Source organism: Danio rerio, chromosome 5 (assembly GCF_049306965.1).
Source record: "Danio rerio strain Tuebingen ecotype United States chromosome 5, GRCz12tu, whole genome shotgun sequence".
Lineage (NCBI taxonomy): Eukaryota > Metazoa > Chordata > Actinopteri > Cypriniformes > Danionidae > Danio > Danio rerio.
In genome coordinates, this window is record NC_133180.1 from 19,541,298 (window position 1) to 19,685,476 (window position 144,179).

At 35.5% G+C, this 144,179-nt stretch overlaps 5 protein-coding genes across 16 annotated transcripts in view; 1 reads left to right on the forward strand and 4 right to left on the reverse strand.

Moving 5' to 3' along the window:
- Window positions 1-7,813: 7,813 nt before the first annotated feature.
- aacs (acetoacetyl-CoA synthetase) lies at window positions 7,814-84,649 on the reverse strand. Of its 3 annotated transcripts, NM_201009.1 has the most exon segments (19): window positions 12,333-13,195; window positions 13,302-13,504; window positions 15,766-15,824; window positions 15,950-16,019; window positions 16,514-16,639; window positions 18,931-19,044; window positions 28,941-29,063; window positions 35,938-36,002; window positions 44,940-44,988; window positions 45,031-45,064; window positions 47,553-47,633; window positions 52,110-52,260; window positions 53,866-53,947; window positions 54,049-54,163; window positions 61,939-62,036; window positions 70,370-70,483; window positions 76,094-76,214; window positions 79,944-80,047; window positions 82,400-82,602. In NM_201009.1, coding segments are annotated over 19 exon segments (1,980 nt in total). In that variant the 5' UTR covers window positions 82,533-82,602; the 3' UTR covers window positions 12,333-13,057.
- A 5,438-nt stretch (window positions 84,650-90,087) lies between these two features.
- bri3bp (bri3 binding protein) lies at window positions 90,088-96,296 on the reverse strand. Its single transcript, NM_001089335.1, has 3 exons — window positions 96,009-96,296; window positions 92,235-92,337; window positions 90,088-90,784 (listed from the first exon to the last, which is right to left on the reverse strand). Exons 1-3 carry the CDS (start codon window positions 96,186-96,188, stop codon window positions 90,363-90,365), a joined length of 705 nt encoding a protein of 234 aa, NP_001082804.1. The 5' UTR covers window positions 96,189-96,296; the 3' UTR covers window positions 90,088-90,362.
- A 1,835-nt stretch (window positions 96,297-98,131) lies between these two features.
- Window positions 98,132-110,000, reverse strand: poli (polymerase (DNA directed) iota). 4 transcript variants are annotated; one of them, XM_073950366.1, is made up of 11 exons: window positions 109,972-110,000; window positions 109,809-109,878; window positions 108,775-108,894; window positions 107,892-108,056; window positions 105,998-106,141; window positions 105,549-105,782; window positions 103,779-103,957; window positions 102,887-102,978; window positions 102,658-102,791; window positions 99,810-100,009; window positions 98,132-99,004 (listed from the first exon to the last, which is right to left on the reverse strand). In XM_073950366.1, the coding sequence occupies exons 2-11, from the start codon at window positions 109,876-109,878 to the stop codon at window positions 98,213-98,215; spliced, it is 2,130 nt and encodes a 709-aa protein (XP_073806467.1). In that variant the 5' UTR covers window positions 109,972-110,000; the 3' UTR covers window positions 98,132-98,212.
- A 499-nt stretch (window positions 110,001-110,499) lies between these two features.
- Window positions 110,500-121,429, forward strand: pgam5 (PGAM family member 5, serine/threonine protein phosphatase, mitochondrial). Of its 2 annotated transcripts, none has more exons than NM_001007323.2 (6): window positions 110,500-111,005; window positions 112,517-112,689; window positions 113,064-113,189; window positions 115,322-115,410; window positions 116,750-116,883; window positions 120,025-121,429. In NM_001007323.2, the coding sequence occupies exons 1-6, from the start codon at window positions 110,809-110,811 to the stop codon at window positions 120,173-120,175; spliced, it is 870 nt and encodes a 289-aa protein (NP_001007324.2). In that variant the 5' UTR covers window positions 110,500-110,808; the 3' UTR covers window positions 120,176-121,429. The 2 variants fall into 2 exon arrangements, with proteins under 2 accessions (NP_001007324.2, XP_005165134.1); XM_005165077.5 differs by having other exon boundaries at window positions 110,522-111,005; window positions 116,753-116,883; window positions 120,025-121,421.
- Window positions 121,430-124,749: 3,320 nt separating this feature from the next.
- Window positions 124,750-144,179, reverse strand: part of ankle2 (ankyrin repeat and LEM domain containing 2) — a 23,288-nt gene continuing 3,858 nt past the window's right edge. For 2 of the 6 annotated variants that reach the window (XM_073950504.1, XM_073950503.1), the window contains exons 2-13: window positions 141,275-141,721; window positions 138,401-138,595; window positions 138,007-138,200; window positions 135,694-135,882; window positions 133,916-134,038; window positions 133,753-133,825; window positions 133,494-133,663; window positions 133,293-133,399; window positions 132,969-133,159; window positions 131,827-132,613; window positions 130,074-130,205; window positions 124,750-129,005 (exon numbers count right to left, since the gene is read on the reverse strand). In XM_073950504.1, the coding sequence (XP_073806605.1) occupies window positions 128,756-129,005; window positions 130,074-130,205; window positions 131,827-132,613; window positions 132,969-133,159; window positions 133,293-133,399; window positions 133,494-133,663; window positions 133,753-133,825; window positions 133,916-134,038; window positions 135,694-135,882; window positions 138,007-138,200; window positions 138,401-138,595; window positions 141,275-141,701 (2,838 nt within the window). In that variant the 5' untranslated portion in view covers window positions 141,702-141,721 and the 3' untranslated portion in view covers window positions 124,750-128,755. Of the gene's footprint in view, window positions 129,006-130,073; window positions 130,206-131,826; window positions 132,662-132,968; window positions 133,160-133,292; window positions 133,400-133,493; window positions 133,664-133,752; window positions 133,826-133,915; window positions 134,039-135,693; window positions 135,883-138,006; window positions 138,201-138,400; window positions 138,596-141,274; window positions 141,722-144,179 lie in introns of all 6 variants that reach the window. The other 4 variants (XR_012405970.1, XR_012405971.1, XM_005165080.6 and 1 more) reach the window with 4 other exon arrangements.

Sequence of the window (144,179 nt, forward strand, 5' to 3'; positions counted from 1 at the left end):
GAAAAATGGCAAAAGTGCTAAAACCGAATGTGTACTAAAACTAAGTGATTTGAATATATTTAAAGTCAATATGAAATCAAAATTCACCTAATGTTCTTTAATAATTTTTTCATTAGTTTTGTTTTAGATCTGAAAATCACACAATTCAAGAATAAACATGACACTTCTTAGCAAGACTGGACAGAAGAATGACAATTGATCCATGAAGAATGAGACAACTCAAGTTTAATCCGCCTGATCTTACAATAAAACTTAAGTATTGCTGTTTTGTCAGTTTAGCGGCTTATTTGTACAAATTCAGTCATACAAAAATGTACCATTTTAAAAAGGAGGCATGGCACCCAACTCCGCTCTTAAACACAACCGCCATTGGGTGAGGATGAGCAAATTGTACTAAATTGTACAAATTAGATTTTATGAATTCATACTAATAAGTCACTAAATTAATCACTAAATCAAAAAGTTACAAATTGTTGTGAGATTGTATTTGTATAATAAAATGGATGATACAATAAGTTAATAACACAGTCCAGTTTCAATACAGTCCTGTCCAAAAGTGAGGAAAATCATACAAGCGAGAAAATGCTTTCAAACTCTGTAAGACTTCTGAGAATCAGCACCTCCAAGTCTAAGACCATGGTGCTCCATCAGAAAAAAGGTGGTTTGCCATCTCCAGGTTGGAGGAAAGTCCTTATCCCAGGTGGAGGAGTTCAAGTAACTGGGGTTTTGTTCACAAGTGAGGGAAGAATGGAAAGTGAGATTGACAGGCGGATTGGTGCAGCGGCAGCAGTAATGCAGTCAATGTACAGGTCCGTTGTGGTAAAGAAGGATCTGAGTTGAAAGGCAATGCTCTCGATTCACTGCTCAATCTACATTCCTATTCTCACTTATGGTCAGGAGATTTGAGTCATGACCGAAAGGACAAAATCTCAGATACAAGCGGCGGAATTAAGTTTCCATCTTAGGGTGGCAGGGCGCATCCTTATAGATAGGGTGAGGAGCTCTTTCACCAGGGAGGAGCTTGGAGAAGAGCCGCTGCTCCTCCACATTGCGAGAAGTCAGCTGAGGTGGCTCAGGCCCCTTTTTCGTATGCCTCCTAAACGCCTACCTAGGGAGGTGTTCCACGCATGTGGAGGAGGCCACGGGGAAGACCCAGGACATGCTAGATGGATTATGTCTCTCGGCTGGCTTAGAAACACCTCGGGATCCCCCCCGGAGGAGCTGGAGGAAATGTCTAGGGAGAGGGAAGTCTGGAGTTCTCTCCTAAGACTGCTGGCCCTGTGACTCGGCCTCGGAAAAGCTTTAAACATGAAGAGTCATTTCAACCAATTCTTATAAACATTTTCCACAGTTTTCCAAAAGAAAAGGTAATTTTGTCCATCTTTTACAATCACTATTCACTCTTCTTTGGTATTCTTCTTTCGGATCAGATGATAAACCGAGGTCCTGACACTCTGTGGTCATTACAAATCCCATGACACTTCTCGTAAAGAGTAGGGGTGTAACCCCGGTGTCCTGGACAAATACCCTCTTATTCCTTAACCATCATAGCCTCCCAATCATCCCCATCACCAAATTGGCTCTATCACTGTCTCTCCACTCCATCTATAGCTGGTGTGTGGTGAGCGCACTGGCGCCATTTTCCTGTGGCTGCCGCCTCATCATCCAAGTGGATGCTGCACACTGGTGGTGGTGTAGAGAGACCCCCCTCATAATTGTAAAGCACTTTGGGTGTATATGTTTGTGCCATACACAATAAATGCACTATATAAATATCATTACATTACGTGAATTTTCCTCAAGCTATTTCAAGTCATTTTACTTGCAACCTCTGAGAACCATGTACTGTATCTTGAGCATTAAAATCATCAGTTGGTATGTTTCCAAAGTAGATAGTTCCAAAGCTAAGGTGAGTCTCTAGCCATCATATTTTAAAAATAAATTCTCTCAATAGTGCAAAGCAAAACACAAGAACCTAGAAGTATGCAGCAACAGCTCAGGCACAGTCCGAATTCCATCTCTCCAGCCCATTTACAGCATTCTGCGACTGTGACCCCTCACTTTTTGTGCGAACTCTTTTCCTTTCCTGCATTTTGACTCATTCCATGAGTGCTCTTAAGTAAACTACTGCCCAAAGACCAGGTGAGAGGTAGAGAGAAATATGAAGCATTTTGGATGGCTTTTTGAAAAGACTACTTTGGCTAGCATTGCATTTTATGAGCATTTTAAATGGCACTTTTGAGCCCATCATGTAGCCTTTGATGTGTTATAGAAAATGACATTTATTTCGAATGAACCATTCGTTTTGACTCAATCTTTATATGCGTGTGTGCATATGTGATAAACACGTTGCATGCATGTAAATTGTGTGTCTGTGTATGCGTCTTTGGGGCTGTTCTCTCTGCAGCAGCTACAGGCTTTTGTACAGTGAATGTAATGGAGTGGAAAATGCACTCGGCTGCTCTTTATTCGACACAACTACATCACCAGCGGGATCTCTCCACTTTCATCTGTCTCTCTGATACACCACCTGCCCACACATGACCTGACAAACCAATGGATGTCATCAGCATACATGATAAAAACTCAAGACTCAAGGAATACGAATCAGAGCACTGACATTTGGCCTTACTATTCACCAGCACACTTAAGCAGATCAGCATGCAGACCATAACTTATTATAAAACATGACTGAGTGTTTTGATGTCTCTGAAAGTATCTTATGTTCATTTTAAATGAGTCTTAATAGAGCAGTTTTTTTATTACCATTTTTTAAAAAGCTGCAATGCTTTAGAGATGCATCAGGAGTAGTTTGATGACAAAACCCTGATTGAATTACAACATCTAAACAATGTTATTAGGAGTGGTAGCCATAGAATAAGCAAAATAACTTGGTGCAGGAAATATTTTCATGGTGCACTTTAAGCCCCTTATTGCCAATTGTCCATCAATCATACATACATGCATTCATTCATTTTCCAACACTTGTCCAGGGCCGGGTGACAGGGACAGCAGTCTCAGCAGGGAACCCCAGACTTCCCTCTACCCAGACACTTCCTTCAGCTTCTCCGGTGGGAATCCCAAGATATTCCCAGGCAAGACGAGAAACACATTCCCTCCAGTGTGTCCTGGGTCTTTCCCTCCCAGTGGAGGAGCCCAGAACACCTCCCTATGTAGGCATCCAGGTGCAATCCAAAACAGATGACAGAGACAGCTCAAGGGCTTCTCTCTACTTCAAGTTCCTGCCGGGTGACAGAGCTCCTAATTCCATCTCCGAGGATGCGCCCTGCCACCATGATGCAACCCTCATTTCTGATAGCATGTCTTTTTGATAACGATCCAAAGTTTATAATCATAGGTGAGACTAGGAATTTAGATTGACCTGTAAATTGAGAGCATTGCCTTTTGGTTTAGCTCCTTCTTCACCAAATCAGGCTTGTATATTGACCACTGCTGGTTCATCCTTCCCTCACTTGTGAGCAAAACCCCAATTTGAACTTACATGAACTTCTAGGACAAGGATGGGCAAACTCTGTCCTGGAGGACCAGTGTCCTTGAGAATTTTGCCACAACACTAATCAAAGACACCTGAACATGCTAATCAGTGTCTTCAAGGTCACTGGAAATCTATAAGTGTGATTAATTAGAGTTGAAGCTGTATTCTGCAAGACACCAGCCCTCCATGACAGAGTTTGCCCATACCTGTTCTAGGGCAAGGACACCTTTTTCCACTTAAGCACCACGGCTTGGGACTTACCAGTTAAACAACATTTAAACTCTACAGAGAGCCAGAGCAATGTTTCTGCCCATTCCTTCAAAGTCAACCCATTGCTGCTTCCAACATCTTAAATGGACCGTTCAACTGCAAATCTTAATATACTCACTATTTACTCACCCTCAAGCAGTGTTGTCTACTATTTTCATTGAAAAGCCACCAAGCTTTGCCCAAAAAAAGTGCTAAATGTCGGTAGATTACGTAATACGTCAATTTCCATATTACTGATGTCATCACGTCCAACCATTTCTGTTTGTTTAAAAGGATATGCTTATTAAAGTGGTATTTATATTTGCACTATGCTTTATGTATGCATGTCAATTTAACTAAATATATTGCTTTTTGAATATGGTACATCAATATAGATGCGAAGTTAATTTGCAGTAATCTCTTAGACTTAATAAACTTCAAAATTTCTGTGATTGTGAACAAGAAAACAATAAACTCAACAAATTAAACTGTTAAATTTAAAACAAAGAACAAGCAGATCGGTTGGACTGTACAAGGAATTACCTCACATTCGCAGTGCTAAATCATTTGCTGTGAGTATTCAAGGAATGATCAGCTCTCAGGCCGCACGTGGGAGAGACTGCTGTACTAGGACTAGGCCACTTGTCAGTGATCTAAGGCAGGGAGGGGCCGATGGCATCACCCGCAGCTCGTTGAGAAGAGTAGAAACGGTAGAGTATGGACACATGAGAGTCTATAAAATAAGTCGCCGGATTTGTGGCTAGTCGCTTTTTTAAAAAGAATTCTCTCTAGGGGGGCTTGATAAGTCGCTAAATATAATGACAAAGTCGCTAAGTTAGCAACACTGCCCTCAAGTGGTTCCAAATCTTTGCCAGTTTCTTTAACCTAGCAATACAATTTAAAGGAATATGAAAACCTGTAACTGTTTACATCTATAGTAGGAAAAAGATACTTTGGAAGTCAATAGCTACAGGTTTCATCTTGCTTCAATATATATTCCTTTATATTCAGAACAGAAGAAAAACAGCTAGCTTTGGAACAAGCGAAGGGTAGCCTAAGTAAATAAAGGATGACAGAATTTTCAGTTTTGGATGAACGATCCCTTTAACACCCCACATCACAAAGCTCAAATCATATCGAAATGGTTTCCTGAACATGACAAGTTGTACACAAATGTCCTCCACAGTCACCAAATGCTAATCCAAAAGGTTCCTTTGGGATGTGGTGGAACAGCAGATTCGCATCACGGATGTAAACAAAAATCTGAAGCAAAATGGACCCAAATCTCTGAGGAATGTTTCCAGCACCTTCTTGAACCCTTTTTGTCACAAAGGCTAAAGGCAGTTCCGAAAGCAAAAAGGGGTCCAACCTGGTACTACCAAGGTGTACTTACTCCCAGGGTGGTTTATATTGAAGCTGATATTTCGTCGCATCATGTTGGTGTTTCGTAACATCAAATTTTTAAGAGGTGGGTCATAAGCCCACCGCTTAACTCCCTGACCAGGACATACACTATGGAGAATTAAGCTTACCCAATTCACCAATAGCACATGTATTTGGACTTGTGGGGGAAACCGGAGAACCCGAAAGAAACCCACACAAACACAGGGAAAACACAGAAGTACCAACTGACCCAGCTGGGGCTCGAACCAGTGATCTTCTTGCTGTGAGGTGACAATGCTACCCACTGCGCCAACCTGCCGCCCACCTAAAGTGTATATATGCACATATTTTGTATAGCTCCTTTAATCAGAGGCTACATCACAAGGTTTTTCCCGAAATGCTGTGATTTGTTGTGATCAGAGATATGAAAAGATGACTTAACGGGAAGCAGAGACGTCCTTCATCACGCCGCTCTCCCTCTGTGTTCATGTTTCTGTCAAACCCCGTCTCCTTTTTCCATCCGCTTTCTGAAATGAATACCCCCTACCCTTCCATTTAAACACACACACTCGCACTTAGATGTAAAACGCTCTCTGCAAGTGGCCGGTCGGCAGATTACATGTTGAGCGGAGGCAATTTGCTGACAGACAAGCCTGAACATTTCAATCATCTGCTGGAAGACGGTGACAATACTTCACACCTGACCCTCCGGCCGCTCCTCTTCCTCCTTCAATGAGACGCAAATTGAAGGCGCGCAAATTTGTCTCGTCTTTTCTTACGACAAATGACGGCATTCATATGGGGACGGTGTTGCTTGATCTTCCAAACCTTTCATTTAGGTTCAGGCTGTCTCTTTCTTTCTCTGTCTCGCGGATAGGATTTCATTTTGATCATCACATTGAAAACATGGTGGTGGAGAGTGAGATGAATCTGGGTTGAAATGAGGAGGCCGCTGCGTCTTGCTGCATTTTTGATTTCTGAGAGGTGGTCTGGGATCCTGCGGTGACAGTCCAGAGGAAAAATGTACAAGGCTATTAATTTTAGTCTGTGCCTAAGAGGACAGAGATAAATCTTTATAGAAGAACAGGATTTTGCATTACTTTTAAACGCTTGTTTGATGTCATTTTGATTAAATTCATGTTTCATAATTCAATATGTTTAAAGCTGGACTGATATAGGTCTTTGATCCCAAAATGGATTCTTTGAGGTCTGATCTAATAAAAAAAAAATTTACACACTCACTGGCCACTTTATTAGGTACACCTTACTAGTATCTGAAAGATTTTGATCCATACTGTCATGATAGCATCATACAGTTGCAGCAGATTTGTCAGCTGCACATCCATGATGCGCATCTCCCGTTCCACCACATCCCAAAGGTGCTCTATTGGATTGAGCTCTGGTGACTGTGGAGGCCATTTGAGAACAGTGAACTCACAGTTATGTTCAAGAAAGCAGTCTGAGATGATTCGCATTTTATGACATGGCGCACTGTACTGCTGGAAGTAGCTATCAGATGATGGGCACACTGTGGTCATAAAGAGAAGGACATGGTCAGCAACAATACTCAGGTAAGCTGTGGCATTGTCACAATGTTTATTGGTACTAGAGGGCCCAAAGTGTGCCAAGAAAATATTCACACTAATACACCACCAGCCTGAACCATTGATATAAGGCACGATAGATCAATTACTTTCATGTTGTACATGCCAAATTCTGACCCTACCATCCGAATATTGCCCAATTTTGGTGAGCCTGTGCGAATTGTAGGCTCAGTTTCCGGTTTTTAGCAGACAAGAGTGGCATCCAGTGTGGTCTTCTGCTGGTGTAGCACATCCGCCTCAATGGTAGACTGTTGCCTTTCTATCAACTCGAACCAGTCTGGCCATTCTCTTCTGACCTCTGGCATTGACAAGGCATTTGCGCCCACAGAACTGCCACTTACTGGATATTTTCTCTTTTTCAGACCATTCTCTGTAAAGCCTAGAGATGATTGTGCATGAAAATCCCAGTAGATCAGCAGTTTCTGAAATAGTAAGAGCAGCCCGTCTGGCACCAGCAACCATTCTACGTTCAAAGTCACTTAAATCACCTTTCTTCCCCATTCTGATGCTCGGTTTGAACTGCAGCAGATCGTCTTAACCATGTCTACATTCCTAAATGCATTGAGTTGCTGTCATGTAATTAGCTGATTCGACATTTGCGCTAACGAGCAGTTTGACAGGTGTACCTATTAAAGTGGCCAGTTAGTGTATATATCTCAAATCAATATCAAATAAAAACATTTTTATATTAACAATACTAAAAATACTTGTATACACAATAAATAATAAACACTTGAATATTATTTAACATTAATAATGCTGCTTTTAGTAATTACGTTTTTAGTATGTGTATAGATTTTTAATTTAAACAATATGTCAGTTCCCGTGAAATAACTAGAGTGAAAAATAAATAAATAATAGAAAAACAACAACAACTTAATCAACTATGTTTGATTTTAGGACCTTTTTCTGCAATTATAGAATCAAATTCTATAAGTTCAAAATGTGCAATTATTGATTGATTACACTATTACCAATGACCAAGTAATTATTTGACATCAGATATTATGTCATATCATACAAGCATAAAAATAACCAAGTAAATTCATACAATATGAAGAAAATCACATCATGCCACACATTATGAATTCTCAGCTGTTTAATTGGGACTACAATAAGCATCTTTATACATGAAATACATGTATGCGATTATCGGACAACTTAAGATGTCCACTCATATACACTATACAGGCATAATATATTCCAGACAAATATATTCTTGACCATATTAGTAATCATTCTTCACATTCAGCGATGTACAATAATATTATTTCAAAGCAGGAATAGTACATTAGTCACCGAGAAGAGAGCACCTGTCATTGACTAGTAATACACCAAATACATTTAATGTAATACAATTTTAAGGTCCTAAACAAAAACGATTTCCATGTATCAAAAAGAAAACAACAACACTGTAACAAAATGGAATAGTCCTCCATGGAATGTTCATGAAATTGCCGAGAGCGCTGAAAAATTAAATAAACATTGGGGGACAAAAAAATGTTTGCGACAAATACAGTGAAATCCACAGTGAGCATCAATGAATATAGATTCGCCATAGCTTTCCCATGTCCGTCGAGTCCTGTCAGCAAAACTGAGCAGATATGGGGCATATGGTGGCACAAGGGTGGGCATGAGGTGAAACAGACCAGTCTCTGCTTGTCTGAAGCGGAAATAAGGACTGATTTAATTCAAGCGATCCAAACAACTGCTTGCCATCTGCACCACTACACCAAACCATCTCATTCTAAGAGGAGAACAAGTCGTTTTAAAGGGCCAGTACAGAATTTCAGTTTTGTGAATATGGCTAGGGTCACACTAGATTCTTATAATGTATAAAAATCTGTTAATAAACAGTTTCTATATTTAGTGAGGAGCTTTCTGTTCATTTATGCAGTTAAATTGTATTAGGACCTAACAATTTGTGTAAAAAATGCTGGCTTCCACAACATTTTTTCATGTAGTTCCAGCTCAAATTGATTAATTTAACTTAATAGTTTTTACAAATTTAAGCGGATTGAACATAAAAAATCTTAAGAATTGTATATATTTTTTTAAAACTTATTTAAAATAAACAGTTTCAACATATTTTTTTTTTGATTGCAGAAAAATAGTTTTATTCATGTAAAACAATGTATGAGGAATAATTTATTGAAATAATTATGCAAAATAACAGGCAAAAGTACTGATAGGTGAATAATCTCCCAGCAAACTATTTTGCATTTAACAGACGTCTAATAGACATCTAAACGTCGACAGCTTAGCTAAAACAAGGCTAAAATGTTCAGTGTAGAAGTGAACATCTAATTGACATCTAAGAATAGCCCAAAACTAGACTAGTCGTCAAACAGATTAGACAGACTTTATATGTGTAGTTATTCATTTCTGTTTATTTGAAAGTTTTGGCCTATTCTTAGACATCTACACGATTTTTCGCTGACAGCCCAAATTTAGCCTTGTTTTAGTCTTTTAAAAACAAAAAATGCTTGCTGGGCTGTTTTGTACATAAATTAACATGATCATCCCAGAAAATATACTATTTCAAACTATTAAAAATGTCATTTTGTTTTGTTTTTTCAACTTAAAATGTTGTTTAAACAGAAAAAACCTGAATCACACAATACAGAAAACTGCAAATGAACACTGTCAGTCTGTAGTACATAGTTTGTTTTAAAATAATCCTCACTGAGGTCAAATTGATTTACTCAAAGCTTTAAATATTTCCAAACATGCGACAAACCCAGATTACATTATACCAGAAGCAAACAGACCCATGTTCAAAAGGAGACGAAATCACCCCAAAAATAAAAGACAATGTGCAGCTCCCAAAAAATATGACCCATAAAAACATGAAATGTACTTCAATACTAGCCTGTAAAGCTTCTCAGTTGTAAACAACTGCTGAAATAACATTACTAGCACAGAATTATTTTAAAATGATTAAAACGCAGCACTTTTTCTGGCTTGGTTGTGAGCGGTTGCAGCATATCCTTTCTCAATGTCACCAAAAACAATATTTTCTGGATGGCGGCCTGCTGAAGTCGGTTACTGTGAAATGTGTTGATAAATGTTTCTGTGATATGCTGCAAAGCAAGTATAATGCATCATCAGTACACGTCAAACAGCTTGAATCTGATACAACATAAATCAGTTTTTGCTATTTTTCTTTGCAGTTTTAGATTATTTTATGGACTCATTCAGTCACAGGGTTAAAAAAAAAAAAAGAATCCTAAATCTAACTTTAATTTACAAAGGGAAAAAGGACAAAACTGTGAGAAATAAACTCACAATTTAGTTTTTTCCTCAGAATTGTGAGCTAACAAGCTTAAACATTTTAATTTATGGGCTTTTTTAATTGTGAGTCTATTCTGATGTCTTTTTTTGCTTTGAGTTTTTCTATCACAATGTTAATTTTAAGTGCTAATCTTGAAATTCAGAAAACACAAACAGCAATTTTGCGAAATAAAAGCACAACTGTTAGATTTGAACTTGCATTTAAAGAGTTTAGAACTCAAATTTGTGAGATATAAACTCAGTTCTGAGGACAAACAGAGATGCTGTGTCCCAATTTGCATACTATGCATCCTAAATAGTTTTCTAAAATAGAATTCGTATATCCCAAACCATAGTATGTTGAAAAGAGAATGCCAAAGGTACCGGGATTGTTTACTATTTCGGATAAAAATTCGAAGAGTAGAATGGTCTATACTCTAACCGCTAATATTGCCCAAAATACATTGTGCGTTGAACGTGAAATTTTAGAACTACAAATTAGGGTGAAAAGTGTAAACAAACTACAAACATGGTGTTCAACCATCAAGTAGAAAGGCTTCGGTGAAGTTGTTTGAATGACTATAAATCAATATCTAGCCAACTGAAACATATTTAAACCACATTTTCTGTGTGATATTTCATCTGTAACAACAATGTGAACTTATATCAAGATATGTTTGGATATTAACATCTGAATGCATAATTACCCAAAGATTTTTCTGCATGAAACCCTTGCAAATGGCAGATTAACCTGTTGTTGCTTCTCTAATGTAGGTAATTAAATATGAAAGAAATGTGGATGATGTGTTGAGATGATTGACAGGGCTCATAACCAAGCAACATAGCGATCTGTTAATGAGGAAGTAGTATATGCCAAAGCTTGCATACTCTTCTGTTACACACTCAAAAGTAGGTACTTTTCCTATACAAAACAAATTTAATACTTTTAGGGCTGTAGTGCAAGTATGTGAATTGGGACGCACCATCAGTTTCAGATGCAACTGAAACTGCAAGAATCCATGTGATAAAATAAAAACAACTTCCAGATTAGATCCTATACATCTGAACTTTGCACATTTCTTCCCTTTAATCCTAATGCGAAAATATAAATTATGTATATAATCTGGTGATCTAATGTAATAATACACGCTTATCTGAATATAATGTCATTGGAACCATCTTACGGATTCTGGTAGCAAAATATAAACACTACTTTTTCGTATGCGTGCAGCATCCTGATGAAAAATGCATTGGGGTAAAATGTAATAGAGGAATCCCATACAGGCAATGCCTACAGCGACAGTCTCTGAACGTGTAGATGAGACACATGTAGAATTAGATTGCAAGCCGACGTGTTTGGGGACGGCAGAGATAAAGCTATACACCAAAGAATGGCTCAAAGAATGAAGATGAGCTTCGGCTGTTGATCAAAACTTTTCACAAGCTTATATAAGGCGTACCGAAAGAACCAAGTAGTGTCATTGTAAAAGGAGGGAGGGTATAGTGTAGCACGCAACATGCAGCTGCACACAATATATACAGTATGTATGTAAAAATATACAAGAATCTACAAGAATTTTTGGCCTATATGAGATTCAATCCAGTGCTGGACAGTGTGATATACTCTAGAAATTCAGCAGATGTGACGAAACACTATTTACTGATTAGATAGCTTCCAAAAAATACACTTCTGGTCATGTTTCTAAACTGGAATTGGAAAAAAGTCGCATTGACTTTATTATGGCAACATTTCGTACCAACTGGGGAAATGCGGTTTTCGTAAAATGGCTGGTTTGTCCCAAGAAGTCAGTATTTCTACTGGAGAAATGGCTACCACAAGTGAAAAAACACCATATTTCAGTAACATATCAGACTGATGAACTCATAAATTTGGTCATTTTTAAGCATTGAACGAATCATGGACAAATTTGCCAACACCTTCATTAAGGTTAAGGTACCAATGCATCCAAACATGAGAGGTAAACTATGGGACTGACATTGGAGATAAGGGTTAGTTCACTCAACTATTCATTAATAATTATTCACCCTTATGTTGTTTCAATACCCTGAGACCATTCATCTTCAGAACACAAATATAGACCGAAACATTCCATGTGAATTCAGTGGTTTAACTGTGATCATACAAAGCTTCAAGAACACAGTTGTGCAGCAAAAAAACTGTAAAAACAGCCATGTTCACCAATCTCTTTTGTTCTACTTTAGGCAAGGGTATGCGTTTACCACATAAGAGTCAGTTGCACAACACACAAATGGCAGATTTCCTAGAGTAAACATGCAAATCATGACGTCAACAAGTCATTTTTTAGTTTTTTTTTGGGTGCACGAAAATGTTCTTGCAGCTTCGTGTCACAGTTGAATCATTGACGTTAGATGGAAGGTTTTGATAATGTTTTGGTCTGTATTTCTGTCTAAATAGCAGTGTTTCTCAACCACATTTCTGGGGGACCACCAGCACTGCATGTTTTGGATGTCTCCTTTGTCTGTCAAACCCATTTCAGGCTTTTCAGTCTCTGCTAATGAGCTGATGATCTGAATCAGGTGTGTTTGGTTAAGGAGACCTGGAAAATGTGCAGAGCTAGTGGTCCTCTAGGTACATGGTTGAGAAACACTGCTATAGAGTGTCTGAGAGCTCTTGGATTTCATCTATAATTTCTTCAGAAGGTGAACAAACATCTCAAGTGATTGAAACAACATGACATTGAGTAATTAATAACCAAACTTTCATTTTGGGGTGAACTAACCCTTTAGGAAATCAGATTTGGGAATTTCTTGTGATGTACATCTCTGGGGAATAACACAATAACAGAAAGCAGATAAAACGTCCCTTTGAAATCCCGACTGCAATCTCCTAAAATGCCATTCTCAACTTTCTACCCAAGAGGAACACTTCTGGGAAGGTGTTGCGTGTTCAAACTCCATTGGCTCCAGTGAAGTTTGCGTAAGTGCCACAATGTGCAGAAAAAGCTTCAATGTTTAATTCCCTCCAAATGGTCCAATAGACGTTCCTTTGAACGGAATCTGCATGAGTACCTCAGAAGTTCTGGAGTTCAGGTAGGTTCTTGTAAAGGTCCAAAGAGTCTGGGTTTGAGAAGGCCCCTCGCTGAGTGACTTCCTTACCTGCAATCACCTGCTTTACTGCAACTTCCACCTTCTTTCCGCTGATAGTGTACTGCGGGCAAAGCAAATTTAAAGTCAGTCAGGTGGAAAAGTGCAGAAAATGGAGGCAGAGAGAGGACAAGCAAAAAAAAAAAAAAAAGATGTGCAGCCGTGCTCACCGGGATGTCTTTGGTCTCCAGTATCAAGGCTGGTACGTGTCGTGCAGAGAGAGCTACTCTAATAGCACCACGGATCTTTCCTACTAGCTCCTGGCTAAAGCTCTTATTGGGTCCCATTTTCAAAAACAGAATCACCCTCTCTTCTCCGTCACTGTTGTACTGAGGGACACAAAGGCTGTCGGACACTTCGTCAAAGGCTTCAACTGGCGAGAGAGAGAGAGAGAGCATAACAGGGGTCTTAACAAAATGTCTTGCTACTGTATAATGTTAGCACATATACACTCAAAGAAATTACACTTGCACCTTGTTCAAACTACTTACTGAAAATGATGTCAAACAACACAATTTGCTGCTAGAAGGGATACAGCTCGACTTGAAGTTAATGAGGATTATTTGTATTATTAAATTACCCATGTTAATAGCATCTAACCCTACAGAAAAACTAAACGCAACCTTCATGTTAACGTAAAAATATTGATTATTGTTTTACGGTTTCAGAAAAAGTACACTATATTGATGTAAACATCCACTATATTGATGTAAACAGCAGATGATTCAGATCATTAGCTCATTAGCAGAGACTGAAGGACCTGCAAGGGGTGTGAGAGAGAAAGGAGACATCCAAATCATGCAGTGCTGCTGGTCCCCCAGGAATGTGGTTGAGAAACACTGAACTAAAGTTTACCATTTTAAGGGGACACTTTAATTGTTTTATGCTCAATACACTAAAATTTGTAAAAAAAAAAAAAAAAACTAAAGAGTTAACTTAATTTATTTATGTTGTCTTGACACAAATAGATTTCTGAAGTAATTCCATACGTTATAACTGATGTTCGATACATGGAATACATTTAAATTGTATGTATATTAACTTAAAACTAACAATATACAGCTTAAAACTGAATGGTTGAGAAATATTAGCAAACTAAACTGTATTTTGTGTAAAAACTGCATTTTATATTTTGAAATGATTTATTTTTGAGATTTGCCAAACATTACATTTAACAATATTACTGAATATAATTAAATATTCGTCTTAAGCACACGTTAAATCATTGTTGCTCAACCATCTTCCTGGAGAACCCCCAGCTCTGAACATTTTTCAAGGCTGCGCCCAAAATCGTCTATTACTCAGTAAGTACTGCATTTGAATTGAAATGCATTGCTTGACCATTAGAAAAGTACGTTCTATACAATATGAATATTAGTAATATGAACAGTATTCACATGTATTACATCCGCCATTTTGTCATGAGCACGTGACCTAGCTGCATCAGTTGCATCCCTTCACTCCCATTCATGAATTCCATAGCCGGGCATCATAGGATATCGTAGCATGCATCGGATGCGCACTTCAGAATCTCGCCAGAAGTAGTAGGTCATCCGGATACTTCTCACATATTGATTTTCGAATTCTATGAATTTGGACATAATACTCGGCTTGCATACTGTTTATAGCGTACTATATAGTATGGAAGTATGCGATTTCGAACGCAGCCCATGTATCCTTAACCAAACACACCTGATTGAGATCATCGGCTCATTAGCAGAGACTGAACGACCTGTAATGGGAAATTCTCTACTTATGCTAAAAAGTCAATAATGGTCCAACATTCCTGCCCATTATCACCAGTAAAGCCTGGGAAACTAGGGCATCAGTATATTGTAAACCAATAGGTTCAAATTTTCCTTTCCAGTTATCAAAGAAATAATCTGTTCCTTTATTAAAGTTTTATTAAACTATAATTTAATTGTAGTTTAATGTAAACTACAATTTAAACTATTAAATTGTTTTGAATTCAAAATATAAAATATACTTCAGTGTAAAACCGAAGACTGATGGAAAAACATATGTGTTATTGTGTACCTGTGTCTCCACTTTCGCCATGGCCTCTTTTAGCTTTAACAAAGTTAAAGTCAACCAAACTCAAGTATAAGTCAAGTATAAACCAGGCTTAAGCCAGTGGTTCCCAAAGTAAGGGTGGTGAGATAATGAACGGGGGTCACTTAGTGATTCCCAAAAATCTAATTCATTTTATGAAACTATTAGAATTATCATATTTATATTTACAATAACAGTTATAAAACAACACATTGATTGATTTCATGGCACCAGGGTAAATAATAAATAAAATTAAATACAGTAAATAAAACTAAATACAGGCCACGACTGAACATGGAGGATGATGTCTAGATGGCTTTCTCTAAAATTAAACAAAGAATAGATTGGGCCTGTTGGTGCGTTTGCGCTGTTTTGCATTTGTATATTTATAACCACCTCAGAAAATATTGGGGATCGCGAGTCACTGGCATTGTTATTTAGAGGGTCACAGGCTGAAAAGTTTGGGAACCCCTTGCCCAAGTAATTCTTTGTATATAATGTGGTATTTGAATGTTAACATTTTATAAAGTAAGCATCTTAAATCCAAACGTAGTCTAAAAATGGTGAAAAATCATTTCTTACCTATATTATAAATTTCAGAGCTCCCAAACCGAACACCATTAGGATTCAAGGTTCCATCACTGCAATCACAGACAAACAAAAACTCATCCCTTACTCTCATCATAGATTAACACAGCAACATTAGAAGCGTCTGAGGAAAAACTAGAGATTATCAAAATCTGCAACACAACAAAGCGAGTCTTACCTTCTCCCCAGCATGACGACTCCTCCTGTTTTTGGGTTGATTTTACAGTAATCACCGTGGGCCCAGACTCCTGGATGAGGAGGTAAACACACAAACAAATGCACTGAGAAGAATGAACAAACAACAACAGAAAGAAATAGAGAGTGTGTTTCCAAGCAGAGCCGTTTGACCGCTAGCAGGCCTGAGAACGCTAATGAGGCCCAACTGTCCCGATTGGCCTTTTCCTACTTCTCCAAACTGACAGCAAAAAGGCTTCAAGGAGATTTTTTTCTCATGCTAACAAAAGCTGACAGGTTCTTGTTTTTCCCCCTTTTGCCCTCAAAAATCATTTAATCAATACTGCAGGAAAGCTGTAGCCTCTTCTGAACAAACCGATGTGGCACGTTTGTTTTCCAAATCAAACGGACGGCTCGTTTGTTTTCTGAATCAGAGAGAAAACGCATTTCCACTTTGCAACTTAAAAGCTTTGATGGAAGGAAACAGAGTGCGTCTGTGAGCTTCTGTAGGCAATGAAACGCTTCTGGAATGATGCCGACAATACGGTCGTTTCAGGTGAAGGGTTACCTGGGAAGGTGGAAAAGTAGGCTTTGTGGTATTTGCTGCCGTTTTCGTCATTCCAGAAATGAGTGGGCTGGCACGGGATGGGCTTCAAACACACCAGCTCACCGCTTTCACCCCACACAGGCTTACCTGAAACACACACCAAACACAACAGGGTTATTGAAGCAGTATGAAGGCGAAAACCACAAATAAATCACATATGCCTCACCTTAAGGGGCTTACTGAGCTTATAAAAGTGAAATTTTTCTGTTAATTGTGTATTGTTTATTTATTATTTATTTAAATCCACATTAGCATAACCAAGGAAGTGGATATTCTACCTCGAATCGAACAAATAAAAAGAGAAATTTACATACCAAACCCAAACCAAAAGAAAAATTTATATTACATTAAAACAATAGAAACCAATGCTAAAACTAATGAAGAAAGACAAATTGACACTAAACCCTAACAATAGACCCCATAACAAAACCAAAATTGAAGTTAACTTTACATTAAACCACAATGCAATAAAACACATAACAGGAAATTCTTTTAAAACAAAGGCATCAATTTACTAAATACTGTGCCATTAAACATTTCTTTGACATTTTTTAAACCTTATTTTACTTATGTGGTGATGGAGGCTTAAAGAGGGCAAATCTTGATGTTTCTGTGGGTCTCGTCTATTAAACATGATTCTTATTTTGTATTTTCTATTGGATTCAGGTCAGGTGATTGGCTGGGCCATTCTACAGCTTGATGTTTTTTCTCTGAAAGCATTTAAGAGTTTCCTTGGCTGTGTTTTGGATCATTGTCTTGCTGAAATGTCCACTCTGGTTTCATCTTCATCATCATGATAATGTAGATGTTTGACTAAAGCAGCTAATATTCATTTACAATGACGAAGGGCAGAGGGTTGCAGAAGAACTACTAAGAGATTACAGTTGCAGACTGGGCTTTCACTGCCTTTCTCCACCTCCCTTTCTTCATGTGTTCAATACTTTTTTTCCCCGTGTCATTTCATTCTATTACACATAACTTGACTTTGTAAACTAATCAATATTGTTTTCTTTGAATATATTGATTTCTTTGGTTGATACAGACATCCGGGGAACATTTCAAGTCAACAGCAGCTTTAGAAGTAGGCTTTATGAGAAAAATGGTGACGTTTTGAATACTCCTTTCCCCCACTGTATAATGTCCAATGCCAATTCATTCCCTTTTTAATTACTCTGTACATCACAGTTTGTGTCTTTACAATACTTTTTAAAGAGTGTCCTTTTTATGCATGCCTATTGTTACAATTAATAATAGTACTGCTATACAAGAGTTGACTATACAGTACATGTGGAACCTTAACAAAAAATATTTCTTATAAAACAAACATTTTCCAATGTAATAATGTATTTCTTATGCATCTAGACATTTGTTCAAATGATTGGTGTAAGTCTCTTAAATATACAGGAGCTGCATTTATTATTAAAATATATAAAAATATAAATTTTAAACAGTTTTATTATATTTTATTTTATAATAACACAATTTATTCCCAGAGTGAAAAATATAAATTTCAGCAGTTATAACTCCAGTCTTTATTCAATAAAAAATTGATATTATATATATTCTACATTACTTTCTATTCATGTGAAACAATTGCTTATTTTTGTATACATAGTAACGACAATAAAAGTCTATTCTATACATCAGTAGCTATATTTCCATCAAAAAATGCGAATTAAAAACTGGAATATCCCATAAAAGACGTGCAAATAAAGCAGCGTTTCCATCCAATAAGTCAAAGAGAACAAAATCGTCACTTCCTGATTAACTGGTGCCAAATATCTAGAGTAAAAGCAGAATTTGCTGCGGTAGGAGAAGCTGCGTCAATCTTTTCTTTATTTAATAAATGACTTTCACCTCTGAAGACACACAATGAACATGTGGTGATGTTTGAAGACTATAGAAGAATAATATAATATATGAAGAATAATATAATAACACTAATACTGAAATGGTTAAGGGGTTTTAGAATGACCAAAACAACATTTCAGATGTTTTACAATGTGCTCAGCCTGCTGGTTTATCTATTCGCACACATTTTTATCATCACATGATCTCTTATAACAAAACCACATGTTTTAAATGCGCATACTGAAATTTGTTCAGTAAAAGTGTTTCCATCGTAGTTTACGTGCATCTTTTCTTATCGAATAAAAAGTTTATCCTACTCAGATATGCATGCGTTTTTTACGCATATATTTAAAAATATATGCGCATCTTGGCGTTTCCTTCAACCGATTTTTTTTATGACCATATGCAAAATGTGCATAAAATAGGTGGATGGAAACGAAGTAATGACTCTAATATGTAATTTACATTAAAAAGATCTCCATGTCTTGGCCTGTAAAAATCACAGATAAATAAAAGCAATATCTCACCTTCACAGCTCCAGGACTCGACGGCCATGCCCAGATTTCGGGCCTGAATTTCTCCTCTGTAAACAGGCACCGTCATGTTCTGACCCATGAAGCATGAAATGATGTCTGTGCCACCTGAGGAAACATCCAATTTGTAAATATGCAGTTTTTAAAGGTAGTCAGCTTGTTTAAGGGAAGAATATCTCAGCGGTTTTAGGAGTAAAATTCAAAGACAGAGACAGATCTTTCATGTTTTACAATATAAAAAAGACATTTCAGGCAGAAAAATATCTCAAGAGCATAAAAACTTCAGATATTTCGATAAATATCTGGAGAAAGGGGGGTGATGGGATGTTTTTATTATTGCAAACTGCATAATTTGCCAGTAGCTTTGTGGTTTATTCATCTTTCCTATTGTTCGCAGACCTTCCATATAGATTTGTTTTCAGACCCCATAAAAGCAAAAGGAACAAGCTGAACATCAAACTGAAGTCTTCCTTCAGGTATAAAATAGGCCCACATAATACCTATGCAGATATTTATATATAAAACCCCTTAAATAGTAGCCAGAAAACTAAAGCAAGAAGCATCAAGTGTGGGGGAGAAACTTAAAATAGTGCCAGTGCAAAAATAAAACAACATTTCTATTTATCCAATGGCAAGCTTCTTTTTTTAACATGTTGTTTTGGTATGGCTGAATGACTCGAGATGAAGTGTAGTGGTAGTGCTATGCATTGTTTTCTTATAAATCCATAGCCTATATTAATCGGTTCTTGTTTAATACTATAAAGCTGATCTGTAATGTTTAATTTATATGCTAAATCTAATTACATAGCCCGACACCAATTATTTTGCTTATGTTATGTTTCTCACAACCCCCAAGACATTGTTGATACAGATATTACATAGAGATCTCTGGTAATAACAAAAATGCAAGTTTCACTGCTTCAACAACTACCTTGGTAATGAGAAGTATTCCATAAACTTTCATTCACAAAACTATTTTATTGATAAAATCACAGAGCTGCTATGTGAGCAAGTTTGTACTCCCATTTATATGTAGCATGTGCGGCAACACTTCCCATTGACTTTGAATGAGTGACGTCAACTGAAATGTATAGGTTTAATGGGTTGCCGAACTGAATTGTAAATGGGTCGGCGCCACTTCAGCTGCCTTGCTCGCAGAAGTTGGGAATTTCTCAACTTTTCAAGTGCCAACGGAAGTATCAGCAAATCAGATTTTTTTTATGCAAATACCCCAGCTCAGACAGAAATCGTTTGAGGACTAATTTCATTGGCTGATGCTGCTATGATGATCATGTCAGCCCCAACTTCAGACTCCATTCCCTCCATAAAGCGTTGATGCCGAAGCCCTATGTAAGAGTACACATGACCAAAAGGTAATATTGAGATTAAACTTGAAAAATTATTTCTCATGTCTAGCGTTTTGTTTAATATATTTGTATGGTTATTTTGCAATTGCTTGCTATAAAAAAAAAAAAACATGTTCATTTTGTTTGATCTATATATGTTTTTCTCTCTCTAATTGCTAGTAGCTCTAAAAAAGTGAAATGAAACAAATCTGTAATGATGTCAAGACTTGTCTGGAATCACCTCAGCTGTTCGTGGAAAATTTTTGTCAACCAATCAGATTAAATTAAACATTTAACAGAATCATATATAAAGATGAATGTGATATGATTTAGAAGATTAAAGGTGCAAATTCCTACTATCAAACTCCTGTTATTCTAATATAAAGGAGCATTTAATTTTTGTCCCTAGAGGGTGGAATCATGAGAGTTGTTGTCTTCATTACATTATATGGGACTCCTGCAAAAATCTTGCTCATGGATGAAAAGTATGAGTGTTTTCCATTAATATATTTCATCATTGAAGATTTCCTAAACATTTTGTAAAAATCTCATCAGGTCTCATTATCGTAAATCAAATCTCGTGTCTTGTTTTGTCTCGGGGAGTATGCATCTCATCGCACGCCTAATGAGAAATATTTAAAATTTATTATCATGGCAGTATGAAGCAGAGTAAGGTGAAAGCTGTCAAAGCGAAGCAAGAACGCTGAAGTGATTGCTGATAAGAGATGGGGAGGGAGGTATTTACTATGCCACATTTGACCGCTTACGTTTTTTTTTCTGGTTGTGGTCATTTAGGGAAGAAGCAGCACTGATTTATCAAACTGAATACATTTTAGGGTTCCGTTATAATGCTGAACTGCGCAGTCTAATAAAACGCACAACATGTCAAAGCATCGTTGGTGTTTTGCTGCTTTATATAAAACTATAAATCAAGGGTGAATGATGTCATTACAGTGCTTCCCACAGGTTTGAAATATACTTGCGGTTGTAGCTGGATTGAAACACACCTTTCATCCGGGTGTCGAAATGAATTGTTTCTTTAGTGCACCGCGATGCAGACACAAACAATTTGGTAACGGTTCAATAATTATCATAACCAGTTATTACGTACTGACGTCATTTTACACATACAGTTTGTGTTATAGCGGTAGCTCACAATGGCAAAGGAGGAAGCCGTGAGTAGTTAAAACACTCTAACTACTTAAAAAGCAGATAACGGTGCACAGTTCACTGCTTGTAAGTTTGCTGGACGGTTTTTCACTGAGAGGGAAATACATCAGAACACAGCTAGAAAAAAATGAAAGTTGAAACTCTCTTTCTCTCACTTTCTGTGGCCCCTATGACCTGCTGAGAACGTGTTTTCTCCACCACGTTGCTGTCTATAATGGATCAGCTCAAAAAGCAAGCGATATAATGTTCATGTTTGTTCACTTGCTATAAATGCTCATGTTGTTCTGTGCATGTTTTTATGTTTTGGTTGATAGATACAAAAAGAGTGTTTTCTTTGAGCAGGTAAAATTAAAGGTACAGTACATACACATTACTGGTTGTATTCAAGGATAAAATTGTACATAATATTGTATAAATAAATAAATAATTAATTTTAATACAAGAATTATTGTGTTTCCACGTAAAATATCAAATTGTTCATGGAAAGTATCGCCAATGCTGCGTGATGCACCGAGATATAAAAATTAAAACGAATTGATGGCATGATAATCATAACTGAACCGTGAGACCATTGTAGGTTCAGACCTCTATCAATTACATGCAACAAACAAAAAATAATGTGATTAACTATATATTTTATTTATTATGAGACTGTTATACACCTTTTTCTTTTCAGTAGGTTAAAGTTTTAAAAAAAGGCTGTTGAATTAAAGAAATCCACCATTTCTCTTTTATGCTATTTAGAAGCCATGTGCACCCACTGACAGGGAAAGGCTGCTCGCTTTCTCTCTCTAAAGTTGCTTAATTGAAATGACAGTACAATATTGCCAAAGCATTTTAGACATGTATAAAGCATGTAATATATCAACATTAAATTAATAAAATATACAGCAAATGAGAAATATATAACAGAAAAGGGAATAAAAATAGACATTATAGCTAAAAATTATGATAATAACTAGAATAAAAAGTGTGGATTATTTAAATAAGACAAATTAGTTGAGTAGCCATTTCTAATGGTGTACAAATATTTTGCAGCCAGTATATTTTTATTCTCTCGGAGTACATGATGAAGTTTATCTGCGTTGTTTATTAAATGATTAATCATTTAATGCTTCTCTCGCGGCTGTGCACATGCAGTCAGCTGCAAAAAGGTAATGCAAAAATGCATACAAATAATGGCAACTTTAGAAAGCGAAAGTAAAATCTAAATAGCTGACATTTTAGAAGATTTAAAAACTACGGTCGGACACATTTAGGTGCAAAAGGAGCGTCTCTGTGGGTCTGCAGAACATGTGAGTGTGTCTGTGTGAGTGTTGGCGATTCTCGCACACACAAAACTACGCATAGGCTGGTATAAGATTCTGACGGTATGATAACCTTGGATAAAAACTTCACAGTATCACGGTGTTGTGATTACTTCTCCGATTTGTACTTTTTAAATGTCTGGGTAAAAAACAACATTTTTCCCCTTCTGAACACAATACATACACACAAGATTTTTTATTTTGAGAAACATTTAAAATATTTTGGACCAGTAGCTTTTGATGTAAAGGTTTATTTTCTCCTGGAGATACTGTTGCCCTAAAAAAAAAAACTAAATAAAATAATTGTGAAAAACTTGTTTAAAAAAAATTACCTTAGAAACAGTATAACAAAAAACGTTTGTGGTTTTAAAACCTTGACTTTTCCAAAACGCGGTAAACCTTTGAAACCGGTTATTGTCCCATGCCTAAAAAGAACCAGCAGGAGGAAATGTGCAGAGCGAGAGATTATTTTCCACTGGTCTATCGATCGCGAATGTTTGGCATTTTTGAACGAATAAGCAAAAAGTGTAAAAGGATGATAATAATAGTATTATTCACGAGTCACCACCAAATATACTTAGGTGGCCGTTAACATACCCGGACAGCCCGATCAAGTAAAGTGTATGTGTGGGAAGCACTGCATTAGCATATCGACAAAGGACACGGTCTGTGTCATTAGTTAAAATTGCTCATTTCTGAGGATTTGAACTAAAGATTTGGCATAATGCAAGTACATAAAGACAGCAAAGACTGTCCTAGTGTTTTTTTAATTATTATTTTAATGAAAATATTTGCGTATATTTTGACTTTAACTGCTGTCATTTTTTGTTGTGTTTAATTTGTTATTGTTAGGAAACATGTTGTTTAATTAAAATTAATTTTGTTGTGCATAAATAAATGTATCCATTAAACAAGGATTTTCCATTACATTTTACTCTCTTACTTGTGTAGAATAAGTTGAAGCCTAGATTTAACGAGTAACCCAATGTAAAGACATACATATGTGTGCAGCTCAGACGCTCAGTCACCATAATGCCAGCACAGAGAAACACAGAGAGACAGAAAATTTATACTGCAAGCCAAAAGAAAAAGCCAGACAATCAATATTTCAAAATAATGAGGTTTTGTGCAGGAAAAACAGGGAGGGGAGGTGCCGGATGGCAGCGGGTGTAAATAAAAATAGGCCTCGGTAATTGACAAATGTAATAACTGTAAAATCAGATTATAAAAGAGACGGAGAATAGGAGAGGAATAAATAAGACAGAGGGAAAGGTTGCTGGGATGATAGATATATGTGTTCTTATGTGTGCATGTGACAGATGGCAGGTGATATTAGGGGGTCTATTGGATTCAGGTGATTCTGGGTGGCTGAAAGTGTTAAAAGTTTCCTGCCAGATGCCCCTCTGCGCTCAGGAGCCCGACTGGCACAGTAACAGGAGCGGCGGGAAACAAGCCCTGGCACATATGCTCTGCTTGACATTGGGGTCAAGGTCAAATCTGCTTCGGGTTGGCAGAGGTCACAAACCGGAGGGGGAGGCGGACGCAGCATCGATACGAGATACAGCAGATTTCAGAAGGCCAGTAGGCTATCTGAGCTCAGAATTGTGTATCTGTGCTGCTGGGTTTTTTTTTTTCAGTGGACAATTTCAGGTTGTCTGACATTTCAAAAACCTCTGGAGTCAGGAAATGTCAGTCAAAACCTTTTTCTGTAAAGTTATGAGGCTCGTGTGCTCTGTAAACGTGTCAGAATTCAGTCAGATTGCTGTCTTGTTATCAAATGTGAGCCAAATGGCAAATCAAAAGGTCTCCCTGGCAGACATATGCAAAAACGTCTTCCGAATGCACCGCAATATCAGTCACTCATTTAGGACCATTACATTTAATACAGCTTTATGTTTTAATTCTGTTCATCTAAACAAAATTATTGGTTGATTGAACTTTTATAAACCATTATACCCACCATAATATCTTAGATACAGCGATTTCAACTACTGTAAAAACATTCTAGCAATTAACAAAGTATTAGATTTAGTCGTTTTACTTTTGTCCTAAGCGACTTACAATTGAGACTACGACTTTTAGCTCAATAAATGGCTAATTTGTTGTTTATTAATAGTTATTAAGGTAGTTTAGGTACTGGGAACACTCAAAAAGTATTTTGCTTGCTTAGCTTTGTAAAAATGACTGCATTAGCTTAATGAGTTAGTGTTGGGACAACATGAAGGAATTGTGTGAAACCCTGCATTTCATAGAGTATATAGAGCCAGGGCTTAACATTAACCTTATTGATCACCAGCCACTGTGGTTAGTAGATTTCCAACATAACTAGCCACAACTTTGTTGATGGGAAAATGTATTTTAGTTGCATACATTTGACTTTGACATGCTAATATTTCATAATATTTAAATTGTGTGTTGTCCACATGCCTCCTCATTCATTTCACATTTTTGTGTGTCATGTATGAGCTTTCTGTATGTGCATGAGCAAATGGGCCGTGGTTTAAAAGTATCGCATTGCTAATAGTTTTTATTTTACATGATGTTTCAGGGCTCACCAATATTTTTTTTGGATTTACCAAATTTACCTATAAGCACACCAAAAATATATAAATAATTATTTCTTAGTGTCAAAACAAGTAAAATATTGCTCTATACAAGCACTTTTTATTCAACAAAACCTCTTAAAAAAACAATTGACATTTAAAACGTAGGTCTCATATCATCTGTTAACTACACATAAATGAGGAGTTAATCTCCTATTAAAGCAATGTTACTGTAAAAACCCTAATTAAACCATATTAACAAAAATAACTGTAAGCAAAGCCAAGCAGGGGATAATGAAAGAATGATCAAACACTCGCGGTTAATGTTAGGCTCATAAGAATCTGTTCAAAGAATGTTAAAAGCGAAAGCAACTGCAGCCGCTCACAAAAGCATATATATACTTTTTTATTTGGAGCTCTTGAAAGCAGCAGGACTGTGGGTGCAATCATCGCTTTTTGTCCAGTCTATTTCAAAGGGAACTAATCGCACCGGTTGCGTTTCAAGGAACGGTTGCTTTGCGCCATCGTGCAAGGAAACAGGAGCGTGCACACTTTTTAAAGTTGCATCACATCACCTGTGCGCAAGTGATCATCCTCTCATTCGATATTTACCTGCCTTCTTTTGCCTCCGTGAACACACTAATTTTGTGCTGCTTCTCAATTCTAAGATCACATTTGCACGCATATTGGGCCATCTTTATTGTCGAGCTCTGCTTTTAAGAAAACTACAATTTAAAAATTATCTATCTTACCCGCCACAGCTGAAACCTACCCGCATTTGACAGGTTGGTGGTTGTTAATGTCAATCCCTCTATAGAGCTAATATTACAACAAAACTATCTGAATTTGAATCGTGTAATTTTAAGTGTTTTTTCATCCAACTGAAACTTATATGCAATTAAAAAAAGTTTAGAATTTTAAACATTGGAAATTTAAGACAACTGATTTTTAAAGGTAGATTATTTGAGATACGTCTTTTGAAACAACATTTTTTGGTTCAGAATTTCTAAACTGCAGATATTCATTTTATAAAAATACGGTTTTAATTTTTTAAGATGAAGAAATTCTGAACATCAATTTAATATCTGAAAATCTAAATGCAGAAATTCAGATTGCAAAAATCAGGTTGTGCAGAAAGTTGGTCAGAGGTCATCCACCAAAAAACTTTGATCAAATTTACTTTCATAATTCTAGCTCCAAACTGGGTAGCATTAGGAATTTTGAATAAGATTATGCAGATTATGAAATTATTATTTACTAATATTAAAAATAGGCAAGTTATAAGCCACTAGTTAATACGTTGAACTGGCCACTATACTAAAATGTTCCTGAATATTCAGTATAGTATAGCAATGGCTGTTTCTCAATATGCGTTCGAACAATGTGTTTTCGTGTAATGACATCATCAACCGCCGAAGTCCATAAGAACAAAGAACACATGAAAGTTCCCGTATGCGTTCTTGATATCAAGGATGCAGGTGACACAATGGCTCAGTGGTTAGCACTGTCGCCCCACAGTAAGAAAGTCACTGGTTCGAGCCCCAGCTTGGTTAGTTGTCATTTCTGTGTGGAGTTTACATGTTCTCCCCATGCTCGCGTGGGTTTCTTCCGAGTGCTTTCCCCCACAGTCCAAGGACAGGTGAGAAGCCTTTATTATTTATTATTATATTTATTATTAAAGTTCAGCAATATAACTTATTTGTGTTAGGATTTCTCCTGAATGAAGACAATAAATCAGTTTTATTTGTTAAGTGCAAAGTATATTTGTAAGGTTTTTGTGCAAGTTATATACACTGAAAAGGAGGTTGTATGAATGCTGTAATGTTTAGCATCTCATTTCTTACAGGACGTGTTCTGTGTTCTTGCGGTCTCCCGAGATCGTTCTTTAGAGGTGACCTAGCAAGACCGGTCTCCACAAAAACACAGGCCCATTATCTGTGTTCTTAGGAACACAGATACAATGTCAGGAATTGAGGAACAGCCAATGTCACTGCTGCAACTTTCTTTTCTATATTACCTTATACAGAAACAGGCACTGCACAGAAGAAGTTAAATAACAAAACAGGTCTGAGAGGTTCAATCTGACTAACATGACTGTAGCAGGCTGCCGCTGACCTGCCATGAGAGCAAAGCTCATCTGGTGAAACCGCAGGGAGAAACTGGGCACAGGTGGTGTGTGAGAGAGACATGCTGCGAGACCCCAGTCACAAACACACACACATGCACACAAAATCAGCAGTCCACCACAGCTGTTAACGCTGATGCTAATTTGTTTCCGCAGGGCCCTGCAGGCACGGGATCACACTTTCACATACACACACACACAAACCGTACTATCAAGAGGAGCTGAAGCACTGATGATTGTTGGAAAAGTAAAAAGTGTGTTGACCAGGATATAAGGACTAGGTATGATGACTAGGATAGGATATGATAGGGAACCAAAATGATAGACAGACAGGACAGATAAGACAGATAGATTGAATGGATGGATGGATGGATGGATGGATGGATGGATGGATGGATGGATGGATGGATGGATGGATGGATGGATGGATAAAAGAAAAAGGAATAAAAGAGTGAAATATTGAAAAGAAAGAAGATGAATAGATGGACAATGAAAGAAAGAAAGAAAGAAAGAAAGAAAGAAAGAAATTTATGTAGATAGACAGACAGACAGACAGATAGATAAAAGACAATAAAAGGAATGAAAGAAAGAAAACAAAGTTAGAATTATGTAGATAGACGGACAGATGGTCAAAAACAGAAGGCACAAGAAAAGGAAGGAAAGAAAGAAAGAAAGAAAGAAAGAAAGAAAGAAAGAAAGAAAGAAAGATGAAATGTAGTTAAACATGGAAGGAAGGAAGGAAGGAAGGAAGGAAGGAAGGAAGGAAGGAAGGAAGGAAGGAAGGAAGGAAGGAAGGAAGGAAGGAAAAAGGAACTGAGGAATATGAAATATGGATCAACAAAAGGACAGAGGGGAAGAAAAGAGTATAAAAATTAAAGAGAAATGAAGACAGAAAAGTGAAGAGGATGCAGAAAAGGGAAGAAGGTGGAGAAGAAAAAGGAAGGAAAGACAGTGAAAATTTAAGGAAAATAGGTGAAGGGCAAAGAGTCTGATAATGAATAAACAGAGCTGAAAGAGATAAGGGGAAATGCAGAAAGTAGGAAGGTAAGAATAAAGGAAACAGGAAAAGGAGAAGGAAAATAAAGAAATATGGTAAAAATAAGGAAAGAAAGGTGGCATTGAAGAGGGACAGAAGGAAGGAAGAGCTAAAGAAGAGGGAAAAGGACAGGAAATGCTGAAACTGGAAAGAAAGGAAAATTAGCAAACAAATGGAATGCATGGAGTCAGGAGAGTAACTGAAAAACAGAGAGAAAAACCCGTAGAAAGAAACAACGAAAGAGGAAATATTAAAAAGGAATGTAGGAAGAAAAAGATGCAGGTAAAGCATAAAAGTAAAAAAATATGAAGAGAAGAAGGAATGTTGGTTAATAACTGAGGAAAGAAAACGAGTTGTGTAATAAAATGCAGGAAGGACAAAAAAATAAATAAATAAAAAGCAGACAACGGAAATAAAGAAGTAAAGCAGCAAATGAAAGAAGGAAAAAGAAATGGAAAGAGATAAAGGAGAACACACCTGATATAGATCCCAGGAGCACGTTGTTCTTAATACAGCTGTACACATATTCATAGCTCTGGGGCTTCAGTGGGGATCCTGTAGACAGGAGTGTGTGGAGGGTCTGCAGGCTGTGTGTGCTTGCTGTAAACAGAAAAGAATTACACAATCTATTAATTAAAAAAAAACTGCTTAAGACTCACGATGTAAAAAAAACACTGCATTTAATGAAAAAAAAAAGCTTGTACAACATAAAAAAACAACAACAATAATGGCCACATACTGTACATTCAAATCAGCTTGAGATGCCCACATATTCATTCAGTAATCAACAGCAGTGACACTATCAATCTTCAATAAAAATTCAAGCATGTTTGGATTTGTTGTAAATTCAGTCTTGAATAATACAGCTAAGCTCAGCTTGGTTTGTATTCTGGAGGCAGATGGGTTGGTTCACAGTGATCAGAATTAGTAAGCGCATTAAACTGTGCTGAAAAATGTATGCAGGCGACATGCCAGGCCACCCGCCTGGGGTCCCGTGTAGAGAGGGTCTCTCGCCCTGGTTATCAGAGTCACTGCCACACCCCACAGGCTAACAGGTGTCACTCCAAAATGTCAAGCAGCCAAAGGGAACAGCGGAGGGCCAGGAAGCACATCTCTGACCCCCAACACACACACGCACGCACAACAGTGATGATGAACTGAATGTTTAGTAGGGAATACAGTAAATGTAATGGTTTTGTTATTTGAGATTTAACTGGACTGTGAAAATAAATATATTTCTTCCTTATTTTAATATACATTTTATATAAAAAAAAATTAATGTTACATACATTTAAAGGAGACCTATAGCACCCATTTTTACAAGATGTAAAATAAGTCTCTTATATCCCTAGAGTGAGAAATTTCAGCACCCTTTTTGGTGACTGTAACTTTAAATTCAAATGAGATTATGCTCTTTTTAAAAGAGGACAGAGCTACAAATGCCTGTGTGTCAGCATAGTGGCAGATTTAACCCTCTGGGGTCTGAAATGATTTTGGGGCCCTAAGATGTTTTGACATGCCCTGACATTTGTGTGTATTTCAGCTACTTATTACATAATATTGGTCAACATGTATTTTTTATATTCAGCACAAACTGTCCTACAATAATATGTGAGAAATATGGATGAAAATGCTTGCGTTTTTTAGAAAAAATAAATAATGTGTGGTTAGTAGGTTTTGGAGAAAAAAATGTAGCTAAAGTAAGGTCAAGAAAAGCAGACTGAATGGGCCTGAATAAGACTTTTGAAAAACCAGTCTTGTAGGCAACAATATTTACTTCACAATTATGTAAAAATTATTTTGTTCTCTAATTTAAAGAAAAATTTAGAATGATTTAATTTTGGAAAAATTTTGGGTCATAACAATGGAATGACAATGGTCATGAATAATTCACACCTAGAGAGACACAAGACACTCCCCCACTGGCTAATGTTCACCCATCAAGGGCATTCTAAAGCAATGTCCAGCTGCAAAAGCTTGTTGTATTACTTGTTGTATTATGACCATGTAAACACTATGGGTAAACAATGTATGTGTACTTATAACATACAGCATGGACAAACATATATATTTGAAATGGTATAAAACATGTTTGTAAAACTGTTAGGATAAAAACTTTCTTGTGCATTAATCCAGCATTTAAAACATGCCATAGAGAGAGAGAGATAGAGAGATAGGTCACTAATGAGGGTGGGGGGGGGGGGGGGTACATGTCATTTCCTTGATGACATGTACATAGGTAAAATGTCAATCAAAGTGTTTCTGCAGACTGTTTTTATGAAGTGGACCATTAGGAGCATGTTGTATTCACCGACTGTTGTTTAAATCCCTTATACAGCTGATTTTTGCATAATAGGCCCCCTTGTAATGTAAAATTCTAATTTTTAATACTCAATGTTATTTTGTTCAGCAATAAAATGAAAATATAATATAAAAAATATATAAAATTGAATTTATATTCATTTGATTTAGTATGACTGAAATGAATGATATTTTAATAAAAAAATGTGCAAGTGTAACTATCTATTTTAATGCACATTATTAATAAGCTGTTAATTAGCCCTTTAAAAATCCTGCATAACAAACCAAATGCATGCTTGAAAAACAACAAAAACCCTAACTTGCTTGCTCTCATGGCAGACATTATGCATAAACTCCATCTTCCACTGTAAATTGCTTTTAATTCACTTTCAGTTTGTCTCATTATTGTTGAATATTCACAAGCACGCAAACGCGATTTAATGAATGAGTCAGTGGCATCTAGAGACTGCTGGGAGAGAAGGGGAAATGAATGTGAAGTAGAGATAATGTCAAAAGTAACAGTACTTGGGAAGGAAATTAGAGCTAAATTAATACATGCGTGAGAGAGAGATAGTGAGATAGAGAGACAGAGAAAGGGAGAGATTTTATTTAATTATAATATATATAAACAGTTGAAGTCAGAATTGATAGGCCCCCTTTGAATTTTTTTCTCATTTTTGAATATTTCCCAAATGAAGATTAACAGAGAAAGAAATGGAACTCAAAGGTATATATATATATATATATATATATATATATATATATATATATATATATATATATATATATATATATATATATATATATATACTAACACGCACACACACACACACACGCACACGCACACGCACACACTGTATATTTTATTTTTATACTACTATTTATAGTGTTTACTATCTATTATATAATCTTTGGCAATACATTTGTAACATTAGAAATTATTTTACCAAACATAAAACACGTTACACAAACCACCTGAAATTTAAAAAATATAAATCAGCCAGTAAGTGGCTATTCATTCCTCTGTGATAAACCAGGGAAAAAGCAGAAAGAAAATAAATGAATGAAATGTCAAGTGCATTAATAAATAACATTAAATCTGACAATAATTAAATCTTAAAAATTTGCTGCCATTTCTGATATTTGAAATTTAAATTTAATGTAAGTAGAACAATGTAAACATTGAAAAAATTGTAAGCTAAGCTTGGTAGATGTGTAAAAACATTATGAAACATCAATTTCTGTGCATTGTCCATAAATATAAAAAGCTTATCAGATCTATAGGTAATATTAAGTAATACAAATAATGTATGGTTTTATACATTATATTAATCTTAAAAAAAAGCTTAAAATTAGCAAATAAAACAAAATGTAGGCCTACAGGGCAAAAAGAGGATGCTTCTCAGATGATTTTAAAATCTGTCATTCATTTATTCTCACCATACTTAAGGTCTTGTTCCTGTGTTAATCCTCACAGCATCCACATGGGATAAAAAATGGCATCTCAACTCTGTCTTTCGTGAAATGGAGTTGAGTAGCAATTTGTTGTATAGTAAATCGGACTCATTCAAAGTAGCGTCTGGTTTTAATGACATGGTACACTTACGACTGCATTGTATTTTCTTTTACTTATAATGCACAGAGTTTTGAGGTAAGGGATGTCTTCATTTGCCATTCACTGACAGTCGGACAGGCTCATCTAGTTAATCAAACTCTATCTTTTAAAATCGAAATTGTAATATCTCTCCTCATAAAAGCCGGCGTATCAGCACGCTGTTACATTGAAAGCATTTGATTTGATTCACGCTTCTGATTGGTTCTCAGAATATAGCGGCTTTTGCTGTCAAAGGGAAGTGGCATTTAGCAGCTTTTGCCAACAAACTTATTTCTGAATGTGCTGACGGTGAGATTTAGATAATTTGAAGCAAATCTATTTGTTGATGGTGTAGTATTTGCCTAAAGCATTCACTCAATGTCATTAGCTCATTTTTGACTGAAGTGGGGTTTAGCGGCTTTTGCATCTGAACTCTTCATACTCTTTACATTCATAAAATGTAAACATAAGCAAAAATGTGGAAACCAAAATCTGAATTAGGCCTTGCGGTGCTAACATACTCAGACGCAGATTTGTGTAATCAAAATTAATAACTGACTGTAAATATTCCTTGTGAAAAAAAATAGAAGCAATAATTACTTCACAAAAATACTTGATTCAAAATGAAAGGCATTACTTATTTTGACAAAATTAATATTAATCTCACTTTTTTTAAAAAAGGAGTTCTCAACACACTGTAAAAAGCAATTAGTTACTTTACTTCAATAAAGTGAGCAAACCCGCTGCCTTAAAAGCTACAAGTTGACTTTAAATTAAATAAATCTGTTGTCATTTGAAATGGTTAAGTTGACTTAATTTTTATAATCAAACACATAATTCAATTACTTCAATTACTCACTTTCTTTTAGACTTTAAGTCAATTATAGGTTTTAAAAGCAATAGTATTATTGTATTTACTTTTTTAAGTAAAGCAAACTATTAGATTTTTACAGTGCAGTATATTTGTTTTTTACGGAACCCCGGAAGGGACGTAGTGGGTGAGAAAAAAATGGGTGGGTGAAAAAAAAATAATGGGTGAAAGAAAAAAAAATGGGTGGGATGAAAATATATATTTCTAAGTTTTTTGCGTTCCCTCGCAAAGATGTTTTGCGTTATCTCGCAAAGATGTTTTGCGTTCCCTCGCAAAGATGTTTTGCGTTCCCTCGCAAAGATGTTTTGCGTTCCCTCGCAAAGATGTTTTGCGTTATCTCGCAAAGATGTTTTGCGTTCTCTCGCAAAACTGTTTCTCCACAAACACTTCCTGTTCACTGCACTCACGTAAACCCTCCCGTTTTTGCCGAAATTCTCCCGTATTTTACCATTCTACCCCACTTTCTTTACATTACTGTGCGTATGCTAATGCATGTATAAGCGCTGACTGACAGACGCGCTTCGTACAATAAACTGATCCCAGATCAGCGTCTGTACACGCCATTTACAGAGGAGCGGGTGTATGTTTAAACAGACAAATACACTGAATAATATGAAACATCTCCGTCCTGCATGTTTTTTAAACAGCTTATTTTCTCTTAAATGAGCACAAACAGTTTCTAAAGTAATGGACTGCTTTCATTATAGATCTGTGCATTCTTACAGAGACACCTCTGTTATCAAACTAAACAAAACATGAGATTCATTTGCTGCGCACTTGTTTGATAACAGAAGTGTCCCTTTAAATGGCGCGTACAGACTCTGATCTGGGATCAGTTTATTGTATGGAGCGCGTCTGTCAGTCAGCGCTTAAACATGCATTCACTGGTTCAGAGGTTGCAAAGTGAAAGGCGACAATCAGCGCACAGTAATGTAAAGAAAGTGGGATAGAATGGTAAAATATGGGAGAATTTCAGCAAAAACGGGAGGGTTTACGTGAGTGAAGTGAACAGGAAGTGTTTGTGGAGAAACAGTTTTGCGAGAGAACGCAAAACATCTTTGCGAGGGAACGCAAAACATCTTTGCGAGATAACGCAAAACATCTTTGCGAGGGAACGCAAAACATCTTTGCGAGGGAACGCAAAACATCTTTGCGAGGGAACGCAAAACATCTTTGCGAGATAACGCAAAACATCTTTGCGAGGGAACGCAAAACATCTTTGCGAGATAACGCAAAACATCTTTGCGAGGGAACGCAAAACATCTTTGCGAGATAACGCAAAACATCTTTGCGAGGGAACGCAAAACATCTTTGCGAGATAACGCAAAACATCTTTGCGAGGGAACGCAAAACATCTTTGCGAGATAACGCAAAACATCTTTGCGAGGGAACGCAAAACATCTTTGCGAGATAACGCAAAACATCTTTGCGAGGGAACGCAAAACATCTTTGCGAGATAACGCAAAACATCTTTGCGAGGGAACGCAAAACATCTTTGCGAGATAACGCAAAACATCTTTGCGAGGGAACGCAAAACTTTGCGAGAGAACGCAAAAAACTTAGAAATATATATTTTCCTCCCACCCATTTTTTTTTCTTTCACCCATTATTTTTTTTTCACCCACCCATTTTTTTTTCTCCCCCACTACGTCCCTTCCGGGGTTCCGTAGTTTTTGCTATAGTATCAACACTGACACTATAGCAAATTAGGTAGCACTGATACTGGTACATGCTATGTTTTTTTTTTTTTTTAAGAAAAGTTATTTGATTTGAAGTTAGTGAGTTTTTCTTTTTGTTGTGGTTCCTTTCTCTCTGCCTCTCTCTGCTGTCTTTCAGACTGGTTTCATGAATAGCGCACACAGGTGTAGTGAATCAGGTGTTAATACGTGGGAGCTTGCCAGCATGGTAAAGTCCATTTAAACCAGACTGGACGATCGTTCGGAAGGTCTCCTCTCCCCAGGCTTGTTTTGTTTATTCGTGAGAACTTATGTTGTATTTGCTCTGCGATATTGTTGAAATGAATGCTGAATGTTGACTGTTAAACTACTAAGACCATAGTACGGAGACATATGTGAGAAGGGTGGCTTTTTGTTTTATCAAGTTTTCTCATGTTTTGTGGTTAGTAGGAAGGGAATTAAATGTTGTTTAATTTGTTTTAATGTATGTGCAAGTAAAAAGGTTTAAAACATAGTTTGTTGCAGAGTTTTTGTTTGTTATTTTGGCTTTACCTCCACCAGATTTTTTTTTATGTCACCTTTGAATTCAGATGTCAAATAAATTTGACTTTACGTTTTTTCTTTGGTCAGTCGTCTTTTTTGTTGTTTGCTTTTCAGAGGGAGATGAGACTCCGGAGTCCTCGTTCATTTTAGAGGTGTCCTTTTCAATTTAATTGAATTTTATTTATTGTTATGGGTCTGGCTTGCTTTGTGGCACCGTTTAGAGTATGTAACAGAAAACTTTAAAAATGCTGGGTTCCACACAATTCCTTCATGTCATCCCAACACAAATCATCAAATGTCAAAAAAAAATAAAAATAAAACTCAATTCTTGAGTTATTTCAGCTCATTATAAATGAGCAGTTTGAACAAGCAGCAAAAATAATTTCTAGCGTGTACTGCGTACTCTTATATCTATTTTATTAATTTAAAAAACACATAAGTGACACACACACACAAAAAGTATATTAACTCAATGGTTCTGCAGCTCACCTGGTTTTTGATCTCTCTCTTCCAACACAGCCAGCCATTTCGCTCCAGTCCCAAAAATTGTGATTCTGTTCAAAAACAATGTGAAAAGATTGAATGTTAATTTTTAAGGTATATATTTTGCCTGCATAAAAGCAAAATGGCAGTGCTAAAATGACGAATAAAAGACCCTGAAGGAACAAATGGTACTCGCAGCCCTTGTTGGGAATAACAGCACTAGATCACGTCTCTGACAAACATGAAAACCTCATTTTCACAGCACTCTAGATCTCCTCGCTTTCTCTGTAGAACAAAAAGCAGGACACTTTCGCTGCCTGTGAGGGGGAATTGATCTAAAGGGCCTGTTGACCTGCAGTGGCCTTGGGCAGGCGTCTCTTGATGGAATCACTCACGGTCAGAAATCAGGGGCCGAAGGTCACGGCAGAGCAATATCTGAAGAGCGCGGACGGCTTAAATGCTGTCAACATGGTTGTGTTGGTGTAATCTCCATTTGTCTAGGGCAGTTATGGAATTGCAGTAGAGTTGATTTCATAAAGTTTGTATTATGTGGGAAAGAGCACAATCCTAAAAGATCGTGAATACAGCCCATTTTACACACTTAATAGGCAGAAAGTAGATGGTTTTTGGTTGATTTTCTTATGCGTTTGACCACATGAGCATCTATGAAAGCAGTCCACTCAAACACTGGAACTACCTTTGAAAGCGATCAAAAGCTCAACATTTTTCGGACACTGTTAATATCTGTATTTTTTAAACCGATATTCACCCAAAAATGAAAACGTACTCACAATTTACTTGTCCTAAAGAGGTTCTAAATTATTATGAGTTTCTACTGTTCAACACAAAATGCAATATTTAGAAGAAAACTGTAACCATTGACTTCCATAGTAGGAAAAAAATATTGAAGTCAATGGTTACAAGTTTCTAGCTTTCTTCATAATACTTTTTCCTTCGCGCTTCCACAATTGCTGAATTCAACACAAAATCAACAAAAAGTTGCAAATCCTGTGGTGCGAATTGGGCATTGTGTGCTTGACACGCTTCAGACTGCAAAAGAAATTTAAGCAAACGGAGCAATGGAACAGACAGGTGGAGATGAGATTGGTTCAAGGATGACAGCCGCTGGACGTAACCGAATTGAAGGATGTTATTTGTGCTTTACATATATGGTATTATGATGCACGTAAAATCGATAAATGTTTTTCATTGAACTCTTTCCCGGCAGTTAGCTAGAGAAACCGCGAGCGGACATTGATGAGTTTTGCGGCAATCTGTGCATAAGGTGTATTACCGTAGGGCAGGGGTGGCTAACCCTATTCCTGGAGAGCCACCTTCCTGCAGATTTCAGTTGCTACCCATATCAAACACACCTGAATCGATTAATTAGGACCTGAACACCACGTGATAATTAAAGGCAGGTGTGTTTGATATGGATTAGGAAGGTGGCTCTCCAGGAACAGGCTTGGCCATCCCTGCCGTAGGGGAATCTCTAATGCATGTCCTATGTGTGACATAATGTCAGATGCTCCAGGGAGTGAAATCTGAGAGAAAGTAAGATTGTGATAAATGAAAAGAGTTATACAAGCTTCCTTTGGCTTAATCCCTACCGATTTAAATCTTGTCTTGACAAGAGACCAAAATAATGAAGCTTTATTTTTATGACTTGTGTCATAGTCATTGTTTCAGATTGCACATATAACATAGGCTAACTTAGGCTATATTAGGTAACTTAGGCTACCTAATATAGTAAATTAGACAGTCAAGAAAGTCAAACAGGCTTGGGATGATGACAGGTTTTTCAGTTTTGGGTGAACTATCCTTTTAATGTCGTTCACTTTTGATTAGATTGATAAATATCTGGGCCTTATATTTAATTAATATTTTTAACACAGAATTTCAAAGGCTGAAAAAGATGATTATTAACCCTCATCATTAGTTATTAAAGTTATTTACACAACCATGAAAAAAACCCAGTCACTTTCCTTCGGCTTGGTCCCGAATTTCTCAGAGGTCGCCTTGGCGAAATGAACCACTAATTAAAACATTAAAATTTAAATGTCTACATCTGTACATCAATGCCTATTAAGTACAGAGAAAAAAACGTATTTTTCATTTAGACGTCATGACAAAAACTTGATTTTCCTTACAAATGCTGGATAATTAACGTGCAAAACATCAGAAGCTAATTTGTGACTTTCATTTATGAACTTATTTGTCATTCTGTCTTTCTCTAGTGTCCAAAACAGACATCCATTGTGTGGACTGGTGCCATGACAACTGCTTGTGCGTGATTGGTGGCAGCTGGCAAGGCCCAGTTAGTAATGGGTCATTTAGAATGTAAGAAAAGCATTCTATATGAAATGAAATGGAACGTGATTTCACAAGCAAGATCTCAGTCAGGACGGGAAACCAAAAAAAAAAAGGAAAAAATTTGCCAGTGCCAGTCTACTGACATGACCAACCACTGATGTCTTCCTTCCGTGTATGGCATCACAAATCCCTGATTTACTACAGTCTATTCAATAAGAATATAAGGAGATTGTTCATTTTCTAATTTCCATAGCAGTCAAGCTCATCTAAATATTATGATTGATTAATTTTGGCTACTGAAGAGAAGATTTTCTATTCTCTAAAAGAGTTCTCTAAAAATGCAAACATGTGAACTAAAGAAACTGTGGTATGTGTGTGTAAAATGAGCCCACAGAGGTGCCGGAGCCTGCTATGTATGTAAGCTACTGTATGCTGTAGAATAACTGAATATGTAAAGCACTGATTATATATGTTAAATACTCATATGAAGCTACAGTGCATCCAGAAAGTATTCATAGCGCTTCCCATTTTCCACTTTTTTTTGTTTTTTGTTACTGCCTTATTCCAAAATGGATTAAATGCATTTATTTCCTCAAAATTCTACACATAATACCCCGTAATGACAATGTAAAAAAAAGATTTTTTGAAATCGTTGCAATATTTTCAGACATACTGTAAAAATTTCCTTGCTCTGATAAACATCATTTGGGAAATATTTAAAAAGGAAAACAAATTCAAAGGGGAGCTAATAATTCCGACTTCAATTGTATATGTTGTTATCTCCCTATACCAACTGCTTCAAACGTCTTAAAACTAGAAATCAAGGTAGCAACAACATCCTAAAATACGACTCCTTGAACATAACACAATGGATTGAACTTAAAACCATCAAATCACCGACTGTAGTTTAGCTTCAATCAATGGGTGAAGTATTCCACCTACAGTGAATAGCTCTCAACTTCATTCCATTCTTCTAGGGTTGTACGATATTGGAAAAACCTGACGTTGCGATATTTCGTTTTGTTGTGATATGAATAGAATTTCACCAAATGATTTAAATAGCTCCATTTTGAAATATGTCATTCATTTAGATTGGATGATCAAGTTTTTTTTCTATGCATTATTATAATAAATAACAACAAATAGTTCTTTATGGTTTTCAGGGGAGTCTAACAGTATTCATGTACAGATATTGAACAATCAAATTTAAAAAAACATGGCAATCATTGTATAAATAATTTACAAAGTAATGTTTATTAATATATCTATTTTTATATTTAATAAATAATCTAACCCTGCAATGTGACTATTACAGATATACACATTGCAACATCGATGCTCAAACAATATATTGTCCAGCCCTAGTTTCTTCTATTTTATAAAAGGCAAATAGGAGCAATGTTTTCCCCAATAGCGACAATGATGCAGAAAAAAAGTGTTCACAATGGCTCTTTGTCCAGAACAGGTTTTCTTAAACACATTTCCTTCATCAACACGGACACAGTCTCTGCCCTCTGATTGAATATTGATCATTTGTAAACATTGGACATAATTAATCTAAAAGGGGAGCGACACCAGATAAAAGCTAATCCGGGATCAGTATATTTGTACGACTAAACATACAAAAAAAGAGAGAGAAAGTGAGAGCATTCATCGTTCATCATTCATCATGTTTTATTCACTATGCACTGGACATCCAAGGAAAATTCAACCTCATCTGCTGAAGAGGGGTAAATGTAAACTTTATTTGCCTCTATTTGTGTTACAAATGCAAATGTCTACGAATAGGGACCGAATGATCGAATAGAGCCTGGAGTGTGTCTATGCACAAACTGATTGTAGAGAGAATCCCGAAATATATTCCCTCATAAACTTTTTGCAACAGGAGTATTTTTTTCATGACAACATGTAAAAGAAAAGAAGCTCACAGTCATTTTGGGAATGGGGAAAAAGAAATGGAGCTTTAAAAACAATGAAAAGTGAGATAAGGGAAACATTTAGAGGCTTTTCCTTTAATTTTATTCCTCCAGACTCCCAAATGCTATGTTTTCTCCTGCATCTTCATTGGCTATTGCTAATTACTGCCCTCTCATTGGTCAGAAAAATGGACATGAGTTAAGACAAAATGGACAGATTTTAAACAAGTTTGAACTAAATGATTCAACTTTATTAAACTAAATGCTTGTAGCATTTACTCTGTTAAAAAGTTATGCCTAAAACTAGTTTGTACTGCATGCAAATGGTCCATTTGGATGTGTAAAAAGCCTCTATTACGTGTTAAAAAGGGTCATATTTTGGTTTTGGGGGTCTACAACAACAGTCTAATATGCATGAAAGGTCCAAAAAAACTTTCATTGTCTTCATATGAATTTATTTTTACCTAATTATCGCATAGGCTCCCATATGATTCGTTCAGCGATTAATTTGTTCCCAAACCCGATGCTAATCTGCACTGATTGGTGGCAGGGTGTATGTGTGAACCCAATGCAGGAGTGCATTAAAGCAATGCAGTTTAACACCAGCATATTACTCAATACTGAATGTGTGTCATGGTTTAGAATAAATCCACACAGTGGCAAAAGCTGAACGATTTTCAAACTTGACCATCACATATGTGTAGGAACAGCTGATGATGGCCATAGAAAAAAACAAACAGCAGTTTAAATCCGTAAACAAAGCGGCACGCATCGCGTTTTCAACATAGTTTTAGATGTGATATGAGAATATAAAGAGTTAACCAGATACAGTACAAGCTGCGTGGAGTGGTTACAAGTAACAAAACACAATTAAATACATAATTTGCGAGCTAGAAAACAAGGAGGCAACCATTTTAAATCACACTTAAGTTACTAACACTTGTGAAATGGAAGAAGGAACTGTTCCATGAACTGTGTAATGATAAAGTTCCTGTCAAGCTCTGACAATGGACTTTGACTTCATTGAACATCTACACTTAAACATCATGTATACACTATTTTAATGCATGATTATGATTAAGCTTTTATATAATAACTTTAACTGTTAAAGTTGTCAGTAATTATTTTTAGTTACTACTTAAGTTATAGTAACTAACAACCTTAACCTTTCTGATATATATTGTAATGCAAGAAAAGTTCAAAAGTGCTATACAAATAAACTAGAATTGAATCAGCTATTAAGGAGCAATTTGAGATATGGAATTTAAACTTAAAAATGAACAAGCATACAGTTTTAGTCTTTTGTTTTCCCCAGAAGAATGGGAATTATTTGACTAAAAATCAAAAGATGGAAAAAAACTGTTTGATTTATTATAATCAATAATGGTGTCGCCACTAAACGCAGCCATCTTTTTATTATCTCAATAAACTCTAAATAAACCCTCATGCCCAGAGGAGCAACTTAATTGGTGTCACCAACAGGGCTCTAACTCAAAGCTAAACTCAAAAAGACAGAAGCAAAGAGCCATAAACACAACCCAGAGCTGCCTTTCAAAATCAAGACTGCTCATTTAACGCATTCATCAAGTGCACATGCACAAACAATGTGATAAAAATCTAACGCAATTAAGCTTGCCTAAGAAATTCCACATTAGAGCAAATTAAGCCTGAAACTCTGTTGCTGCCACTACAGACACAACACGTCTCGCCAAATCACATTTACAAAGAGAGAGCAGGCTGCTCAATATCAACTCACACAGGACACATTCTTGTATTAAAAACAACCGGACAGAGTGCAACTGCTTGAAACTGAATGTGATGTTGAAAAATAACTAATGACACGCATGTCCACAACCCAACATTTATTAATATAGTCCAAAATAAAAATAAAGGATGCATCGTCTGTGAATTGTGGGCTATAAAGTGCTGTTAAATTAATCAGGAATAACCAGAATTCAAAAAGAAATTTAGTTGTGCATTCAGGGTTTTATGTCACATAAATATAATATGTAATATATTTGTTCTTTTTTTTTAAGTTTTTTTTTTCCAATTAATTCAAATCAGTATATAAAGTACATGGTTCAAACGTTTGGGGTCAGCAATACTGTTAGAATGTTAAATCATTTCCCAAGTCTTCAGTCTTACATGACCATTCACAAATAATTCTAATATGCTGTTTGGTACTCAAAATGTATATTGTACATTTTAACATTTAAAAAATATTTCATATACTATATTTAATGACAATACAAAGTTCAGAATAACATTTTCTTTCTTTCTAATTATTATTATTATTATTTTTTTTTACTTTTGAATGATTTAATGCATCTTTGCTAAATAAAAATATGTATTCTAAAATGATCTTACTGATTCCAAACTATTGAATGTTAGTGTAATAAATTTGATACTTTTGTTATTAACAAACTTTAATCTTTAAGTCCCTATTAAGAACACAAATGTGAAATCTTAACTTGGGTAAATGAACATTTAAAAAAATAAAATAAAAAAAGTTAAATAAGTTTAAGTTTACTATAAAGAAACAATATAACAATTTTTTATATCATAAATTAAATACAATTAGCCCTGTGTCTAACCAAGATCTGCTCCAAACTTAAAGTTGACATCACAAAAACTGAGGTTCTCCGACCTAAATCATCTACACAAGGGGTCCCAATCTTCCATTTACGGCCCCCCCTCCTCCTCCCTCCGGCCCACAACTGACGTCAAAAATATAACAAGATTCAGCCCTCCACAACATGTTTTTGAATCACTTTCTTTGTTGCGCATTCACATATAGCCCTTGTGGTGTTGACCTGCCACCTATTGGAGATTTAAAGTACTGTACTATACGTTCGGTTAAGATTTACTTTCAGTTTCACTTTGTGTGCAGTTGAGAGTAACGCACATGCAGATTATTTCTGGTGCTGATTTAAACGTCGAAATATATGTCCGTAGGTGTTTTTGTAAATATTCAAGGGTCCTTTGATTATATTCAGTTTTTTAACATCTGTTTCTTGTTGTTCAAACACCTCTACATGGCTTACACATAATGATGGTGGTGTAACAAATATGATAGTTTTGCTAATATTCGATTTAAATGGTCTCGTTTAATAGATTTTCCTCATTTGCATAATAAGATTTGTAAAAATGTCCTTTAGTAAAATTTTACTGCTGGTTGAATTGAACATGTTAAGGTAAATGTGAATATATACATACTTTCCCCCTCTTTGCTGTAGTTAAAAAAAAAAAAAAAAACATATTAGAACCATCGTGAGTAAAGTCACTAAAGTTACCCAAACTGCTTTCCGCTGTTCTTATCAAATTTTTAGTTAAGCAATAATTAGTTGGTATTATTATTAGTATTTTCATAGTATTTAAACTACCCCTTTAATATGTACAAAAAACAACAAGCTGGAGTTTTGACCTCATATTCTGTGGAAGAATGACTAAGTGTGTGTCTAATGCTCGGCCACACACGCAACAGCCGCAAACATATTTCAGCAGCTGTTTAAGTGCATGATGATTTGCATGACAAGTAATGCTTGTAATATAAACATCATGTCTGGTGTCCTAAGATGCATCAATTATATCAGGTTTCCACTTTTTTTTATGTGTTTGAATTTTAAAATGACCCTTATATGAATTGTCAGTCATTGAAATGGCCCCCTGTCAATTTGAGTTTGAGACCCCTGATCTACACTGTAAAAGGTGATAAGTTAAATTATTTTTTATAAAGTAAACATGTTGCTTTTAAAGCAATTAGCTAAAGTAAAGTAACAAATCCCATTTTATTTATCACAACACAGAAACTAACCGCATCAGTTATTTCTAACTATATGTGATTTTAAAAGATTAGAAAAATATTTGATAAAAAAAACAGTATAGTTAATTTTACATTATGAAACTTGACAATCCTCACAAGAGGAATGACCACCTTAAAATATATTACTGTACCATATTGATGTTAGTTTTAAACATGGATATGGTACAGTAAAATTGACAAAAATACCTCTGTTTTTTTACAGGATGCAAATTTACATATTTACACTTTTGAATAATATCTAATTTAGCATGATTGATAAAATATGTAATGAATGAAATAAGCTATGTTTAAATACATCTTCAATTACAAAATTGATTGACAGCCTTATGTAAACTATAAAAATAAATAAATAAATATCAGCAATGATTTGAGTGTGTGTGTGTTTGGTTTTTCCCCAAAGCTGCTGCAAAAATGTCTCTATTTCCTGCCTCTTGGGGGAAGACGAACAATGAAAGTTAAGAATAGAGGCTTCCACCAGCAGCCAAGAGAGCTGAAAATGAACAAACACGAGTGCACACACACAGACACACACACACAGACACACACACACACACACAGACACACACACACACACACACAGACACACACAGACACACACACACACACACAGACACACACACACACACACACACACACACACACACACACACACACACACACACATCAGGTGTGTTTCAGAGTAACTCTGGTGTCTGTTGCACTTCGATCATTTGTGATCAATAACAGGTGAACTCTGAAAGGAGCTCGATGCCACATTAGAGGTGGCCAATTAGACCAGTCTCTTTAAATCAGGGTGGCGTGCTGATGTGGTGTCATTTACACAAAGGGCACAGCAGATGCTGGTGATAAACACAGCCACACTTCGGCCAATTACAGCACAGGCATGAGGAAGAAAAATAAAAGAGCAACTGAAGCTCTAGTGACACCTTCATTAGAAATGTCTCACACAAACTTACCCAAGACGGTCCACAAGGTCCCACAGCACATTGGCACTGGGAACAAGAGGAGAGCCATCGTACAAGACCACAGAAGCTCCAACAGCAAGAGAGGAAATCAGCCAGTTCCACATCATCCAGCCCGTCTGCGCAGATAAAAAGAAAGAAAGAAAGAGAGAGAGAGAGAGAGAGAGAGATATCTGCTGTTAGATTGGTTCAGATGATACAAGTTATGCAAACACACCAACTACTCCACAAACAGTGTTCAAAAATGTGTTTCTATCCAAATATGACTAAATATTAGACTGTGCTATTTAGATATTGTAGACTAATGACACAGAGAGAAATATGTTGTCCCATCAAAGATGTCATGGAATTAGATATGGACCCGAATTGTTAATGAATGTTTTGGTGTTATTGTGTCTGATCAATCAGTGTATAAGGGGGAAAAAAAGAAGTTTGTTCATAATCTTTCATCAAAATCTAATAACATTTCTGCCTCTTGAAATGACTTTTTTGTATTGTAATAACCAAGGCTGTGGGGGTGGTCTGGTCACACACACAAAAGTCTAAATTGGTCATATAGAAGTAAATAATATACATGCTGTGGTTTAGAGCCTGTAGTAAGGAAAAAGAAACTTTTTTTATTATACTTTAAATACAGAGTTTCTGTAGGTTTCACCAAGTTAATGTTAAGACATTTTAAGACTATTATGAAATAAATTTCAGATTTATACAGGGCTAAATGCTGAGGATTTCATTTGAACATGCCAGTTGTAAAAGATTTTCACTTGCCCTATCGAAAAATGACTATAATTTAATACATTTAATAATACAATAATATTAATTTAATAATAAAAAATATAGGTCAGGTCAGTATTTTCAGCAGTAAATAAATGGAGAACTTTAAACCAAAAGTTGCAGTAGAGAAAGTAATTACATGCTATTTTAAATAAAGTTACCAGTTTTATTGAGATGGATTGTTGGTGATTGTATGAGTGTGAATGGCCAGATTGGGTAGCTATAAATGAACAAGGGAAAGTTAAGACCTGTTAAAAAGGATTTAAGACCTACAACACAGTATTTCAGTTGATTTAAGACTTTTTAAGACCTTAAATTTAGCTTTTGAGATTTAAGACATTTTAAAACTTTAAGGGTGCCTTTACACCTGTAGATCGATTGCTTTTTTCCCCCCAAACGGGGATAAAAATGGTTACAAATATTTATTTTTCTTCTTGGTGTGGATCACTTTCACAAGGCAGAGTTTCTAAACAGTCCTAAATAGTTAAAACAAGTCACATGCGAGTAAACACTCCTCAAATTAGTTAGAGTTTCACAGTTTAGTCCCGCTCAGCTGTCATGCCTAATTATTTTAATTTATGACGATGAGCAATAAGACATTATAAGCAAAAAGTGGCGCTTTAACTTTGAATGGTGACACCCACAGACATAAGTCACCAAATATAAATCAGAGGTAAGACTTTCTCATACAGAGCCGTTGGCTAGAATTTTCCTAACGGATAAACAGCTCTAGTTAATAGTTCAGCATGCTTTCACTTTCGTATTTAACATGAAACACACATTTACTGGTACGAATGACATCCCACCCTACTCATAATTCTCTCTTCATATAGCTATATATGCCTATTACAAATCTATAATACATTGTGATATAGCCTGGTTCATTAGTTCATTGGATCGTATTGCTTTCTCACTAAAATCGATCCGCTCAAGAGTTTATTTCAATCGAGCCGAGACACCTCATTCAGGCGATCTCGGACTGATTGTTTTGGCGCAGATCCGAGCACGCTTGCCGGTTTCACACTTGCCAAAAGAACCGCGTTAACGGGGGAAATGAGCCAGGTTCCGAAACAAAATCTAGGCATGAAAGCACCCTAAGACTTGTAATAAACAAGTCTTTTCAAAAATCTAATGCATCAAACATTTTTTAACAATAAGAAAAGTTTCTTGAGCACCAAATGTCTATAATAAAACAATTTCTGAAAGATATTGTGCTGCTCAAAATTAAGCTTTGCCACAAAATAAATTAGAAATAGAAAAGCTACTTTAAACTATAATAATATTTCACAATTTGACAAAGGCATTAACAAACAACAATGCAACAATCAAGTAATATTTAGCTTGAGTATGTGTTTATATGCTGCCACCTTGGCTGGTTTAGGTCAGTCAGAGATAAATAAATGACACTAAAACCACCAGCAATAAATTCAATAAATAATTCATTTAAATTACTCACTCAGAACTGCTGATTCAAGTAACTGTCTTTATGAATGATCATTGAATCGGTCATATGATTTGTACAGTTGGCTTCAATTGAAACTACTTTCATGTATGATTTACTTTTTTGTTCAATTCTGTATAGAAGCAATGTTATAGAATTCAATGTGCATATGTATTTAAAAAGAAGAAAAAAGACTCCATTAGAATACTAGTGGTGGTTGAGGAGATTCCCCCGGTAATTTCTAAAGTGCTACGAGTGCCCAGAAAAGCTCTATATAAAATGTAAGCAATTATTATAATAAATGGCTACTTTTGAGGTAACTTCACTGGAGATTTTAAAACATTTTCCCAAATGATGGTGTAGTTAAAGCATCTAAGGTCTCTGATACATACTGTAGTGTAATATATGATGACATCATTGAAGGTCATGTTGCCATGGAGAATATGTTCTTTAAGATGCTGGATGAGAGTGCCCTGGGAAAAGAAGAAAAAAAGGTCAGATTTTGAGTTGGTCACTGATCACAGTTATGATAAACTCACATCATACTCTACAACTACTAAACTTCACACACTCACTAAAAATCACCTTAAAAGGTTTGCTTTAGATCAAAGGTTTTCAGAGGTTAGTATCAATATGTTTTTAGGTTACCTATAAGCCAGTGTGCTCCAAAACAAAGGCAACTTTTGTATTTAGAAGGTATAAACAGTCAAACTTTGCAGTGTGCTGCTCGAATCCAATACTGGATCAGCTTCAATAAGTAGTGGACACTGTAAAGTTGGTTTAAGATTGGGGTAGACGTAGACATGAACAACTGTTAGGGTTGGGTTTAAGGTAGGTGTAAACCAGAGGTGGGCAAGCTACGGCCCGTGAGCCATATGCAGCCCGCTGAACACTTTCATCCGGCCTGTGAGGAAGTTTTTGAAATGCTGCTTCTGAGTAACGTTTGGTTTCAGAATTAGTAAATTAACGATTCAATACAAGTGAACGCCATTTGATGACAGTAATGCACGTGGTACAGTTAGCGGTACCAGTAGAATTAGAACACAGGCAAAAAAAATGGGCTCTGAATGTCGTTTGTTTAAGGAAGAATGGACAACAAAATACTTCTTTATCCATATCGGACATAAAGAGGTATGTCTAATATGCCAAGAAAGAATTGCTGTTTTTAAAGACTACAACCTAAGGGGCCGATCACACCAAATGTGCATTTACATTCAAAAAACGCGAGGTGCACCATGTTCCCTTTTTGTTGACAAGAAGAAAAAGAGCATGGTGCACTTTTTTATATCGTTAGGCAACGACTGAATCAGATAGGTATTTTGCGAGAGTGTTGCTGTTGATACTACTCTAACTTTATTTTCAGGCTCATTGTTCACATTAACACACTCATAATTACATGACTTGGAATAACAAAGACTAAGATTCTTCTTTTTCTGTTTTATCTCACAGTTTTATAATGATTGATATGAGCATATTAATACACGCTCAAATGAGATTGTTGTGAATTTGACTCAAATAATAATAATAATTATTATTATTAATAATAATTAAAAATAATAAAAATAATAATTGCTGGTTAAATGTGTTCATTTTTCTCATTTTTGAATATATTTTCCATGCAAACATACACTTTAAAAAGTTCTTTTATCAAAGATTTGTGGTTTTATCAAGTTTTATGATGATTGATTCGTATATTCTAAAAGCAGTGCAAAATAGATTATTGTAAATTTGACTGAATAGTAAACTTTAAGAATTATTTTGAATGTGTTAATATGAGATTATTTCTATCAGACAATATCTTACATTCTTCACTGTAATAATAATAATAATAATAATAATAATAATAATAAGATTATTTCTATCAGACAATATCTTACATTCTTCACTGTGATAATAATAATAATTATTATTATTATTATTAGTAGTAGTAGTAGTAGTAGTAGTAGTAGTAGTAGTATTAGTAGTAGTATTAGTAGTAGTAGTAATAGTAGTAGTAGTAGTAGTATATTTTATAAGGTATTATTTTTTTTGTTTTATGAAGATTGATAAGTGATGATAAATACAAATAGCAGCACAAATTCATTTGACTTGTAAATTTTACTCAATAATACCTATTAAAAAATCAGTTTTGTGTTAATGTGACATGTTTTTGTCCGATATTACATGTTTCATGCATACTGCCACTATAAATAAAAGTACATTTTTGAAGGATTTGACACGTGGCCCTTCACTTGGTTTGCAAAACTTGATGTGGCCCTCGGGTCTAAAATGTTTGCCCACCACTGGTGTAAACGTAATTAATTTTGAGTGTTGGGTTTTGGGTTGGGGTAGATGTAGACGTTAATAACTGTGATGGTTGGGTTTAGGGTTTGGATAGACCTTAACTGTAAGGGTTGGGTTTAGTGTAGGTGTAAACGTTTATAATTGTGAGGGTTGGCTTTTGGGTTGGGGTAGGTGTAGACGTTAATTACAGTGACGGTTGGGTTTAAGATTGGGGTAGATGTTAATAACTGTGAGGGTTGGATTTAAGGTTGGGGTATATGTAGACGTCATTAACACACAATGTAATGAGTAATTTAATAATTAATTAAATTAATTCTCGCTTCTAGCATCAACCACTCACGCATGCATGTCTATTATGTATTAGACCTGATCCAGTATGTCATCGTGCTAAAGGCTGCAACTGAATGATTTTTTTTAACGACATCAACAAACACTTAAGCTTCTCAACAGATTTTCTGACCAATCAACAATATGTGCCTGAAATCGGTCACTTATTCAAAATTAGCGTTCACATCAAGGGTTCACTTAAATATCTGCAAATATAAGGAAAAACTATAAACAGAACAAAAAAAAAAAATGGTGATTTTTTTAACAAGGGAGGAGCTACTCCACATGCTCCCCCCTGCATTCATGTTTCAGTTAAAAATACATCGCATTTCAAACAAAAATGCTAATTTAAAGGCACTTCAGAGGACCGTCAAAAGACCAGTTGCTGTAAAAATAGCCAAGAAAAGCATTATTCGATTATTTGAAAAGCAAGTGGATTGTGTGATTCTGATTCTCAAATGCTGTTCTTTCTTTCTGTTGTGCTGATGTCATACATTCAGATGTTATCTGGCAGGTAGTGAATGACCTAATTATTAAAAATCAGCAACAATTCAGGGATTAAAAAAAGAATTAAAAAAGTCCAATCACATTCCATTTTTTTTTACACCATGGCCTGACAGCGTTATAACATTCCTTTAACACTTATTGAAACGGAAGCAATAATCACGAGCGTGTTCATTCATTTGCTAACTGCCATGACAGGAGTAGCGTTTTCAAAATAGCACACAGACAGAACACTGATCTACATTGAGCAAGAAATGCAGCTGCATGTGTACATTTGTGTCATTGTGTGTTTTTATACACACAGCGCTCTAATTATCCAGCACACAACAGAGGTGTCAGACACAAATGCCCCAAAGGCTGAAAGGAAAATCTGTGAAAAATAAAAAGACACACACACACACACACACACACACACACACACACACACACACACACACACACACACACACACACACACACACACACACTAAACAGACATGCAAACAACTGAAGCTCAAGCACTACTTTTCCCTTTCTTGAATTTTGCGTGCAACCCGTGCTAAACCCATATATTTGGAACAAAAGCTTGATTCGCACCCATGAGGGCTGCTGTGTCCCTAATGTTCAGAGTGAGAATGGTGCACGTAATTGCTCATCCCAGTTGCATCTGGCTTATAGTAAGGTTTAATGCTGCCTCTTACTGCCATCTAGTGGTGTTTGTGGCTGAGTTCAGACATTTTTCATGTGATGATGACCAGCACGAATTACAAAGGAGAGATAAATTACACATTTTACCTTTTGTGATGGCATAAATGTACAGAAATCTCAGCCTTAAGAAATTACGCAGCAATTCAAGATGCAGACCAGGTTTGAACTTGTTAGACTATTTTGGATACCTAAAACTAAATCGAACACCTTAAAAAACATAACTTGTTACTTAAAATATGATAAACTGGTTTAAAGAATTAATTCAATCGAAATTAAACATGCTAAATATGTATTGCAGATATATAAAAACACTAGAACAACTGACAAATGAACCTAAAAAAAGGTTTACTGAAAAATAAACAATTTACACTTTAAAAAAAAATCTGCAATACTAACTCTGATTCTGTATTAAATAACACTGACATTTTAGTTGAATTACACCATTCTACCATAACTTTATTAATACTAATAAAATATGTAATTTTCTTAAACACTATTATAACAGTAATAATATAGTAATTAATATATTATTAATTTTATAATAATTATTATAACTAATTTTACCTAATTTTGCAATATATGCTTGAAATTTTTATTTTGCTTTTAAGTATTTATTATTAGCTGATTTCAGTTCAGTTTTGGTCATTTTAATACTTAAATTTATCCTATTGTAGTCAGTTGCCCAGGCAGGTATAAAAAAGTAGCTGTTAATTTTTTTATTGCTGAAAAACAAATTTGAAGCAGATGCACACGCACGCCCGCACGCCCGTAGACGGACACCTGCAGACGCAGACATACAACAGCAGACGCACACACCCCTGCAGACGAACATGCTAACGCACACCTGCAGACGCACACGCATGCCCACAGATGCACGCTTGCACACGCATGTTGGCAGACGCACACGCACATGTAGACGCACACCTGGAGACGCACACGCATGCCCACAGACGCACACGCACGCCCGCAGACGCACATGTATGCTCGCAGACACACACGCATGCTCGCAGACGCACGCGCATGCTCGCAGACACACATGACCTGCTCGCAGCCGCACATGCATGATCGCAGACGCACACACTCGCTCGCAGACATACATGCATGCACGCGCACACAAGACACACGCGAAGGCACAGACACACACTCACCCCAGCAGAATGAACCATGCATTTGGGAGCTCCTGTGGTTCCAGAGGAGTACATGATGAAGAGAGGATGAGAAAAGGGCAGCTGCTCAAACTCCAGCTGAGGGTCCTGATCCCCTTCTTTACCGGTGGCTAAAAAGTCCTCCAGGAAAACACTAGAAGAAACAGAAGACAGAGAGTCAGGACTGACTGAGTGCTAACAGACACATCCACTTCAGCTCTTATCTCAACACAGCAGCACTTACTGATAAAGGAAATAATACACACCTACAACTTTATACTAGTCTGGCTAAATCAATCAATGCCAAAAGTTTTAAAGCTCTTGCGTTTTTTAATAAAGAATGCCAAAGAACAAGAATTCCATTCGGTCACACAGTAGGGTCTATTTGAAAAAAAATTAAATAAATCAATGTGTGGTTCTGCAGCAGAAGTACACAGTTATAATGCAATTATTATAACCACAGATAACACGGGTGTTAAAACACACACTGAATATAACCAAAAATTATTTCAACATTTTCTTAACAACACATTCCATGTAAATTTTAACATGGAGCAGTAAAATTCTCTTTAAAATGCACACTTAATTATTAAGTAAGGTAACAAACCTGGCAGTGTAAAAGTAGCATATGGACTCAAAAATACTTTTTTGTTAAATTACCAGTGAAGTTACACAACTGTCAATAACTTTTTAAATATATATTTATCTTTTGCCAATATTTCTCATAATTATTTTACTGATAAACGTACAACTATTGACAAAGCACTGCAGCATGAAAAAAAAATTTTTTTTTTACTTTTATGTTTTCCTTTTTATGTAGACAACTGGTCTTAACTCATACAAAAATCAATATTTATTAATTATTTTCACATAAATTAATAATATGTATTTAATTATTTTTCATCATTAAATAATTATAATTCAATTCAATTTATCTTCATTACTATAGCACTTTTACAACGTAGATTGTGTCAAAGCAGCTTAACAGAAAATTATAGTAAATTAAAAACGTGTCAGTCCAGGTCAGAGTTGTAATAACAATTTAAACAAATTATTCATTTTTTTAATTAATAAAAAGGATACCAATACAATAGTTTTACTTTAACAGTTTTTGCAATTTTAAAGTAATAAAATAAAGAATAAACAGCATTAATATTAACCAGTACATATATACAGTAACAAAGCTAAAACATCAATTCTTTTAATTCTTATGTAAATGAGATGCACCCATTTAGACAACAGAATTGTTCGTTAACTGAAGGACATGTATACATCCTTAAGTGGTCTGGCACCATCTCATTTATCAAATATTCTACATTTATATAATCCTGGTAGGTCACTGATCGGTTTATTCCTTCTGTACCAAGGTCCCGGTGTAAGCGAAGTGGGGATTGAGCTTTTGCTGTTATCGCCCCAAAATTCTTGAACAAGCTTCCATCCCATATTAGACACGCTTTAACTTGATCTGCTTTTAAAAAGTTTCTGAAACTGCATCTTTTATATTTAGCATTTGAGCCTTTTAATGTTGAGGGGTTTGTCTTATGTTTTAATTGTTATGTATGTGCTGTAGGACTTATTTTAGTTAGTATTGATTGTGTTTAGCTCTTTGGGAAACGTTGTGCTTTAAAATTGGTGCTATATAAACTAATTAACTAACTAACTAACTAACTACCTATGTAAAATGCACCAAAGCAATAAAAGAAAAGTTAAAGACATTTATATGATATAAATGACTTTAAACACACAGAGATGTACTGACCTGTTGGGAATCTTGGAGAGATCAGTCTCTTGTCTAGAGCGAACATATGGAATAACCACAACCTTCTTCAGGTCAGGGAGGCCTGAGACATGTGGAAAAAAAACATGAGGCTCCATTATATGCAAACATATCAATGAGACAACATGATGGGTAATATTGACCTCAGTGTGAACGGATATATACCTTTAACAACGTTCTGGAGTTTCTCCATATGGTCATGCTGTTTTCCGTTATACACAACAGCTGCTACTGAGAATATCAGCTTGGGCTGAATCTGAGAGATCCTGTCTAGAACTCCCTGACGAGAAAAAACAAAAGCAAAACATGAATGACAGGAAAAACACCTACAAGTATAGTGCTTTAAACTGAATGGGGACACATATAATTTCTCTATTGTTGGTTTAATTCCATGTGTTGTCTATTAGCATTTACTTAATGATTACATTTTTTACAATACATCTTATTCAGTGTGTATTTGTGTTACCAAGTTAAAAAAAATAATAGTAATACATAAAAATACCCAAACGAGGGCTCACGGGCCAAAGTTGGCCCAGAGTAACCTTTGATTTGGCCCTTCATACCATCTAAGGAGAGTGAAAATGATGGGGAATTTCGGTGAGAATGCCTTTAACAGAGATTGTCATTTCTAATTTAACATAACTTTTTTTTTTACTGTTGAGCTACAAAAAAGCAAACTGGAATTAAATTTTTCAATTAAATGTAAATAAATCAGATTAAAAAAAAAAAAAATTAATAATTAGTCACTTGATGGATAGCAGACATTGACTCGATATGTTTGCTGATGTTTTCTGGGCTTGTTCATGTTTTTTTTGTAAGATGATCATTTTAAAATGTACAAACATGTATAATTATTGATACAATTAAAGTATTTTAATTTAATAAATTATAGTCTTAATTAAAGTACATAATAAACGATGTAATTATAATAATAATAATAATAAAAATTACATTGACAACTTTACAGTTTGGTATATTTACCTCCGACCCACCACCCTGTCTAGTTAAATTTTTGGCCCTTCATAAGAAAAAAGTTTGGGCACCCCTAGTATAGAGGTTGCCAGAGCTATACATAATAATATATTCAAAACATTTCACAGAAAGTAATAAACTACATACACAAATATTAGAAAAAAATAAGTATTTAGATTTAGGTATATACAATCATGTTAATGATGTTATACAGGAAGTGTGCAATCAATCTGAATGAATATGAACATAAAATTTTGCACCATTATAAAGAGTTTGTTAAAATGTATTGGAATTGATTTACTGTAATTTAGATAAAGATAAATCCAAAATCTGAAAACACAAAACATGTATAAAAGTTGAGATCAGTGGGGTTTTTTTCAGGGGAAATTCATATTTCTATTCCGTAAAGATACATTAAACCAGTGTTTCTTAACCACATTCCTGGAGAACCACCAGCACTGCACATTTTCAAGGTCTCTTCAACCAAACACACCTGATTCTGATCATCAGCTCATTAGCAAAGACTGAAAGACCTGTGATAATTGTCACAAAGACGACATCCAAAACATGCAGTGCTGGTGGGCCTCAGGAACGTGGTTGAGAAACACTGCATTAAACTAATCAAAAGTAACAGTATAGACATAAAAAAATCCACATGCAAAAAATGTATGTGCATTTATTCATTTTCTTTTCTTTTCGGCTTAGTCCCTTTAATAATCATGGGTTGCCACAATAATATTGATCCCACTTAAAGAAACAGTTCACCTAAAATTTAAAGGCCTGCCATTATTCACTCACTCCCAATTATTTTTCATACCTGTAAGAGTGTAGATTTTTTCTAATAAACACAAAAAAAGACAAACAAAAGTGGAAAAAAAATGTGGTTATACAAATAGTTTCTGGTCCCCACTGACTCCCGGTATTGTTTACCATAGTATGGAAGTCAAATAAGTAAAGCAACTGTTTGGTTACCCACATTGTTCAGAAAAAATCTCACGTTAGACAGAAATAAATAAAATAATAAATTAAAAAGACGACAGACTACTATTTCTTGGCAATTAAATGAAGTAAAATGTTGTAGTACCTCGTCTTAACCACAGAGGGCAGCAGCGTATATATGAATACTGAATTCGCTTTCGTCAATAAGCCACATTGAATCTATGTTGCTTTATCTGCAGGAGCCTGTCCTATTTCTGGAATAACCACAGCCCTGAGGGGGCTCTACACTCACTTTAATCTCGTCAGAGAGAGGCACACACACACATACAGAGGTAAAGTGTGTGTACGAGTGTCTAGCATAGCTGACAGGTCACACACACATTTGAAGACAGTCAGAATTGATGGTTCAATGACCTACTTTTTCTCGTACACAAGAGCTGGCATGTTATGATGTTATGACCAGCTGAATATTAATCTATTTATATTTACTCACTTTGATATATGGGATAAATAGAGTGCATTTAAGAGCACATAAGAGCAGAAGAAAGTGGAAGCTCATGACTCAAACAGCAACAGTGCAAGTATGAGGCATGTGGGCATAAGAATGCGGGGTCAGTCTGGTACAGAAATGCCTGCAGCCGAGGGCAAACTGAGTCATTCTTTCAGCTTGCATCCAAATCTACGAATCGACATCTGGAAAGGGCTGACAGAAAGGCAGGATTTCTCATTGTCATCGAGTGAATCCGTTAATACACATTGAGAGCATTACAATTGATTGCTGTTATTTATTAAAATTATCATTTTGACACTTTATATTCGAGTAACTGAGGGCGAGGAAGGGGTCGGGGGAAATTATTTGCTATTTCAGAGTTTTATGTGCAACAATACCGCTCAACGTATTTTAAGAAACTCAAATTTATTCAGTAAAAGTGCTAAACTGATCAAAAAAACAAGATAAACATTAAAAATGTCTAAATTAAATTACATTAAGTTCAAAGGTCTCGTGAAATGAAAAGTTTTTTAGATGTTAGAATTAGTATTGTTAGTTTTTAGAATATGTATAAGCTAGTGTGCTTCAAAACAGTGACAAAATCAGTGTTTAAAAGATATAAAACTTATATAAACATGTAAAGTTTGTAGTTTGTCACTTCCACCTTTATAGAGCAGCGATGTTTTAACCCTAAAGCAGGTCGCACACCAGAAGCGCAGCTCGGCGCCGCGTACATGACAGTTTAAAGTATCACACACCAGTATCGCACATTCGAATGATATTTAACATGAAACTAATCAGATGGCGCTCTGTGGCGCGGCTGAAAAATGAACTGCGTCCTGAGCCGTCGCCGGGCGGCGCCGGTGTGTGTATCCTGATAGAAACCTACATGGTGCTGAGTGGCGCTGCGCGGCGCGCCGCCGAGCGGCGCTTCTGGTGTGCGACCTGCTTAACCCATACTTCAGTTCTCATCAAATTATAACCAATCAAATGCTCTCAGTATCTGACAAGCCCAACCCTCAAGACGATTCGCTTTTGATGCCATAGACATTTGCATTAGTTGTCGCCTACGCTATTGTTGTCTATTGGAAGCAGGGCCGGAGTGGGACTCCTTTTCAGCCCTGGAGTTTTAAGCCTTAGACCACCTCAGTTCACGACTGTCTATATTAAAATAACGTCATTTCCAGCTCAGTTTTTAATGACATTACCATGTCTTTTTCAAGGAAACAGCTGCTTATAAACATTAAATGATTTTTATAAATATGGGAACATTAAAGGTTAGCTAAATCTCCAAAACTATTCTTTAAAACATCACAATGTCCTTTCCTGCAATATCTGAATATATATTATGTGCAAAATTCTTTATAGATATCCAGTCCTTTGTAACGGTGGTCGCACAAAAAATTAAAATTAAAATACGTACACCTACATAAGTAACCCAAACAGTATTATATGTCTTAACACTAAAAATTTAAAAAATAATTTAAAAACTACTTGGGTGAGGTTCGAACTTGGGTAGACGGTGTCATAACGCAACGTGCTGACCACTGGACCACAATGGTGCTGTTATTGTTATGCTGGTGCGTTTGGAATAAAAAATAAGTATTATGCTGTGTTCACACCAGATGCGGAACGCGTGGATAAATCACGCTATTCGCGCGTAAATTGCCGCGTGAACATTTGAGTTTACTCGCTTCATTCGCGCGTCAACCCCCCGCTTCATTCGCCCATCAAATCCGCTTCATTCGCGTGTCAAATTCACTTCAATACACAGACGCGGATTCACGTGATGGGCAGGGCTTCTGTCTGCCCGGTGACTCTAGCTTCATGGCTAAATGGCTAACATGGATTTTATTAAGAAAATAACAGTGTTAATGTGCTTTATGGAGACTGAAAAACAGCGTCGATACGTTTAGGGTCCTGTATGAGTCCACTGCATCCTTTCAGAGGTGCATCCAGCTCTGTGAGCTCATAAACTCCTCCAGAAACTGAACCTGGATAACGGAGACTTTCAGCGGTGCCCCTGACTGAGCCAAGCCCAGTTTGATGACTTGTTGTCGGTGTCGCCTGGAGGATTTGCCCCTGGACACCATCAACAGGTTCTGCGTCACAATTACACCCCACAAAAGCAAGCTTCTGATTGGTTAACGCGGCGCGAATGTCTGCTGAAGTTCAGATTTTCGAACTCGAGAGATTCGCGTGAAACGCTCGTTAAGCGTGTCAAACGCGCAAACGCTCAAATCGGCTCGCGTATATTGCGCTATTCGCGCAATTTGCGTCATTCGCGCCGCAGGATGTCTATTCGCGCATTTGCATTGACTTAACATGTAAATCACTCGCGATTGACGCGCATTCCGCGTCTGGTGTGAACGCAGCATTACACTGTTATCTGCAAGACTCCTAACTACAGTATTACTTTCTACTGATGGCTTAATCTTTTTCTCTCTTTTTTAGATTTTTGATCAAGTTATGTCCGATTTATTAATGTAGTCAATCATCTGATTTTCATTGAGCAGGTATAATATTCATTAATATTAATTATTTGAATTCTTATTTTAGTGCCGCTGTTTGGGGTTGAATGATAATTACTTCATCATTAACCTGCAGGCTGCATTTTGATCACAGGGCTGCGAGAAAATAAATAAAAAGAGCAGAGCTGCAGCAAAATAATGATTAAAAAAAAGAGTAAGACTATGGACTATCAAACAAATAAATAAATAAATAAATAAATAAATAAATAAATAAATAAATAAATGAAAAAAGTGCAACTGCTGAGAGTGAGAGTGCTAGGGACACCAGCCAAAAAAACGGACCAGCCCACCGGGAATTCTCCAAGTCCTTCAGATTAGCCAATCCAAGCCTGATTGGAAGGAACAGACAGCTAGCTTAATACAGATAGAGATACCTTTTTAGTACAGGGTAGTGCTCCTTTGAAATGAATGTGGGACAATGGTGCAGTTGAGAACTGGCCATCTAAAGCCAGAGATATAGACACATATATGCATATATCTATGATCGGGAGTTTTCCCGGTGGTCAGTATGCAAATATTTTTTATAAATGACGAAAATTACAATTTTACATCACTTTTCTACATTAATGGATAAGTGATCGCACGGGCATTGCCCACAAAGAGCATGTGTTTGTGTGCATGGAAATGTATTATCCTCCCACCCTGTTAAATCTGATCTAATCCATGTCCTGAAACACACCCCCTCTCCTGCTTTCACTTCTCATTCTAACAGAGGAAGCGATTCATTTTTGAATGAATCTCCGTTATGAACTACACGTTCATTTATCCGACAATAATAGAAGTTTCTAGCAACGCAGCGTGTTGTCATATTTCATTTACATTGTTTGCTGATTTAATTCACCCAAACTAGCATAAGTCTAGTATTTAATGCAAGTTGGAGCTACTTTGCCTTATGGTCAGTGCAGTAAGAGACTGTTTTATCATCAATAACATTACTTTACCATAAGTTTGTAACATACTTCTGCCTTTATGTTTTGTTTGCTTGTTATGACAACCATACACAGCTCTAAGGTCCAGCATCTTTACTGGCTTTAGTCTTGACCAAGTGCGGTTGAATGACATTTGTCCTGGGAGCACTGTACAAATGTGGCAGCGCTGTTGGTGCATGCTCAGGGTCCGTATGCAATATCTAGTGTATATATCTATGATTTGATGCACTTGAGGTCAATCGTTCTCACTGGCAGAGCAGTGATAAAAACAAAATGCTATTGGCTGTTTTTAGAAAAAGAGGAGGAGCTACACGATGTCTCACCCTCTCTATGTTTCGATTGAAATTTCATTAAAAAAATGTAAATAAACTGAATAAAAAAAATGCACATTTCAAAGCACTTAATGGTACCTTTATATCTTTAATCAAATACATAATGTGCAATAAGCTATAAAAAATGATAGTAAGAAGCACAAAATCTTAATTTTAGAATGAAAATCTGGCTTTTGCCATCACAAAATGAAATATATGATCAGAAAAATTAATAATATAACAATATAAAATGTAAAAATTTTTACTGTATTTTGAATAAAATAAATTCAGCGTTTTGGTTTAAAATACTTTCAATTAAATATCTAATCTTAATGGTTGAAATGGTTGAAAATTTATTTTTGTGTGAATCCACGAGCATTATAATTTCATATTTTCTGATCTTTGACAAATTGTCCAGTTTACCTGCTTCCCCATGAACTCGAAATACCTTTTTAACCAGATTAAGCCTGCAATATTTAAAGGGATAGTTCACCCAACAATGAAAATTTGATTATCATTTTCTCACCCTTTTTACAAACTGTTTTGGATTTTTTGTTTTTGTTCTGTTAAACACATGAGAAGATATTTCAAAGAATGTTGGAAACCTGTAACCATTGACTTCCATAGTATTTGTTTTTCCAAATATGAATGTAAATAGTTACAGGTTTCCAACATTCCTCAAAGTATCTTCTTTTGAGCAATCTATGATCATCAAGATTTAATATTTTCTGAACACTGACCAGGTTTCCAGTTTATCTGGTTGGTTCCTCATGAACTTGAAATACATTTCTAACCAGATCAAGCCTACAATATTTAAAGAGAAAGTTCACCCAACAATGAAAATTCGGTCATCATTTACTCACCCTTGTTACAAACCGGTTTGATCTCTGAGTTTTGTTGAACACATGAAAAGATATTTCGAAGAATGTTGGAAACCTGTAACCATTGACTTCCATAGTATTTGTTTTTCTAAATATGAATGTCAATAGTTAAAGGTTTCCAACATTCATCAAAATATCATCTTTTGTGCCATCTATGAGCATTATTATTTAATATTTTCTGATATTTGACAAATTTTCCAGTTTATCTGGTTCTCTATGAACTTGATATACTTTTCAAACCAGATCAAGCCTACAATATTTAAAGGAATAGTTCCCCCAAGAATGAAAGTTTGGTCATCATTTACTCACTCTTGTTACAAACCGGTTAAATGTTTTGTTTTTGTTTTGTTGAACACATGAAAAGATATTTCAAAGAATATTTAAAACCTGTAACCATTGACTTATATAGCATTTGTTTTTCCGACAATGAATGTCAATAGTTACAGGTTTCCAACATTCCTCAAAATATATTCTTTTGTGCAATCTATGAGCATTATTATTTCATATTTTCTGATATTTGACTAATTTGCCAGGTTATCTGGTTCCCCATAAACTTGAAACACCTTTCTAACCAGATCAAGCCCATAATATTAAAAGGAATAGTTATCCCCAAAATGAAAATTCGGTCATCATTTACTCACCCTCAATGTTAGAAACTAGAACTATTGACTTCCATAATATTTATTTTTCCAACTATGAATGTGGTTACATTTTCCAACATTCCTCAAAATATTGGCAGTTCATTCCGCTGTGGCGACCTCTGAAATAGAGACTAAGCCGAAGGAACATGAATGAATGAATGAATAAATGAATGAACATTCCTCAAAATATCTTCTTTCGTGTTTAATAGAAATAAACAAAAACTGGTTTAGAACAAGTGAAGGGTGGGTAAATGATGACTGTCCCTTTAACACATCTTACAGAAAGTGAGTGTTTGCTATTAAAGTTATATGACAGTTGTTTTAGCTAAATGACAACCAAAGTGCATGTTAAAGCTCTTACATTGACACCAAAATCTGGAGAGGTTGAACTCCAGATGGCACCAATACTGGCAGCAGCGAGCATGGCCTCCACAGCATGAACCCCATTGGGCAAATATCCTGAAGGAAAGAGAGACACACAGCTCCATTAGAAACAGCAATGGATCACCTGAACTGTGTGAGAATGACTCTGAAGAGATGCAAGTTATTTCAGTGAGCACTCAGCGCACACAATAAATTAAATGATCTTCAGAAATAATGTTCCTTTATTACCCTATGAGAGGGCTGCAGAAAATATTATGCAAAAGAGAAATTTAAATTACAAACACAACACTTAATATGCATTGCTGATGCTGATATATAGTTACAATAACTAAATATATATATATATTTTACCTTAAATTCCACTCTGAATTAAACATGAAATTGTGAAGATTTTTTGTAAAGCACTCAACTTTGAAGAGTTACAACTAGAGCTGCATGAGTTGGTAAATTTATAAAATTGCAATTATTGATGTCAATTTTACGATTATTGATGTAGATGTTGCGATTATTGATGTTGCTATTGCAATTATTGATGTCAATGTTGCGATTATTGATGTCTAAATTGCGATTGTTGATGTCGATGTTGCGATTATTGATGTTGATGTTTCGAATATTGATGTCGATGTTGCGATTATTAATGTCTATATTGTGATTGATGTCTATATAGCGATTATTGATGTCTATATAGCAATTGTTGATGTCTATATTGTGATTATAGATGTATATATTGCAATTATTGATGTCTATATTGTGATTATTGATGTATATATTGCAATTATTGATGTCTATATTGTGATTATTGATGTATATATTGCGATTATTGATGTATATTGCAATTATTGATGTCTATATTGTGATTATTGATGTATATATTGCAATTATTGACGTCTTTATTGCAATTGTTGATGTCTATCTTGCGATTATTGATGTCAATATTGCGATTATTGATGTCTATATTGCGATTGTTAATGTCGATGTTGCGATTATTGATGTCTATATTGCGATTATTGATGTCTATATTGTGATTATTGATGTGTATATATTGCGATTACTGATGTCTATATTGTGATTATTGATGTCTATATTGCGATTGTTGATGTCGATGTTGCGATTATTGATGTCGATGTTGCGATTATTGATGTCTATATGGCGATTATTGTTGTCTATATTGCGATTATTGATGTCTTTATTGCAATTGTTGATGTCTATGTTGCGATTATTGATGTCAATATTGCGATTTTTGATGTCTATATTGCGATTACTGATGTCTATATTGCTACTATTGATGTCTATATTGTGATTATTGATGTCTATATTGTGATTATTGATGTATATATTGTGATTATTGATGTATATATTGTGATTATTGATGTATATATTGTGATTATTGAGGTCTATATAGCGATTATTGATGTCTATATTGTGATTATTGATGCATATATTGCGATTATTGATGCATATATTGCGATTATTGATGTCTATATAGCGATTATTGATGTTTATATTGTGATTATTGATGTCTATATTGTGATTATTGATGTATATATTGTGATTATTGAGGTCTATATAGCGATTATTGATGTCTATATTGCGATTATTGATGTCTATATTGCGATTATTGATGACTATATTGCGATTATTGATGACTATATTGCGATTATTGATGTCTATATAGCGATTATTGATGTTTATATTGTGATTATTGATGTCTATATTGTGATTATTGATGTATATATTGTGATTATTGAGGTCTATATAGCGATTATTGATGTCTATATTGCGATTATTGATGTCTATATTGCGATTATTGATGACTATATTGCGATTATTGATGACTATATTGCGATTATTGATGTCTATATTGTGATTATTGATGTATATATTGCGATTATTGATGTTTATATTGTGATTATTGATGTCAATATTGCGATAATTGTTGTCGATGTTGCGTTTATTGATGTCTATATAGCGATTACTGATGTCTATATTTTGATTATTGATGTCTATATTGTGATTATTGATGTCAATATTGCGATAATTGTTGTCGATGTTGCGTTTATTGATGTCGAAGTTGCGATAATCTATGTCGATGTTGCGATTATCGATGTCGCTGTTGTGATTATCTATGTCGATGTTGCGATTCGTTTATTTAATTCACCTATAGCGCATGTCTTTGGACTAAGGGGCAAACCGGAGCACCCAGAGGAAACCCACATGAACACGGGAAGAACATGCAAACTCCAAACAGAAATGCCAACTGACCCAACCGGGGCTCGAATCAGCGAACAGCTACCCACTGCGCCACCCATATTATTGTTTTATATATACTTATTTTCTAATTTTTGCCCTGTTGTTATAAAGAATTTGCTAAAAAATGATGATTTCTCTGACTAAAGACAATTATGATAGATATGTCTAGCAGATTTTTTCCCTCATGTAATAAACATGACTTAAATCACATTTTAAGTTGTTTACTGATCACATTAATCAGTTAATCATTAATAAGCAGAGATGTGGTCTCAAGTGCAGAAAAACGGGCTTTGTAGCTCAGATCACTTCTTCATCCTGCAGGTATGCACGTGTAGAAGTCAGCAAGCAACAAGCTGCGTGTGTCACAGACAGGAATCGATATCAAGCAAATCTGTTCACGTGTTGTCAGAAAAGTACTGCATAAAGTCTGAACTGGGTATTTAGGCGGAGACCATTTGACCATACATGCCAAAACTCCCATTTTTCCTGGGAGTCCTTCGTATTTCATACCCATTTCCCGCTACCCTCCCGTTTTGTTATTTCTCCTGGAAAACTCCTGTAATCTGGTAAAATAACTCCCGCCTAATTATCCCAACTTGCCTAATCAGCCTAGTTAAGTCTTTAAATGTCACTTTAAGCTGAATACTAGTGTCTTGAAAAATATCTAGTAAAATATTATGTGCTGCCATCATGGCAAAAATAAAATAAATCAGTTATTAGAAATTAGTTGATAAAATAATTTTGTTTAGAAATGTGTTGCTTCTCTCCGTTAAGTGGAAATTGGGGGAAAAATATACTTGGGGCTAACAATTGTGACGTCCACTGTACGTACAATTTAAATGTAAATAAAATGCAAGCGTACAAAACAAAACAGACAAAGGACAGACAGAAGAGACTCAAGACAGAAACAGTGTCCATTAGCTAAATGATACTGCGGCAATAACCCTTGGCCTCATCTGCAAAGTGGCCATATATTCACTCGTGCTCATACACACGCTGTAAATCAAGGGGACAGACAAGGACACTCTAGAGAGTAGAAGACATGAACACACACTGCACCTAACAGGATCAGTACACTCAGCCTATGTAAACTTCTATACTTTTTTCTAAGACACGCACGGAACAGACACACCTCTGTGAACACAGTCTTGTTTGCATCCACGTAGACTTGCTTCTTAAAAGGGCTTGGTTGTAAAAAAAATTATACATATACACACACACACCCTTTCTACAGCGATATCATGTAACAATGTCAGTTTTGAATAGGGCTAATAATAATTATTAGAATAGACTAAATATCTTGACATGAGTACACTTTGTTGCTCTGCTACTGTAAGAAAAAAAAAGTTCGGACACCGTGTATGATCAAAACCTCCATAGCACACACATTCCTGCATTTCTGCATCAATAACAATGTAAATATAACATTTCAAATAAATAAATACAAATGAACAAACATTTTAGTATAATACAATTTTTCTGGTATTTTTTTGTAAACAAATATTTTTTGTATAATGTGCTATATTATTAATAATAAACATTTGTACAATTAATTAATGTTTATTTTAAATATAATTATAAATATTGTCACCCATCCAAACAACAATAACTTGACTTCTAGTTGATCATTTGGTATCAAAAGTGGCTTATATGAAAGGCAAAGGCCTCTAGATTACGCTTATTTTACCAAAATAAAATATGATCATGCCTTGACTTTTAATTATTTAAATATGACAGTACGGTCTGACTTTGCTTTAACAAAAGTCTTGTCACTTAACAGAAATAATGTACAGCATACAATACGAAATCAAGGTGCAGTGGAAAAAAAATAAATATTGTGTATGACTCCCATGAGCTTGGAGGAATCAGTGTTTCCCCCTACCATTATATTAGGGGGGCACCCCGCCCTCCCAACGGCTTTCCCCGCCCCGCTTGAAGTAAAGTTAATTGTATTTTATATACAGTGGCAGATCACTACTTCTTTTAATAAACAAGCTAAATAGCCGTATGTAAACTTTACTTTTTACTTAACTTTTAAACTAAACTTTTTGTTGCAAGTGCAGCCATTGTATTTCCAGTGTTTTGAGCTACTGTGATGCGAGTGGAGCGATCGCTCCTACCTAGCGTCTCATCCAACCTTATGACCTCTCCCAGCGGAAACCCAGCGAGTCCCCTGCAAATTTATACCGTGATCCCCAAAAATTTGTTCAAGTACCCGAAAATCATGGGGACGAGAATGAATGAGCAAGAGAACAGATCGCGAGAGGCACGGTGATGTTCTAAGCATTACATTTCTTACATTTCTTAGGTTAAATGACTAGAGCAGTAAAGATATCACAAGTGCAAATCCGTCTATCTTTTCACATTGAGAGATCTGCTGTCAATAGTTGGAGATGAGTAAAATATTTGATTGGTCTTGCATGTATTTAGGCCTTTTTACATAGAACAACTGAAAGTTCTGTGTTTTTGACAATATTGCAAGTTATTATTAGATAAATAAATCTTTGAAAATAAATTAACACGAATAGTTACTACTATTCTTAGAACTTCCTGTAATATACTTACTGCAATAAACAGTAGGCCTGCTTTCTTTTAGTAAAGAAGAAATGGATTTAAAGGTGTGCATTTTAACATTTTAATTCATATGCATCAAATGTGAGCTCCAAACTTGAAATCTTCTTTTATCATTTGCAATGTTTCCAAATTGCACTGTTTGTAATTTAAAAATTAATGACATAAATTTTAAGTAATTTAAAAGCTGCACACTTCGTGGTCAAAAAAAAGGTATAAAAATAAATGAAAAAAAATGAAAAAAAGTAAAATAATAGTTATTCTAAAATTTTCTTAAATGCACTTACTTAACTGACCAGCATTCACAAAGCAATTTTCCTAACACCCAAGCAACTGCTGTAAAACCCAACAGTAAAGCAAGACGTGGCAACCATTTAGGCCTGATGTTGACTTTTGCATTGCCAGACATTTAAAGATTCTTATAATATAATATTAATGATCCAAAAATAGTTTATGAACCAGTTTTACTTTAGTGAATACCCCCAATACCGCATTTAGCCAGACTGAACCATCCTCTGAGAATAATTTTTTAACCTGTCCCCAAAGAACAGCATACAGACAGAGCATCCTATTTGCCTATATGGACCGTGATCACATAAATCTCTATACCAGTTTGGCTCATTTCCCTCCATTACTCCATAGGGACTAAGAATAAATCTATGGGTGTATGCGACTGAATGGCCTCCTCCCATTTACGAGCATTACAGAGACGATCAGCACCGCAGATAATGAACCCAGCGGCAGCAGAATGACGTCAGCCATTACACACACACTCACATCACCAGCATAAAGACACCATTACTCACACACGCTGTCAGCAGAGGGTGGAGACAATCCATCGGGCATCTAAGTTTTCTAACCAACCTCCAAACTGGACATTTAAGCACCTAAGCTTTCAAGTGGACATTTTCATAAGATATAGACTAAATCTTTGGCATCTCTGGAGTTTCAGTTCAAAATAACTTGTAGATTATTTATTATAGGCTGTCAGATTTGCCCCTATTTTGGGTGTGAAGGCTTTTGTGTGTGTTCCTTTAAATGCAAATGAGCTGCTTCTTTCCAGAAGAGGGTAGAGCTTTTACACTGTATTCTGAAACTCCAGAAACAACAAAACAAGCAAATCTCACACAGCCAAAACGACAGAAATACACATATTTGTGCAAACCAGGGTCTGAAAAATTATGAAATTATGAAAAAGAAATGACATTACCAGGACGTTCCTGAGCGGTTAGTTTGTATATATCATTATGTAATAGTTGGGAGTAAACTTATCGACTGGCGTGTTATTGCTCTATTCGGAAGTTCTTAAATGTTCAAATAAATATATTTCACTATTTGTATCTTTACAAAACATTACTCATGGCCATAACCAGACTATACAGCAAATAAATAGTGTGTAATTATTAATTACTCCAAGTGTTTGCGGGTTTAATCTAACGGCGTAGCTCTGTTCTCTTTGAATGCAATCAGTCAATAATAGCTTTAGCCACATTAGCCGTTTAGCATGTTTACAAGCAGATTCAGAAAATAACTGTAGAATCATGTTTAAAATATGAATTGATTTAGGCTACTTGTTTTGGATGTGAAGTATGTGTTTTGATCCATCCTTCAGAAACAGTGTTGAACTGACACTAATTGGTGAAGCAGATTGGCTGGAGTTAAAATTTATAACACTTTCATACTGACATCCTTTGGCACATTGCCATTAAAGACTAAATTCAAACATAATCAGTGGGGCAGCGTGGTGGGGCAGAGGGTAGAGCTGTCACCTCACAGCAAGAAGGTCGCTGGTTCGAGCTTCGGCTGGGTCAGTTGGCATTTCTGTGTGGAGTTTGCATGTTCTCCCTGTGTTTGCGTGTTTTTTTCTCCGGGTGCTCCGGTTTCCCCCACAAGTCCAGAGACAAGCAATAAAGGAAAATTGGGTAAGCTAAATTGTCCGTTTTGTATGAATGTGAATGAGAGTGTATGGGGGTTTCCCAGTGATGGATTGCAGCTGAAAGGGCATCTGCTGCGTAAAACATATGCTGAATAAGTTGGCGGTTCATTCCACTGTGGCAAATCAATAAAGGGACTAGGCCGAAAAGAAAATAATATCCTCAGTGGCTTGAATGTTTACGTCTATGGAGACTCACATGGTCATTGGCACATCCAACAACATAAGAACATAACACAGACATCTCCAACTGCTACAGCGAATAAATAGAAATGTGACTGCTGCAGTGACTCCGCGTGTGTGTGTGTGTGTGTGGGTAGGTTGAAACATACAGATAATGGGATGCCTAGAGCTGGGCAATTAATCGAAATGAAATCGCAAATGCACTTAAGCAAAGCAGTGATGGTCACACACATCTTGTCAGCAAAGCACGGTTCTGTCATCAGTAGTAATTCTCCTCAGAAAGCCAGAAGGCGCTCTCGTGTGGAAACTGCAAACACCCATAAAGAAAACACTCAGAAAATGCCCAGGTTGTTGCTAGATCAGATACGGTTGCGGCTGGAGATTAACAAAAATGATTTATATTATTTATTAATTTCACAATAATTGTATTTTATGAACGTCTACCCCTGCCCCAACTCTAAAACCAGCTGCCACAATACCATAAATATATGAATTATTGTTATAAAGTATCATACAAAATGATGCTATATTGATGTGCATATCCGCATATCTAGATGTTACCAAATCCCCAAAGCACTGCACAGAAAAATAAGATTTAACTGCTTTCATTAATTCAGTGTGACTACAATGCGATGACAACGGAGTCATCTCGCAGGATTTATTTCAAACAGTTACGAGGTGAGTTTGAGGTAAAATCATGTTCTTATTCAGTATGTGGCTTATACTACATATATTATACTGCAGTTTTAGTCATTTTTCTTAGCTTGTCTTGTTGTATGCTACAATGCTGTTAAGCAAACCATTGCTGGAGATTTACTTGAAATGACCTTACCAACAAAATAAATAAATTAGGGATGAAAAATCACCTTTGATTAATCTCCCAGATCAAGCGGTGGCAATATAAAATACTATCCCCTTCCTTCATCACCAAGGGAGTGAAATCTGACTGGTGTGTTTTTCAGAGAAACGTTTGCAGAGAAAGGATTTCTTTTCAGGTTTTCTGGGTTGGTAGATGCACTGGGGATACACTTAGCACTTGACATCAAAACTGAAAATTTTATTGATTATGTCTTGTTTAAATCTGCTCTGTATACAAATAAATTACCAAAGCCGCAGTATAACTGCCCCTCTCTTATTTGGCACTTATAGCCATGAATGACTCTGGCTGAATTCCAGAACTGAGAGGGAAAAGGGGAGTTTGTGAATTCAGAGGCGACTGTTTGGCTCTCAGAGTTGGGACGTTCATGAAGACAAACGAGGGCAGAATGAGAAAGCAAAAAAAGAGGGCAGGAAAAACAGGTTAGAGCGCCTGGGCCTGATGCAATATAGAACACGAGTTAGATTTCCTTGTATTTGGCTTATATTCCTCATGCCATTATTGTTGTCAGTGTGTCAGATGGGTGACCGAGAAAGAGCAACACAAATAATAAAGAGACAGACAGGATGAAATAGAAAAGGTGATGCTGCTCACCTACGACCCGGTCTCCAATTTTGATGCCCATCTTCCTCATGGCGGCAGCGAAGAGAGCGACATCACGTCTCAGCTCACCGAAAGTCACCTTGACTATCTCTTCTTTCGCTTCACCTATACATTCAGAATACAAACAAGAACAACTGTCAAACATCCTACCAAAATAATCAGATAAAGAATCAATTATCAAATAATTGTCAAAATAATAACAGTAAACATGATTATTATGAGGTTTTTTATAATTAAATGGAATGCCTATATTTGGATACATGTTATTAATAATAATTTGCTTGTTAAGTGTGACGTCACGTGAAATGGCTTCCGGGTGTAAGCCCTATATCAAATTCCACAGAAGACTCATCAAATGGTAATAAGAAAGTGACGTAATACTTTCAAAAATCACAATATAAATAAATATATATATATATATATATATATATATATATATATATATATATATATATATATATATATATATATATATATATATATATATATATATATATATATATTTATTTATTTATTTATTTATTTATTTATTTATTTATTTATCCATGTCTAATATCTGATGGCTAGAAAGTTATTTATTTTTTATAAATTGTTAAAATATATTGCCTGTAAATGCAGCAAAAAGTGGCTAAAAAGTGGTCATAAACGAATATTTTTTTAATAAAAAAAAAGAAGCGGATTGTATTCCATACGTCCCGACTTAACAAGCGGACATAATAATAATAATAATAATAATAATAATAATAATAATAACAATAATATGCACATAACATTCTAAAGTTTGGGTAAAATAGTTTTCATATCTGGAACCTGATCCTAGAATTGGACTTTTAATTCTATTAGAAGACCATATTATGTTAATTTAATTATTTTATTTCACTAATCATTTTATAATTATCTTATAATCTTAAAGTTTTGGTTTCATTGCCCATGTAAATCTTGCCTAATTTAATTTATTTTTGTCCAAGCCAGTTTCATATTATGATTGTAAACGTTTTTCATGTAATAACCAGAAACTTTTTGATCAATGCTAGATGGGTGGAGTGGGAGGTAGGGTTTTGAGTTCATTTTTGTAGTAAGCTAACCAAGACAACTGAAATAAGGTCCATCTCTTTCTTGTAAGATTTTGGAGGGATCTGTATGTACGTTTTTCAATGACAACGAAAATAAAGAGCTAAAATAAATAATAAAATAAATAGTTTTCATGTTTTTAAGTTTCTTTGACTCACCAAGTAATTTTTATTACAAAAACTGTAGTTAATTTTATTATGACCATATAATAATAATAATTATTATTATTATTATCATTATTATATTATTATTATTAACATTCTAAATATAGGCTTTTTTTAATTATTTAATGAAATAAAATTAATAATATTTTTTTAAACAATTAAAGGAGTGCCTATATTTGGATATAATATACAATAACAACATGTAGTAATAATAATAATAATATAAATAATATACATGAAACATTCAAGTTTGGGTAAAATATTTTGGCACATCAAAAATGTTATTTAATATTATTAATTAATATTATTTATTTATATTTATTTATTTGTTATGATTATTATTATTATTATGTAATTACTAACAAATACTAAATTAAAAAAATTCACTAATTAATTATTTAACTTTTTCTACTTAGAAATAATAACAACAACAACAACAACAACAACAATAATAATTATCATCATCATCATCATCATCTACAGGTGCCAAACATTTTGGTAGACTGAGGAATTTTTTTTTTTGTATTTTTGAAAAATAAACGGGTTTAATTAGAAATATTTTTGATTATTATTATTATTATTATTATTATCAAAAGTAAATTAAATTAACTTTAATAAGAGACCAGATATACCTTGCCATCTGTTTAACTGTGGTGCGGCTGAAACAAATCCCAGTCACCCAAGGTAATGTTTTTCATTACCCTACGTGATCAGTAAATGAAGTGTTAAATTTAATTTGCGCTCCAGAGTCCCATGTAATCTCCTTTTCAGGTAAATGAGCCCCCCCTCCCCCCCCCCCCCCTGTTATACGAAGACACACGCCAGTGACGCAGGTACATTTCTGATAGATCCCACTTTGGTAATTGCATCCGCTCTTTTTCTGGAGCCGCATCAGGACATCCATCACAATATAACAGCGCAACTACGTTCATCCCACCCCTACACAAACACTGAAGCAACAAATCAGATTACAGACAGCATAATTCATTTAGTGCTACATTAGCCAGAGGACTGCAATGACAGATTTCCATCCATCCAAACAAAACACATGTGCGCACAGGGCCGGTGCTATTTTAAAGTATAAGGTCAGATTGACAATGTCTCAAGGAGATAAGCAGAGAGTCCTGCTTGGAATCGAATTTAGGAGATGCTTGTGTGGCATCTGATCATGGAGATAGGATTAATAAAATGTGTACTGAAATGTTTAAACCTATAAAAAAGTGCAATGTCAGCTGGGTTTATGGTCGACGTTACAAGTAGTTGCAGATCAAGATAAAATAAAAGAAGTGAATAATAAGATTAATATTATGGGAGTGTGGAGTGAATCACGATCATCTGTTTTTATATCACCTGGACAAATGCCAGGACAGTCACATCTGCAGATATTGCCAGACTCTGACGGTGACATTGCAAATTCCTATGTCAGAATTTGAATTTCTCTTGAAAGTATGTACATAATGGCGATGCAGTGGCGCAGTGGGTAGTGCTGTCGCCTCACAGCAAGAAGGTCACTGGGTCGAGTCGTGTGTGTGTGTGTGTGTGTGTGTGTGTGTGTGTGTGTGAGTGAGAGAGAGAGAGAGAGAGAGAGAGAATGTGTGTGTGGATATTTCCCAGAGATGGGTTGCGGCTGAAAGGGCATCCACAGCCTAAAAATGTGCTGGATAAGTTGGCGGTTCATTCTGCAGTGGCGACCCCAGATTAATAGGGACTAGGCGGACAAGAAAATTAATAAATGAATGTATAAAAATAATACATTAAAATATATTAATTGAATTCTTTAATATAATATTTTACTATTACACATTTTATACATGTAAATATTGATATATAGGAATAAAGATATTAATAAATATTAATTATTAACATCTAAATAACATTAATATTTATGAAATATTAAATATTATACAGCCTGAGAGACAGACTTAGGGGCTGAGCTTTCTGACACATGGGATTAATCCCTGGAAATGATCCGGTCCTGTTCAGCCAACAGTTGACTTCATTTGGTCCAATTTAAGGTTATCCATCGCTTACATCATACTAAAGCCAAGTTTCATAAAATGTTTCCCTCCGTATCACCATTATGTGACAGGTGCAAAGTGACGGAAGACACGACTTCCCATGCTTTCTAGTTTTGTCCTTTGTTATATACCTTTTGGTTAAGCAAATTTGATTGGTATTCTAAAGCTTATAGTAAATCTTTACCACCTGCTGCAGAACTGGCTATTTGCACAACACATTTCTCATCTCCCAGATGGACTCCAGCAGTCTTTGTGTTTAGGTATGATTGTGGCTAAAAGGTTTGCTCATACCCTACATTTCAAATGTGGATTGTGGACATGATTTCCGTAACAGGTAGAAAGACTTTCCGAGGACTTATTCTATTGAAATTTTTTCAGTGTTTGGGGTTTAATTCTTGAATATCTGTATGAACAAACCAGCCACTCAACCTCTGTGGATTCTTTAGAGACTTAATTTACTTATTTTACACATTTTATTATTTATTTATTTTTATTTCTTTATTTTATTTTCTGTTGTCACCTGCTTATCTACCATGTTGTCATTGTTGATTTGCTCATTGTATGGGATTTGTCCAGGACAACAGTGTGGAGTGCTGCATGTATGTATGTATGTATGTATGTATATATATATATATAATAAATGTAAATATTAATAATTACATATGTATCCTAGTATCATACATAAATTAAAAAAATAAAATGTATGTATATATACACATATACATGCATACATTCATACATACATACATACATACATACATACATACATACATACATATATATATAATAAATGTAAATATTAATAATTACATATGTATCCTAATATCATACATAAATTAAAAAAATAAAATGTATGTATATATACACATATACATGCATACATGCATACATTCATACATACATACATACATACATACATACATACATACATACATACATACATACATATATATATAATAAATGTAAATATTAATAATTACATATGTATCCTAATATCATACATAAATTAAAAAAATAAAATGTATGTATATATACACATATACATGCATACATGCATACATTCATACATACATACATACATACATACATACATATATAATAAATGTAAATATTAATAATTACATATGTATCCTAATATCATACATAAATTAAAAAAATAAAATGTATGTATATATACACATATACATGCATACATGCATACATTCATACATACATACATACATACATACATACATACATACATACATACATACATACATACATACATATATATATAATAAATGTAAATATTAATAATTACATATGTATCCTAATATCATACATAAATTAAAAAAATAAAATGTATGTATATATACACATATACATGCATACATGCATACATGCATACATTCATACATACATACATACATACATACATACATACATATATAATAAATGTAAATATTAATAATTACATATGTATCCTAATATCATACATAAATTAAAAAAATAAAATGTATGTATATATACACATATACATGCATACATGCATACATTCATACATACATACATACATACATACATACATACATACATACATACATACATACATACATACATACATATATATATAATAAATGTAAATATTAATAATTACATATGTATCCTAATATCATACATAAATTAAAAAAATAAAATGTATGTATATATACACATATACATGCATACATGCATACATACAAATATAAATACAGCAAAGGTGAATTTCCAGGACCCTTAATTCAGTTCTCAATTCATATTATTATTAGTGATATTGAATAAAACTGCATAACATTTTTGTGAAATCATACATATTATTTATTTTTTGGTTCACAGACAGTTCAACAAAATACAATTCACAGAAACAATTTGTAACATTATTAATGATTTTATTGTACTTTTTTAATCAATTTAATTTATTCTTACAGAACTAAAGTCTTAATTTCTTTTAAAATAGATTTCATAAACACATTTTATTTTTAAAAAATATTTAAATGAAAAGTTATAAATTTATTAAAATATCAAATAAAATTAATGTAAATTATTTTAAAATTAAATTATATTAAAATAATTTTAATAAAATGCATTTTTATTAAAATAATTGAATAAATAATTAAATTAATTATTAAAATGGTATGAAATGTATATAAAATTATTAAAATTATATTTAAAAGTTAAACTACGCTGTTTATTGTTACACTAAATGACATATTAGTGATATTCTTTGTGAAATCAAAGTAAAAATGTAAGTTGTTTTATTTATCTTATATTTTTTAATTCTTAATTTATTCTAGAAGAAAATAAATCTGTATTATACTCTGATGCTTAAAAACTGCCCAAGTTTTTGACCAGCAGTTTAATTAAATACATGGATAAAACGAAGAAACAGTGATAAATGGAATAAGCTCTGCAGGTGAGTGAATATTTGCAACTGGTTTTCATACTTGCAGCATAAAGCGCCACTTTGTCCTGGTCTTTGTGTTTGAGCAGGTTCTCTGCATAATTCAGTCTGCTGCCTTTAAACCACTCGGGTACATCTGATATCCTTTTCGACACATCAACCACCTGAAACAGAGAGTGAGCAGAGTCACACGTCACCCTGTATGATCAAGCACATTTCAGCATGTCAACCTTTTGCATACCACAAACAAATGCACATTCATTTCAGCGAGGCTAATAGTTTGCTGATATAATGTTTATGTATTGTTGATAGTTGGAATTAGCTTTATTTTTAGATTTATACTTTAATTTTTGCCATTTTGTTGGTGATTTTATTTTCATTATATACTTTTTTTTTCCATTTAGCGTCAATAAGATATTAGTTCTTATTTATTTTATTTTTATCTATTTTATTGGTTTGATTTTCAGCCATTTATCACTTTTGTTTATGAATTTATTTATAAATTTAAAATCAGTCAAAATATTAATTTTCATACAAAATAAAAGCTTATATATTATATATTTATTACTACCATGTACTATGCATATTTATTTTGTATATATAAATACACACATACGTTTAAGAAAATGTTTATTTATGTTCATAAGCTCAATATTTATATGTAATACAAATTATATATATATAAATACTTTGGTTTTGTATTTTACAGAAGTTTTGTTTATACATATACACACTATTTATACACCACAAGCACACACACATCATGTAAAAACAACATTTTATCTTGGATGTGACTAATGATTAAACATTTGACGGCACCATTTTATTCATTTTTATGATTATTAAATTAAAATATAAGTAATAATAACAACAATAAAACTGTTTATAAATAAACTACTAAAATAAATAAATAACAAGTGCAAATAACATCGAGATCGATGTGGACATATGCTAACATTAGTTTTACCTTCCTAATTATTATTTCAGACCCATCAAAAGAATTACTGCTAGATAACGATGACTTGTTTTGTCCCTGTCATGGCGTGTATCAGCGAACAACTAAGATAAAGCCTGATAAAGTCCTCACTTTACAGAATAAACATTGATCCATCAAGGGCCTGTTCCATAAACCAAACTTACAGAAAAAGCCAGGCTTATTTTGGCAAGTCGGGTTTATTAATACATTATCGGTTTCAGAAATCAAATTTGCAATAGTTCAAACTCAGTTACTCTGGCAACCTATGCTGGGAACCTAGCCTGGTCCGAGGCAGGAAAACTCTCAGGCCCAGTCTTAAGTTCAGGCTTAATCAAAGTATTGTTAACATTCACCAGCAATAATTTGATGCTATTTTAATTCACTTAACCTCTTATTTATTAAAACTTCATAGCAAATTAATAGTATATATATATATATATATATATATATATATATATATATATATATATATATATATATATATATATATATATATATGTATATACATATATATATATATATATATGTATATACCAAACATCTTTAAGAATAGAACAATAATACATTTAAATTCCACTACATTTTATACATTTTTAGGTTTCTGTAGATTCTTTTTTTCCTGTTTATTAAAATCTATTTAATATTTTTCCAGTAATGAAGTTTGCACAGCACGCTCACGTTTTTAAATTTTTTTTTTGGTGCATTAATCTTGTCAATAATATTATTCAGAAGGTCATGATTTGAACTCATTAAATAATTACTTTAATAGCTTTATTTTACATTTGACTTTTTATTTATTTGATATTTTCCTCCAACATTTTAAGTTGGGTGTACTTATTTTTGGACTTTTTTTTAATTTAATTTTAGTTTATTTTTCCTGTACATTTCTTCAAAATGACTTTAAAACTGCAAACCTTGATCAACCTTGTGGAATAATTTTGGAGATGGATCTGGGTTGAGCAGTAGCCTCACTTAAATATAAAGATATTTTCCCACGGGGCGCAGGAAAGACAAGTGTCAAAGAAAAAGCAGCAATTTGCAGTGTTTTCGGGAGAAAATTAAAAATACCGCCCTTTGTGTGCGCATGGCTCTTTGTTGCCATTATTTTAAACTTAATGTGCTAAAGTTAAGCACATTTTGAATGGTACAGGGAGCCTGCAATGTACTAAAACTTTTCCTTGCATGCAACAATTTCAATGTATTGTGACAAATATTTAGCTTAGGCAAACAATCTGCAATTTCCTGTTAGCCTTCTCTCTTGCTTTGTTGTGTCCTGTAGTTTTTGATTATGTTTAAATTATTCTATGTTTGAAATCAAAAACAAATGCTGCTCACTCGCTGTGTCTCATTTCAGAGGTCTTTCTTTCATCGTTGTTGCCATGGTAGTACACAACATATTCGATGCATCTGTGCTTGACCCTTAAAGTTTCATGACAGTAACTTGCACAAGCAGTTATCTAGATTATTTAATCTGAACTCAGATTAGATAGATCGAATGATCTTCAACCTGCTGTTATGAAACCAATTTAAGCGTGGACATTTAGTTCGGCTGATTGAAGTCAGGCTTTTGACTTTATTCCCCACTTTTCTAAACCACATTTATGAAGTTTACTGCTGGACAACTCATTTTATCATGGAAAAATAACACAGAAATCAAACACTGATACTTCAATCTCCTCACAAAGCTCTGACGGTGCACTTAGTAAAGCTGTCAATCACAACTGTCAATCACGATGACACGGTTCTTTTTATAGCATTTAATTACTGGCTCAACTGACCAAATCCATCTGGAAATTTTGTGGCAAGTGTAAATATATATATATATATATGTTTTTTTTATTTAGGCTTAAGTCTCATTTGTTAACATGGAGGAGGTGGGGTTTATGACAAGTACTGCAGTCAGCCCCCAGGGGGTGATCTAACAGCCTCGAGCTTCACTCAAAAGCAGGCATGAGGGACTCTTTGTAAGTACACACACACATTATGTAATTACAACATTTTATTTTGGATGCGATTCTTTCATTCATTTATTTTATTTTTCAGCTTGGTCCCTTTATTAATCAGTGGTCTTCACAGCAGAATGAACCCCCAACTAATCCAGCATACATTTTACACAGTGGATGCCCTTCCAGCTGCAACCCTACACAGGGAAACACCCATACTGCATTCGTGAACTACGGCCAATTTAGTTTATTTAATTCCCCTATAGCGCGTGTCTTTCGGACTGTGGGGGAAACCGGAGCACCCGGAGGAAAGCCACACGAACATGGGGAGAACTTGGATGCGATTAATCATGATTTTTGAGGATTATTAAATTAAAAAATCATAAGTAATAATCACAATAAAACTGTTAATAAATAAAATTACAAAAATAAATAAATAACAATAAAACATTCAGCAAACTATCAAGAGAAGACATGCAGTAAAAGATGTCGAGGAGGTAGACAAAAGTCATTTATAGATTGTCTTAATTTATTATTTTATCTTATGACACTCCTATGACAAGTAACACTGCAGCTCTCTTCTACGGAAAAGCCCCAACACACCCTTTTAGATAGAGATGTGATACAAGCCTTCTTGCAGTAGTTTAGACAGTAGTTCTAAATGGCAATAAATTCATAAATGTTTACTAGTTCAGATTGTTTAAATGACTCATGTGTGACTAATTAGTTAGTCATTCGTCTACTGCACGTATACCTTTACAGAAATGAGACCGATAACTAAGCACATGACAAACACATCATCAAATTTCAAACTAATTATTCAGTCACGATGACATCATTTAGTGGCAATGTGCTGTGTTTTGTGGCAACCTGAGTTCCATTTACTGCAGAACAGGAAACGACAGAAACACCAAATGGTTTAAAATACCTGAATATGTTTAGAAGGCCTAAATATGGGGTGAAAAGAAACTTACTTCCTCATACATCTTTGAGCAGGTGATTCCACAGAATTTCCAAACCTGTGCCCAGAACTCAGGATAACTGTCCACAGACCACTGGTATAGGTCATTATAGTTTGCTTAAAAAAATTAAACAAAATAACAACATTTAGTGACATTGACATTTATTTAAAGCACCATTAGACATAATGCATTACATTATTTTAACACTGCAAATCAGAACTGTGATCATTGCTAAATGTCAAGAGGTTGTGGCTTATCCCAATAAGTTATTACAAAATAAAATGATAGTAATAATAATAATAATTGTAAAAAAAAAATAATAATTAAATATATATATATATATATATATATATATATATATATATATATATATATATATATATATATATATATAGATATATATATATATATGTTCTGTCTGGTTCTCGAATCTGATTGACTGGTAGCCTAGGTTATTGGTAGGATGTTGGTGATTGAGCAATGGTTTCTGCTGTTCTGACGTCAGCTGCAGATATGAATGAATGGCGGAAGAAAGTAGATCCTAGTATAAAAGGATTTTAAAACTCTGAATGTTTGATTTTCTTTTTTATACGCATGATTATGTCGTCAAACTGTTGTATAAACACAATATCACACTCATTGCAGAGCGATAAGGCTATATATATATATATATAGCCTTATGGCTTTGCAATGGGTGTGATATTGTGTTTATACAACAGTATATATATATATATATATATATATATATATATATATATATATATATATATATATATATATATATATATATATATATAAATTCTTACATGTATAAAGTGTAAAATATATAGTCACAAATATAATTTAAAAATCAAATTAAAAAAACTGTTTTAATTACCTGTCAAAAGTAAACAGCTATATTGCTGTGACCAGATTCTTTCCTAACTGCTATTTTCTCACTACTATTATTTTGCTATTAAAAGGAAATGGACAACTTATATTTACATATACAAACAAATATCTAGCTAACTGTAAATCACTGGCTGTAAGGTGTTATAGGGCAATTTCAACTTCTTTTGCATCTAATTAGGGCTGCACGATATTGGAAAAATCAAACATTACAATCTTTCATTTTGCTGCAATATATATCGTGGTATAAATATAATTTCACCAAATGATTTGAATAGCTCTACTTGGAAAGATTCATTCATTTAGATCGACTGAGATGATTAAGTCTTTGTCTATGCAGTGCATAAATCATAATAAATTCACAAGCAAAATTAAATAAATAAACAGTGCTTTATGGTTTTATGGGCCATCTAACAGTATTCAAGTACAGAAATTTAACAATCAAACATAAAAAACATGGTCATCATTATATAAATAATATGATATAATAGTATCTTTATCGTTTAATCTTAATTAAATAATCTAATCCTGCGATTTTCCTATTGCAAATGCACACATTGCGATATCGATGATTAAACAATATATTGTTCAGCCCTACTTCTAATCATAGTCGATAAGAACTCGCTGCATGTAGGGTATTTAATCATATTCAGACCTTATGTGTACATGAGTAAGACCTTATGAATTTAACATATAATCACATACATTAAATATGACATTTCAATACTCAGATATGTAATCAATCATTATGGCTTTTAAACAGATTTAAATATGTATATTTTACAAATACTTACTCGCATCAATTTCAGATTTCCTACTATTATTTTACCTCACTCGAGCACAATCACCATCATGAGATACTGTGCATTGATGGTGTGTATAATATCTTTTTGAAGTTACATTTTTCATTTATTTAATTATATAATACTGACAACACTAGAAGAGGTAGAAGCAACAATTGAAATACATGCCAGCTTAAAGTGAATAGTTGCTGATAGCATTTTAATAAAGCGGCAGTAAATCATAAATAAGTATATGAACTGAATGAACAGTAACTGGAAAAAACTATAAGACTAAACTATAAGACTAACTGTTGTATTTATTAAAAGCATAAACATCAGCAACACAAGGATATACCATTTACTATTAGGAAAAATGTACAAATTTGTGAGACAAAATATAATTGTATAACAGGAACAGAGATGAGAGTGACATAAGGAAATAAATCATGCTGTCAGTGTAAATTCTAGGTCTGATCTGAAATTCTGGTTTTGCAACTTCTTATGTCTAATGCAAGCATTGAGATTTAGCAGACTGGCATGCATGAATAACTGGAAATACGTGGTCAGGCATCTATTTCTAGATGAAACATATAAAATGGATCCTGGATCAAATATAGTGGGCAAAAAATAAAGAGCTCTGTTTTTGCTTAAATGTGACCATGACATAACATGACAAGCCTAGGATGAGCTAGTAATGCGATTAAGACCAAACCATAGTACTATGCTTTGTTTTCCTGGAGAATAAGGGGTGTGTAGTTAGTCTACATTCAACCAAGCCCAGGCTGACTCTCTACTCACCCAGGTTCAAGCCGAATTCCCGGTTAACCAGAGTTCGGAATCGGTCCGTCTGTGTGTTTCGCTTGGAGTCCGGGTACCAGAGCACCTTCGACTCCATAATCTCCTCGCTCTTGGCCTCCGTGTCTTTAGACATGATCGGATGACACGCGCCAACGTATCGTGAATAAGCTATGAAGACTCAAAGAATCGCACTACGCGAGTTGGACGGGCCGATCCGGTGATCGTGTATTGGTGCAGGTCAGACACATGGGTCACTTCCGAGCGTCAGCCGAACATAATCAACCAGCAGCAGCGGAAGCCCCGCCTACCGCGCAACCGCACTGCGTCCTGACAACCTCCATGTGTTATTCCGCGACTAATGTAGTGCTTCGGTTTCTACACAAAAATCTATGGATGATTCAGATTTTTTTCCTTTTTTTAATTTATTTTCTATTATTTTTATATATATTTGTGATTAATGAACTAGCATTTGCAATTACTGACTTGCACGTACCCTGGCGGAAGGTCTGTCTGATTCATCTGTCAGATTATATTGAGGATGTTCGACTCTCCTGCCGATCGGTTCATTCGATCAATTCATTTCTAAGAAGCGTTTTTTTTTAGTAAAAAAAATCTAAAATGACAGTTAATAGATATTTTGATGCTGCATTCTGTTATTCTTTTGAATTTAAGTCATGTAAAAATAGTCCCTTTTAATCTGAAAAATACTTCAGGACACAAGTGTATTGTGTGCAAAAAAAAAAAAACGTACAATAACAATTTAAAATTGTATAACACTTTAAAAAAAAAAATATATATATATATATATATATATATATAAATAATACAAACACACATTATACACATATTCAATTAACTTAGTTCTGTATTTTGTGTGTTTGTTTGTTTGTTTGCTTGCTTGCTTGCATTATTATTTGTCGTGTTATCGAATGTCGAGAACCGCTTGGAAAGATTCACGATTCAGTTTAATTTAAAAGGTTCTTGTAAAATTATTTAGGTGTTTGATTGTAAAGAGTCACTTCAATAACAATGATTTGCTCACATACCTTGATTTATAATGTCAACTACCAAGGGTCAGAAAAAGAAGTGAAGTATAGCGTTAGTTGAACTTAACTATTTATTCAAAGTTATGAAATACCTAGTTTCGAATTTTGATGGTATTTTATAACAATATAAAGCAACATCCAACTTACATAATGCCTACTTTACAAAAAACATTGATAACTAGACATTTAAAGGATCCTTGATAAAGAGTAACTGTCAGGCTTTGGCGGAGGAATATCTGACCGTCCCGCAATTAGCATGTCTTTTATTCTATTGGCTGCTGAAGCTGGTCTCACATCAGCCGAGACCGCAGCACGAGAGAAAGCGACATGGACAGACGGAAAACTCAGCCAATCAGAAGTCACACTGCAGCTTCTCCAGTTCGGCCCACTGGGGCTTTCAGCCAATAGAAGAGGGGATTGTGTAGAGGTGTGCCCAATCACAGACTGCGGCCCGCAACATGATATGAAGGGGGGAAAACAGGATTACGCCTTAAAGGTGGCTCTGTGCTATATTTTCCATACATTTAGATTTTACAAAGTTGGCTGTTTGTTTTTAGTGCCAGAGGAAGGTATTGGACTGTATATAAGAGGCGAGCTGCTGGGCATTTTTGCAGAGTCATCAACACCCACTGCCAAGGCCAATTTCATCAATATTTATTTAACATTTGGGAAATAAGAGTTGCACCACGAATGTATTGCAATGCAAATTTAGCTGATTTACGTTTAGCACAAAAAGAAAAAAAAGTTGGCGTTGTGTTGCCAAATATTGTTGGCCAGTTGATTTTTTTAATCTCTTTAGTTATAACTTATCAAAGACAAACAGATTCTTGTGAATCCATTTAATATACACTACTGGATCTGCAACCGATCAACTTTTTATTTACCTTACAGACTCTTTCATAATAGTACAGTCTACGTTTTAACTTTAGTGTTGGATACATACAAATGCATATCAATCTCCCCCGGCATTGGCAAGATGGCCATCATCTTGAGACTACTCACCTTTTGTTTGACTGCATATACAATTATTCATTTTTTTCTTCAAGAACACATTTTAATGGCATTTGCAATCAAATGTGCTCAGATGAAAATCTATAATAAACAGTACACATCAATCCATCCGGTTAGACCAGGGATGGGCAAACTTGATCCTCGAGGGCCGGTGTCCCTGAGGAGTTTTGTTCCAACACTAGTCAAACACACCTGAACATGCTAATCAGTGTCTTTAAGATCACAAGAAATCTATAAGCAGGTGTGTTTGATTAGGGTTGGAGCTAAACTGTGCAGGACACCGGCCCTCCAGGACCGAGTTTGCCCACCCTGGGTTAGACAATGTAACTGAAACACCTAGAGTTAGTCCACAATAAGTCATTATTATGGTGTAGGGCCTCCTTTTGCGGTCAACACACCATCAATTAATCTTGGGAATGACAGATACAGGTCCTGCACAGTGGCCAGAAAGATTTTAAGCCATTTTTGCAGAATAGTGGCCAGGTCACTCCATGATGCTGGTGTAGGACACAGTTCTCACTCCTGGCTCCTCCAAAACACCACAAGGTGGCTCAATAATATTTGGATTTGGTGATTGTGAAGGCCATGGACGATGTTCAAGGTCATTTTCATGTTCATCAAACCACTCTGTCACTAATCTTGCAGTGTGTATTGGAACATAATCATCCTGATACACAGGACTGGCTTTAGGATATAATGTTTGAACCATTGAATGCACATGGTCCTTCAGATTAGTTAGGTAGTCCTTAGCAGTGATGCTCCATCTAGCACAAGTTTTGTGCCTAGGGGATGCCATGATATTGCAGCCCAAACCATCACTGATCCACCCCCATGCTTCACACTAGGCATCCAACAGTCTGGGTTATACACTTCTTTGCAGCTTCTCCACACCGTAACTCTCCCAGATGTTAAAAAAATAACAGTGAAGGTGAACTAAACCAGAGAACAACACATCTAGCCATGTATATTCACCCCATGGCGCTCCCGACTAACAATTTTCAGACAGCCTCCTCATGCATCCACAGTTACTCCTGCTGGATGTGGTTTGTCCCTCTTGGTGTTATGCTGACATCACTCTACATACCGTGGCTCTTGATACATCACAAAGACCTGCTGTCTTTGTAACAGATGTGCCAGCAAGGACTACTGTATACACAGCAATACGTCACCCATGATGTTGTGTGCATTGCAATATTTTAAGCAAAACTGTGCTATTACTCCTTCGACCAGGGGTGTCCAAATTCAGTCCTGGAGGGCCGGTGTCCTGCTGAGTTTAGCAATAACTTGCTTTAACACACCTGCCAGGAAGTTTCTAGTATATCTAGTAAAAGCTTAATTAGCTGGATCAGCTGTGTTTGATTAGGGTTGGAGCTAAACTCTCCTGGACACCGGACACCACTGCCTTAGACCTTCACACTATTATCTTACGGGTGGAATGTGCAATCAATGAAGATTGGCCATCAGGCTGGTCAAACATAGCCATGAAGCTTCCAACACTAAATTGGCTAATGTTTCAGTTTCATTGTCCAACCCCTGTATGAATCTATCTATCTGTCCATCCATCCAAGACAAATGCAACAGACAGAATCCTTAATTATCATAAAAATGTGCTTTCATAAAAGCAAACTTGCCTCTGAGAAATGACAAATAAAAAAACAACAATGCACAACATTACACGCAAGCCAAGTATGGGTTTCTTAAAAGCATGGTAGTCCTTGATCATTAAGCATTATGTAAACCCTTTTAAGAGAGCAGCAGTCTCAAGGATACAAGGGATTCAGCAAGCAAAACAAAGCAAACAACTATTTGGTGAGTGCCTATGACAGTACAAAAAAGAAATGAAATAGATTTTCCCCCGAACCACAAACTCTATGTTAAACTGCACGAGAACAAAATCAAATGCCAAGATCAGCATTTCACAACATGACAGGCTTTCATCTCGAGGTTATCAACAAGTCGCTCTACTACAAGTTTTTTTTTTTTCCGCAGATATAATGATTTAATTTAACCCATTTAGACGCTGAGTTTCAGAGAGTTTATCTGAGGTAATATGAACGGACAAATGAAGCAATGTTCAAAAAAGTATCTATTGCATCACGCTAAACCTCCTATGTCCAAATTATTTTATGAAGCAACTTTAAAAAAAAACTACCAAAAAAACTCTCAAATTACTATTTGAGCAAATAAAAAAAAAGAAGAAAAATGCCATTAATGTCAGTCAGGTTGATAGTTTTGAAAATAAATATATAAATCCAAGACATGTTGCTCAAATTGTATATTACGTTTATTAAATTCTTTCTGGACCACCATTTCATCTTCCGATGAACAAGCATGATAAGCACAATAATATGATACAGACAGCAAACAATACCACAGCAAGCAACACAAATGAATGATCCTGATGAAATTTATACAGTACAAAAGTAAACCTGATATGGAAATCTAGGCATTTACTACGCAAATAAAAACACCAGGTCTAGACTTCACAAAGATTCAGTGCTTCCTAATACAAATCATTCATAGACATAATCCTCGACACACAATAATTGGCACTGGCGCAGTCAACATGAGTTCAATGAGAGAGAACTGAGCATTTACTGAGTTAGTACATCTCCCTTACGCTGAAAGTAACATCTGATCTATTAACCAAACAATACATGCCATTTCACAATTAAATTTAGGACCTGACATGGTGCTGGAACCTAATAATAAGACTATGAATATGGAAATACGGTTACACATTTCTTAAGCAAACTCACATTCACTTGTACTTTAGATATTACAGCGAACAAATAAATCGCTCATATTTTCCACCGTACTGCAGCTTCTCATTCATTACAGCTAAGAAAACACACATGGCAATTCGGACACGTGTACTTCTTCATAGTTGTCTCCAGTGTACAATATGCTGGTACTTTGCAAATACATGAGTGTTAAATTAGATTTCTGAAAAAAAGCTGGTGCTTAAAACTGCATGATTTATTGACCAGCTAATGTTTTTCACTCATTCATTTAGTCAAAAAATAAATAAATAAACGGGGCCTTCTTGATATTAGTGCATGAGAAAGCTTTCCAGGTGACTTGAGTCGCAGTACAGTCAGGTTGAGGGCAGATGAAATAGACTGTAAATCTGCACACGTTTCTATTAAAAAGTGAATTTTGTCAATGTTTACAAAGAGTATAGATGGCATCAGTGCTAAAAAGAGAACTACAAGCCACAAAACTCTCGCTTTGACTTTGACTACCACATTTTCTTTTAGTAAAACAGGAGACAAACTTAATATAAAAATGACTGAGTATAATATAAAAATGATTTAGTGGCAGGAATGAATTATCATTATTACACATAGATTAGAAAACCATATTTAAAATATGATACTAAACAAAACAACAAATTCCTCCCTATAAAAAAAATACAATACTGTTTAAATGTTTGGGGTAGAAAAGATTATTTTTAGGTACATTTATTGGATATAAATACAGTAAAAACTGTAATATTGTCAAATTGATTCTATTTTTTTTTAATAATTATTTTTTCGGGGTTTTCACCTTTATTTGACAGGACAGTAGAGAGCATTGACAGGAAAGCATGGGGAGCAGAGAGAGGGGAAGGATCGGCACAGGACCGCAAGGCGGAATCGAACTCGGGTCGCCATGAGCACCGGAGTGCATGTGTCGACGCACCAACCACCACAGCTGACAAAATTGATTCTGATTTAACGTATATCAAATTGCAATTGATTCCTTAAAAGAACAACAATTTCTTTTCATAAATCTTAAGTGTAACACGATCTTTCAGAATCATTTCTTATTATTATCAATGTAAAAAAAAAGTTGAGGTGATCAATTTCTTGTTTTCTCTGATGAAAACACAAAACACAACTCAAAAGATTTTATTTTTAAATCGCAACCTTGCCAAGTATTAACTTCTGTGAAGAAAAATTATTTTCAAAATATTTATCAACCTTACAACTTTTGGACAGTAGCATACTTTTTTGAAATAGTGGTATAATCATGCAACAGCAACAACAAAACTCAATTTATGGCATATTATGGAATGAAAATAAACGTTTCATGAAAATAAATGAACGCTGGCCATTCAGATTTCTTTCAAAATGTAAAAATGTATAAAAAAAATCAAAAATTGCAGCAATATGTAATATTTCTATGAATCACACAATAATGTTTTAAATATCTTTAAAAACATGCAGACTAGTTTTAGCTACTAAGAATGCTTGATAATAATAAAAAAAAAACATTTAAAAATGGATTAACAAGATAGGTCCCCCCAAAAATGAAAACTGTCTCATCTTTTAATTTCCCTCACAATGGTTTTAAAGCTGTACGAGTGTTTCCTTCTTCTGTTAAATATTTTCAAAACCTATTTGAGTTCCTTTCTTCTGTTGAACAGGAAAGAAGATATTTTGAAGAATGCTGGCTGATAACACCCATTGACTTCCATGGCAGTGGAAAAGAAAATTATGATGGAGGTCATTGGGTGCCATCAACCATTCATTCATTTTCTTTTCGGCATGGTCCCTTTGCTAATCAGGGGTTGTCACAAAGGATTGAACCGCCAACTTATCAAGCCTATGTTTTGCACAGCGGATGCCCTTCCAGCTGCAACCCATCACTGGGAAACACCCATACACTCTCATTCACAAACATACACTACGGACAATTAAGCTTACCCGATTTACCAGTACCGCATGTCTTTGGACTGTGGGGGATGCCGGAGCACCCGGAGGAAACCCACATGAACACAGGGAGAACATGCAAACTCCACACAGAAATACCAACTGACCCAGCTAAGGCTCGAACCAGCGAACAGTGATAACCACTGCACCACCCTGCCATCAACCAGCATTCCTCAAAATATCTTCTTTTGTGTTCAACAAAAACTCAAATAGGTTGAACAAATGGACGGGAAGCAAATGATGGCAAATTTCATTTGTGAGTAAACTATCCCTTATACTCTTAAAGCAAATTAAAAGTGCAGGAAGTAGGGAAAGTGAATAAAACTCAGCAGATAAGATGGGACACAGGTTAGAACAGTTAGCAGGCATTTAAAGCAGAGAAAACGCCACTTTCTTTAAATAAAAATGAGTTTACCAAGCAGCACTAATAGGTAGTGGGATTGGTGCTATTCAATCAATCCCTCTTTATAATGGTACATAGAATGATCTCAAGCTGAGAACAAAGTGCATGACCAGGTTTTACCCTGTAGGTACTTATCTGAAGCACACAAGAATCTCTCTCAGATGACGCTGGACAGAGACACTGGTGTACATTGCAGCACTGTTAGCTTGCTGCCAGGAACACTGATCTCAATTTTGATGACTAGCTGCTTTCTGAAAGCGATTTCCACATACATCTTCATCCCTGATAGTGCTGATCGTTTCTGAACTCTGCTGACCTCAAGAGGAGACAAGGGAGAGAGAGAAAAAAAAACATGCAGTGATAATGACTATTCTTCACACTTTGAGTGTTTCTGGATTGACTCTCAATGACATTGCCTTTACGACTGATAAATAACACACGCTTTAAAAAAAAACTCTTCATATAAAGCTTATGGAAAAGAGAATAACACTGAGCAATGGACATACTCACACACACGCTTACACACATGTATACAAAAAAGTCCTGATATTTACTCAAAATTAAAAAGAAATGGGCGGCTACAGTAGAAGTGGACACTAGTAATACACTCTACGACAACAGGGCGAATAAAATCAATCCTCTAATGGAGAATGAATCAAATTTCCACACGTCACGTACGATTCTCGTCAGGGGGGACATCCTGAGAAAAATTCGGTGGAAAGAAATAACAAAAACAACATTTTTTTGTTTGTTTCTTCTCAACTCAAGCCACAAACCCCAGCTCTGAGCCTTTGGTGAAGATCTCTTCATTGGTCGCTGGAGCGCTCTAGGGTTTCAATCACTCTGCTCAGGCGGATGTTGAGGAGGCGGATCTGGGTGTCGAGCTGGTCGATCTTCTCCTCCAGAGTTCCAGATCCTCCTCCTTTCCTCCAGTACGCTCCGACCGGCCCCGTCATGAAATACACGGCCATGATGAAGCACAGCGGCAGCACTGCCTTTTCTGGATCGCCCTCGAATTTCTGCAGAATGTACAGGCAGGAGAGGGCGAAAAGGGTGACGCGGGCCAGCCAGAAGAATCGGCCGAACACTGCGTGGAGGATGTAAAAGAAGCCGCTCAGGAACAGGGAAAGGAACCAGTAGGCCACCAGGAGGGCTGCCACTAGAAGAAGAGCCCGAGCGGGAGAGCTGGACACGGATGATGGGCTGAAGTAGTGCGTCAGGTTAGAGGCTGAGAAGCAAAAATGAAAAACAGATGGAAATTGAAGAGAGAATGACAAGTGCAATCATACGCAAACAGGAAAATATACATACAGGTATATGATATTTCAGTCAAACTAGCCCTATTTAACAGTTCTAACGTTCAAACTATATATCATTCATTCATTCATATTCTGCCGCTTTTCAGGGGCCGGGTCGCGGAGGCAGCAGTCTTAGGAGAGAACCCCAGACTTCCCTATCCCCGGACTCTTCCTCCAGCTCCTTCGGGGGGATCCCGACATGCCTGGAACACCTCCCTAGGTAGGCGTCCAGGAGGCAACCAAAACAGATGCCCGAGCCACCTCAGCTGACTTTTCTCGATGTGGAGGAGCAGCGACTCTACTCCGAGCTCCTGCCGAGTGTCAGAGCTCCTCACCCTATCCATATGAGTGCACCCTGCCACCCTTCGAAGGAAACTCATTTCGGCCGCTTGTATCCGAGATCTTGTCCTTTCGGTCATGATCCAAAGCTCATGACCATAGGTGAAAGAAGGAACGTAGATTGATCGGTAAATCGAGAGCTTTGCCTTTCGGCTCAGCTCCTTCTTCACCACAACGGACAGGTACATCGACCGCATTACTGCTGCCGCTGCACCAATCTGCCTGTCAATCTCTCGTTCCATCCTTCCCTCACTCGTGAACAAAACCCCGAGATACTTAAACTCCTCCACCTGGGGTAAGGACTTTCCTCCAACCTGCAAACTATATATTTGTTATTTTATTTTGAAGATCTGAGATTTTATTTTCAACTATCTGCTGCCGTTTTCAGTATGACAATACATGTCAAGCAAAATGATATTCAAATTCAATGATCGGCACATAATCAGTTACCGAGACGACTATTGTCACAGTATTTTATGTTGTTGTCCAGCTGTGACATCGCAGAAATAGAAACCGTTTGTAAATAGAAATTTTGTATGTCGCTGTCACAGATGGTGAGGACAAAAACTCCTTTTAACATAAAAAAGGAACATTGTAATGTGTATCGCAGCATTGTGTATAGTGTAAAACACAATGTAATAAATGTAAACAGCGTCTGAGTACCTGAGTACTGTTATTGTAGTGCATATGCTCATGTATTTGAATGCATACCAACAGTCACAAAAATCATCTACTCTCTCCATTCAGAAATCTGATTGTTATGAGATGTTGTTCTAAAACATGATTTGTTCATTCAATAGTACTCTTGAATAGTACTGAGTGCTCTCATGAATGTAATGTAGCATTATGAAATTAGAGGTAAATGATCACAATGAAATCCAAACACAGTAATCTCAAAAATGCATTTGATGCATGTTAATCATAGAGTAACGCATTTCGGCTGACCATTTGTGATCTGATCACTGAAAATACATTAATGCCAGGTGAAAGACAGAGCTAAATTCATATACAATAAACAAACCAATTCTGGTGCTGACTTACAGTCAATGCCCATAACGTCCAGCAGATCCACCCACAGTTTCCACAAAGTGTCCAATAATGAATCGACTCCATGAACAAACCTCTCGGTAGTTTTTGAGAAGAACTGCAAAACAATGAAATACAGGTTTTTAAATATTTAAAGAATAATAACTTAGCAAAATTACCAATGTTGTTTTACATGAATATGCATGCATTTTATCTATCTATATTTATATATATATATATATATATATATATATATATATATATATATATATATATATATATATATATATATATATATATATATATATATATATATATCTTTATATTAAAATTATTTCACTAGTAAATATCTAATTATCTCTCCGTGAAAATAATTAGCTTTTGATGCACAACACCAGGGGCCTGTTTCAGTAAGGAGGTTCAAACAACTCAGAGTTTAAACTTGAACTCTGAGTTGATTTACTGAGAGATTAAAAACTCGGTTTTCGGTTTCAGAACAGCTGATCCGAGTTGAGTCAATCAACTTCGAGTAGACCAACTCAGAGTTAAGCGCACGCACCGTGACTTTAAAAAGGCATTATCAATGGAGCGCAGACATTACAAGTGACTATGGCAATATCTTATAAAAGAGATCACCATTTCTTTCTCCAGCTGAACTTGATGTTCTCATGCAAAGTTAAAGCAAATATGAGTGTATATATTTGAAAAGAAGCAACCATCAGTGAAGAAGAGACAGTTAGCGTGGGAAAACAGCTGCTCAAGTTAATGCCTAATTTCACTTTTTAAGTATTTAAATATTTAAGTATAATAAAATAAGTAATGTAATTTCTGACGTTTATATTTTTTTTTCTAAACTTTTTTATACATTTATTAGTTTTAAATGATTTAACAGTGCACTTGTGTGTCTGCCTTTTTTATTGATCAAGTGATAGAGGTTAATATAACATTTAGAAGGTAAGCAGTACTAAAAATAATTTTTAGAAAGAATAATAATCCCATTAATCTAGTTACAGTGCATGTCGAAGGTAAATTTAATTATTTATTAAAAAAGGATAAGCCATCTAGTACAGTTCTTCTGTGTGTGACTAAAATGTAGGCAATAGCTATGTTTCCATCCAAATATATTACATAAATTTATGTGCAAAACTGGAATATTGCATAAAAGATGTGAATAAAATTCCATCCAACGAGTCAAAGAGAAAAAAAATCGTCACTTCCTGATTAAACTGGCACCAAATATCAACAGTAAAAACAGAATTTACTGTGGTAGAAGAAGCTGCGTCAATTAATTCTTTATTTAGCCTAATTAATGTACTTGCGCCTCGATGTCAGAAGCCAATGCTGAAACACAATGAACACATGGGGGCGTCTGAAGCCATGAGACGCGGAGACTCTTGACACGCTCCAGACACTCTGAGGTAATTAATAATATACACTAATACTGAAACAGTTAAGGCATTTTAGAATGACTAAAACAATATTTAAGACATGTTACAGTGTGCTCAGCCTGCTGGTTTGTCCATTTACACACATTTTCATTATCATATGATCATGATCTTTTTTTTAATGTACATACTGTAATTTGTTCAGTAAAAGTGTTTCCATCGTAGTTTATGCACACATTTTCTATCGAATAAAAGTTTATCCTACTCAGTTATGCATGTTTTTATGCATATTTTAAAAAGTTATGTGCATCATGACATTTCTATCAATCGTTTTTATGCACATATCCAAAATGAGCATTAAAATAGGTGGGTGGAAACGTAAGACTAAGGCGAGAAATACCGCTTCATCTTTAAAAAAGGGGAGGAGACCGACAGAAACTCAGAGTTTAGAGAATAAAACCTGTATCTGACCAGGTTAGATTAACAGAGTAAGTTACCACAGTAACTGACTCTGAGTTAAAGTTAACTCTCTTTCAGAAACAGGTTTGACTTACCCTGCTTTCTCCAGTTTAACAAACCTGCCATTTTGAAATGGAAAACCCAGAGTTTCTCTCATTTCAGGGTTAAAATACTCTGAGTTTTCAGTTAACCTCCTTTCTGAAACAGGCCCCAGGTCTTCTCCTTTTTGAGCAACATAAATTTCTCATATTTATCAGAAAAAAAAATGTATAACTGAAGGACAACCTGTATACCCATTATACCATTATTACACATTTATAGTAATTGTTTGTTGGCAATACACAAAGACAATCCCTTTCAAGTATGCCTCATGCTGCCATATCTGTAAATACATTGAACGTTTTAGTAATTTTAAGAAATCAATTATTTTTTGTTCTGCATTATAGTGTAAAAACACGATTTATGGAAATGAATAAAAATGGAGCTTTTTAGTGGTTTTTAGAAATCCTGTTTTAACAAAGAGCATTGAAGCGTTCAATTACAAAAAATAGCGGTTATTATTATTTTTTTTTTACAAATAAGCTTTTCCTAAACAAAATGAAAAATAGTTTTATGAATACTACTAACATAACTTTCAATCATGCCACATTTGCCCAAGGAAAAGCTGAAAAATATGCTTAGAATTATAAACACATTTGATTAATAACAATAAACAAACATTATAACACACCAATGCCAAAAGATAACTAAGATACATTCAAATATTTAACAAAAACCCATAAAATTGTATGGCAATTGTACATCAATTATACATGCATGCTGCATAAATACACACAAAAAATATGCATATAAATATTTGCTTCAAATATTTGCTGCTTATTTAAACTTATTTAAAATGAGCTAAAACAACTCAGTTCTTGAGATTTTTTTGAGACCACCTAATTGCTTTACGTTCAATCCACTTTAATTTTTTAAATTAACTTAATTTGTGTTGAGCTAACATGAATGATCTGTGTGGAATCCTGCCTTTTTTAAAGTATCTAATTTCATTGATAAAACAAATTATGCATTCCCAATAACTAATTAACAAAAATTCTGTTTAAATGACATTTATCATATGTTTTATTGGACATTACTTAATATTGACTTATTCACTTATATAATACAATAAAATAAAACTCACTGACTGATTAAAGCTAAAAAAAAAAAAATGAAAGAACATTAAAAATATACCACAAAAATAAAATAAAAAATTGTATGTCAATTATACATTCAAGTTATTTAAACAACATTATTTAGGCTACTTGTTCAAACAACTTATTTAAAATCTGCTGAAACAACAATTCTTCAGTTTTTATGGGGGGACAACTTAATTGTTTTACATTTAATTCAATTAAATTTGTTAAATTAACATCGATTTGTGTTGAAACAAGAAGAATAAACCATGTGGAACCCTTCATTTGTACAGTATCCAATTAATATATATATATATATATATATATATATATATATATATATATATATATATATATATATATATATATATATCCATTAACTAATTAACAAATAATCTATTCAAATTACATTAATCGTGTTTTATTGGACATGATTTAATCTCGAAAATTGACTCATTCCCTTACACAATACAATGGAATAAAATTCAATGACTGATTGATTAAAGCAGCTATGGTAAAGCATTATCGAAAAACCAACAAATCTGAAGTAGTGGCTCATCTGCAAGTGCGCCAGACACTTTATGGCAGACACTTTCTAGAACCAAGTGACCTACATAAACATCACTGCTCGAATACGGCATGCTCTCTACATAGTCAGCTCACTAGGTTTTAGGACACAGCCACTGACAGCTGGTGATCTCTGCAGGCCCCAAATAATGCACCTGCAAACAAAACAACATTTTAAAGGCTCCACGAGAGCATAGACAGACCTTGTAGAGGGCCCTGATGTTCTCCTCCCCGAAGACATTGCTGAGGGTCTGGTAGAAGCCGCTGGCCGCCCTCCTGAAGCTGTTCTGGGTGCTCGAGTCTTTCCTGCTCCGCGCTGCCCCAGTAAGGAGGACGAGCGCCAAAAACAGGCTCAAAACCACCGCTAATTTAGCTCCTTTCATCCTCAGAGAAGAACTGGCAACCGGCAATGTGCAGTGGAGGAAATGCTGGATGGCGGGTCTGATGTAGCTGATAAAAAAAACTGAATATAGCGGTGTGATATGCCGGAAGATGATGCTGCAGAGAGATGGAGGAGGAAGCCGAGCACGACTAAAGAGCGGAAGCTGTATGCGGCGGCTGACTAAAAATAGATTTTTAAAATAAAAGTCATATATATATATATATTTTTTTTAAATTGTTAAAATTAGTATTTAATTTTTAAATAAAAAAACATACTTTTTAAAAAAATCTAATAATTAGATATCAAATACAGTAATTTAAAAAATTGAAACAAGCAAAGGTTAGAAATAAAAAGGAAGTTTGAAATAGGAAGAGTAGTATATAGTATATATATAACACTAAATAAATGAATGGACTGGTAAAATGAATAATAAAAAATTTAAAAAATAAAATATTTCTTATAGTGTATTTAATTGTTATAATATCCATTATGCATACAGGACTTATTTTAAAAACATTTAAAACATAACGAATCACAACATTTGAACAAAAGTGTATATACATTTTTTGTTATTATAAAAACAAAATAAGACCCAATAATAAATGTATTAAATACAAACACTTTAAAATGTTAGGCTCGTGTATTAAGTGACTTCAATAACATCAAAATAGTTATTCAGAGGCATGTTTTATGAAAAAAATTATATATATCCAACGTCTTTATATAAAGTTCACAAAAAACTCTTTGGGCACCCGGCGCAATAAGGCACAAGATGTGTTTGGAGTGATTTGTTTCTTTTTTTCGACTAGCAAAACAGTAATTTTCACGTTTTATGCCACGTTGTTTAAATAGCCAATCCATTTGCGCCACTTTGTAGACTGATAGGCATGCTGGTCTATAAAGGAGATGTTAAGACACATTGTTTGTGCATTGTTATTTTAAGGAACTGAAATAGACCATGCAATTGACCAGCTAAAAACTGATCTAAAGTCCTCCGCAGAGCAGTTAGTTATGTGCCTATATGGTCCAAACGCTTACACATGCTTAATACACACAGGATGTACAGCAATACACAAATGTCTTTGCATATGAAAATAATTAAAGGATTAAAATCTTACAAAAATTATTATTGTCTACATAAATATAAATAATAATAATATTCATAATATTCAATTTCACTATACGAAAGTATATATGACAAATAAAGGCCTGATTTGATTTGACATATATGCATCAGCATATGGGGCATAAGAAAAGGACGTGTGTTTGTATATAAACTAAGTTTTTTGACCTCACTTTGTTATTATTGTTCATTTATTTATTTTCTGGAAATTAGAACTGAATTTAAAAATAGTTTTAAAACAAGTCTTGTGCTTAACAAACAAAATTAAATATGTAGGCTAATGGATGTCTTCAGTTGAGTGCGTACAACACAGTTTCCTTATCCACAAAAGTAAAAAGAAATTAACGAGGCCGAATGGAGTAAGCTCAATATTTATAAATGCACTGCAGATTGTCTGTTTAACTGTTTTCTTTTTCAGTTTTTGCCTGCCTAGTTAACCTAATTAACCTAGTTAAGCCTTTAAATGTCACTTTAAAAAAAGTCTGCCATGTAAATAGCAAATGCGCCATGTGCAATTGACTCTTACTGGGAGATGAGACTTGGTTTAATGCACATTACGCTCAAAACACACCCATAACTCATTAAGAGAATAAGCACAACCCTGTTATACCAGACAGAGCCGCAGACCCGGTATTTTCCAGTTCTTAAAATAGCAAAAGTGGACTTTTACATGCCCTTTATACTTTTGCACCATGCGCTTTAGACTTTGTGCCTAGATCATTAAAATAGAGCCCTTTAAGTGAAGTCATTATTTAACCTAATGCGTGATGTTGTTCAATGGAAGTCATATCAGGTTTGACATAAAAATGAGTAAATGACAGTTTTTAAACTTTCTGAAAACAATCGCTTTATTTACAAAGGATCTTTTTGTATTATAGAACAGCACTAAGGTGTTTGTGTCTTTAGTTGGGTTTGAAGTATTTCAGTATGTTGTTACACTGGCTGCCTTTAGTCGAGGTCTTCCTGTCTCTGCTATTGGAGGATTTATGTGAGTGTTTTGAAGGGATTTTGAGGACCGGCCTCTGCTGTCTCCACTCGGTCAGTAATTCCCTTTGCACATCAGCAGGAAGTTGTGAAAACACATAAGGGTCCACATTTGCAGGAACTTCTGGCTGAATGGCCTGAGTGGAGTGTGGGATATCGTCACTTTCTGTGACCATGACAAGTTCAGAACTGAACTCCGGGATCGACTGAGGAGATGAAAAGTTCTGGCTGAGTTCATGGGGATTAGAAGCAGAATTTGTGCAGACATTTACTGCAGACTCACAAGGTTTTGGTGTTTTTGGTTGGCGAGAGGCAAACGTGGGTTGATGTTCTGGGTCAACATCTTCTGTGTCAGCGGGTCTGTAAACGGAGTCTCCCTTTTTAAAACTGGACATCAGCTCCATCTGAATGTGTTCAGGAAGGAGTTTGAATACATCCGCATCAACATTAGGAGGCAGCTTGAAATGCAATGTTTTTTTGGGAGCGCTGCTCAAACAAGGCGGTCTGATGTTTATGTTTGCATGTTGTGAGTGCTCTGAAACAGGCTGTCTGGGAGATAGGGAAGATTTGGGGTTGACTGAGGTCGACTGTGTTTGGGTTGGAGATATTGATGTGTTTTTTACTGGTTTCCACGCTTTATCATTTTTATGCAAAACATCTGCTTGAGTGAAATGGGAAGTTGCAACAGATTCACAGAGATCAGAGTCCACCTGGTGACAAGAAGAAAAAGAACAAGTTAACGACTGCCGTTTACGTTATTGCTGAATTGATTAGCATATAAAAACCTAAATAGTTTATCATATGTTATCTAAATAGAAGTCATCCATAACTGTAGAAAAAAATCTATAATAAAATAAATTAACATAATACATAAGATTTTCATTCATTCATTTTCTTTTCGGCTTAGTCCCTTTATTAATCTGGAGTCACCACAGCAGAACGAACCACCAACTTATCCAGCATATGTTTTACACAGTGGATGCCCTTCCAGCTGAAACCCATCACTGGGAAACATCCATCCACACTCATACACGATGGACAATTTACCTTTACGCTAAAATTGTCCGTAGTGTATAAGTGTGAATAAGTATGTATGTATGTTTCCCAATGATGGATTGCGGCTGGAAGGGCATCCACTGTGTAAAAACATGCTGAATAAGTTGGCGGTTCATGCCACTGTGGCGACCCTGGATTAATAAAGGGACTAAGCCGAAAAAAGAAAATGAATAAATAAATGTATCACTGTTTACTGTATTTTCATTAAATTTCTTTAAATATGAACACAATAAAAGGTGAACTGTCCGACTTCCTATTCCTCTTAATTAGGGATACATCCTCAAGTTCTATCCTTAATAAACAGTATCATGTAAAGAAATAAAGTTAAAAAGAGATGACTTTTTAGAAACCAAACACATACCATTTCAGCAGTAAAATAGAGTCAGAAAGATTTTTTTTTTCATATTTAAATTGTTTTATTAATATTAATAGTGGATGGAGAAAAGCACACATACTGACCTGCTGAGATGGGATTTGTGTTGTTGAAGGAGATTTGTGTGTAAAAAAAGAAGCGATGGAGCTTTTGCTGGAGCTTTTAGCCTGCAGGTTGCTAAAACACACATTGAGCAGAGTCAGATGAAAAGGCTGATGTGGGTCCACCATTTTATGAAAGAGCTTCATCGACAGTGACAGTAACTGGGGCACAGCCTCGCTGCTTCCTAAAATACCAAAAGAAGAGGTGAATATGAAGACAAACAATCCAGCACAACAAAAAAATCTGCTAATGTTACAATAATCCCACTGCAGGTTATTATATTATATTATATTATATTATATTATATTATATTATATTATATTATATTATATTATATTATATTATATTATATTATATTATATATGCATGTGACTTGTGAAATGATTAGGTATTTAAAGGCATTTTACAATTAAAGCATGCAAACAAAACTACAGCTACATGATCTCTATTCGTAATTTGATTTAGAAATTTAGAAATTTAAAATCAGGATATGCTTTGGTTTATAATAACTTCAATGATCTCAGTAATGCATTTTTATTTACAGAAATCTGTGTATGTGCCTATTAAGAGCAGTCTTCACTTATGGCTGTAAAAACACTTCAGTCTTATTCTTATCAATAATGGCTGCAAAATATATCGTTTCAGCATCAATACCACATTGTGTGCATCCACAGTAGTCACATCGCAGGATATGCTATGTTGAGTTATAGTTGATAAGCTCCACAGTTTAGAGTTTAACCATAACAGTGAATATTTTATGCACTATTCACTCATCTACAAAATCATTACAATAAATCTAAAATAGTACTTTATTTCCTATTAAAGCTATTTAAGTCATCTGGTGCAATAGCATTAATATTGAGATATAAAGCTGAAGTCAGAATTATTAACCCCCTTTTAAATATTTACCAAATGATGCTTAACAGAGCAAGGGAATTTTCACAGTATGTCTGATAATATTTTTTCTTCTGGGGAAAGTCTCATTTGTTTTATTTCAGCGAGAATAAAAGCAGTTTTAAATTCTTAAAAATACATTTTAGGACAAAATTATTAGCCCCTTTAAGCTATTTTTTTTCCGATAGTCTACAGAACAAACCATTGATATACAATAATTTGCCTAATTATTCAGACAACACAGAGGCTCAGTGGTTATCATCACAGCAAGAAGGTCGCTGGTTCGAGTCCCGCCTGGGGTCAGTTGACATTTCTGTGAGGAGTTTGCATGTTCTCCCCTTGTTCACGTGGGTTTCTTCCGGGTGCTCCGGTTTCCCTCACAGACCTAATACATGCGCTATAGGTGAATTGAATAAACTAAATTGGCCGTAGTGTGTGTGTGTGTATGTGTGTGTGTGTGTGTGTGTGTGTGTGTGTGTGTGTGTGTGCGATTGAGTGTGTATGGATGTTTCCCACTACTGGATTGTAGTTGGTGGTTCCTTCTGCTGTGGTGACCCCTGATGAGTAAAGGGACTAAGCTGAAAAGAATATGAATGAATGAGTGAATAATATATACGATAAACTAAAACAGTTTTTTGAGGTTTACTTTTTATAAAAATTGCGCTATTCTGAAAGGATTCACATTTAAAAATGTTTCATTTAAAGTCTCTCTAGATGAAAATTGCAAATGTGCTACAAACAATGAAATAATGATGGTATGTACTGGGATAATAGTTTATATTTCTGATATAAACACTTATGTAAACAGTAAAGACAAAATCACAGTTTGAAAGCAACTTAACACTTCAACCGAAGCATCAAGCTACCATTAAAAAAATCTAATAATTCAAGACATTCTTTAAAAATGCTGATTCATTTAGTAAGAAAGCATTTTTATAGTCTTTATGACTGAGCTACTGAATTAATTCAAAATGAGATTTTACAAAGTGACGCACACATTTTTAAAAATAATAAAAAATAAAATAGTCTGAACCTGATTTGTTTTGTTAAGTTGTCTATTGAAGTAGATTTTTATTTTATAAAGCTATGTAATGACACATTTAATAGGGTGAGTGGAGGACCATATGAATTTGCCATTATATGTCTTTGAAAACAGCTAATATGTTAAGGCAAGAGGTCATAAAAGAGCATGAGAGAGGACTTGAGGATAGAATGAGAACCATCTATGTAAACAAAGCCAGAAAAGCATGAAATTTATACAACACATGTTGTAACTGTCATGTATGTTTGAAAAAAAAAAACACACTGTATGGGAGAAAGGGTTCAGTTTAGATGTTTGAAAACAATGCAAATTTCAACTCTATGTGGTAAAACAGTTATGAATACTTTAGATCTGTACATTATAAGGGCCAAAAAGAAGAGGGGGCTTTAAATTTGGGTCATAAAGGAGTAGGAGCTGGGAAAGGCCTTTTAAACCAGGAACCAGCTGTGAACACACAAAGGAGGGACATCAGATTGTCCTGAAGAGAGACTAGATATGGGTCTGCTTATGGACGTCACTGCGTTTTAGGAAAATATTACAATAAAGTCTTTTCTTCTGACATTCATAACATCCAGTTGGAGTTGATTCATTAAAGGAACAGCCGGAAACCACGACACTATTCAGAACCGTGATTTCCATTTTACAAACAAAATCATGATTCTCCCCAGCAAGCATTTTTTGTTTTTAAAAGCTGTCTAATAGATGTCTAATAGATGTCTAAACATAGTCGTCTTGGCTAAACAAGACTAAATTTGGGCTGTCAGTGAAACTCTAATAGACGTCTAAGAATAGCCCAAACTAGACTCCTCAAATAAACAGAAATGAATGACTACACATAAAAAATTGTTTGCTGGGTTAGTTTGTCCTGAATGGAGAAGCTCTAAACAGAACAGTACCTCCTGTGATCTTGAGCCCGGTGTGGTTGGGAATGGGACACTGACGACTCTCTCGATTAAACCAGCGATTGGTGACAGTGTATTTGCGAATCGTTAGTCTCAGTGTGTGTGGCTGCCTGCCATCTTTGTGCATCCTGGAGTAAATTCAAAAAACAGAACCAAACTATAAACAATGGCAAACAAACACCAATCAGTTTTGTTTTGGAAATTGTAAAATAAATGCATTCACCTCTCAGTAAGGTTGATGAGCAGTTCTTCAATTTTCTTTAGAACTTCCTCTAGAGTGGACATTTTCTTGAATGAGTCCTCATCGCTGAGGGACTAAATCACACACACACACACAAAATTCTACTTGGTTAAACATTAATAATACCAATAAGGATCATTTATATCAGTATTTAAAGTTATTGCAGATTATTTTTCTTTCTGAGACTTTAAAAAACCTCAATATATCGCCAAGAGCCCCATGTATTGATATAGCTTTGCCTGTATGTTTTTCCTGATCATTTAAAGTAACAGTGATTTACAGAGGATGTCTTATGTATTATAGTATATGAATATATTTACACAAAATGTATATACAGCATTAGACTAACAACAAATGTTATTATTTACATATTGTTTTTTTTTTTGTTGTGGACGACACGATGGCTCAGAAGGTCGCTGGTTCCCATCTAGGTCAGTTGGCAGAGTTTGCATGTTCTCCTGTGTTTGTGTGGGTTTCTTCCGTAAAAGATGAATTTAATAAACTAAAATGGCCGTAGTGTATGTTTGTGCATGTAAAAGAGTATGGGCGTTTCAGTTTTACTGGGTTGCAGCTGGAAGGGCATCTGTTGTGTAAAACATATGCTGAAATAGTTGGCGGTTCATTCCGCAGTGGCGACCCCTGATAAATAAGGGACTAAGCTGAAGAAAAATGAATGAATGAACGTTTTTTGTTGCTTTAATTACAAGTAGATACAATACTTTTTTGCTCTTACATTAAAAACCAAAGATCAAAACTTCTGCTAAATGAGTAAATGCATATTGTTGTAAACCCATCCTAAAACATATCCAATATTAAATCTGTCCCGTTAAGACTGCTTCATTTTTACCTGAATAATCATAAATGTGCAGAATACCTGAGGAGGACCCGCTGGAGTCACTGGAGAATCATCAATCCCACAGGCGAGGTTTTGGATCCTCTTAGCGTTCATCTCTCCAAACTCTTTCACCAGATCGGACAAAGGGTACAACTGTAGATCTCTCACATTAACCAAACCCAGAGCCTTCAGCTTCTCACGTGTCTTGTAACCAATCCCTGTAATAATCCATAATAATGCATTTATTTGTATTGCACTTTTTATTAAAGCTCTACAGTAAAACTAAACACATTATAAAAAAATAAAAAAATATGAGAACAATTACAAACAAACTTAAGGCATAGTTTACCCAAAATATTTAATTATGCCTTTACTCATCCTCCACTTGTTCTAAACTGCTTTGAGTTTCTTTCTTCAGTTGAACCCAATCAAAGCTATACTGACAAATGCTAGAATAAAACAGCCATTGACTTTCATAGTATATTTTTTATACTATGAATGTCAATTCCAACATTCTTCAGAACATCTTGTTTTGCGTTTAAAAGGAGATAGAAATTTCATTACAGTTTTTAACCACTTTAGAACTACCAGAAATTTGAACCTTCACTTCAAATAAATGCATCCTAATTAACTTTTTAAAATGATCAAAAGTTGAAGCACTTCTGGTGTTAAATGGAAATGCATTCCAGAATTTTCAGGCTTGAAGTAAAAATACAATCTTTCTCCCATAAGTTTACATGGAGACAGAGTGAATGAGAAGGACTATAAAAGAGCAAAGACACTCAGGTGAAGCTCTATGTAGTGCTTTATGTATTATTATTATTAATCATTTTTATTTAAATGCACTTCAAACTAAGGAAAATCCTAAAGTGCTAAAAAAAAAAAAAAACTTGAAAAAAAGCAAAACAATTGGATCATTGTATGAAGCTAATTGGGTGATTGTTGAAAATAATCTGTAGTAATATGTATGGGACGAAGACAGTTTTTATTTTTTAATTAATGGAATTGTCGTGGGTCTTGCTATTATGTAATTGTTGTATGATTGTATTTGTCACCAGTGTTAAAGACAAATTTACTTTCTGTGTCAAGCAGAACAGACAATAAAGTTTATTCCATCAAACAAACAAACAAACAAACAAACAAACAAACAAACAAACAAGTTAAAATCAGCTACCAACTGAGCAGAATGGGCAAAGTTTAATCAAACAAACAAAAAAAAGTTAAAGCGAAGTTAAAATCAGCTACCAACTGATTTACTCAAATACTTAAATAAATTTAGACATTAAAAAACGTCTGTCGAGGGTATGTTTTTAGACCCCATTTAAAACCAGCAGATGTTTATTGAGCCCTCAGATGTTTAGGAGGAGCACTCCAAATTATGTATAAAAATGAATTCATTAGTCCCTTATTTATCAGGGGTCGCCACAGCGAAATGAACCGCCAACTATTCCAGCATATGTTTTACATGGCTGATGCTGATTCAGCCGCAACCAAGTGCTGGGAAACACACATACACTCTTGCATTTACACACATACAAGCCAATTTAGTTTATTCAATTCACCGATAGCACATGTCTTTGGACGGTGATGGAAACCGAAGCACCCAAAGGAAGCCCACGCCAACACAGGGAGAACAAGCAAACTCCACACAGAAATGCCAACTGGCCCCAGCCAGGACTCAAACCAGGGACCTTAGTGCTGTGAGGCGACAGTGGTAACCACTGAGCCATGTCTTAAAATAAGAACTTTAAAATCAATTCTAGCATTGATAGGTAGCCACTGAATGGGTGAGTTTCTGTGTGATGTTACCTGGCACTTTGATGAGTCCTGTAAGGCTGCTCATGAGTTCAGCGGTGCTGTGAGGCAGGAGGGTGGTCTGCTGGTTGGGTTTAAAGCTGCCTGACACCAGCTTGGCTAATAGTTTGTTGCTAGCGACACCAGCACAGCCAGTTAGCCCCAGTGTGCTGAAGATGGCTTGCCTCATCTCAGCGGCAATCACAGAGCCGACAGCCAAACGAATGTTCTCCTCATCAACCACAACACCTGAAGATCAGCAAGATGATTTAGTATGACAAGAAATTATAGTAGTTCATTATAAACTATACAAGGAAAAGCGTAAGTTCAACTCTTCTAGATAATTTATTGCATTTATAAAATCTGAATCAGCAAACTACGAAATACTAGGCTAGATCTGTCACTAATGTTTGATGAAAAGGAGTTTAACATTTTTTATATTAAGCAGTGCTCCAACAACTCACTTTCATGATTGTATACGTGTCCATTGAAGGAGAGATCTGAAATACGGGTCTCCTTTATTCGTTTCTCCACCATTTCTGTAACGTCCATGAAGTTCTCATCAAAGCCCAGCCGCTCCACTAGAGGGCAGTACGACATCAGCAATTCTTGGGCAAACAAAGTCATTGTCAGTTTTTTAAGGCATTGTTGTATGCCTTAAAAGTATAGTTCACCCTAAAATGTACTTTATTAAGGCGTTCCAACCCTTCATGAGTATCTTTCTTATGTTAAAAACAATAGAAGATATTTTGAAAAAATCACTAGAGGAAAAACAAATTCAATGGAAGTGAATGGTTTCCAGATTTCTTTAAAATATCTTCTTCTGCAGTCAACAGAAAAAAGGCTATGTTTAGAACAAGTAAGGGTGAGTAAATGATGGCAATTTAATTTTTTGGGTGAACTATGCCTTTAATACACAGATTTAATATGTGTACTTAAAAATACCTAACTTAGTGTTACACAAAGATACTAGCAGGGTTCATACACATTTTTTACTACAAAAATTCTATGACAATGTTTTTTGTAATGTCTACATATACATAGTAAATAATAAGACAAACAATATTCAAATTTTTCACAGCAAATTATAGAACACGCAACAATCTATTTTGTTTAAATTTCTTTTTATATCCATGTAAAATTGATTTTGATAATGCTTACACAGCACTAACAATGTGAGAGCATATTTTTGGCCAAGTTAGGGCTGCATGATATACCGTTTCAGCATCGATATTGCAATGTATGCATCCACAATAGTCACACCGCAGGATATGCAATGTTGGGATTATAGTTTAATATAGTTAAATTGTAATGGAGTAAAAGTTTATCATCTGCTTGCATTTTTAAAGAAAAAGTTCACCCAAAAATTACTTTCCATTTTTGAGTTTTTTTCACAATTATTTCACAAAAAGAATATAATTGAATAACTCCTATAGTATTGGAATAAGTGAAGTGTGAGTAAATAGTGAGTAAATTTTAATTTTTGAGTAAACGGTCCCTTTAAGGCCTGTGACTGTGTGAACATTTCAATATTTCAAATTTTAAAACAACCGGCCACAAGAAAATTTTTGTAACTTTAATAAACATTAAATAATATATAATGAAGACTATGCCATGTTGATTATTCCATATCTGTTCCTGAATAGTGAATACCTGAAAACTATAAACCACTTTTATCTTTACTATATTTTATTTATCTATGCATGTAATTTATTTGTTATTTATTTTACAAGAATCACTCCTCTACATAATATGATCTACTTATAATAAGTTTACTTATAATCTAATGAGAATAAGTTGGCAGGCATGTAGATGCAATGTAACTTAAATTCAACAAACGGACCATTAAAATAAAGTGTGACCAAATAACCCAATATGTTTAAAGAAATTTAAGAAATGTGCTAATGTAACATATTTGTTTTTTATGAAAAACAATGCTAAAGTAATTTATTATTTTGCGAAAATATTCTTTGTGTGTCAGAATGTTTGTCTTTGTTTTAATCAGAGTAACAATGTCCACTGCCAGTTCATCCAATTATATTCAGGCACCCCACACTGTAAAAAAGTCTGGGTTACACACAATTGATTTGAAAAAATTATCTACCTTCTTCTGCATTTGATTGATATGATATATATAAAAAACTGTTGTTGTACTCAATGACATTTTAGTAGATTTTAATGTACGTTCATTTAAAAATGTATTGGAAAAAGGGACACTTTTTAATCTTTTTACTTTGAAAATGAAGTTGTATTATTAAACTTGTTTTGATGTTTAAAAAACCCTTTTTGTGTTTGACCCACTTGCACTTTATGGACACATATGCATAGCAGTACACATTAAACATATGATGTTCTCACCAGTGACTTTGTAGGACATTTCTCTGTAATGAGTGAGATCTTCTCCTTTTACAAGCACCAGCTGTGGACATTTCTCCACTGCATCTGTCACTGACATCAGCTTGTTCACGCCAAGCTCTCTTGCCACATAATTACTGGTTACAATAATATATTTCTGCTGTATCCCTAAAGAAAAGTAAAGACATGACATTACAAAAGACAAGAATTACAAAAGTATTTTATTTGAATTAAATGGCAGAAAACACAAAAACGTGCTCATAAGTTTTGCAAAAGAATATAAAACTAAATGTAAACAGTCAAATAATAAAGATTTTATACTGTGTAAAAAAAAATTTGTATTACAGTTGAACTCAGAACTATTAACTCCTCAGATTTATTAGTTCTCTGTTTCTTTTTTCCCCAATTTCTGTTTAACGGAGAGAAGATTTTTTCAACACATTTATAATAATAATAGATTTAATAACTCATTTCTAATAAGTGACTTATTTTATCTTTGCTTTGATGACAGTAAATAATGCTTTTCTTTATATTTTACACTTCTATACAGCTTAAAGTGACATTTAAAGGCTTAACTAGGTTAATTAGGTGAACTAACCAGGCAAATTATTGTATATATTGATGCTTTGTTTTGTAGACAATCGAAAATAAAATTAGCTTAAAGGGGCAAATAATATTGACCTTAAAATAACTTTTAAAAATTTAAAAACTGCTTTTATTCTAGCCAAAATAAAACAAGACTTTCCCCAGAAAAAAAAACATATTATCAGATACTGTGAAAATGTTCTTGCTCTGTTAAACATCATTTGGGAAATATTTAAAACAAAGAAAAAAAATTTTAAAGGGGAGCTAATAATTCTGACTTCAACTGTATTTGGTGGTTTACCAAGAGGTTTGGTCCGGAGAGCTGGATTTCGGATCATCTCAACTTGTGCATAAAAACAGTCCAGGTCAAAATGCAGGATCACTCTCTGGGATGTCAATGAAACTCTATCAGTGGAACTTCCTTCTGAAATAATAAGTCAAGACACACATAAAACAGATACTGTATTCGTTAGTTTTCTTTTCGGCTTAGTTCCTTTATTAATCAGGGTAAGTTAAACAGATAACTTATCCAGCACATTTTTACGCAGCGGATGCCCGTCCAGCCACAACCCAACACTGGGAAACACCCATACACTTTTCCATCCATACACTATGTGTGAATTAAGCTTTAATCCCACACGGAATCAGCGCATGCAGAATTCCACAAAATTTTAGCCCATCGTTGATTCGGTTTATTTACTTGTGTAAATGTGTGTAAATTTATATTTATTTCAGTTTTTTAATTAATTTCAGTAATATTATTGACTAACATAAAAAAAATGTTTATATGATTTATTTACTATACAGTGTGTAAAGTAATAATTTCTGTCTTTTAGTAGATATATTATATGACATACTTGCTTTGTTTACCAAATAAAGAGGATCTAATTGGATTTGCATTTTAAACATTAAATAAAAGTTTAAACGGTATTGTTTTTTTATTACATATATTAGGGTTTTAGTTATGATACTCCCTAAATAATTCCGCAGATTTTTAACAATTCTGCGCAGAAATAGCAAACAATGTCTGCAGATTCCGTCTGGCACTACCTATAATAACGCATGTCTTTGGACTGTGGGGGGAATCAGAGCACCAAGAGGAAACCCACGCGAACAGGGGGAGGACATACAAACTCCACACAGAAATGCCAACTGACCCAGCCGAGGCAGTCACCTAAACCAAACCTTAATACAGTCTATATTTCAAAACTGCCATGACACATTATGCCAAAGAAACTAACACTTTATTCTAAAGACACATGAATACTTTGAGTAAATGTTGTCTACAAAAACATATTTATGGTGAAGTTCAGGGTTGTCCAGATAGAAACCCACCAGTCTCCAAAATGTCTGACTCTAAACTGCGTTCCCAGTCATTATTGTCTTCCTCTTCGTCCGAGTCCATCTTTACAACAACGAAATGAACAGTTGTGAATGACAATACCAAACTAAATAAAACATTACTGTAAATCAACAACAGCAAAACATGTCGACACACCAATCAAAACATAACCAGCATGCATGTGCAGCATTTGCTGACATTTACTGCCACCTGCAGGTCTGGAGTAAAATGCAGGAAAAAAAGATTGACATTTATTCATTTTTTCTGTGCAGTTGTTTAAATTGATTGTGATCCATTTTATTTAAAGTTATACAGAAGTAAAAAAAAATATATATATTTTTTTTAAAAACCTAGCATGATTAATTCTATAAAATGGAAGAACGCATTTCATTATTACACAATATTATCATTAATACACAAACCACAAACGCAATAATGTTATGTTAGATAAAAAAATTAAATATATTATACAAAATATAAAGCGAAATTTGTTGTATGATAATGGTGTTAATCCAATAGCATTAGATTACCTTTTTTATTTAATTAACTTATTTTGTTTATTCAAATTGAATGCTTAAAATAAACACAGAATATATCTAAAACCATTTAATATATCTATTAGCTAATATAAAAATAATACTGACAAAACATGCTAGTATTAAAAGGTGTTACTATTATATCATGGAGGCTTTTATTTTTCATGGTCGTGCGGCTGTCTTTTGTCGCTGCCTTCACAAATGAAGTCGTGACTCTGCTTAAGGAAGTTAATTTTGTGTTAAAACCAACTATATTCTACTGGATTAAACTCTCATACAGGTTTGGGGAAAATAAAGCACATGTTAGAAACAGCAGGACTTCTACGTCCTCTTTGTTCGACGCTGTGAGATAGAAGCAAACAGCGGCACTTCCTAAGCAGTCCGACTCTCTCATTGTGCGTCACGGCGCTGAAAAGCAGCTCCGCGGTGACTCCGGTGTTTTGTGCGGGTTTGAAGCATGTCTTTTCGGAGGGCGCTAAGTCTCGCATGCGGGTTCGCTGGCGGATCCGCGGTACTCGTGTGTGCGGCGGTGGTGGCTGATAAAAATGGGTATTTTGGAGAGGGACGCCGAGTCACAGAAACTCTGGCAGCCGTAAACGCAGCGCATCCTCCGGCATGGCCCACTGCGAACGGGTGGGATTATAACTGGGACAAGTAAGCAATCAAGAGTCACTTCTGATTAATTATTATTGAATATAAGTAATATTTAAGTTATATGGAGGAATACTATATGGTGCAAGTTCAGTATAACAGTAAAGCCATGTTAAAAACCCATAGCAGGTGTTGGTTAGTGTTTATGGGGCAACCTAATTAGGTTAAACGCCTTAATTAGTGGTGATAATTAATAGATCACCCAGTTTAAGCTTGAACCTGTAAGCTTTGACATCGATCCAGGTATTTAACCACTAAGCACCGTATTTGGCAGTGATTTAAATCGTTTCAGTGATCCTACTGATTCACAATGGTAGCCTGTTAGAGCATAATACATAATATATAATTATTTTTGCGTTTAACAATGAAATGTATGGGCTAAATCGACCTGAAAACATCACCATCATAGGCAATTTGTGATATATTTTATAATTCTGTCATTATTTATTCATCATACACTTGTAACAAATCTGTTTGGGTTTCTTCTGTTGAACACAAAGTATGTTACTTTAAAAAAAAATGTTGGTAACCGTTGACTTTCATAGTATTTGTTTTTTCTACTATAGAAGCCAATGGTTACCGGTTTGTAACATTCTTCAAAATATCTTTCTTGTGTTCAACAGAAAAAAACAAACTCCTAAAGGTTTGTAACCTCTTGAGGGTACAGTGCATCCGGAGAGTATTCATAGCGCTTCACTTTTTCCATTTTTTTTTTGTTACAGCCTTATTCCAAAATGGATTAAATACATTTATTTCCTCAACATTCTACACACAATACCCCATAATGACAATGTGAAAAAATATATTTTTTTGAAATTTTTGCAAAATATTACAAATAAAAAAGCTGAAAAGTATTTACAGCCTTTGCTCAGCACTTTGTTGATGCACCTTTGGCAGCAGCTACAGTCTCAAGTCTTTTTGAATATGATGCCAAAAGCGTGACACATCTTTGGGAATATTTGTCCATTCCTCTTTGCAGTACTTCTCAAGCTCTATCAGGTTGGATGGGAAGCGATGGTGTAAAGCCATTTTCAGATCCCTCCAGCAACGTTCAATAGGATTTAGGTCTGGGCTCTGGCTGGGCCACTCAAGGACACTCACCGAGTTGTTGTGAAGACACTCCATTGATATTTTAGTGGTGTGCATTGGATCATTGTCCTGCTGGAAGATGAACTGTAGCTCCAGGCTGCATAATACTACATTTGAATGAGTTAACTTCACAGTCTTTTTAAGAGAATTATCTACATATTAAGAAAATCACTTGTATGAATCTAATTCAGGCATATCTGCTATGTTTTTATTATACAAGTTCCATCCCTTCCATTCATAAATCTCCCTAACCAGAGATCATCCATTCCATCAAGTCTTTCAGAATATTAGCTAAACAGATTTGTCACATGGTTACTATTGTTATCTGAATACTGTGATTTCAAACTCCGCTCACTCACTTTTTTCACGTTCATTGGGTTTAATTTTGTGAATGGCAAGTTTAAAAAGCCTCCTGACTCTTTCAGACGTGAACCTTCTTCTATGGTGAATGGAAAGAGAAAGGAAAGCACTGGCGAAAATGGAAGTCAAGACGCAGAGAACAACAAACCCAGAGCTACACGCCACATCTTTCTCATTCGACACTCTCAGTACAACCTCAAGGGTGATGGAGATAAAGAGAGATTCCTGACGCCTTTAGGTACTGATCCCTTTGCTTGAAAGATATAATTGACTCAAAATAAAAATTCTGTCATCATTCCATCATCAAAACATTTTTTCTCGAGTAACTATTGATTTCCAGGGTATTTTACATCTCTATACTGTTAGTCATTGGTTACAGGCTCTCAACATTCTTCAAAATATCTTCTTTTGTGTTTGAAGATATTTTGAGATACAGAATTTTAAAAAAAACACACTGGTTTTAAACAATTCAAGAGTGAGAAAATGATGACAGAATTTAATTTTTTTGGGTGAACTACCCTTCAAATATATTAAAAGGATCTTGCTGAGCCTAATATATCAGATGATACATTAATCCACAAAATTGATGGCATGCATGTGTCTGTCTTGCAGGTCGTGAACAGGCTGAATTTACAGGACAGAGATTAGCATCATTTGGACTGAAGTACGACACGCTCATTCACTCCTCCATGACCAGAGCGACAGAGACGGCCAACATCATCAGCAAATACCTGCCAGGTACAGTCTCACTATTAGCGAACATTAAAACATTAGCCAAGATGGTAGTTTCCACCGTCACCTGTGATAATTTAATCAATTAATGATTAGAGAAATAACACTAGGTGAATGGAAGAGACATATTCATAATTATGCAGACAACTATTCTTGTGACTAGCTTAATAAATTAAATATACAGAGACGTAACGTTGATTACTTTTGAAGGAAGACATTTGTTGTCAAAGTGTGTGCATTCATTACGGTAATAAAGGCTTAAGGGGAGAGCAACAAACAATTGTCACACATTGTTTTTTTCCCCCTTTATGTTATCAAAGTGATTGGACATGGATGCGATCAAGCTCTATAATTGGCCAAAAAGCCCAAAATGACTAGTCTATAAGTCTTCTAGTGAATAGGTGTGAGCGAATAAATTATTTTATCGTGATAAGAGTAAATAAATTTAAATTTATTATAATTATTTTGGTAACACTTTACAATAAGGTTCATTAGTTAATGCATTTACTAACATAAAGTAATCATGAACAACACTTGTACAGCATTTATTAATCATATTTGAACATTTACTAATGCATTATTAACATTCTAGTCCATGCTTATTAAAATTAGTTAATGCACCATGAGTTAACATGAACTAACAATGAACAACTATATTTTCATTAACTAATTTTTATTAACATGAATAAATACTGTAGTAAATGTATTGTTCAATGTTTGTTCATGTTAGTAAATGCATTACTTAACAATAACTAATGAACCTTATTGTAAAGTGTGACCATTATTTTTATATAAAACAGTTTACATCAGTGTCTGGATAGGATTTTGTATGATAGTTGCTTGTAACCTGGTTTAAGTATATACTGTAATTGACAAACATTTCATCAAAAAAGGGGGAAAAAACAGTGGCTGTTTCTCAATATGCGTTCTTCAGCGATCTAGTTCTCATGTAATGTCATCATCCGCCTAAGTTCAGTTCCAAAACTCCAGACCGAAGGGCACGTGAAACTTCGCGGATGTGTTCTTGATATCGAGAACGCACCGATGCAGACTTTGAACTCGCTCCAAGTCATTGCAACTGGAGGTGGAAAGCGCAGCAATTTATATAGATTAAACTTATTTACCTCAAAAGTGTCCCTAAACGAGACGATGAAAGTAAACATCACCATGAAAATCTTAAAAAAGGAATAAACACATTAAGGGTGTTTATTTGTTGAAATTCATATTAAAATCAGTCTATTTGTATTGTATCATATATTTGTAAAGTCTTTATGCATAGTATATATTTTGAAAAGGGGTAAAACAATAAATTGTTGTATGAATGCTATTATGTTTAAATAATTTTACATTAAAGATGCGCGAAGGTCACGTGACCATCAAGAAGATTGCAGCATCTCATTTATCACAGAAGGCATTCTCTCTTCTTGCGGTCTCCTTAGTTCGTTATTCCGATGTGACCTGGCAAGACTGGTCTTCACCAGAATACTAGCCCGTTCTCTGCATTCTTGGAATTGAGAATCAGCCACTGTGTATGATGGGAAATGTGTCATCCCATGCCTAAAAATTCTAATAGTATCTGGATGCAGACTTGGATTTGCAAGCTGAGACTGCATATTTCAGAGATGTAATGTCAGACACGATGCACTAAATGGAGCTAGTGACTTCACTGCGAGGGGTAGGGTAAGGGGTGGGGTTAGGTGTGCACATTAAAAGCATTGCATGCAGCTCAGCTTGCTACTGCACAGAGTCTGCATCAAGACTATGTGAAATTTTGTTTTTATATGTACTTTTGAGCAGAGTGTTTGTGTGTGTGTGTGTGTGTGTGTGTGTGTGTGTATATTTATGCAAAGACACCACCCATATCTACAACAAGGGCGGGGAGCTGCAGCTCATTTGCATTTAAAGTGACAAAACAAGATTTTTGCTTTTATTTAAATAGGATCAAATAAAAAAAGATCCATGAGGTATTTTGAGCTGAAACTTTGGAGAGACAAAACGTATGACAGAGTATACATTTTTACACCTTGCTTAAAATACAAAACACACCTTTTTGATTCAAGCTGTACTGTTGTTTTTTTTTATTCCAGACTGCTGTTTAATTTAGCCATGTCTGTTTCTATAACCCATGTGTGTTTTAGGTGTGGAGCTTGTGAGCTGTGATTTACTTCGAGAGGGGGCACCGATAGAGCCTGTCCCACCAGTCACTCACTGGAAACCTGAGGCAGTGGTCAGTGCAGAGTGTTACTTCCTCATTTGAAGTCGATCAGTACCCACATTTGGCTAGTTTTGATCGTCTTTGTATGTTGAGATTCTGTTGATGACGCTGGTCATAACAGAACAAACCTATGGGATCAAATTTCCGCCAGAATTATCGCAGTCACAGATTGTAAAATAATAAGCATAAATTAAAAACACCCGTAAAATTATAACGCACAAAAACTAAACATAGAATAAGAAACACCAACATAACATATGAACATATTATTAGCATGAATCAAAAATCAAAACTTTGTTTAAAATTACATTGCTGAATTCAAGGTTTTCCAAATTTAAAACAAAATCAAATTTTTGCTCATATATATATATATATATATGAGCAAAAATATATAAATATAAATAATATATATATAAAAATATAAATATATATATAACAAAAAATAAAATATATATATATATATATATATATATATATATATATATATATATATATATATATATATATATATATATTTTTTTTTTTTTTTTTTTTCTCTCCACTCTTTTCCACATTCTGCGCTTGAGTTTTTAAAATATGCCATTACAATTTGGTGAATTGATTTACTATTTCAAAGCGGTCGAAACAGCAAATGCTATGGACTCCTAGTGGTCAACACCTTAAATGCATCAAAACATAGACATGTTGCAAACTTTAAATTCGAAGTATAACCTATAAATGCAGTTATCTTATCATCTAATGTCATAAAATATTAAATGTTTGCATAAATTGTGTTGTTTTCATTTTCTAAGTTTATATATTGTTTAGTCCGTGGTAAGCTCTGCTAAACAGTCCAGAAGAGGCTATTATTACATTTCATTTTACAAATGTCTCATCAAAACACCTACAAACTCATAAAACTGACCTGAGATCAGTTAAAAAAATGTAAAACTAACTTTGATCTGAGAGAACCCGATGCTTTATGTGGATTTTATTGTATTACGCAGATCGCCGCCAAGTGGAGAATATATTACTAAAACATTTCAAAACAGTTTAGAAGTAATAAAATATTCGTAAATGTTTTTAAGCTTGTTATAATCCAATGCGTGTTATAATATAAAAGGTTCTTTTCATTTTTTTGATTTACACTTTCTCCATCTGTGACCGCGATACTTTCGGCAGAAATTTGACCCAATGCACACCGCTAAGGTTATTGTTAGCATACAAAACCCAAACATCAAACACTCCTGCTTGTTTAATAGTTATTTTGTTGTTTGATGGAGAATGTTAAGTGTGGTTTTGTCGAGGCTTGCGCTGTGGAGTCCTTCCTCTCCTCATGTGGATGGTTGTGAAACTCTTGTGCTGGTTTCAGCAGTACCATGAGGACGGCGCTCGGATCGAGGCTGCGTTTCGCCGCTACATCCACCGAGCTGACGCCAAGCAGAAGGAGGACAGCTACGAGATTATCGTCTGTCATGCTAATGTCATCCGCTATTTTGTGTGCAGGTTTGTGGTCGCTTGCTCCTCAGTCCTGTCTCTTTATATTTCATTTTTTGTGCTTTATTAAGATTTTAAAACATTTGTAAGCAGTCAATGAAAAGTAATTGTAATCGTAAGTATGCTAAGATCACTCTGTTTTGTTGTGTGTGTGGTTGCAAATGTTTTGTGGAAGCTCTTCTGCCACTAAAGAAAAAATAATTAAGTCAAACATAAATCTGACGTAAAAAAGGTCTAATTATGACATTATTTAAGCTGAAACTATGGGTTCTAGGTCATAATTATGGTAAACATTTAAAAATAGTTTTTCAAAAACATGTCATAATTCTGACTTTATCTCATATGTATGAGTTAAGTCTCATAATTATGCACCATCGAATGATATTTTTCTTATGTGTTGGAAATGGCTTCCATTTTGAATACGTGGAATTCATGAAAAACTATTTGCAACCTTTGATTTGATCAGTGGTGCTTGCTGAGTAAAAAATGGCAATCGCTGTTGCTCATACCTCTAAGGCCGTACTCACACTAGGTACAGTTGCCTCGAACCGGGCCAAAGCACGCTTGTCCCCCCTCCCGTCTCCCCCGACGGCCCGCGCTCACACCACAAATGGGCCTCGGCACGCTTACGTCATCGCTGCTGCGCTGTTCAGTGAGAAGCGCTCTCTCACCCAGCAGCACAGTGGAGATTTCTCTAGTTATATCATGTCAGTCGTTTGATATGCAGTGACATGCAGTCAAATATTTAGCCAAACAGTCCTTAGGGATGCGGTGACACGTAGTCAGATATTTCGCCGAACAGATCCGCCACTTTTGGCGCTCAAAAACAATCATAAAGCCCTCGTACTGCAGGAATGAGGAGGTCTGCTGAAGCCGCGCAGCTGTCGTGCTGTGAGGAGTTCTCGTCTTTAATAAACTACGGCAGTTTGCGTTCACTGAACAGTAAGAATGATTAATAAATTCATATGAAACAGCCCCGTAAAAGTCATGTCTCACTTTCAGTTTCGGGCTTTTACACGTTTTGCACTTACACACAAGCATACCGTGCCAAAGCCCAAGTGAACCCTGCTCAGGCACACCTCTTCCAACCGGGCCAGGGCCGGCCAAGTGAACCGTGCATGAGCCCGATTCAGCGCACTCACACTTCTCAAACGATCCGGGAAACAGGCCTGGGCACGGTACGGATGCCATAGTGTGAGTAGACCCTATATAATCCTATAGACTTGCTTTGAAAGAACTCAAAGCATAAAAACTATGAGACATGGAAGTAGGGATATTTAGCAAACCCTAGCAACTGCTTATAATTGTGACAAAACCACTTATGTTGAGTTCAGACTGCATGATTTTCAAAGTAATCCTGTTACAGATGTTTTTACACTGTTTGACTATCTGGGCTAGCGTTTTGTCGCTGCTTTGTTTACACTGCAAGATGGATCAGCGACAGGGTTTCATACTGCATGACTTTACAATAGGAAGAATAGGAGACCACTTTGTCCAAACTACATCTCACAACCAAAAACACACAGTATATCTTTTGTTATTATCTACAGTAAGAAGCCTTTAATGGGGTATAAAATGTTGACATGCTTGATTACCTAGGCTTGAAGGGAATTAGCAATTTCTCCTCATCTTTATTTTTTTTCGACCTAGTTGTGATATAGCTCTATTAGCTCAGATGACACGTCAAAACAGACACTGTTTACACTAGTTTTTCCTCTATTACTTGGGTCTAAATAAACTAAAAATGAGCTCCCCCAACCTCCTGCTGCCCTGCTGGTAGCCATACTAGTGGATGCTGCTCTCTCATTAGCTGTAGGTGATCGCCGATCTCACTCATCTGCGATTCTCTCAGATCGCGTCTTTTGTTCACACTGTGTGATTGTTACTCACGTGAGCGAGCACCGATTGAGCGAGGCATTAGTGACACCGCAGACAACACATTAGCAACTTTTGCCACAAGAATATTCATTTCATTTCAAAGGGCTATTTGTTCTTCATGTGTTTGTAATAGTAGTATTTAGTTATTAGATACTTTTTTTTACACTATGACTAATTGCCTATTGTAAATAATACTTTATAACATTTCTATTGGAACTGTAGAGCCAATGCTATGAAAATTTCATTGTGTATACGTACATGTATAGACAAAGTAATAATTCATTTATTCGTTCATATATATTCATTAGATTGCTTGTATTATTTAACAATTATAAAGCTTTCTTATTTGATTGGATAAATAATTCAGGTTTTTAACAGCGTTTTGTGGTTGTTACACCATTTTCAATACAAACATGAGTTTGTTTGTGTTTTGGGGGGCCTGAAAATCTCTGACTGTTGAAAGCAGTTTTTAAAGTGCACTTTTGTTTTAATTTATCAAGTTATCAGTAGTTAAGTTATTAGACTTTTTTTTTTTTTTTTTTTCAAGCACAGTTGTGTGATTAGTAGTAAATCTCCTCTGAAGGCCAGAGGGTGCTCTCCTTTGCAAAGAAGAGACCCAGGAAATCCCTGAAGTGTTGCATTATAAACTGAAGATTTAACTGATTTAATTTAACTAAAGAACATTTATCATTTAGACAATCACATATGTTTAATAATTGATAAATGAGTTAATGACAATCTAAGATATAAATGGAGACCAAGTCATTGGATAGATATTGTTTTGCATGTTAAGAACATTTTTTAACTAAAGGTATTTTGTTTTTTTTATCTGACCACTGCAGGTGCTTTAGAAACAACAGCCCTTTTCACACATACAGACTTTTCTGGGATCACTGTGTGAAAGGGGCTTATGACATGTTTTACAAATGTATGCCAATGTATGGAACATGGTGTTACTTAATTTGAAACATTTTGATGTGACTTTGTTTTAAATATTATTATTTTTAAACCAAAGTAAAAAAGGCCCTGTTTGACTCCAATAAAAAAAAGTAGGAGTTTAATATTTATTGTGTACGCTTTAGTTTTTTGGGGATTTTTAGTAGTATTTAGTCATGTAATTCATTTTCTTATGGAGTAACTAAGTAACTTTTCATACAAAGTAATTAGAAAAGCAATTTAAAAACAATTTCAGTGATGTAATTACATAAATTTCTTTTTTTTATTTTAAGTTACTCACCCAATGTTGAATGGAGGTACATGTTTGTTCTCCAGGGCTCTGCAGTTTCCTCCAGAAGGCTGGCTGAGGTTGGGCCTGAACAACGGCAGCATCACCTGGCTGACGGTCCGTCCCAGCGGTCGAGTGTCTCTGAGAGCACTGGGAGACTCCGGCTTCATGCCTCCAGATAAACTCACCAGAACCTGACCTTCTCCAGCAGGACCAGCACAGCCTCTTCACAACTAAACGATCACAGATATGTTGAGTGGATGATAGAGTTGCAAAGTGTCAAAACATCTCCATAAATGCTCAGCTAATAATTTACTGAAATACAAACATGCCATTTAAATTCACCAAATAGTTTTTCTAAACCACGTTCCTGGAAAAGCACCAACACTGCATGTTTTAGATGTCTCCTTTGTCTGTCACACCTATTACAGGTCTTTCAGTCTCTGCTAATGAGCTGATGATCTGAATCAGGTGTGTTTGGTTAAGGAGACATGAAAAATGTGCAATGCTTGTGACCCTCCAGGAATGTGGTTGAGAAACACTGAACTAGTTGGTTAAAGAAATTCCTTGCCCAAAGATTAGAACATACTTGCCTTCAGATGGATGCTTGTTTAAAGAAGTTGCTAACCAGTAGCCATTGACATCCACGGAAAGAAAAATATGTTGTGTTCAGGCTAAAGAAACTCAAACCGGTTGGGAACAACTGAATAAATCATAACAGAACCATTCTTAATCATACAAAGCTGCAATTAAAGGGAGAGTTCACCCCAAAATGTCATCATTTATTCAGTTGTTTAAACTTTTATTTTCTTTCTTCTGTAGAAAATATACTGAAAAATGTGGGGAAAAACAGCCATTAACTTCTTTTTTTGTTTCTACTTTGGCAGTTTTTTCCAACATTTTTCAAATTATCTTGTTTTGTGCTCAACAGAAGCAAGGAAATAAAGGTTTATAATCACTTTTGAGTGCGAGGAAAGTTTTATTCTTACGTGAATTATCACTTTAAGGACTTTCTTTGCAACTATATCATCTGTTAAGAGTGGTGATCGGTTCTCCATAAGTGTCTTGAGTGAAATTTGTACTTTTTTAAGGATTATTATTATTTGTTGTTGTTGAATTAGACACTTCTGTGCCATGCTTTGATCTATAACCATAACTGAACGGTGGAAACAACCAGCAAGTGTACTTTTTATTCTGTTTAGAAGATGTCTTTTTTTCAGGACGCAATCTCTGGAGGCCTTGTCGAGATGTTTGGCGTGTGTGTTTGCACTGTTTACAGGGAGTTGTGTGTTTATGATTGTTTTTAGAGGCAAGATGTGTGTTTGATTAAAAAATAAGAATAAATGTGAGATTCTTGCCATATGGAGGTTGAGAAAGATAGTATTAATATTTGTATGTTGTTTTTTGTGCACAAGAAAACTGGCAGTAAAACGTTTTCATTTGAGATGTTCAGTAGTGTCATTTAGAGTTTCATTAATTTTCTTTTCAGCTTAGTCTCTTTATTAAACAGGGGTCCCCACAGCGAAATGAACCGCCAACTTATCCAGCATATGTTTTATGCAGCGAATGCCCTTCCAGCTGCAACCCATCACAGGGAAACATCTAGGTACTCTCATTCACACTCACACACTACAGACAATTTAGCTTACCCAATTCACCTGTACCACATGTCTTTGGATTTGTGGGGGATGCCGGAGCACCCAGAGGAAACCCACATGAGGAAAACATGCAAACTCTACACCAGTATGTCCTAATTTTAGTATGTTGTAACGAGTATGCCAAAAGTTCCCGGATGGTTTAAGCTACTATTTCCGGTAAACATTCGATATGTAGAACCGTCCATACTCGAACACAGTCCCTGTATTCTATAGTCTTCGACTCTAATCGCGGATATTGGCCACAGTACATAGCGCGTTAGACGTGAATTCGATCAGAACTACAAACGCTGGTGAAAAGTATAAATAAACTACAAATATAGTGAACGCGTAAGACCAACCATCAAGTAGTACCGAAGCCTCTCTTCGGTAAAGATGTTTGTATGACTGACAATTAATATCAAGCCCACTGGAAAATATTTAAATCGCGTTTTCTATGTTATATTTCATCTGCAAAAGCAATACTGAACTTACATATAGACGTGTTTGGAGATTAACATCTGAATGCAGAATTCTCCAAAGATCTGACAAGATTTCTCTGCATGAAAGACTCGTGAATGGCAGATTATCCTGCTGCTGCTTCTCTAATAAAGTAGGTAATTAAATATGAAAGAAATGTGGGTGATGTGTGGATGATTGACAGGGCTCATAACTAAGCAACATAAAGATCTATGTAACAAGGAAGTAATATGCCCCAAAGCTTGCATACTCTTCTGTTACACACTCAAAAGTATGTATTTTTCCTTCCCCGAAAAAGTATATACTTTTAGGGTGTAATATAAGTATGCGAATTGGGACGCAACATGAGTGTTGGCGTTAAAGTCTGTAGGACACCGGCCCTCCAGGACTGAGTTTGCCTACCCCTGCCCCTAGAGTGTGTAGGTGAAGATTCAGCTCAAAAAAAACTCACAAAAATATTTTTTGAAACTGCTTTTTGGTGACTGTCGCTTTAAATTCAAACACGATTGCGCTCCTATCGCTCTTTTTGAAAGTATCCTAAGCAGATACTGTGATAAAACTGTAATGGCAGCTCCTGCTCACTCAGGGCTGTTTATTCTAATGAGGGAAAGAATATCGCCAATGGGCTGGGCTTCCCCTTCGACACGAACAAAGTGAGAATGTCAAAGTGTTTTGCAGATCAAGTGTAATCATAAAAAATTACCACTAGAGGCTGAATATATTCACACCCTATTGAGACACAACTGTGCTTAAGGCTGATTTATACTTCTACTCAAGCACACGCTTATGGTTTGGCACAGTTTTCGCGCCCTTGCCGTGGCTGATGCACATGTCAAAAAAATAACGTCTGATTCACACAAGAGTTTAGCGTTAAAGCTGTGGTCACACTTGACTTTTCTCCCATAGACTTCCATTCATACGCACACGAATGCGTCAGACCGGAAACGCAGGGTCATGCGTCAAGTTTCCCAGTTTGCTTTAGTGCAAAGTTCAAGCTTGGTGAACTCTGACCTGCAAAATCGCATCACTTGACTGCGGGAGACCAATCGAGGATAAAAACATGGACTCTCTGGACAGAAATTTAAAACATGGAGCAATCGCTCATTTTTTTATGTCTAATAATCTTGTTTAATACCGCCCCTTTTTGCAGTGCCGTACGACAGACAAACTCTACTGTGAACGCAGCTTAATGCTTGATGGAGGGCGTGTCTGAAGTTGGGGCTGACGCAATCATCATAGCAGCGTCAGCCAATGAAATATGCAATCGGCTAATGTCTGGAGTAGGGTTTGTCTGCGGACTGCAAGACAGGGGCGTAAGATAAAGGGGCCTCGGGGGCATAACTTGAAGTTATGGAGCCATGTCAAACCATGTTATCAGCAAGATGGCACTGTACATCAGTTATTAACATCTACACCCACTCCACACCTAAATCCAACCATTAGTTATTAACGTCTCTACCTACCACAACCCAAAACCCAACCATTATCATTATAACAGTCTACATCTTCCCTAAACCTACTGTTTTTAACGTACAGCCATGAGTTGCAGAGGCTTTCATACTTGACACGCTCACCATTGTACTGTTATTTGCAACCTCAGGGGGCGACCCCGAGTAGGCTTAACTGTCATGACAAAACAGACGAAGAGAGTGGAGTTGCTAAATGAACGAATACAAAAATATATGAAATTTGGTTGTCTTGGTTGTGGATAAATTTGGAGAAAACTCATGTAAATATTTGATGAAAATATTCTCCGGTAAGTATTTATGCCATCTTGCCAACAACCTCTCGTTGTGACATCTTGCATGGTTCAATGGGATCTCGATAGCTGCAAGTTATGCCTCTAACTTGCAAGTTATGCCCCTTCATCTAACACCCCTGTCTTGTAGTCCGCAGACAGATACACTTGACTGTCTGAGCTGGGATATTTGCATAACGCAATATGATTGGCTGACGCTTCTGTTGGCGCTTAAAAAGTTAGGAAATTTCCAACTTCTACAGCGAGCAGCGTCGCTTGACAGATCCACAATTCAGTTCTGCAACACTTAACATCTCCCGTTCAAAGTGAATTGAAATCGTTGATGCTGACAGCCCATGTGAACGAGGCGTAGCTACACATAGCAACAACATGTAGCACAAGCTCGGTGATTGGTCGGCTTGGTATCGGTGATGAGTGTGGGTGGTGCTGAGAGCCGCGAGTCTGAGCGAGTGTTTACAAGTGTCGAGTCCTGTGAAGGAGCTCTAGATGGAAACTTTTGATAGCACCAAACTTTCAGATGTTTATCTTATAGTTAAAGTTGTTGCACGTCTGTCAGATCCCAAGTTTAAGCTACTTGTACAGTATATTAGGACAGCGTTCAGAAAAACAAAACACCCGGAAAGAAACTCGACACAGAGGAATAAAATATAACTTACTGCAAAGCTAGCGTTTCGGAAGTGTAACTGCACAGCAACACAAACAGCACACAGAAGGTAAGGCAAGGCATGCGTGTGGGTCATGCCGATCGCTCGACGCAGAAGCATAAAACAGCTTTTATACCCCTTTAAAAAAGGGATTTTTTGCATAATAGGTCCCCTTTGTACCAAAACAAAGTTCAATTTTACCACCTTCACAAATGTTTTTTTTTTTCCTTGTACAGTCAGAAAAAGTGAGTAAAGTTACAAGACTGTGCACTTTATTTATCGTTCATCAATAGAACATCAAATACTTTCCTTTAACGTATACTGTAATAAAATAGGACTAGAAATGCATGCAACGTAAAGGCCAGGACAACAAAAATAATTCAATTCTCGACAATAAACTGCAACTCATTTTCAATTGACCAGTGTTGGCACTACAAAGCATCAGTTAACAAAACAGAAAAGTAAGGCTGGCATTGATACAACACTAGCAATAACTAAACTGTAAACCTTTTTTTCTTCTCTTACAATCGTATTTGAGAGGTATTCAGACACTGCATATGCCGATGCTACTGTACCATTCGTTTTACACTAGGGAACACACGAAAAAAGGGGTCTATTCAGCTTGTATGTGGTCAGTGCATGTCATACAGGCCCTTCCAAATAGATCATAATCAAAGGCACTAAAGCTTTACAAAGCAAAGATCAACAGGCCAGCACTACACCGAGAATAATGGGCACCAAAGAAAGAGTTCACATGATCTGAAAGTACCACAGACTCGTTTCCTTGAGATATTTGTCAAGTTAAAACGAAATAAAAGCTGAACTACCTGGAGCTTTTTCCGTTTCAGCACATATTGTTTGGAGTTCTGGCAATTGGATTCATCTCAAAAGCCGTTGAGAGAATTGCACAAACATGATCTATAACCTTGAGTCTGAAATATCAACCATGATGATGATGAAGGACACCAATTTCCGACACGTTTAAAGTGCACTTACAACACTCTGAATCCACAATCATCAAGTCTTACAGCTTTTATGACATTCACAGATCCGACTGGCCATCTGCACTCATTATCTATCAATCAATCAATCGATCAATCGCCAACTTTCTGTACATGCTCAAATTTCAGATTCAAGTCTCTCAAACAAACCAGAGTATCATCCGTTGTGCACGATGAACTGCGTCAAACTCCAAAAGTAATGTAATTAAAAGTGCAAACAAATACATATTTAGAAATGATAAATCACATTTATTGAATTAAAAAAGGGGAATATTTTCACACGTTACTATACTCCTCCTCTTTTTTTAATCCCCCTCCAAACACCTAAGGCTGTTGTTAACAATGCATTAATAAACACCTGCTTTTAGGATTCAGATGTTGGTCTTTCCTTTAAGAAATTTAAGGCAGTTTTCTTTTTTCCAATTAAAGAATAAAAATAGCTTTTGGCAGTCAGGATGCCTTGTTTCTTTTCCCTTAAAAACACATTAAAACGAGCATTTTTGTGCTACTGTCGGTTAACTAGCAAAAAGAGCTATATTTATTATTTCAATTTAGCACTGGGTTTCTAGATATAGTGACATCGTTTTATTTCTATCCCATTTCGAATGACTGTTAAACCCAATGATAAAAAGCTGCTATTTGTTGGTTAGTTCACCACAAAAATAAAAACGTTGGTATTAATTACTCCCCTTTTTATCATTCTAATGCCCTTAGACTTTAGTTCATCTTCAGAACACAAACTTTGCATGTACATGTCAACTTACACTAACCCCAACCTAACAGTCTACTTACAACCTAATGAGAATTAGCTGGCATGTAGATGCAGTATAACTTAAATTCAGTAAACAGACCATCAAAATAAATTGTGACCTTCAATTCAAGCTGACATATACTTCGGATGAGCCTGTGCTTTTTGTTTCAGAAGAAGTTGCACGTATACATTTGTGCAGTGTTTCCCAACCCTGTTCCTGAAGGCACACCAACATTTTCAACCTCTCCCTAATCAAACACACCTAAATTAGAACATCAGCAGAGTCTCCAAAACCTGAAGATAATGGGTCAGATAAGGGAGACATCCAAAGTTTGTACTGTTGGTGTGCCTCCACGAACAGGGTTGGGAAACACTGCATTAGTGTAATGTTCTTGTGAATATGAGCCCTATACTGAAGAGAAGAAACTGTTGAATAAAGTTGCTATCTTTGTTTTATGTGCACACAAAAGTAATCTCGAAGCTTGATAGTATTTTGACAATGTTTTTTGGTACCTTTCTGGATAAGTCTGACCATTGCTGTCTATGGAGGATGAGGGAGCTCTCAGAATGCATACAAAATATCTTCAAGTGTGTTCTGAAGAAGATTGAAGGTTTCAGGGCATTGGAACAACTTGAGGATGAGTCATTAATAGCAGAATTTTCAATTGTGGGTGAACGAACCCTTTAATTTACTTGCCCACAGGCCACCCAAGATGTGACTTTTTCTTTAGAAGATCATTAAAGAAGATTGAGCTGAAACCGTTGTTATTTTGTGACTCATAAAAGCCAAGTCAAGAGTGACTAGCAGTTAGAGAGACCAAAAAAACATGTATAGATAAAACAAAATGAACATGGCTCTAGGCAATACATTGAAGTCTTAAGAAGCAAAACGATTGGGCTAAATACTGACAGCATTATGACCTTCACAAGCTTCCTGTTGTGTTATGACATTAGTCAAATGTTGAGAATCCACTACAAGTCAATCCTCTTAATTGAGAATGCATACTCAAATATTATACTACTGTTTTTACATATAGGTTGCAGCATCATGGATAAGTATGTGACATTTTGATAAAAAATACATGTTCTCCATTGTTAACATGCAAACAATGTCATTATGTAATTCTATGGGCTATAATGTCGAGGCAGTAGATAATAATAATAATAATAATAATGTTCAGGTTCTTACACATAATGATTGTTTCACTTCATAAAACCCCAATGTATCATCAAAAGTCACCAGAATTAATTGTGTTGTCTGTATATGTTTTTATGACTCTCCTTAGGTGCCAACTTAATTCCTATAGACCAGGGGCGTTCAAACTCGGTCCAAGAGGGCTGGTCTCCTGCACAGTTTAGCTTTAACTTGCTTCAACACCCCTGCCCAGAAGTTTCTAGTATACCAAGAAATAGCTTGATTAGTTCTGGTGTGTTTAATTGGGGTTGGAATTAAAATATGAAGGACACCGACCCTTTAGGACTGAGTTTGGACACCCCTGCTATAGACTAAGGCAGTAGTCTTAAACTTAATTCCTGGAGAACCACAGCTCTGCATAGTTTAGCTCCACCCACCTCCAACTCACACCTGCTGAATAGTCTAGTACTCTTGAACAGCTTGATTAGTTGGATCAGCTGTGTTGGAGCAAAACTGTGCAGAGCTGCGGCTCTAGGAATCCAGTTTGAGATCTTTGGACTAAGGCAGGGTTGCCCAAACATGGTCCTGGAGGGCCGGTGTCCTGCATATTTTAGTTCCAACCCTAATCAAACACACCTAAACCAGCTAATCAAGCTCTTTAGGTATACAAAAACTTCCAGGCAGGTGTGTTAAATAAAGCTAAACTATGCAGAACACCAGCCGTCCAGGACTGAGCTTGGACACCCCTGGACTGAGGTTTCAGTTAAAGAAATCTTATTTAATATTCTACAGAAGAAAACACAAAGACACCATGGATGACCTGATGGTGAATAAATAATCAGCAAATTCCTTCTTTTTTTTTTTGGATGAACAATACTTTTAAGTAGGAAATCGTTCATTTCCATTAAAGATACGGTTTTGAAAATCCACAGATAAATCTCAAGCACACGTTCGCACTCACACGTAGATAAAGAACAAAACAAAAACAAAATAAGATAGAAAAGGTCTATACATCCATCACAGATCATCACACCAGGTGTCATACACAAAAGTACCGAATATATATATTTATATATAGATCTTATGATTGAGGAACCCCGGGAGATGTGCATATTTATATTATTTGAGCCGTGTTCTATGAACCTAAGAGCTTACAAACTGAAGGACGGCCTGTTGCGAGATCCTGTCTGCGGTTTCGCGCGGCACTAGGAGCCCATTTTGAGCAGATTTTTAATGGCTTCCGTTACAACATCGTTCTCCTCGGGAAAAAAAAGATCCATCCTCTGAAACAGCCCGCACTGGATTTAGTTATATTTGTTATTTCGGGTTCAGTTGGAAATTTGCGGTGGGGCTGGACGGGATGGAGAGTGTATGTTAAATAGGAGTATCTCCGAAATGTTTGAGGCGGATGCGTTGAATGTAGCTGACAGGGCTGTAGTTGGGGTGAGCGGGGCTGTAGGTGGAGTGTGCTGGACTGTAGCGTCCGGGACTGCAGTTGTCTGGCGAGCCCATGTGTCGAGCTGGGCTGAAGCGGCTCACGGGGGACATCAAACCGCTCACTGGAGAGCCAGGAGTGGCCGAGAGAGCCCTCAGATGGCTTTTGTGCACTGCAGGAGTCAGCCAGCTGAAAACATAAACGCAGACCTCTAAGTGGACAGACATTTTTAAACACCAGAGGGGTTGTTAGGGGTTGTCATAGATGAACTGATGGAAATTTCTTTTTGAGGTTGGTGAGATTTTTAAAAAGCTTTTGGATCGTTGTTTACTTTCCTTCTCTCTCTATGTCAAGATATACAATAATACTAAAAATGTGTGATATTTGCACATTTTTGGAAAATCCTATAAATAAAGTGTTTAAATAAAGCTTCTGAAAGATTTATCTTATGCTTACTAATGTTGCAATTATTGCACAAAAAACACTCGACAGCAATTTTCTTATTTTTCCTTTTTGGCAACCATGACCTGCAGATACAGATTTTTGCAGATAATGTAATTATTATTTTATAATATGTAACAGAATTTTTAGAATACCTATAATTGACAGATTACACAAATATATACTCATTGCATTTTTGTCATAATAAAAATAAGCAGAATTATTTTTAATTCATTTTAAAATGAGAATAATACATTTTATAAACATATTATAAACATTACAGTTTCCCCAAATTGCAACAACACTAAAATTTGTAATTTTTACTGCTTTTTATTTTCACAAGATTATATGCTTATGAAATATAATTTGAATATTATTTAAGATACTTATTTTTAGTCTTGTTAAATCACTTCCTGACAACTTAAACATGACTAAAAGTTCTCTCTCTCTCTCTAAACGCTATCATGAAATATTTTTTACTCATGCAGGAAAACTTCTTTTCAGCTTGAAAGAAAAGAAGCTTCTTTTTTAGCTCTAAAGATTACAGTAAATATCAAACAATGATTTTTGTTTTAAAAAGATTTTAATATGCAATTTATTTAAATTATTATCAATATAATTTCAAATATAATTACAATAATCATTAGTCTTCAGTGTGTCATGAGTGTTCTGCTCCTTGAAATTTTTTTGTGCATTGAAGAAACATTCAAAACAAGCACTTGCATGCATCTTGTGTGAAGTTAAATTTGACTTTTCAGTCAGTATTTCTTAATTTATTGCATACACTCTGAATTAAAGAACAAGATACAAACATACCTTTGCATTTCTGACTGTGAGTATGTCTGAATTGTGCTCTTCCATTTGTGAATGCTGGGAAACTTTAGAGGGTCGAAGTCCGAGACTCCTAAAGCTGACAAAACCTCTCTGTCCAACTTGGTGGGTGAATCCCTGAATAAAAATGGAAAGTATTATGGTTTAAGGCTAGATAACAAAAAAAAAAAAAAAAAAAAAAGATATGTAGCAACTAAATGTAAATGTATGTTTGCAAAGCTAAATGTTCAGTTTATTCCAGTCTTCATTGTCACATGATCCTTTTAGGCCACTGTCCACACAAACATGGCCATTTACAAAATAATTTTTTTCTTTGCAATTTCCCTGTTTTCACACACACACACACACACACACACACACACACACACACACACACACACACACACACACACACACACACACACACACACACACACACACACACACACACACACACACACACACACACACAACAACAACAACAGAGTATCGAGGTGACTGAAACTTTCTGAAACTTTTCTTTACCCAAGCAAAATTTTGAAAATTTTCCAAAAGTCCAGGTACATTGTGGTTGTGTGTATACGAAAACTGGATTTTCACCTCATGACATCAGCGTGTGCAATGTTTTCTCCTTTCTGATTGGCCAACACAGCTGGGTTCGCATCAAGCGTGGAAGATACGAATGAGGCAAATTCCTCATTCGCACCACGGGATGATAATTCATCTCTCTTCTCATGTTTGTATTGACTTGTATGCAGTTTACTCATGAAAATACTTAATTCCCCAGTTGATATGTGAACCCAGCATGAAAGGATCATCATCTCCTCCTGTTGGTTCAGCATGCTCTTAACATGATGCATTTAAGTGCGATTTTGCGTTTTCATTTGGACAAAAACAAAAATTTTTAACTAAAGTGGAGAAAACTCTGTTTATAAAATTACCAATGCACCTGTGGACATATTACTACTAGCAGGAATCTGTTGGAAAAAAAATATCAGAACAACTGCATGACATTCATGCAGAAGTGTAAATTTGCCTTAAAATGCACGTGAACCGGAAGTTGCTGAGACTTTTATTTTAGACTATTTCAGAAAGGGGCGGGGCTTTATTTTGCACATCATTCTCTAATACCAAACTAATGGTAAAAGGGGCGTGGTTAAGGTTATGTAAGCCATCAGGTTGACGTCAACAGAAGGGCCTCCACTCCAAAAGCAGAAGCTGATGGCCAGACTTTAATTGAAGTTTACCAGAACAAACACATTGTTCAGTCCATTAACTTGTATGGATTAATTACTTACTATAAGAATAACAATATGAGCTAGTAAAATAAACTTTGTATATTTTGATTTCACTCAGACTTGGTGGGTGGAAGTGGGTGCATGGCTCTTTGTAACAGGGGTGTCCAAACTCAGTCCTGGAGGGCGTCCTGCATAGTTTAGCTTCAACTTCCTTCAACACACGTGCCTGGAAGCTTCTAGTATACTATTATTAGTGGGGGCTGTAACTAAAATATGTAGGACACTGGCCCTCCAGGACTGAGGTTATGACACCCCTGTTGTAAAATAATACAGCGCCATCTGCTGTTAAAAATTAAGCCCAGAATCTATTCAAAAGAGAGAATAGCAATACATTTTTAAAACCTCAGAACCACCGCTCTAAATAAAACAACAAATACTCTGTTAGATAGTAATTTCCCACACCCCTAGTAAAGACTTCATACTGAAACACATTATAATAACCACAGACAAGCTCTTCTCACCCTTCAATGAAGAGGCCTTTGGTCACTCTTGGAGGAGTCCGCAGTATGAAGTCCTGAGAGCTGTCGAGTGATCTGTAGGAGCTGGAAGACCCCGAGGAGCTGAGGTCTCTTCCCCCATGATCCCAGGACTTTGACCTGGCGCAGATCATGCGCTCGCACCCTGAAGTATCTATAGTCTGTTGGTTTATAGGTTCCAGCCGCTCACTGGCCAGAAAGTACTCATCTGAACTCGCACTGGACCTCACGTCCACCTCATTTCTCCTCTCTGTTCCATCATTCTCTGCTGCCCGCAAAGCAGACGTCCTGTCTTTCTCAAACACAGAGTCGTCTTCAGAAGACAGCGAAAGGCGTCCCAGTCCAGAGGTGAGCTCTGTGGTCTGACGTTTCCCTCCGCTCCTCCTCCTCTCTCTGTTTGTCCTATCAGGCTCATCCAGCAAAGACATCCTCTCAAACTCTGCCATTAAGTTTGAGATTGGTGACAGCATGCAGGAATTGGAGGAACCGCAGATACGAGGCGATACTTTGTCCCCGTTTGGAGTCCTATCACCGGAGCCCTGTTCGCAAAGGCCATTTTTACTGCTGGAGATCATGGATTTCTCTGAGAGCAGCAGGTCCTGCTCTGCCGCCGCTTCTATGAGGTCAGCGCTGTGGGACACTGGGAGGATGTGAAACTCCAGTCCTCCTACTGCCCCCTGCAGGCCGTCTTTGGAGCACACAGAAGAAATACTGGTGAGAGCAGCGTTCTGCCGGTTCTTGATCTCCTCCAGGCTGATGTCATCACCCTCATCTAGAAAAGCCCCCACGGAGATGGAATTACAGAACTTCTTCAGTTTGCCTGCGATTTTAAGGAGAACAATATTACAAAGTGAATTATATCCCTTGGTCTTGGAATGCAGTTTAATTCAGAAATACTTCATCATTATACGTTTATCATACTTTATCGATTGTGCCAACATGCTGCCCATGAAGTGTTTATTCATACCTAATTTGTGCTATAACTAGCAGTAACTATGATCACATTCAGCAATCTGTCATCATATCAAAAGATTAATTAAATCTCCTGATAGTCGTGAATGCTATATGAACTGGTATTAAAATTTTTGTCAATATCCATATTGCAGTTTTGCAGTCAGTGGTCTTACCTGGAGAGGGTGTTTTAAACCTGTTGCTGGTTTCATTCTCTCCAGCCTCTTCATGAGCTCGCTCCCTGAAGTCCTTTTTACTGAGGTATTCTTCAAGCATTTTCAGGCCTTCAGTTGACTGCAGATCCACAAAACTATCCAGGAAATCCCAGTACTCTGCCCAGGGGTGACCGAGTTCATGGGCCAGATCTCTGCTCACGGACAGGACATAAATATCTAAATCAATGCTAAATGACACTATACTAATGCCTAATGGACATGTAAATAAGTGTAAAGAATAATGTAAGTAATGTTCGGATTCTTTAATCATATCTTAGAACAAACCTGCCAACTCTTTCTGCTCCACGGTCCGGGTCAGACTTCAGGATGTTGTGAAAATGGTCTGCCCGCTCTCTGGGAGGAGTTTTCCACGCTCGTCTGAACTCATCCGCCTAGAAGCCCACATTTTGATCACTCACAGACACAGAATTGTCTTTATGTCCCATTACATAAATAATATACTTATAAATTCTACATTAAACTTACTTTGGATGGACTTAAAGGTCCAGCAAAGGCCCTGACTGCCATAACTGGATCCTTTGGACTTCTGGGTAACCATGGCGAAAGGGATTCCATTGGCTCAGGAGACCAAGGAGCACCAATCACAGCCTGGGAGGAGTTATCAGTGGCTCGCAGCAAAGGGATGTACAATCGCTCTGTGGCCAATCAGAATTCAGCATTAGTCCATGGAATGCACTTGATCAACATGTTAAATTAAATACAACAAGTAATATCATCAGCTTACCTTCTAAATATTCATTTATTTTCTGTTTGACTTCTTGAACTTTACCCTTTTCTTTCATTCTTTCACAAATAACCTAAATAAGGGCAATACAATGAGTAGTAAATAAGCTTTAATAAATTATGAAATCCTCATATTGAAATTTAATGCGTCATGGTTGCATTACCTCACAGGGTTTCTGGTTATACTTGTTCTTGCAGTTCTTGTCAATGTCTGGATGAGAACAGAGTATGTTTACAACCTCTGGGCAGCCAAACTTGCATGCGAAGTGAAGAGGTGTCTCAAACCCCTATGAAACACAAAGGATAAATTATTGTTTTGAATCGGTTACAAATCTTAATAGGACATCTGCCTAAATATGATTTTAGAACTCAACAGCATGTTTCAGACACAAAAGATGTCAAACATTGGCATCAAAATAATCCTGGCTTATATGGTAATGTCTCTGAATGCATTCTCCTCATAAAACGCAACCCAACAAAGCATTGCAAAGATTTAAATCTGCAGCTGAACTTATAGAACATTCAAGGTAACAACCAGATGTCAATGTATCATGGAAAAAATGAGGATTCATTCAAATGTATCCACACACAATGAGTATGTTTACATGGACATTGGACACCAACACTCCAATTTTAATATGATTAAGAAAATACTCTGATTAAGAGTCTACCATGTAAACAGCAATTTTTGATTACTTTAATCCAACTAAAATCATAATCGAATATTTTAGTTTAATTATTGAAGTGCAGTACAGACATGTAAACATCTTAATCGAACCGGTTTGTAGTACTTTTGCAACAATTTGCAACAGAACACACACAGCATTTACCAGGTGTTTGATGACAAAAAAATGAGAACGGCTTTAAGCAAAAAAAAAAGCACATTTTTGGTTCTAGCAGGAAACGAAGACTATGCTTTGAATTCTGTAAAAAAATGGACAATATGAAGTGACATATATGGTGCCATGACCAACACGAACTGTTGTTGCATGAAACGCCAGAGGAAACTAGCGCCGAATGGTGCCGTAATGACATTAATCGAACTGCGTACTACAACATGTAAAACAGGAACATCAACGGAACATTCAAAGTGCAAGTTATTTGAACACCCTTATCATATTAAGATTATTTATTCAGATTAAGGCAAAAGATTAGATTACTGATGTGCATGTAAACATAGTCAGTGATCCGATGTATACTAAAGTCCCAAATACGTAGACCCAGTATAAACAAAATTGAAAAAAAGAACTGAAATGACATCATTGCCAAATCCAGCCAAAAGGAGGTTTGTTTTGAGTTAGATTCAGCAGTTTAAAGCAGCTCACAAAAGCTAAGCTTTTGGAAAAGTTAGTTTTGGCCCTAAACACTTTTGAGCTACCATAGGTCCGCTTATTCCCACAGATCGTGGAGTTATACAGGAGAAAAACATCCAGCACAACAACAAGTTAGCAACATGAAACAACTGGAGGGTCGAGTAGCAGAGCTGGTACAGATGTATCCGCACCTGTACTATTGCTTGCTGACAGATTTTAAAGACTCCGGACAATAAGCACAACCGCTACATGCCACATCAGATGAAGTTCTAAACATTGTTCCACTTGGTGTCTATCCACGGCAAATAAACTGTTATTCTCTCACAGTTGCCATTGTTGTTGTGTTTAGGAGTCTACTCAAGTGAAGTGACACATTTACAACACCACCTACTGCAGTGTGGGGGTGTTGGATGGTTCAAAACAACATACAGTTACTCAGCCTTTTCAAACTTCTTTTTGGTCTTAAACGACGACTAAAAAGAACTTTGTCTGAAGTTAATTAGTTCATCACTGCTGTCATTTTTTTTTCTGTTTATTCTAATGCAAAAGCTGCTACTCAGCAATCTATTAAAAGGTTACCCATATGTAAACAGTTAAGCAACATAGAAAGATTAGAATGCAACACTTACAGCTTTGTCTGGTGTATTAAGGTACAGGTCTACGATATAGCGGATGCGTTTCTGCAGCATGCTCTCCAGGTCATCTGGGTACATAAGCCGCATGAATTCTGGGTTCTCAAGAGTGTCCAACAGGATCTGAACAATCCCTGGCTGGTTCTCTTTAGCAGCCACATGCATTACGTTATACCTGCAGCCCTCCTGCAGTCACATTTACAGCAGAGGAACATAAGAAAAGTACAATAAAGTAAACAAATACATCAACATTCAGGTAGTTAAAAAACAGCATTCAAAAACTTTCAATAATCCTAATTAAAAGCATTTTTTCATTAATATTTCTATCCTGGCTGTGCAACTACATTTTGTTTTGTGCCACTACTGGCAGGGATGGGCAGTATTTATAATACAAGTATTTCGAATACGTATATCAAATACAAAAGTGTTTTGTAATTTGTATTTTATGATGTTTATAAAAAGGGCTTAATATTTTGTATCAAAATACTTTAGTGTCTTGTATTTTTAAAATACTTTGTATTAAGTCTCTCTAATTGGTGCTTTCTCAGTTATTTGTATAGCCTTAAGATCAGAGCAAAAAATGTATTAACATTGAAGGATGTGGTCAATAATTGGTGCATGGATGTAAATATGGAACACACAAAATACCAGACAAATGGCAGGGGTAGATTTGGGAGCAAGGTCATTGTTTACTTCACTAAGTTAATTTAATGGTGAAGGGATTGATCCAATAGCCCTCCTAATGGAAGGTTTGTAAAGAAATTTCATGGTACCTCTTAAAAGTATTTTGTAGTATTTTTAAAATACAGTATCTTAATTTGATACTTGTTTTGGCTCCTGTATATTGTAGTTTATTTTAATACATGTAAAACCGAGGCATTAGGTTTTTTTATTTTAGAATACATTTCAATGTATATTTGCCCATCCCTGACTACTGCCAGTATGATGAAAAGAATTGAAACTGGAAAGGGATGGGATTGGAAAAGGTCTGAGAGTTGGGAGTCAAACTTGGGACACCGCAACAACATTATAGCACACGTCACCACACTGTCCACTAGGCTATCGATGCTTACAATTTGTACATCTCTAGAAGTCATAAAAGTTGTGTGTTTTTATTTGTATAAAAAGTTTTAGGATGTTTATTTTTCCATTGCAAATGGCACTGAAACTTTTTTTTACCAATGTAATATTTGATACCATGGGGAACAAATTCAGCAACATTAAAAGTATGCAAATTAAGTAATAACTAAATAACTAAATCATATAATGCTTATAGTAGGTACGTCAGCAGTTGTTAAGTCCAAAAGGGAATAAATTACAAAAACATTAATAATAATAAGCTTAATTTCATCTTATTTTCTGATTAAAACAAAAGTGTTAAAATCTTAATATTACCATTAATTATTCATCTCTCTGAAGGTGAGAAGAGAGAGTTCGAGAGAGAAAAATCCATCAACACTAAACAAAAGCAAGATTGTATAATTTTAAATCAGTGGTTCTCAAATTTTTTTCATCAAGTACCACCTCAGAAAAAAACTGTCTCTCCAAGTACCACCAAAATGAGCAGTATTGAAATACAGTAGTGTAGTAGGCCCAGTAAAGCAGCTAAAACTCTGCACAGTTAAAAAAATGTGGCAAATTACCTAAGAAATATAGGCTATATGTCATATATGGCATACTATATACATCATTTTGAAAATAAATAAATTTTGAAATATATGTAGCATGTACATGCCATATTTCATTCCTTCACGTACCACTAGAAGGAAGCCCGCGTACCACTAGTGGTACACGTACCACAGTTTGAGAACCACTGTTTTAAATATTTCAGTATCAATATTTTTGACAACACTAACGTGTGGTTATACATTGTGATCAACAAATGATGAGGTGGTTACTTTTTTAGTTCCTGTGGTTTTTGTTATTGAAATTAAATCTGTAATGGATCCAAACTAACGTTTCCTGCTACATCAAGCTACTGTCAAATGTGCATTGCTAACAGTAAAAACTTGTAATATAATTAATATTACATGTGCAGCACTATCAAACCAGGTGTTTGTGCCACCATCTGTAAAACTTAGTGGCATCAGTGCCATTGCTCGCAAAAGTTAGTCTGAAGCCCTGAAAAATATATCACTGACTGGTGGGAAAAATGGGGAAAAGTTTGATATTAGTACATAAATAACCAAATATTAGGATACCAGGAAAGTTTAGAATAAGACTTTGAACGTTGTAATGATCTCTATATTAAGTAGAAAAAAAGAGCCAACAAATAAGCATCCAAACAGATCATGGTACAAAATCTCTCACCTGGACTACAGTAGGGTTGTCTCCTGACCCGATGAGGTAGCGAGGGTTGCTCCACACCAGCTCAGTAAATCCCAACTCGTCTCCCTTTTCCACAGCCTTCCTCAGCTTAGCTGTCAAATCCTGTGTCCGAGGGCTCTTAAAACTGTTTGCTTTCTCCCTGTTGATTGTGTCTGCCTCTATCATAGAAGGGTGGTCTAGTTTTAACAAAAAAATTGATATTTTTAGAATATGCATACGTTACATGTAGAATTAAATTTAGTCAACTAAAAGAAAATGGTTTTCCTAAAATAAACATTTATCTTAATGTAAACTGAATTAAGAACTTTGCTTTACATGATGACCTTAATTAAAATCTGAAATGGGCTTTACATCCGAAATAAAGATTTTTCTAGACCTTTGCTAAACACCAGGCCGGGTTTGACAGGAGAAACACAGGGAGTGCTTTTACTAGGCGAAGGGTAGTAGTCACAAATGCCTTTGGCAAACTTCTCAGCATCCTCACGATTGGAGAAAGCTTTAAACCGAGCCCCCTTCATCATTTTAACAGCCTGCAAAGCCTCTTTCTTATCCGTGTACACATGGGCTCTCTCTGCAGAGGAAGTGGAAAAGAAAAATTACAGTTTTAGTCCAACATAACAGGTCTGAGTCAACTGTACATGCCTGTAAATGCTTACTATACTATTAACAACTCTACAATAGTGGAAATAACCCATTTCTAAAAATGCATGATTTGTTTCATATTACTTACACTAAAATGCCTTGTGCAAGTCTTGTTTTTATTTCAAGAAAGTAATACTTAAATTAAAATAAATTGCAAAGATGCATTAAAGAAACAGTTCACCAAAAAAAAAAAATTGATGGTTTATTTATCCTCAAATGGTTCTAAACCTTTATAAGATCTTTATGAGATTCATCTGTTAACACAAAAGAAAATATTCAGAAGTATGCTGTAAACTGATGGCCACCTACATCCAAAGTATTTTTTTCCTACTGTGGAAGTCAATGGCTACCAGCTCCCAACATTCTTCAAAATATCTTCCTTTGTGTTTAACACAAATAAAAGAGTCAAACAAGTTTGGAAGAGGTTTCCTTGTAATGATTCATTTCACAGCCTTGGTAAGACTTTCAAATTATTAGTTCATTTTGGTGGAACGTTTTTAATTTTATATATTTATATTTTTTATAAGTATACAGGATTGATCTGTCACCAGAGCCACCTGGAGACACCTCAGATATAGGAGATATTTGTGTATGATATTAGCAAAGAAAATACTTTAACAAAATAGAAAGTCAGATCACGTGCCTGTCTCTGAAACCAGGATTAGGAGCTTAAGTTGCCCAGGGAAAAAAATGTGATATGGTATAGTTTGGTATAACAAACTAAACATATTTTTTTAGAATCTGGAACCCAATTATGTTTTACATCAGTAATGCTGACTTGTAACTCATTATAGGTAGGATTGGTTTGTCTAGCTGTGGAGCCTGCACATTTGTCTGTAAATAATTATTTTTTTATATTTAATTCAAAATTTGTTGTGTCCGACTGTGTGTATTGTGAAATGGCCTTTGTACCATTTTTGTTAGTTTGTTCTGTTTATGTTATTGTTTATGTTCTCTGCTAAAACAATAATAAACAAAATTTTTTTTAAAAATCCAACCGACCTCAAAATTTTGAACTGTAGCCTGAATTATTTTAATTGAAAATCAGAAATAGCTTTATTTCCAGGTATGTTTACAGATACGAGAAATTTGTTTTCATGACAGAATTCCACATTGCAACAGAACAACAGTGACACGACAAAAACACAGATAATAAAGGATTGTAGTAAATAGAGAATAAAAATATACAAATTGACAATTGTATGTACAGGTATATCACTATATAAACAATACAGTATATTGTTAATAATATATTGTATATGTTGTAGGGATGTAACGGTATCAGAATTTCACGGTTCGGTAATACCTCGGTATGAATGTCACGGTACGGTATTTATTGAATCATTTACAGGAAAAAAAAACTTTTGAAAATACTCCAAAAAAGTGCCAAAAGTGTCAATGACATACAAATTAGCCATCTATCTGTAAGCTTTGAAACACTAACTTCAATTTTAATAACAAAAAATTATTAAACCATGTAAAAAAATAAAGTTTCAATTTAGTATTGTTGAAAACTCACCACATTCAACATTTAATCACTCACTCACTTAGGTAGAGATGGGTTTAAAGGAAAATTATCATATAATTATAATCTGGTAAAAGCTGGTATCTCTGGGTATTTACAATGTCCCCTGCAACAGAAAAAAACCCTCTCATTTGGGACTGAGGTTTCTGGGACAAGAGAGATATGACTTGGCCCATGTTGACAGCAGTGGGTAACGTTGTGCATTGTCTTTCCACCACTTGAGAAGACAAACCATGAGTGAGATAGAGATCTCTTTGCGGTACAAGTCAATGTCTGCATCAATCTGAACAGTGTGCTGTGTTTCTGCAGTCCCCATGACTGTTATTAGTCGTATTCCCCAACTTGCAGGCACGTGCACACATAGGGCTCAACCTGTGCAGTGCACATGCCCTTTTTAGTCTTGGATAGAAAATGCCCTTCCAAAACGATCAAAAGTGCCCCCGCGACGCGACACAACCTCCGTCCAATCCAGCCCTTCAGTAGGCGCGCGACAACACCTCTCTTGAATATGCGCGCTCAACCCCCCCTCGGCGCTTTACAATACGCGCGCCACAACACAGCTGATCAGAACGCGCGCCACAACACAGCTGATCAGAACGCGCGCGACAGCACCGCTATTCAGCACGCGCGCGGCGACAACACCCGCTTTAGGTTCGATCATTTCCATCTTTTTTTCATCTCCGCTACTAGCAGCACACTCCATTTCCGCATTACTGGATCTGTAGCGACAACAGACCGCAAAGGATTATGGCCACGCCTGGGCTGATGGGAAATGAAGTTTCAGCTACGTCCCGTTCGCTTCATTCGCCTGAGCAAATTTTCTCAGAAGACCTATAGTTTTACCGAGTCATGCGACTTCGGTAATATCGAAAAAAATTAATATTGCGGTATGACGGTATTTACAATACCGTTACATCCCTAATATGTTGTTAAATAAATAAAAGTGTATGTGTGTATACATTGTGTTGTTGTTACACAATTAATATCAAGTGAGTTGGACTGCCTGAGAAAAGACATTCTTTAAACATTATTCCTCATATATTTGACCTTGTGATGTTTAAATTAACAGAAATAAAAGCTTACCATTCCTAGCCAGCACATCCTCCCACAATGGACACACTCCGTAGAAGGTGGGTGACACCTGTGCAGTTTTAGAGGGAGTCTGCGTGTTCTCCACATTACAGGCGCACACTGTTCCACTCAGAGCCTCTTCCTCTGGTGGATTAAGGCCCATGCCGTACCCGAAATCCCCATCTTCGCCTGTGATTGCATCTGGGGTTGCTGAAGCGGCACTGGATGGCACCACACTCCTGTCCAACGTGGCACTGTTATCACCACTGGCATCAGGCTCAGTAAGTCCAGCACTCTCCACTAGAGCCCTGGCAAGCTTGCGCTCAAATATGGCTCTAGTCGTGGCAGTGATGGGGCCACATTTCAAGTTGGCTTTAATGATCTCCTCCCTCAGTTCATCAGCAGTGAGGCCTTTCAACCTGCTCAGGACAGCGTCCATGCTTCTGCTGCAACGGCTATCTGATTATAGAGAAAACAAAACAAACATTTGTCTCATGCTGATGAACTCACTTGACCAAGACAGCATCTTAAATCCTATTCTTCTTTACTATATTGACCTTCTTCAATGCGGAAGTGTGCTCGTTTTTGCAACTTACGATAGAGTTGACTATGGAAGAAATGACTAGCAATAATAAATGACAGAAAACGGTCAAACTACTTGCTCTACAAACAAGTGTGTTCATGACTATTCATGAAAAGATGAGTAATATAATCAGACAATATCCGTTTGCAACATCAAGCAGCATAACGAGCTGTTTTCAACATCTAAAAAGCAAGGGAAGTGATGAAGACCAGACGTCTCGAGCCAGAAAGATTCCAATGAATAGGATTCCAACAGATTCTAAGGAGTAAGGTCAATGGAATAGTAAACAAGCAGCATGTGTGAATTCCCAATACTCACAAAAGAGCATGTAAAAAGTACTCAAATGACCCACTACTTCAGAAGCATGCATGTGACATCTTGATATCCCATGAGGCCACAGGTGAGAATTCGTGAACAGCATTGAAGCAACTACTTTTTTTGAAAGGTCACATGATAAAATGACAAATATGTCTGGATTCATTCATACTACATGCAATAATCGCAAAGTAATTATTCAAACAACGTGCCTACTTAAACAGTGTGTGATTTTGGATGCAGCCCTTATGTTTTGCTCACGCTACTAGTTAGAGCGGTGTGATTAATCGAAATCAAATCGCAATTTAAAACGTTGGGATTAGTTAAATCGCAAGAGGCTGCAATTTAGAACATGTATATATGTACACAAGAATAACGAATAACATCTGAGGTGAAGTGCTTCAAAACCAGTTCGCTATGCTCCAGAAAATTAAACATGCTAGACTTTCTGCGATGGTGTCTTGATGCATTGTAGACATGCTATTGGTTGTCGTGAACTATGCCACATTACACAAAAAGAAACGATTAAATGTTGTGTCACAACGTCCATTTGTTGTTTACGACTCCCCGCGACACCCTATGTCAAGGAAATCGTGCCGAAGTTGTGTGTTCTGACCGGGTCTTTATAACTAGCCAATTGAGTGAGTACACTTTCGTTCTGCCCAGAACTGCACAATTGAACCCACAATTTTAAAAAAAGAAAAAGCGCCAACGAGTGTGATTATGGCGTCTGCCTCTTCAGAAGCATTAATAGACTAATTAATATCAAAGAAAAACAGCATTTGTAATATAAGAACATTTTGGTTTCAAAGTCCCAGACACCAAACAAAAACTGGTCATTTTTAAAAACTGTAGCACAATTGTTGCCACAACTTACAGATTATTACGCTAAAGCTTAAATTAAAATCAGTTTGAAACTTAAAATAAATTCGTAAATCAAATTGCAATAGGTCAAAAAATAAATAAATTAAAATTAATTAATGAATTAAAAAAAATTATAATTAATTAATTAATCAATTAATTAAAAGATAAATAAATAAATAAGAAATAAATCGCAATTGGATATTTTCCCCAAATCGAACAGCCCTACTACTAGTGCTTTAAAAAACGTATTATAAAAAACTGAATTTAAAACGGCGCCAATAGCCTAGTGGTTAAGTGTGCCAACAAAAAGCTCCGTGGTGCTCATGGCAATCCGAGTTCGATTCTCTACTCCCTCTCTCTACTCCCAATAGTTTCCTGTCTGTAACCTCCACTGTTCTATCCCAATTAAAGGTGAAAAAACCCCTAAAATATAATTATTAAAAAAAACTAAATTTACATGATAAATGATTACATACAGAGTGGACAGCTTAATTTAAAGAAGAAGAAAAAACTTAATAAATAAATTATATCATATTCTTAATATTACATTTTGACAAATACATTTGCTCAACCTTAGGTCACCCAAGATGCATGTGACCGTTAAGTAATTTTCTACTTTGGCATAAACTGTGCTATAGAAGGCAGGTCAAATGCAACTGGAACTTTGAGAGGCACAAAAACATAAGGTAGGGCTGCACGATATTGGAAGAATCTAACATTGCAATATTTTGTTATTCTGCTATATACATTGCGATAAAAATCCAATTTCACCAGATGACACGAATCTCTCTATTTAAAAAGAATTTATAATATCAGATGGATTCTGTAGGGCATAAAATATAATGAACAATCCACAAGCTTGCATAAAGACAATAAAGAAAAAGATACAGCTGAATTAAACAGTGTTTAATTGTTTTCAGAGTACTCAAACAACATTCAGGTATATGGTTATTAAATAATTAAATGTAAAATAACGGTTTGTAGTTTTCATTGTAAAAATAATTTAAAATATTCATTGTTATTAAAGTTACAAGCAGTACAATTTATTTTGCCAGAATGGTAATTAAATAGTCCTCACACAATCACTAGGGCTGCACGTGTTCCTGCAAATGAGTTAACAGAACCTGCATATGCTGTGAATAACAGGTAATAAAG

What these genes read in the sequence shown, in the direction of transcription:
- aacs (XM_005165076.6), bottom strand. Translation starts at nt 82,532, where the DNA reads ATGTCTAAAGACACGGAGGCCAAGAGCGAGGAGATTATGGAGTCGAAG. An exon ending in TCATCATATATTACACTACA is followed by an intron (nt 45,065 to 47,552) that starts GTATGTATCAGA and finishes TTATCTGCGCAG; the next exon opens with ACGGGCTGGATGATGTGGAA. An exon ending in CTCTGAAATTTATAATATAG is followed by an intron (nt 13,505 to 15,765) that starts GTAAGAAATGAT and finishes CTCTCTCGCCAG; the next exon opens with TTGAAGCCTTTGACGAAGTG.
- bri3bp (NM_001089335.1), bottom strand. Translation starts at nt 96,188, where the DNA reads ATGAAAGGAGCTAAATTAGCGGTGGTTTTGAGCCTGTTTTTGGCGCTC. An exon ending in ACATCAGGGCCCTCTACAAG is followed by an intron (nt 92,338 to 96,008) that starts GTCTGTCTATGC and finishes ATTGTTTTGCAG; the next exon opens with TTCTTCTCAAAAACTACCGA. An exon ending in GGACGTTATGGGCATTGACT is followed by an intron (nt 90,785 to 92,234) that starts GTAAGTCAGCAC and finishes TTTGCTTCTCAG; the next exon opens with CCTCTAACCTGACGCACTAC.
- poli (XM_073950365.1), bottom strand. Translation starts at nt 109,878, where the DNA reads ATGGACTCGGACGAAGAGGAAGACAATAATGACTGGGAACGCAGTTTA. An exon ending in TCTCCGGACCAAACCTCTTG is followed by an intron (nt 108,057 to 108,774) that starts GTAAACCACCAA and finishes ACTTTTCTTTAG; the next exon opens with GGATACAGCAGAAATATATT. An exon ending in AATGTCCTACAAAGTCACTG is followed by an intron (nt 106,142 to 107,891) that starts GTGAGAACATCA and finishes TGTTTGCCCAAG; the next exon opens with AATTGCTGATGTCGTACTGC.
- pgam5 (NM_001007323.2), top strand. Translation starts at nt 110,809, where the DNA reads ATGTCTTTTCGGAGGGCGCTAAGTCTCGCATGCGGGTTCGCTGGCGGA. An exon ending in TGGGATTATAACTGGGACAA is followed by an intron (nt 111,006 to 112,516) that starts GTAAGCAATCAA and finishes TGACTCTTTCAG; the next exon opens with ACGTGAACCTTCTTCTATGG. An exon ending in CATCAGCAAATACCTGCCAG is followed by an intron (nt 113,190 to 115,321) that starts GTACAGTCTCAC and finishes TGTGTGTTTTAG; the next exon opens with GTGTGGAGCTTGTGAGCTGT.